Source organism: Pseudochaenichthys georgianus, unplaced genomic scaffold, assembly GCF_902827115.2.
Source record: "Pseudochaenichthys georgianus unplaced genomic scaffold, fPseGeo1.2 scaffold_565_arrow_ctg1, whole genome shotgun sequence".
In the NCBI taxonomy this organism is placed as follows: Eukaryota; Metazoa; Chordata; class Actinopteri; order Perciformes; family Channichthyidae; genus Pseudochaenichthys; species Pseudochaenichthys georgianus.
In genome coordinates, this window is record NW_027263126.1 from 1 (window position 1) to 102500 (window position 102500).

The 102500-nt window shown below is 41.9% G+C and overlaps 2 protein-coding genes across 3 annotated transcripts; both read left to right on the top strand.

Moving 5' to 3' along the window:
• The first annotated feature begins 5656 nt into the window (after positions 1 to 5656).
• On the top strand, positions 5657 to 26319 carry LOC117443246 (protein NLRC3-like). Of its 2 annotated transcripts, none has more exons than XM_034079205.2 (12): positions 5657 to 5832; positions 6291 to 6425; positions 8155 to 8289; positions 9012 to 9055; positions 9210 to 11268; positions 12017 to 12190; positions 12582 to 12752; positions 18764 to 18934; positions 21741 to 21911; positions 22307 to 22347; positions 22521 to 22548; positions 24684 to 26319. In XM_034079205.2, exons 2-11 carry the CDS (start codon positions 6301 to 6303, stop codon positions 22532 to 22534), a joined length of 3105 nt encoding a protein of 1034 aa, XP_033935096.1. In that variant the 5' UTR covers positions 5657 to 5832; positions 6291 to 6300; the 3' UTR covers positions 22535 to 22548; positions 24684 to 26319. The 2 variants fall into 2 exon arrangements, with proteins under 2 accessions (XP_033935096.1, XP_033935097.1); XM_034079206.2 differs by having other exon boundaries at positions 9213 to 11268.
• A 2647-nt stretch (positions 26320 to 28966) lies between these two features.
• Positions 28967 to 96742, top strand: tecta (tectorin alpha). The gene is made up of 33 exons (XM_071202559.1): positions 28967 to 33638; positions 33831 to 33910; positions 35097 to 35248; positions 36274 to 36413; positions 37715 to 37896; positions 39617 to 39873; positions 42080 to 42206; positions 42289 to 42405; positions 45794 to 45832; positions 67008 to 67033; positions 69691 to 69830; positions 69928 to 70215; positions 71330 to 71467; positions 72851 to 73016; positions 74476 to 74888; positions 75371 to 75941; positions 76255 to 76865; positions 77081 to 77651; positions 78325 to 78953; positions 83357 to 83617; positions 84752 to 85142; positions 85612 to 85811; positions 86524 to 86904; positions 87102 to 87397; positions 88216 to 88496; positions 89559 to 89669; positions 90580 to 90782; positions 91470 to 91633; positions 92083 to 92331; positions 92899 to 93061; positions 93151 to 93235; positions 94061 to 94180; positions 95267 to 96742. The coding sequence occupies exons 3-33, from the start codon at positions 35107 to 35109 to the stop codon at positions 95344 to 95346; spliced, it is 7542 nt and encodes a 2513-aa protein (XP_071058660.1). The 5' UTR covers positions 28967 to 33638; positions 33831 to 33910; positions 35097 to 35106; the 3' UTR covers positions 95347 to 96742.
• The last annotated feature ends 5758 nt before the right edge of the window (positions 96743 to 102500 follow it).

A 102500-nucleotide genomic window follows, 5' to 3' on the forward strand; every position in this document is an offset into this window, starting at 1 on the left:
AACTAACTATCACTATAACATGATGATGATGGTGATAAAGAATGCATCTAACGTTCCGCTGCTCATTATAATATAAAAAAAAGCATTAAACAAATTATCATGCTCTTACTTTGAAATCATGCGGAAATGTCGTCATCAGCGGGCCATCACGTGGTTTCCGAAAATAACCGAGTGACACGAGTAGATTTAGAGACCGGCGGAAAATATGTCTCAAAATTCCGTGTGTGTAAAAAGACGATCCACGAGCAGAGATTTGAGATCCGCAAGCGCATTTTTGGTCGACAAATACAAAATGGATTCACAAATGCCTGATTGAAAGTTGTAAATGTTAAAGAGATATTCACCAATCTTTTTTTTATTTGTGAACATATTTAGCGTATTTGCAGATCCGTTTTACATTTGCAAATTTATTTGTGAGTTTGCAAATCTTACATAGAAATAGTATGGATAATTTACAAAGGCTTTAAAAACACAGCAGGCGCCCAAGACAAAATTGTCTTGGGCTCCTGCTCGAGAGCCTTCAATCCAAACTTACAGTGTAAGGTTTACATCATATTTAAATGTAAAATAATATTAATTTATTAAAATGTTCATATCAACAATTTCATTAAGTCACACCAAAGGACAGCGTTATCGGTCCCATTTCTGACAGTGCAAAAAAATAGCAATATTATGATAAATATCTGAGCCAAAACTCACCCTCTGTTCATTGCATGTGGTCCAGGGATGTCTTCTGGAAGTTTCCTGGATAAATAAGGCCCTCTCTCAATGATGGGTCCCCAAATTAATGCCTGTTCTATATTCACAAAATGGTGTCACACTAGGTGGACATCTGTTTTGTGGACAAAATCTAATGCGTCATAAGCATTTGGATTTGGTACATGAATACTTAAAACCTATAGTTTCATAAAGTAAACATTGCTATTATGTGTATAAAAGGTATTTAAAGTATTTTTATTGTATTATTTAGTTTATTACAGTAGTTTGAAGATTAGCAATGTGACCCCCGGACAGTCACACCAGTGGACAATGTTCATGTTTCAAACCAAATATTTCAATATTAGAAGTATAGAGCTCATGAATTACAGATGGATTGGTTATTGAAGATCAAGATGTTAATAAAAATAGAGATTTTAATAAAACATCACCAGTTATTATATATATTTGTCACCATGAACAGAAAAACAAGGCGTCACGTCAACCACCCCACTTATAAACTTGTCATTATTTCAGTACTATTCAATTGGTTTTATTTTCATAAACGGTTATCAACCGTTAGTGCCAAAGCAGTAGGCTATGTAAGGGATAATGTGCTGCGACGCGGTCATTATGGGGAAAAGAACACCGACAGGCTGATCAGGAGCCCGACGCGAAGCGGAGGGATCGGCATGACATGACATTATCCCGCTTATTACATGGCCACATTCTCAACAAAGTAACGTTATGACTCCCAATATTAATTGAAATGCTTTTATGGATTTAGAAAATGATTTTATTGATTTAAAAAATAGTTGTATGTATTGATTTAAATTGACATGCATCCGCGAAGAAAAATAGTCCGATGTTACTGTTTGAACTAACGTAGCAACGGCAGGAACTGCTTCGATAGCGTTTTTGAGGAGCTTTCTGATTACAGATTTGAAAACATCGCTGCTTGCTTTAAAAGTAGCACAATTCATTATGTCAAACCTTGGAAAGTATCTCGATATCCCTGCCCTAATGCCAAAGTAACTGCACACTGTATGTTTTGCCATTTGATGTATATGTCTGGACCGCTGCGTAAAAAGGAGGGTTTCTGCCCGTTACTTCTCCGCTGTGTCCTTGTCCCTCTTGTCTTTTTCTTTTCTTCACTGGGGACTCATCAGCCACTAACTATTACTCCAAATTACTGTGCTCTCCAAATATATTAAAATGAATGTTAAAATCCTCCATGTTGCTATCACACGACAGCGGAAAACTAAAGACAATCAGACAGTTTGCTTGCTTTTCAAACTGTTACATTTGAAAAACAGTGAGAGCGTCTCTTGTCAGTTTGAAAAGCCAACGGTAGGACCTGCTTGCGTTTTTTGAGGAGCTTTTTGATTACAGATTTGAAAACATCGCTCCTTGCTTTAAAAGTAGCACAATTCATGATGTCAAACCTTGGAAAGTATCTAGATATCCCTGCCCTAATGACAAAGTAACTGGCAAGTGAATATGTGTCGCCGTTTGATGTCTATGTCTGGACCGCTGCGTAAAAAAGGAGGGTTTCTGCCCCGTTACTTCTCCGCTGTTTTTCTTGTCCCAGTTCGAAAAGCAAACTGCATGCAGTTTGCTTTTCGGCCCAACTGTATACAGTTAAATCGACCGGACTTCTTTCTGAAGATGTGAGCGTCCTTAACAACGGTCAATAAGTCCTTGACAGCGGTCTGTCTGTTCGGTATTAACAACGTGTCACGTGTTCTGAATTGACCAATCAGAATCGAGTATTCAACTAAGCCATGTAATAAAATATATTAATTACTGCTGTAGACGACAACCACTACTTGTTTAGCTAGCATAAACTCAACAAAGCTAGCGTTAGCTGACTGACGTTATTTTGCCGCTAAACTGCACGATATAAAACAGTGGTCTTCAAAACGGATTTAATCCTCAATCACAATAATAATATTCAAAGTAATGGGCAAAACTTACCGTTGATTGACGCGCCATGTCAGCGGACTGGTAGCGACACGAACCGTTAGCCCCGCAGTCATCCGGTTCGACGTGACTATGGCTGTGACTGTGTGACTGAACCGAGCCTCGTTGTTCTGGTAGCTCCGCCCCTTCGCTCCAACCCCCCTCCCTATATATTATGTATACAAGTGTACATTTGGTTCACAGTTATGTGGATATTTTATACAAGTGTAAATGTATGCACACACGCTCAGATTTTTTTTATGCAAGTGCTCACATCAGGTTTTACACGCTCTCGCATTTTGCACCATATCTAGCTTCATAAACGTAGCTGATTGTACTCTTTATTACTTCACTAAAGTATTATTGCAAGCGCAGGACCTTTTATATTTGGCAAAGTATTTAAAAATGTTGCAATTCCCAAAACAATTGATGGTATTCCCGTGTTTTTTTACCCTGTAAAGAAGAGTACACAACAACACTGCCATCTGCTGGCAGCACATGCATAGTATGTATGCACTATACATTTCAGGTAGATATTGTACTGTGTTTCTATAGTATTATGTCTTACAATTGCACTTACCTTCCTAATTGAGATCCTTTGACTTGTAGATAAAGATTTTGCATATTCTAAGAGCAGTTTAAACCAAATTCGGAAACAACATTTAAATAAAAATAACATTATAAAGTGAAAGCAAGCAAAAAAATACAACAATTTGTCTGATAAATATTTAATTTCATACTTTTATATAACCTAACTAACTGATGTACTTCTATTTCTGCACTAACTAACAACAATTGCAATAAAATACAAATATTTGATAAACGTTGTACATTCAATTTAGTCCAAGATTCACTCATGTCATTTTATAATGAAAAATCAAATGCATTTCTTTCTTTTTTGCAGCCTTCTTCTTATTCATGTTGTCTAGTTAGGTGCCATAGAGGGCCTTTCTTATTTCACAAATGTCCCCTCCTCTCTCCTCGATTCCTCCGCTCGCATCTCCTGTGGGCGGCACTAATGCTGCGTTCAAACCGGACGCGATGCGATGTTTGGGGGTGGCGCGATTACATGTAAAGATCAATGCAGAGGACGCGGACAGACGCGTATTCGCTCCGACGGCGAGCATGAAGCGGTTGAATGCGAATGTTGCGGCGCGATTGAGACGATTGGAGGGAAGCCGCGACCAAACGCTCGAGTTCAATTTTTTCAACTCGAGCGTCAAATTCCCGTGACGTGATCTCGCGGTAGCCAATCAGCGGTGAGGATCTCAGCCTGCCGCCACTGAAGTAGAACCACAAAACCAAAACCATCAGCCGTTAGCACTCAGAGCTCACAGCTCCTCATATCTGTTCAGAAACTGGACACAAGTTAAACAAGTACAAACCACAGACTGCCTGTGTCATGGCGAATACAGTCGCTGGTTTATTTATGTCTGTAGGCCGTTGAGTGTGGAGTGAGCATATACAACGTTTGCTTAGCCTGGTCGACCCGATCTTCATTCAGAAAACACGCATTTTAAAAGGTTTTTCGCCTGCCGTCTGTCTGCAGACCGTTATCAGTATGTTGTTACTTAGGCACCATTTTGAAACGTGTATTACAATTCAATCACAGTAAAATATGTTGATTTTGTTGAAGCCCTCGAGCCAGCGCGTCTTCTTTGAATGATGCGAGTAAACCATGGAGTAAACACAGCTAACAGCCGCGGTGAAACCCTATTGTTCCAGGGTACTCTAGAACAGGGGTTCCCAACCTTTTTTCCCAAGAGCCCCCCCAAATGACTCCTGTTGGCCCCCCCCGCCCCCACACACACACAAGGGGGGGGGGGGGGGGGGGGGGGGGCGCATAAGCGGTAATTAAAGATTAAAAGTCTCAAAATGCTACAACTTCTGTCACAAACTGGATGAATGTGAAGTATTTTGTTAAAGGAGGATGAAAGCGTAATTAAGGAGCACTATTGGAGCGACTTTGATGGTTATTGGACTCAGGATTCATTCATTTGGATTCTCGCTGTCTGCAGAAATTAAAAGACGGAGCAAGTGGAAACATTTCACAAGGTGATTAAACTGTTTAAAACACACGCTCAAAGTAAGCCGGATTTTGCCGATGTGTTTATGTGAATTCAAAAGTCGTAAATAATCTACAAAATGGAGGAGACCGATCTGATCGGAGCAACTGTGACAAATAATCCAACTGAAACCGGCGTGGACGATGACTATGTTTTAAAAATGCGCTTATCCAGACAAGCCTGGTTTGGACACTTTACGGGCAGAAGAAACATTTCTATTAAAGAAAGAATTATACATTTCTGTCTTTTTATGCCTTTAATACTAACTTGACTTTAGAAGATATCCGTTTAATCAATGACACTCTGACCAAAGATAACAAATCAGTATTACATGTGTTGTCCCTCACACTGACTCCTCTCACGTGGAACATTTACAAAAAGGCAAGAGGAAACGTGAGGGACACAATATGAAGGGGGAAGTCCCCACAAAAATAATCCTCTGAGTACAGGGACTACATTTCAGAGGTTCCGCCCACTGATCTCCGACCTTGTCAAGTTTTGAACATTCAATAAATGAAGAATACAGAATTATTAAATATAAAACACAGAATGTGTGTGATTATACTAAATGATTTACACACAAACACCACTGCATATTCACAACTGTTACACTTGTACTTGAGTACAAGTAGAAGTACAAGAGTGTAGCAGTGAAAGTAGAAGTACTCAGATCTTGTACTTGAGTAAAAGTAGAAGTTTTTTTAAAGGTCCATTCATATTCTGGGAGAATAGAGTAATAGATGCAATAAATGCAGCAGGGTTAATAATCCAGAAACACATGTATATAATAGGGAACAATTGAATGCACAGTTAACACTAGAGTACTTGAATACCTCAACACTTGAACTTCAGTGAGGTTTTGAATGCAGGATGTTTACTGGGTTATTTCCACACTGGTGTTCATGTTTTCAATAACTCTGTTGAGCTTGTTTTATCTCCATCTCTATCTCACTGAACAGAGTCCCTGGATGTGAACTGGGTCAGCTGGTAAGGCTGGTTATAACACAAAGGGAGGAGCTGCAGACAGGTGAAGGTGTTAAAGTGAAGGAATTAAGTCAGACTGCCAGACGCCATTTTACAGCTCACGGAGCAGAAGGAGAACAACGGGGTGAGTGGAAACACCAAGATCTGCTTTCTAACAGATTCATTGTTTACTCTGTCAGACTGATAACATAACTTCTCTGTTAGAAAGCAGCGTCCTAGAGTCCAATGAGACTTCTGCAAACTCTTTGTATTTCCTGTTTGCTGATCCGTCAGAGTTACAGAACATGTGACAGCGCAGTCAAAATGGAGGCCTGTCTGAAGTCTGACTGAGTTGATGTTTTTAACCAAGTTTATTACTACGATGGTTTGGATTGAAAAAAGCGTGTTATTATAATGTGTGTGTGTGTGTGTGTGTGTGTGTGTGTGTGTGTGTGTGTGTGTGTGTGTGTGTGTGTGTGTGTGTGTGTGTGTGTGTGTGTGTGTGTGTGTGTGTGTGTGTGTGTGTGTGTGTGTGTGTGTGTGTGTGTGTGTGTGTGTGTGTGTGTGTGTGTGTGTGTGTGTGTGTGTGTGTGTGTGTCTCAGACTGGAGAAGATGAGTGATTCAAAAGATGAGGAAGAGGACACACCTTCAGTCTCCAGCTGTCTGTCTCTGAAGAGTGACTGGTCTAAAGGGAGACCTCCAAACTTCAGAACTGACCCTGGACCCTCAGACACAGAGTAAGAGTTTCTGCTGTAAACTGACCTGAAGAGGATTCAGCTTTTATACAACCTGATATATTAAGGATATTTCAATATGCAATCATAGTATCATTGCATCTGTGGCATAACATGGTTTTAAATGGCACAAATATTGAGAAATACTAACTAAAAACTAATAGTTGAAAACATTATTCACTACTTGGGCATGTTTACGTATTATTAAGATGTTTATTAGTAATAGTGATAACCTGGTGAGCTGGTTGTGTTTGGCATTAGCAGATATTAGGGGTGGGGGAAATAATCCATACAGCATAGTATCGCCATACTTTGCGTGGCGATATTGTATCGATACACAGATGCCAAATTAAAAAAAATATATAAACTGTAGCATATCCAAAAGATGGTCGTATGTAAAACAGGAAGTTACGTTAAGACATGAATACAATTGCAATGAAAGTAACAAAAACAATGCCATCTCCTTTTCAGGTTCAAAGAACACACATTGAGTTATTTACATAAACTATTCATTTTGCAAATACATGTTTTAACCAGGAAGGGAAGACGGACACGGATACGACCCATGTGATTTGCAATATATCGTATCGCAATACTTAGCATATCGTAGAATCGCAATACTATCGTATCGTGGGCAGTGTTGGGAAAGTTCACTTTCTACATGAACTAGTTCTATTCACAGTTCACACATTTTAAAATGAACTAGTTCAGAATTCAAAATGTTGAACTAAAGTTCATGGTTTCAAAAACGAACTAATTTATAGTTTAGTTATGTTTTCAATACGTTGCTGCGAGCTATTATTTGTCTCCTGTACGATGTTAATGGGATTTGGGTGGTAGTGGATCTGTTGTGGCTCTTTTTTATTCGCCACTCGCACATACCGTGAAAGGCTAGTCGTGTGCTTATTCTCAATGTGCCGTTTAAGGTTAGTTGTCGACGTCGTCGATGTACGGACTTGCTTTTTCAAACTGGGCGGACACGGTTTACAGGCAAACGTTTGATTTTTTCCGTCTGAGTCAGTAGGCTACTGACTTTAACGTAAAACTCTTTTAAATGCTCATACGCCGACGCCGTAGAGTCTCACTCTGAGCGAGTGCAGCTGCTCTCGGCTTCGTCCATACTAATTCATTCATTCATTCAATGCTCGCCGGTTCCGCGGTTCCACATTGTTTGTTGTGAGGAGTCTGATATATTTAGTATATTTATATTTTAGTGCGACAGCCAGGGGTGACAGGCGCGTACGCGTCACAGGCAGCTTGCTGTTGCCAGATTGGGTGGTTTTCCGTATTATTTTGAAGCCTGTTTACGGTGTGTTTTAACTGGGTTTTCGACTGAAAGGCATGAAATCTGGCACACTTTTGAACGCCGTTATACAGCGCTGAGAATGAACGCGTTCTCAATTACGTTCATCTAGCGGAAATACAGTACGTTCAGTTCACGTTCGCCCAAAATATGAACGCGTTCATGAGATCGTTCATTGAACGCGTTCAGGTACATCACTGATCGTGGGGAGCCTAGTGATTCCCCCCCCTAGCAGATATAATAATAATAAATTAGATAACATGTGACAGCGCAGTCAAAATGGAGGCCTGTCTGAAGTCTGACTGAGTTGATGTATTTTAACCAAGTTTATTACTATGATGGTTTGGATTGAAAAAAGCGTGTTATTATAATGTGTGTGTGTGTGTGTGTGTGTGTGTGTGTGTGTGTGTGTGTGTGTGTATCTCTCAGACTGGAGAAGATGAGTGATTCAAAAGATGAGGAAGAGGACACACCTTCAGTCTCCAGCTGGCTGTCTCTGAAGAGTGACTGGTCTAAAGGGATACCTCTAAACTTCAGAACTGACCCTGGACCCTCAGACACAGAGTAAGAGTTTCTGCTGTAAACTGACCTGAAGAGGATTCAGCTTTTATACAACCTGATATATTAAGGATATTTCAATATGCAATCATAGTATCATTGCATCTGTGGCATAACATGGTTTTAAATGGCACAAATATTGAGAAATACTAACTAAAAACTAATAGTTGAAAACATTATTCACTACTTGGGCATGTTTACGTATTATTAAGATGTTTATTAGTAATAGCTGGTTGTGAATGATAACCTGGTGAGCTGGTTGTGTTTGGCATTAGCAGATATGATAATAAGATGGACACGGATACGACCCATGTGATTTGCAATACATCGTATCCCAATACTTAGCATATCGTAGAATCGCAATACTATCGTATCGTGGCTTAAGTATCGTGGTAGTATCGTATCGTGGGGAGCCTGGTGATTCCCCCCCCTAGCAGATATAATAATAATACATTATATTTATATCGCGCTTTTCTGGAATTCAAAGACGCTTATGAGGACAGGACACAAACAAGGACAGGCAAAACAAAACATATAAATAACATTTCTTGTGAGATTACATGTAGAGTCAATGCAACACACAGGAAGTGAAGATGTGAAATTCGTGTCACCTGCGTATTCGTGCAGCGTGACACATTTCATCTTGAGTGTAAAGTGACGCTCTGCCCATTGGTGAGGATCAGCCCCACTAATGTAGAGTGCTATAAAGGATGTGTTCATCTCCACAGAGGGAAGAGCAGGAGTCCTGCCAGGCAGACCGGAACTGCACGAGGTAAGAGGCCGAACTCATGCAGCGCTTCATTCCTCTTCCTGGTTCATTTGTATACTGTTGTAGAGCAGAGACAGTCAGCTGTTTATAAAACATTTAAACTCTGTTTTTTAATCAGAGCATGTTCCTCATTCTCTCCTGTCTCCTTCTCTTCCAGCAGAGAGTGGTCTGCAGGAGGTTCTAGATGAACACAGGCTCAGTCTGAGGAGGAGATGTGAACGTGTGACTGAAGGAACTGGTCAAAGGGAAACCCTCCTCCTCAACAGCATCTACACTGAGCTCTACATCACACGAGGCCTGAGTGAAGAGGTTAATACCCAGCACGAGGTGAGGCAGCTGGAGACGGCTTCCAAGAAGGAGCCCCTCCATGACACTCCAATCAAGTGCCAGGACATCTTTAAAGCCTCACCGGACCAGCAGACTCCCATCAGAGCGGTCCTGACCAACGGAGTCGCTGGCGTTGGAAAAACCTTCTCAGTGCAGAAGTTCACTCTGGACTGGGCCGAGGGTTTGGAGAACCAGGATGTGAGTCTGGTGGTCCCGCTCTCCTTCAGGGAGCTGAACCTGATCAAAGCTGAGCAGTACAGTCTTCTCAGGCTGCTCCATGTCTTCCATCCGACCTTACAGGAGGTCACAGCAGAGCAGCTGGCTGTCTGCAAAGTGCTGCTCATCTTTGACGGCCTGGATGAAAGCAGACTTTCTCTGGACTTCAGAAACAGTGAGGTTGTGTCTGAGGTCTCTCGGCCGTCCTCAGTCAACGTGCTGCTGACTAACCTCATCAGGGGGAAGCTGCTTCCCTCGGCTCTCGTGTGGATAACTTCCAGACCTGCAGCGGCCAATCAGATCCCTCCTGAGTGTGTGGACAGGGTGACAGAAGTACGAGGCTTCACTGACGCCCAGAAGGAGGAGTACTTCAGGAGGAGATCGAGTGATGAAGACCTGTCCAGCAGAATCATCTCTCACATCAAGAGCTCCAGGAGCCTCCACATCATGTGCATGATCCCAGTCTTCTGCTGGATCACTGCTGCAGTTCTGGACCACATGCTGACTACAGACCAGAGAGGAGAGCTGCCCCAGACCCTCACTGACATGTACTCACACTTCCTGCTGGTCCAGACCAAGAGGAAGAAGCAGAAGTATGAAGAGGGACATGAGACGAGTCCACAGCAGCTGACGGAGGCTGACGGGGAGCTTCTCCTGAAGCTGGGGAGGCTGGCGTTTGAACATCTGGAGAAAGGAGACATCATGTTCTACCAAGAAGACCTGCAGCGATGTGGCCTTGGTGTCACAGAGGCCTTGGTGCACTCAGGAGTTTGTACAGAGATCTTCAAAAGAGAGAGTGTGAGGTTCAAGAAAACAGTCTACTGCTTTGTTCATCTGAGCATTCAGGAGTTCCTGGCTGCAGTCTACGTGTTCCACTGTTACTCCAACAGGAAGACAGCGGTACTGCAGGACTTCCTGCAGAGTGATCAGGATTACCCATCCCTGGATGTCTTCCTGAAGGGAGCCATGGAGAACTCCCTCAGAAGTGAAAATGGCCACCTGGACCTGTTTGTCCGCTTTCTCCACGGCCTCTCTCTGGAGTCCAACCGGAGTCTGTTAGGAGGCCTGTTGGGTCGCTCAGACAACAGACCAGAGATCACCCAGAGACTCTTCAGAGGCCTGCTGGGTCGCTCAGACAACAGACCAGAGATCATCCAGAGACTCTTCAGAGGCCTGCTGGGTCGCTCAGACAACAGACCAGAGATCATCCAGAGACTCTTCAGAGGCCTGCTGGGTCGCTCAGACAACAGACCAGAGATCATCCAGAGACTCTTCAGAGGTCTGCTGGGTCGCTCAGACAACAGACCAGAGATCATCCAGAGACTCTTCAGAGGTCTGCTGGGTCGCTCAGACAACAGACCAGAGATCATCCGGAGAGCCATCAAGAACCTGAAGGAGATGAACAGTGGTGAAATCTCTCCGGACAGGAGCATCAACATCTTCCACTGCCTGACAGAGATGAAGGACCTCTCAGTTCATCAGGAGATCACAGAGTTCCTGAAGTCAGGGGACAGATCAGAGAAGAGACTCTCTGAGATCCACTGCTCTGCTCTGGCCTACATGCTGCAGATGTCAGAGGAGGTTCTGGAGGAGTTGGACCTGAGTCAGTACAAAGCATCAGAGGAGGGACGACGGAGACTGGTCCCAGCTGTGAGGAACTGCAGGAAGGCCACGTGAGTCCAGATGGGATTCACTTTATAGACCAATGAGGATCAGGAGTTTCATTATTCAAATGAACACGATAACATTTCTGCTGTTTAAATACTGAGAGCAAAATAAACCATCACTGTTCTTCCATTTATTTATAATACTAGTTACACTGAAGCGTTCCTCTCTTCACGTGGAGTGAAGGAGGCGACATGTCACCACATGAAGGACTCTGGAGGCTTCTCAGCCGGTGCTCACTCCACACACAGGACTCAGTTACCACAGAAAGCACTCATTACTTTCTAGTTTCTTTATCATTAAGACTTTTATCACAATGTGTTGGAGTTTAAAATAAGATCTACATCGTGTCCCACCGATACCAGAGTCACGTCTTCGTGCTGATGTTCTGGGAACATGTGATGGGATCCAGTGGAACATGTTGAAACGCTATTGCTTTGTTAACTGTGTTTGTGTGCGCAGTACATGTTCAGATGCTCAGAGAAGCCAAAGCACCCTCCATCGTCCACGTCCACATTTACACATGCACATCTCTGACTGTGATTTATTTAATGTTCCTGTTGCTTTGGTAACAGCCAGTGACAGCAGGAGCACAGCCATGTGATCAGATCACACTCATTACACTCTACTGTCACACATCTTATGAAATGGACTGACAGCAAACATCAGAACATGTCAAATATGTTTTCATCAAATGCTTGAGTTTAATGTAATGTTTCCTCTTTTTAACACGTTGTAATTTATGTGTTATTATAGACTCACTGGCTGTGGACTCTCAGAGACTGGCTGTGAAGTCGTGGCCTCAGCTCTGAAGTCTGACCCCTCCCACCTGAGAGATCTGAACCTGAGTGAGAACGCTCTGAAGGACTCAGGAGTGGAGCGTCTGAGTTCTGGACTGAAGAGTCCGGCCTGCAGACTGGAGGCCCTCAGGTCAGCTCACTGACTGCAGTTCATACAGATCTGTTTGTGTTTAGGATTTACTGAAAGAACAAATAGAATATTATTGTTCTTTTGTCCACTTTGCTAATGACTGCATATTGATCAGAGTAACAGAGAGAGGTGAACGTGTGAGGGAGAGTCAGCTTCCACAGACTCGCTCTGAGCTCCAGGAGTCAGTGGAGATGCTGTCAGTCCTGAGGAGCTGTGAGGGAGAGGAAGGAGCTGAGAGACATCTGATCAAAGTTAGAGTTCCAGATCCTCAGAGGATTGTTTCTGCATCATCTCTGACATTCAAACCCTGTTGACTCTGATCACATTATTAAACCTGGAGTTATTTCTAACACTTTGTTTTCTAAACTTACATCATGTTTTCTTTATTCAGTCTGGTGAGCTGCAGCTTGTCAGAGATCAGCTGTTCTGCTCTGGCCTCAGCTCTGAAGTCCAACATCCATCTGAGAGATCTGGACCTGGCTAACAACGCTCTGCAGGACTCAGGAGTGGAGCGTCTGAGAGATCTTCTGGAGAGTCCAGCCTGCAGACTGCAGACCCTCAGGTCAGTGAGGGGTCTCTGCTGGGTCAGCAGTATTGTATGAAACTCAGGGAGGAGTTTCTCTCACTGGGGAACAGATCAGTGATGTTACCCACTGCCTGCAGGCTCTTCCATTCTTCCATCAACTAGAGAAGGCCAGCTGGAAACGCAAAGCCTCACTTTAGTATCTACTCTCTGACAGACATGTGGGGTTTACTGAAGAGAGGGGAAGGCAGTCTGTTCTTTATTTTAATGTTTTGTATGTGATGTTTTTAGTTTGTAGACTAATGGCTGGTATGTCATCACATCTGGATGTCATCATGCTACCATGAGCAGCTGGTTAGCTTGACTCAGCAAACAGATGGGAAACAGCTGGCCTGGCTTCCTCTGGTTTTTGTTCTTTATCCTTTAATTTTAACGCAATTGTTAATTTGAGAAATGCTGACTTTAAAAATATGAACATCAGGATCACAAGAGAAACAGACGAGCTAACTCTCCTCCAACATGTCTTTCTATCCAGTATGAATAATCACGCAAACATAACATCTAGTCAAATGATGTTCTCCTCAAATGCATGGGTCCATCCCCAGAGAAGGACTTCCAGCAGCTCTGCAGTCACAGAGCAGAGGAAGGGAACCATGCCTCCCACAGAGCCTCCCACGGTGTGCTCTGGGATGTGATGGCGTGTTGAAGTCATCCACCTTTGGTTATGGACCCATCTTGGTGCTCCTCCCCTTTCTGCCAGTTGTACCTGACCCACCAGAAAGGCAACCTGAAGAGCTGAGAAGAGATATAACAGCATGCCCGGCGCCGTGGGAGGGCCAGGCCCTCCCATTTGACATTCCTGCCCTCCCCCAATAAACACGTTTTTTATTATTTATAAAAATTAAAAAATATATATATATATTTTTTTGAATTATAAATAAACGGTGAACTTTTATGCTACGATGTATGTGATGTCAGATAGTAACTACAACAAAAAATCGCAGGCTACGTCAAATAAATGCATGTGTCTGTTGTGATTTGTGATTCGTCCACATTTAGACCAATCACAGCGTCACACTCTGCCGCCTATTCTGGATTTGTTTATTGTGCATTCTGGAGACTCCCATTTCTGTTTGAATTACAAAATGGACATCAGAAATTAGCTTAAAAAGGTCTAAGGATTTATGAAAACGAAATAGCGATGAAAGAACTGCAGCCGATGCAGCTGCTGGCGACCTGCACCTGCCGCTGCAGCAGCACGCCTTAATGTCACGAGCTGGACCTCGGCAAACCCCGGGGCTGAGTTAGCGAGCCCAAGCCTTGACTCATCAAGGCGGCCGCCCCCAACGCCGTCCTCCGAGGCACAGCTCCTTGTGCCCTACCATCACCACCTGCGTTGCCACACCCTGCACCACACCCGCCAGCATCCTCCTCCTGCTCCGTGCCTCCACTACAGACGCTACCTCGCAGCACATCAACGGGTTCTATTGGGGCCAGCAACCGCTCAAACACCAACAGCCCCAGATGATCCTGGGGTTAATAAACCCAACCGTGAAACTGGATCGTTATCCAGGGAGATTGTTTTCAGGAAAGAAGCACACTTCTGCCGCTGCATGGTACACAACAGACCGGCTTGAAGATTCGTTAAAAGCAGACGCAGCCTTTTGTTTCCCCTGTAGACGGTTTAAAGTAAATACGTCTTCATCTGATGCCGCTTTTACCGTCAAAGGTTTTTGCCACTGGAAACACGCATTACAGACTGATAAGGACCGCTAAGGCATGCCGCATCAACAGAACACATTGCATGTGAGAGTTTGTGGGGAGAGAGATACGCGAGGAAAGGAATAAGGAAATGAGTACTTTGGTGCAGATCAGCTGCACGGAGCCGTTATTACGTCAGCTGTCGTTGATATTATAGCTTTTTTAGCTGTCCACCAACTCCCTCTCGGAGGTGACTCGATTCTCCACAGCCAACACACTCTCACTCCCTAAGCGTCCAATAGCGACGTTTGGTCAGTGTCCGTGGCGTCCAATTGTGACGCTCCTAGTCTCCTTCAGCGTCATAAAGGGACGCAAATAGCTTTCAACTGATTGCAATGTATTCCCATCTGCGGCGGGATTTGACGCTCATGGAAGCACGGCATTCGTTTGTGTCGGCTGCCCTTAAAGGCAATGTGAGCGTCCATTCTCATTGGATAACGGAGAATTGTACACCCGGAAGTAAGTATTCCTCTTACTGTCGATTGATGTCACAGTGATATCTGCACTACTCATCGACTAAAAAACACCAGATTATCCTCGTTAATTACACAACATTGATTGGTTTAAATTGTGTGCAATGCTTTTGTATTTTTCCCCTTCGATTCGGAGAAACAAATATGTTTTCTGAGTAAAGGATGGCAGAAGACACTACACTACCCAGAATCCCCAGCTATCGTTTGGCCTACACCATGTGCTCTGTTTGACAAACCCCGTTTTTTTCACCATTCATTCCGATGGCTGGCGTCTATGTCACGTGATCTTCAAATGTCTCCCTGCAGAAAAAGAAAACATGGCCGAAATTCGTTTTATTCTGGGTGTAAAATGCCTATTTTAAAGTTAGTTTGGCCATTAAAATGCGTTTTGATGTCATTTGATGCGAGAAATATGAGTTGTTATTTCAGATTATGTGTGCAGTGGATGTACATGATCTTTAGTTTGCTAGTTATTACGAAGATTACTTCAGGAAATTGCGACGTTTTCATTGTTACCAAGGTGGTTGCTAGGGACGCTGCTATCGATATTATTTCTGTTGTGTTGTGTAACTGTTTAATGGTGTTATCTTTATTGCTACCCCCTTCCCCGTCAATGTATAGTGTTGGTCCACAGCCTAAACATATTAGTTTAACAAAATCCGCATCTAAAGATAGCCTACGTTATTTCCCCCCTGTGCAATTCCAGTCTCACATCTCAGAGCACATCGTCATTAACAAATACCGGAAACAGACCAAAATAATAATAATACCTTATTCCGAGTGTGCTTGCTTTTCTCTTTGAAAGTCATCACATACCGGCATTGTAATACACGGTTCGGCTGCATTACATATTACATATCTGCCGTAGTTCTGTATTTATAGAGCCCTGATGAGAAGACAAACATGAGGAACTGAAAACGTGACGTGGATCATAAATATATCAGCCATTAAACAACATCTTACATTTCTTTTCACACAATGCGTCTCCTTGCAGTATCAACACTAATTCGGCTCACTTTTATATTTGATCCAATTGGTAGATAGGCTGTATTTACACCATAAAGGTGCACAGCTGATATCAAGGGACACCTGGTGGTTAAAGCATGTTATTGAATTTCAATATTTTTATTATTAGATATTAATACGATCCCTATAAAGTATATTCATTACTCGTTATTCTCTACTAATAGTTAATTAAAGACTGTATGTAATGACTATTTTGCACATCCCGTTCAAGATTTCAAGATGTTCTAAGGTTTATTGACATCATATAGGCCTACACAACTGTGGTGTAGTTCTGCACTGAATGAAAAACTTGGGTCGCAGGTTCCTCAACAGTGCATTACAAGACATCTATCAATATGTGTGCATACCTCCAGCAATGTTAACTATGTTGAAGCACTTATTTTAACTGATATTATACATAATGTATTATGCTCTTATAAGATGTATGCAGATATTTCATCTCCGGCCTTGTCAGGTATTGAACAATCAATAAATAAAGAACACAGAATTGTTGAATATAAAACACAGAATTTGTGTGATTATACTAAATGATTTTCAAATAAACACAACTGCATATTTAACTGTTACACATGCTGATGTAACGCAAATGTTCCAACTTGGGATCAATAAAGTATATCTTATCTTAAGCTGATCGATGGCTACTGCCATATTTGCACAATGTGCCTCTGAACCTTGACAAGTGCATGTTTCAGGCTTATCAATTAATGTAATGTAATGTTATCACAGGGGTCACAGACATAAGTCCAGCTGTTAAATAAAGCTCTTCTGACCTTAGCTGGCATGTGGGTATATATATTAATACTGCCCATTATGGGCACCAGCAATTTTCACCCATTTATTAATTATATGTTTTAAATGTGAGTGTTTCCTGTCCCCTAAACCTCCAGGGATGTACACAGTTTAATACTGGCAACTTCTTATTATGGGAAATACGAAAACGTCTTTTAAAACTACAACTCCCAGTAGAGACGTGCCATAGAGAGAACATGTTGCGAAACAGAATAGCCAGCATGTGTAGTTCTGGGGACGGGGTGGGGGAGGGGGGACGCGGTGGACCCGTTCAAATCCAGTTTTGGACAGTCTGCCGTGGTTCCATCCCATTTCAAGTGCTGTTCGAGAATCGGCTTAACCCTCGGAGCACACTCTCCAATCACAGAGCTTGAGGACTATCACGGGGTTTGTCAAACAGAGCACATGGTGTAGTCCAAACGATAGCTGGGGATTCTGGGTAGTGTAGTGTCTTCTGCCATCCTTTACTCCTGGGAATGGACGCTCACATTACCTTTAAGGGCAGCCGACACAAACGAATGCCGTGCTTCCATGAGCGTCAAATCCCGCCGCAGATGGGAATACATTGCAATCAGTTGAAAGCTATTTGCGTCCCTTTATGACGCTGAAGGAGCCTAGGAGCGTCGCAATTGGACGCCACGGACACTGACCAAACGTCGCTATTGGACGCTTAGGGAGTGAGAGTGTGTTGCCACAGCATGTCCGAGTGCAGTGCATAGGAACATAAACCATGCCCAAGGCGGGCAGAACAGCTCATCGTCTCTACTATTTCTCTCCGAGTGCAGCGATGAGGAAGCTGCCATCCGTAACCATGTGCCTTGCTCGTGATGTACCAGTGTCTGTGCTGCCACACACACAATGCTTCACAGTGGTTTCTATGTTGCCCTTTATTTGTGTATGTGCGATAAGTGTGCGTCTTTGCGCGATGCTGTTGGCCTTGCCGTTTGATATATGTTGTGCCTCAGGCCCGCAGCACGTGACGGTTTAGTGTGCCCTCCCATGAAAATCATATGCCCTCCCTTTAGATTTGTTCTGGCGCCGGGTCTGCATAACAGACTCCCTCTGAGCTGCAGGAGTCAGAGGAGATGCTGTAAAAAAATAATATATTTTTAATAATAAACACATCTTTGTTTGTGGTGCAGGACTCTCCGTTAGAGAGTATCGCTCAGGGGTTCAGTTGGTGTTTGATATGTGGGGGGCTCTCCGTGGAGGTGCGAGGGTTTGTATTAAATTATTAATATATAAACAAAAGGTTTCCAAATATCCAACCTTCAAATGACTATTTTAAATCAACGTTGCTCTGCACACTTGCTGAAGATCCTTTGTGTGGAGATCTCAGTTCATTTGTAGAGCTGCACGAGTAGAGCCAGAAGTATGAGACACACACACACACACACACACACACACACACACACACACACACACACACACACACACACACACACACACACACACACACACACACACACACACACACACACACACACACACACACACACACACACACACGTTCCTTAGCTGAAAAACTCTATCCAGTCACAGAGATCTAGTGTGAATGAAAGTCAACTCATATGGATCTTAAATAAAGTCTATTTTAAGAACGAGAAAAGTTTCAACATATAAATAGTTGTTTGTAAACATGTGGGAAACGTGCGAGGGTGATGCCGGCAGAGCATCGTCCTCTGGGCTGAGCCCTGGCAACGTTACACGTGTTTATTTGTTGTTGATATTTTTCCTAAGATATTTAAAATGGCACGGTCGTAAACATTTAATGAATCCATTTGATAATATGAAACCAACTGAGGCACCCCTCCCATAGAAACAATAATCATTACAATACAGATGTTCATAACTCATATTCCAATACCTGAATCCTTTAGAACATTCGATGGATCATTCCCTTCCCTAATTCAAACCCTGTTGACTCTGATCACATTATTAAACCTGGAGTTATTTCTAACACTTTGTTTTCTAAACTTACATCATGTTTTCTTTATTCAGTCTGGTGAGCTGCAGCTTGTCAGAGATCAGCTGTTCTGCTCTGGCCTCAGCTCTGAAGTCCAACATCCATCTGAGAGATCTGGACCTGAGAGACAACGCTCTGCAGGACTCAGGAGTGGAGCGTCTGAGAGATCTTCTGGAGAGTCCAGCCTGCAGACTGCAGACCCTCAGGTCAGTGAGGGGTCTCTGCTGGGTCAGCAGTATTGTATGAAACTCAGGGAGGAGTTTCTCTCACTGGGGAACAGATCAGTGATGTTACCCACTGCCTGCAGGCTCTTCCATTCTTCCATCAACTAGAGAAGGCCAGCTGGAAACGCAAAGCCTCACTTTAGTATCTCCTCTCTGACAGACATGTGGGGTTTACTGAAGAGAGGGGAAGGCAGTCTGTTCTTTATTTTAATGTTTTGTATGTGATGTTTTTAGTTTGTAGACTAATGGCTGGTATGTCATCACATCTGGATGTCATCATGCTACCATGAGCAGCTGGTTAGCTTGACTCAGCAAACAGATGGGAAACAGCTGGCCTGGCTTCCTCTGGTTTTTGTTCTTTATCCTTTAATTTTAACGCAATTGTTAATTTGAGAAATGCTGACTTTAAAAATATGAACATCAGGATCACAAGAGAAACAGACGAGCTAACTCTCCTCCAACATGTCTTTCTATCCAGTATGAATAATCACGCAAACATAACATCTAGTCAAATGATGTTCTCCTCAAATGCATGGGTCCATCCCCAGAGAAGGACTTCCAGCAGCTCTGCAGTCACAGAGCAGAGGAAGGGAACCATGCCTCCCACAGAGCCTCCCACGGTGTGCTCTGGGATGTGATGGCGTGTTGAAGTCATCCACCTTTGGTTATGGACCCATCTTGGTGCTCCTCCCCTTTCTGCCAGTTGTACCTGACCCACCAGAAAGGCAACCTGAAGAGCTGAGAAGAGATATAACAGACTCCTCTGAGCTCCAGGAGTCAGAGGAGATGCTGTCAGTACTGATGAGCTGTGAGAGAGATGAAGGAGTTGTTAAACATCTGATCAAAGTTAAAGTCCCAGATTATCAATGGATTGTTTCTACATCATCGCTGACATAGAGCGGTGCAGGGATGACGTATTTACCCGGAAGTTAGCAGCTGGTTCCCTCGACTAAAAAGCAATGGGATTTCTCCATTGGATTTTGAAAATAGCTCGAAATAATGTCTGTGGAAAACGAACCGGTTTGATAAATGCACGTTTTGTTCAGCCGGATAATCTCCACATGTCTACCCTACTTTTATAATGTTCGAATCATAAATCTAATCGCCAGAAGCTAAATGCTAACGTTATGCTAAAGGAACTACAGCGAGTCCAGCAGCACGACTTTAACGTCACGCTAACTTCAGATCGATGTTCAAACACACAGATTCTAAATGGTACAAGTTGAAGCTTTTGTTTGAACACTTTGCAGGAGGCAGGGACTTGCTTTCAAGCAGAACAGAAACTAACTTAGAGGAGTGTGCACGTGTTCGGCGTAATGACGTACAACGGCCTCGACCACTTCTGTAGTCCTATTCAGCCACTTGGTAACAACCATCGTTTCTCAGACACGTCCACTCTTCAGGAATCCCCAGTGGGGTCTCTGCTGATGGATTTAATGTCCTAGAACAAAACGTGATCCGTCTCTTCAACGTGTCTCAACCTCAGACCTTAGTTCAGATATTTTCCAAATTCCTATGGAGAGATCCCATTGGCTCTGAGACGAGGGAACAGGAAGTGGAGAAATGCTGACTCACTTCCGGGTTTTAGGACTCGTCCCTGCATCACTCTATTAACCAGGGATGGGAATTTGAGAGCAAATTTATATTCGAATAGTCGACCCCCAAAAAAACAGTTAACCGAATATTAGAAATGTACATATTGTAGTGCCGAGAGAAGGGAGTCGGAGGCGGTGCAAAGTTGGCTTTATTGAGCAGCAGAAAAGCACATGTTGTCCGGTTGCAGTCCGGGAAGAGAAGGGGAGAAGAGAAAGGAGGGCACACAGTAGGTACACAAGAGGTACAGTCAACATGTGTGTCCGTGCGGAACAATACTCCCAACCTGTAGTTCCATGGGTGAATTATGATAAACAGTGATCACTACAATATCCTATAATATATATATTTGTAATAATACATTTTCATTTGTGGTGTAGGACTCTCCGTTAGAGAGTATCGTTCAGGGGTTCAGTTGGTGTTTGATATGTGGGGGGCTCTCCGTGGAGGTGCGAGGGTTTGTATTAAATTATTAATATATAAACAAAAGGTTTCCAAATATCCAACCTTCAAATGACTATTTTAAATCAACGTTGCTCTGCACACTTGCTGAAGATCCTTTGTGTGGAGATCTCAGTTCATTTGTAGAGCTGCACGAGTAGAGCCAGAAGTATGAGACACACACACACACACACACACACACACACACACACACACACACACACACACACACACACACACACACACACACACACACACACACGTTCCTTAGCTGAAAAACTCTATCCAGTCACAGAGATCTATTGTGAATGAAAGTCAACTCATATGGATCTTAAATAAAGTCTATTTTAAGAACGAGAAAAGTTTCAACATATAAATAGTTGTTTGTAAACATGTGGGAAACGTGCGAGGGTGATGCCGTCAGAGCATCGTCCTCTGGGCTGAGCCCTGGCAACGTTACACGTGTTTATTTGTTGTTGATATTTTTCTTAAGATATTTAAAATGGCACGGTCGTAAACATTTAATGAATCCATTTGATAATATGAAACCAACTGAGGCACCCCTCCCATAGAAACAATAATCATTACAATACAGATGTTCATAACTCATATTCCAATACCTGAATCCTTTAGAACATTCGATGGATCATTCCCTTCCCTAATTCAAACCCTGTTGACTCTGATCACATTATTAAACCTGGAGTTATTTCTAACACTTTGTTTTCTAAACTTACATCATGTTTTCTTTATTCAGTCTGAGGTTCTGCAGCTTGTCAGAGATCAGCTGTTCTGCTCTGGCCTCAGCTCTGAAGTCCAACATCCATCTGAGAGTTCTGGACCTGAGAGACAACGCTCTGCAGGACTCAGGAGTGGAGCGTCTGAGAGATCTTCTGGAGAGTCCAGCCTGCAGACTGCAGACCCTCAGGTCAGTGAGGGGTCTCTGCTGGGTCAGCAGTATTGTATGAAACTCAGGGAGGAGTTTCTCTCACTGGGGAACAGATCAGTGATGTTACCCACTGCCTGCAGGCTCTTCCATTCTTCCATCAACTAGAGAAGGCCAGCTGGAAACGCAAAGCCTCACTTTAGTATCTCCTCTCTGACAGACATGTGGGGTTTACTGAAGAGAGGGGAAGGCAGTCTGTTCTTATGGGATGTTTTTAGTTTCTAATGACTGGTTACTTCCTGTCAGGCAGTCGTAGTGTTTGCAGAGAAGATATGATGGGATGTAAAGCATGAGGTCAGGACTCTGAAGCTGACTCAAAGAGCAAACACTTATTTTAAACTGGATCTAAAGCTGTTGGATTGTGTTCGTCTCTACAGGATCACAGGAGAGACGATCACAGCCACGATCCAGAAGACCTGTGAGTACTGAATGTCCTCATTCATCAAGATATGAGACTCTTTAATGGAGCATGAGCTCAGAAGAAAACAACACTCTGGTTTCTCTCTTCCTCATCTTGTCTGTTTCTCTTTGTTTTATCATCATCATCATCATCATCATCATCATTCTCTCTCTCCCTCCTTCTCCTCTCAGGTGACAGGAAGTGAAGACACACAGAAAGGTGAGAGGTCGTTCCAAGTGAAGTTTATTTATTGAGGTTTCACTACAGAATAAATTGTAGTTACTGGTCAGTGTTTTCTGGGATTCAAGAGAAATCTGCAGCTCAGGTTTTATTTGTTCACAGTTTATTTATCACGGGCGAGTTTGAGACGTACAGAGGAGCGTGGAGGCATTTAGGAAAGTATGAAAGAAGGCTGCAGCTGAGACTTCCTGTTGGCTGTCCTCAACATTAAATGAACAACAACAATAAATTATACTTAAAGCTTTTCTTAAGAACAAAGATGTGTCACCATAACCTGAACATACATTTTTTTAAATGAATAAATATATGTAATTATATATCAGTTCATCTGCTGTGATCAATGTCTCACGCTCTGCTGTGATTGGCTGGTCCTGCTGTCACATGTTAACTCGTTAATAATCCATTGGAAATCAACAACGGACTCAGAGGTTCCCAGTAATCTGAATACTTAGCTTTGGTCTCTGGATGTTCTGTTATTGTAGTTTGTGTTCGTTGAGCTGGAGTTGAGCTTCACTAACTCTGTTTCATAACTCCAGGCTCCAGTGTTCTTCTCACCTGAACACACACCTGGATCTTCATACAGCTGATCCTCTAACACGACCAAACACTACTTCAATAATATCTTTATATAACCATCCTTCTTTCATTTCATGCCATGTTTGCACACGTCTGCACAGCCCTCCACTTTAAAGCAGGGCCGTTTCTTCCTATGGGCGGACTATGCGGATGCCCACTAGGGCCCCCGTGCCCACTAGGGGGCCCCCAAGCTGAAAGTTCAGGTTCAGCCTCAATATGTTTGGGGAGAATTCAAATGAGCCGTCTTTATTTGTAGACAGCCGAGCCCCCTCCTGTGTTCAGTGAAGCATGATATGCTTAAGAATCAAATGTAGGATATAAACACAACTAAACTGCAACGATAGCAAAGCTGAGGCTTGTGTTTGTGGGGATCAATAACGTCCAAATCATCGCTGGGCTGTCAGCCAATGAGTGGCGTCTGAGGAAGATGAAACATGTAAATTATACATTGTTGAGAAAATGCTGCATCTCTTGCATTTATTGACGTAGAGGAGCCTTATTGTTTGGCTTTTTAATATACTTTTTGATAAGTTTCAATTGCTTGGTTTTCGTGAAATCAGCCTGTTTTCCTCTTAAAGTGTAACAGATTGATGCGTCTCCACAGATCCTCTTAAAGGCTTCGGGATCCCCCCATTGTAGTTACAAAGCTGTAAAAACTAAGGGCCCCCAAACAGCATCTTACATGGGCCCCCAAACAGCATCTTGCATGGGCCCCCAAACAGCATCTTGCATGGGCCCCCAAACAGCATCTTGCATGGGCCCCCAAACAGCATCTTGCATGCTGCCCCAAACAGCATCTTGCATGGGGCCCCAAACAGCATCTTGCATGGGCCCCCAAACAGCATCTTGCATGGGGCCCCCAAACAGATAGAAACGGCCCTGCTTTAAAATACAACTCTGTAGTTTTACATATATTGTCATATTTTCATTCTGCTAAGTGTTGTAGCTTTTAGGGTTCTTTGTATATTTACATTGACATTTGGTGTAAATACTTGTCTAATTATTATTATTTATTTTTTTTAAATTGGAAATAGTTTCTTAAAAATACTTATTTATGTTATCTTTATATTCTTGACCTTCTATTGCAACTTATTTTCTTATGTTGTTTATGTTTGCACCTCTAGACACTGAATCTACTTCCTTGTGTGTGTAAACGTACCTGTTAATAAGGTGGTTCTGATGAGGGACTGCATTCAGAAGAACCTCTGCTATACAGTAAACTAACCTAGGATGGGGTCAGCCCAACATAAACATTCAAACGTTCAGATAACAGGTTCAACCAGCAGGGATTCTGAACCAGAGGCCTTTAAATACTCAGGTAGAGCACAAGTCCATCAAAATGGTACTTTAGTACAGTACATGAGTATGTATACTTAGTTCCTTCACACCACTGTCTGTATATACAGTACAGAGAGGTGAGAGCAGATCAGATAGTATTGATCCAGTGAGAACAAATACTCCCCTCCATCAGTTGAAGAAGCCCGTCTACAATCGACTGCTGGTTTTATAACCTAAGTATTTCCCTGTTTCTCTTCCAGGTCCCAGAGGGCTACCTGTTGACCCGTGTCCATCTCAAAATGGTCCGCAGGCATCCCATAATCCTGCGTTTTGGGGGGGGAGACGTTCTCCCTGTAATCAAAGCACTGGTTCTCTTGGAGACGCTCTCAAAGTCTTTGAGGACAAAGTCAGAAAAAGCCAAGAAGAATAAATGACTTGAGCTCTTCTTTGTGTTCATCACCCCGGGTTCATTTAAAGGTCTCCTATCATGCAAAAGTCACTTTGTGATGTCTTTTTATACATATACATGTGTCCCGGTGCGTCAGGAGACTCACAAAGTGTCCGAAAATAAAACCCTTCTCTTTTCCTCCGTACCCACATCTCTAAGAACCGGGGAACAACGGAGCTGATCCAGATTTGTGTCCGATATGACGTCATATCAGAAATGTGGGCGGGCTTTACACCCACGGCCCAATCAGAAAGTTGCTGTCAGAAACAATGCGGAACGTAATATGGTCTGTGTTTACATTAGCATCGCGAACACTCAGAGCTAACCTGTACTGGATAGCATGTGTGTGAAGAAGCAGGAAATAAAAAGGAACTCACCTTGTGGTATAACCGGCAAGAGAGAAAGCCTTTGAGCTCCATACTATTTCAGAAATAGTCCTTGATGTGGTTTGGAACATGATGGCGTTTAATCACCGCAGCGTTTAGCTTTATCTCCGGAGAATTCTGAGAAGGCAAAAGCTTCCCCTCCTTTTTTTATAAAGCTAAGGACCCAGAATCAGTGTTTCTCTAACAGCTGGAACAGAGGGATATGAGGGATTCTAAAATGTATGATCTGTTTTTCAGCAAAACACTTTGGGCTGGGAATCTCCAGACTCCCCACGATACGATACTTAAGCCACGATTCGATAGTATTGCGATTCTACGATATGCTAAGTATTGCGATACGATATATTGCGATATTGCAAATCACATGGGTCGTATCCATGTCCGTCTTCCCTTCCTGGTTAAAACATGTATTTGCAATATGAATAGTTTATGTAAATAACCCAATGTGTGTTCTTTGAACCTGAAAAGGAGATGGCTTTGTTTGTGTTACTTTCATTGCGATTGTATACTAACGTAACTTCCTGTTTTATATACGAACATCTTTCGGAGGGATATGCTACAGTGTATATTATAAAAAGTGTATATAATAAAATATCGATACTTGGCATCCGTGTATTGCCAATATCGCCAATTAATGTATCGCGATACTATGCTGTATCGATTATTTCCCCAGCCCCTAATAGACATATTTTTTATATATCTGAGACCCATAATATATGCCTAAAAATAGCATTATAGGAGACCTTTAATATCCAATCAAATGTTCCCGTTGATTTGTAACTCTTCTAAAGGAGCTCTGCCTGGTGTCATTGAAACTGTGCTAAAGCTTTGTGTGCATGTAGTCTTTATGACATGTGATCAGATATTGTTGAAGCCTATAAGATGTGTTCTCTTCAGAACTGCTACAGGATGTGGATTTTGTAAATTGTGGCATTTAAAAAAAAAAGTATCTTTAATATTTGTTGTTATGCTTCTTAGTCAACGTTAAGCTGTCTTTGGCTCCTTCTGCTGGAACACATGTACATGTACCCTCTGGGACTAATAAAGGTTTTCTGACTCTGATTCTGTGATGTCTTTAAAATGAAATGCATGAGCAGCTGAGCAGAGTGGGTTCAGTTTATTGACGGGGGTCTGTGTCCATGTATAAAGAACCCATACAAATGTAATACAAATAATAATCTTTGTTATGGAGTTATGGATAAAACAATACAATTAAATTAATAATGTTAAACTAATAAAGTATGCGCAGTCATTGTTCTTCTCTCATCCATTTATTCAGGGACATGAACCAGCATGGCAGTGCTGCGTAATCAACAATGAGACATATAGAGCTCCGCGCTTGCTTATGACGTCACAATGGGACGTACCATTAAACATGGAGTAAGAGTGCTATTACAAAGTAATACTTAACACTCCCACTCAACCTTAACTCTATTGGTTACATGAAAACAAAAGAACAATATAATAAGGCTTCTCTTTTGCCTTAACAATGTGAATACACTCGTGCACAAACATGTCTTGAGCAAACCTCTTCAGTTGTAGCTATGTAGCTGGCTTGGTCATGACATCAGCAATCATTAACTCAGTAGGGCAGTACTCCAAAGTTAACTATCCGTTATTTACAGTTTCCCTAATGAAATGGTACTTAATATCAATGTGTTTGCTCCTTTGCCTGTTTACTGGGTTTTTGGTGAGGGCTATAGTACCTTGGTTGTCCTCGTACACCTTTGTTTGTGCATACTGCCATGTGTCTACCTTTGAGTAGCTGATCTAAATAGATACATTCTTGTATAGCTGATGCCAGAGCCCTAGAGATACTAATATCTCTCTATCTCTCTACTTATCTCTCTAGGGCTCTGGCTGATGCTAAAGACACGTATTCTGCCTCACAGGTGGATAATGCCACTGTTGGTTGTTTCTTTGTTTTCCATGAGATCAGAGAGCTTCCTTTACTTGGACTGACACAATATCCTGATGTGCTACGCCTGTCTGTTGCATCTGATGCCCAGTCAGCATCACAGTACACTTTTAGACCTAGTGCCTCTCTGTCATTTCTCTTAAAGCATAACTCCTGTTCTGTTGTGCCTTTTAGATATCTGAAACACATGTTTTACTGTGTTCCAATGTTCCTCTGTTGGTTCAGCCAAGTGCTGAGATAGTTTACTGACCACAACACCTATATCTGGTCTAGTACATGTGGACAAGTAAATTAAACTTCCCACTGCCTCTCTGTATTTAGTTGGGTCTGTCAATTTTTCAGAATCATCAGTTTGTTCAAGTGTTGGCTCACATGGGGTCCCTGGCCTTGCAATCCTGCATTTCAAACCTCTCTAGGATGTTGCCTATATATTTCTTTTGAGACATTTTAACTTCTCCTTCTGTTTGGTAAAAATCAAATTCCCAGGAAATGTTTCAACTTTCCCAGGTCCTTCATTTTAAACCTGTCAGAAAGCATAATCTTTACAGCTTCCAGTGCATTTGTGTGCTTGCTGCTATGATCAGATCGTCAGCCCATACAATCATGATGACCTTTTCATCATGTTTCTCTCTTGTATACACACAATGATCAGCTGGATTCTGTATGAAACCGTTCTCACTCAGACATGTGTGTAACATAGCATTCCAGTTTCTACCTGATTTCTTAAGGCCATAGAGAGACTTTTGCAACTTACAAACTAGGTGTTCCCCGGTTACTGACTTTTCTTCAAAGCCTTCTAGTTGCTCCATATAGATTTCACAATCAATGGGTGCATGCAAATAGGCTGTCTTAACGTCCATCTGGTGTAAAATGAGTCCCTCTTGTGCTGCTTTCTACTCTTACACTTGTCATATCAGCTGTGGGAGAAAATGTCTCTTTGTAGTCTGTTCCTGGTTTTTGACTGTAGCCTTGCTAACCCTAACCCGAAGCGAATATTCGCATCGCGTCCGGTGTGAACACAGCACAAGACACGAGGATAGGAATTACAGAAATGAGAAAGGCCCCATAGTGTTAGAATTGGATCACGAACAAAGCAGTTGAGTTTTGAGCATCAAATGAATTAATCTGTGCATTAAATACCCGGTTTATCATTTATAAAGTGTGGCATATCTGTACAAAATCCCCCAGAATAAAAAAAAAGAGGAAAAATGTCTTATTTTTCGATGCAATTTACTTGAAAAGGCTAGAAAATGCACATATTTATAAACATTTGGTTGATTAGTCCTGGATTTCATGTTTTTATATAATGTAAATAATGGATATCCTTCAATTTCTGCACAAAATTCAAATGTAAACAAGCCTTATTTGGGTATTTAGTATATATATTTATATAGACAATTTAAGTATTCATAGTATAACATTGTCAATTGATTGGATTCAAACATTAAACCTCAGAAATGTGTGATTTATTATATATTCCGTCAATTTCAGTTTTGTTTTTTAACATTGACGGTCAGGAGAGGACAGGAAAAAAACATGACATTTAAACTACGTCACATCCGGGAGAGGGGGCGGGTCTTAAACCTGTCAACTAACCGAAGAATACAAAAACAAACATCGAGGTTCCGGAGACGGTGAGTAAAATGGTCTCACAACAACAGCGTATTAGTGACAAAATACAGCATTAATAATAATATAAGATGTCTGCTTTAAACTCATCATAAAGCATCGACCTTTAGCAGAATATTACATCTAAAAAAACAATTTTTTCTGATACAAGCCGTAAAAACATGTACTTGAAACATACATTTCGCTGTGGACAGTCATGTTAAAAGCGTTCAAATGTGAAATTCATAATATTCCCTGGGTTTCTGTTAATAATGTTATTTAGGTACATTTGCATGAGGGAGATTCGCAGACAGGCCTGTTTCGTAACCAGCTGCCCCCCCCCAAATCTGCAATTCTTACCTTGCTCGCAGAATGCATTGCAAAACTCCGTTGAAAAACCTCTTAATGTAACATTGTATTCGCTCTTAGCAAGTGACTATAACACGTACAGTTCTCATTTCGACTTTTCTTAAATCGGGATGATTTGCAGTATAATTCGGCATTAAAACAACAAGTAAATTATAGTCGTTGCTTTGTGTAAAACTGTTATTCTTGCATTTGGTTGTGCATTGTCACCAGTTACAAAACGTCCTCTTAATCTAACATTGTATTAGCTACTAGCAAGTGGATAAAACACTTGCAGTTATACTTTTGACTTTATTCGAATCGTCATGGCTTGCAGTTTAATTCGGCATTAAAATAGTAATAAAACGCAAGTCCTTTCTTTATGAAAAACTGTTATTTGGTTCAGCATTGTTGCCATTAACAGCGTGAAAAAAAACTCAAAATGTAACATTGTATTTGCTCCTTGCAAGCAAATATAACACAGTTATTATTTTTGACGTTTCCTGAATCGTCATGGTTCGCCCTTCAATTCGGCATTAAAATAACAATGAGAAGCGATCGTTTCTTTATGTAAAACTGTAATTATCTTATTTAGTTCAGCATTATTGCCAGTTACCCAGCGTTAAAATATCATCTAAATGTAACGTTGCATTGGATGCTACTAAGCGTATATAAGTAATACAATAATAATGACTTTTCCCAAATCGTCATGACTCAACGTTTAATTCGGCATTAAAACAACATTAAAACGCGAGTTGTTACTTTATGTAAATCTATATTTCTTCGCATAATGCCTTGCCGAACTGCGATTAAAAACCTCTTAATTTAACGTTGTATTAGCCTCTAGCAACTGAATATAACACGTACAGTTATAATCCTGACTTCTCTTAAATCCTCCTGACTTTCCGTTTAACTCGGCATTTAAACATCAATATAAGACGAGTCTTAACTGTATGTATAACTGTAGTTCTTGTATTGGGTTCAGCATTGTTACCAGTCAGTCGCACCACGGGGGGCAGTAGCAAGCGTATTTTTAAAGTTGGACTTTTGTTATGAAACCAAACTGCTTGGTAAATATGACGATTTGAAGAAAACACTCAGACGTGTAGCTGGTGAGCAGAGAAATGTGTAGTTACCCAGGTTAGCCTACTATACTTAAGTATCATTTTGAGGTACTTGTACTTCACTTGAGTATTTTCATGTTATGCTACTTTATACCATAATTTACAAGCTACTTTCCAGGTATGGATTTATAACACAGAATTTAAATCATAATGTATTATTATATGCTAAGATACTCAGCAGTATATCAAGTCATTTGAAGAATCCCATTAATGGATTAATAATTATAACACAACATTTTATATGTTTAAATCTGATATGGGCCATACCGGAAAATGACTACTTTTTGTACTTAAAGTATATTTTGATGCCAGTACAGAGCACCAGAATCCTTCATCGGTCCCATAGAGGGGAAGTTTACATTGTTACAGCAAAGTATAGATAGAGACTAAAAATAAAAATCACACTGAGATAAAAAGGTGTGCACATAGTATTTAAAATAAAATAAAACATTTACAGAAGTACACATACTGGGAAATTAAGTAAGAAAGCAGTATTTATAAGATACAAATAAGTGTAACATTTCAGAATTAAGTGAAAATACAGATACTTTTTTAAATATATTGACATAATAACTTACAGATTCCTGTTGGAATTGAATACCTAAAAAGTAGAAGCCAGTAGTAATAATAATATTATCTAGGAAGCAAAGTAGTATTGCTGCTTTTCAGAAATTAGTGAAATATCTGAGTACTTCTTAAACCTCTGGCTTTCACATTACCTGTTGTGCAAGTTTCACTCGTCTGTCTTTCTGTGTCACTTTTCAACTTCAGTGTACATATGTAGTTAATAGTTTTACAGAGTGGTCCGTATTTTTTCTTTTTCTTAACAAAACAACAACAATAAACACACAAGAACATGGAGTGTTTTCTTTTCAATATTAAACATTGACAGTATAGATCATTAAATAAAAAGAAGGGCGTATCGGGGTAATATACACTTTCCATTTCTCCCAAATTTCCTGAAATGTAAAGGTCACCTATCGTGCTGCTTTTAGGCAATAGCATAACAAATTTCTCTGAAGTGTTTTGCTCCAAATACCAAACAGATCATTCTAGATCATTTCTAAAGTTCTGATTTGGGTATAAAGCTTTAAAAAGCAGGGGGCTGAGCTCATGCGGGACCCGGCAGCTACCGTCTAAACTAAATGCTGCCGTGATGAAACGCCATATCATGGATTATCAAGGATCCTCTCTGAAACAGTCTGGAGCTCAAAGGCTTTCTCTCTTGCCGGTTATACCACAAGCTGAGTTCCTTTTTACTTCCTGCTTCTTCACACACATGCTCGCCAGCACAGGTTAGCTCTGAGTGTTAGCGATGCTAATGTAAACACCGACCATATTACGTCCAAAGCAGTCGGGCATTGTTTCTAGGGATGCACGATAATTATCGGTCCGATATTAGGAATTATGACGTCATCCCGATAAACCCGATACCAGTATTAATAGCCCTGATAATATACAATATATTTTTTGGGTAAAAAAAAAGAAAAAAATCCTGCGGTGTGGGTGGATTGGGATGAGGGGCGCTTGTTTTTCACTCGGCTCCTCCCGTTTTGCCAGTACTGTGGTGTTAGTGGTTTAGGAAGAGGGGAGTTCTTCACAAATCCAGCGCTCCCTAATACTTCGAACCTGATCAGTCACCTGAAATATCGCCATTGTCCCGCTGTCTGGCTGCCTGCATCAAGTCAAGTGCTCGGCGCAGTTGTGGCGAAATGTCGCTCCTCTATTTTCATTTAAACAGCTCCTTATATCCGTTAGTAGAGATGTCCCGATCACGTGATCGGGGATCGGAGCCGATCACGTGATATTCAAAAAATCGGGGATCGGGAGAAAAAAAAACGGGGATCGGGATTCTTTTTTTTTTATAAAATATTTTTTATTTATTTAATGTTACAAAACAAAAATGACCTTGTTCACGTCTTAAAGTCATCCTGAGGACTTAGTTTTGGTTTAAGATTACACAACATCATGTATGTGTTGCTTCCTTTGGGCTTGTTTTCAGACCTGCTTATTTCTCTGAAATCTGGCAACAGAGTGGGCGCAGTGTCTAATAGCAGCAGCAAGCTAACGAGAGGCTACGTCCAGCTGGTGACTCGGGAGTCGGACAGAGAAAATGTCAGGAGTTTGGAAGTGTTATGAAATTGAAAGCGAAGGCAGTGTAACAGCCAGATGCAATGTTTGCAAGGCGGAGGTTCCGCGTGGTAGAAAGAACAGAGCTACGTTCAACACGACCAATCTAATACGCCACCTGAGAAACAAACACCAACAACAACACGGCGAGTACTCAGCGGCCACTCGGGTAACGGCACTGAAACAACCGACACTTTCAGAGACTTTCAAAAGGAAAGAGAAACGGCCCCAGAACAGAGAAAAGGCCAACACAATAACAGCCAAGATAGCTGAACTCATCGCGTTGGATGACCAGCCGTTATCTGTTACCTTTTTTTTCTCTTAATGCATTGCATAAAGATCGGATCGGGAAAAATCGGTATCGGCAGATTGTCAAAATCAAATGATCAAAGTAGGAGCAAAAAAAGGTCATCGGGACATCCCTATCCGTTAGCGCAGCTAGCTAGCACCAGATGCTAACAACAACAATGCACGTAAGGTCTCTCTCTCGCTTGCTCGGGCCACACACACACACACACACACCCTCCCGGTCCTCCCGATGGCCAGTCGGTGCCTGCCGGTGAGCGTGGAAGTGTGGTCTGCCACAAGCGGGCGGCAGGAGCGGGGCTGTCAGCAGCGGGGCTGTCAGCAGCATCAGCTTGTAGATGGTATTTTAAACTCGATGCGCTCTGAAACTACGGGGCGGCCGAGGAAAAAAAATACACATGCGTTAATCGCGTTAAAATAATTAGTGGCGTAATTTTTTTTTTTTTATCGGTCTTGAGAAGCAGGAAGTTATCGGTATCGGTTTCAAAAAACCAATATCGTGCATCCCTAATGGTTCCTAGTTATTCTTTCCATTACAAAGATTTCATAAATGACACCGTACCAATCCTCTGTTTGGTTTGAGCCATTTCTTTGTGATTGCTTTCCTCGCAGCTACACTCAACATCTCAAATTACGGCCCGTCCACACGGCGGCGTGCGCTGACGCTTGCCGGCGGGCGTGTCTGAAACTCGACCAACAACCAATCACATGAATCTCCCGCCCCTGACACACAAGCAGCGATTTGATTGGCTAGAGCTCGTACTGGCATACGATTCGATTGGCTGACGCTTCTGCCGAGGCGTCAAAAGTTAAACATTGCTCAACTTTTGCAGCGAGCCACGCCAGCTACGCTCCACGTCGCTTCCCACAATGCAGTTCGGCTAAAAGTGACGTCACCCCATTCAAAGTGAACAGGGAAGCTTCAACGCACGCCGCTGTGTGGACGGGCCGTAAGTATTTAGTTTTCATATTTGTGGATGTTGAGTGCAGAAAACCGAAGAAGAGTTCGCCCCAATTAAAAATAAATGTTGTTCCAAATATGATCCTTCTGTGTCTTTTCATTTACCTCAAAGACAGTTTCTGTACTTCCCTCTGGTTCCCAACCCCAGTTGAACTCGTGTTCTTCTCCTCTTGTTCCACAGTTCTCTCAGCGGCCGTGGAGACGATGTGATCGGAGGTGACGCTGAAGACAAGCTTCCCTTTGGTCTCTGCTACATCAGAGGTATGAGTCGTAGCAATCTGTGAAATCAGAAACGACCCCTGACAGAAACACCGCACACAGTTTAAGATGATCAGAAACTGATAGGGCTGATCGGGGTGAGACCGGGGCCGAGGTTATATCGTTAGGAATGATGTCGTTATAATTCACTAGACATCATCAGCAGTGAAGGCCTTGTCCAAAAGTGAATGATAACACAGGTATTTGCACCATAATTCAGATGTCCAAGGCGTCCTTGGCCAAAGCTACGCCCTGACACCAAGTTGTATTCAAATGGGGACGAATCACGCCGACACACTAAGCAAACCAAATACAATTGTCTTTTTGTATTTGTTTGTGCAACATGCATTAAGTCAGGAAAATGACTGCGTACTCTTACCTACTCTTAAGCTTCACGATAAAACAACTTAAAGCTGACATTACCAAATATGTATGCCACATTGAATACAGCAATATCTTAATCTGTTTAATACTGTTAGCCTTTCCTTATTTCTGTGTGTGTGTGTGTGTGTGTGTGTGTGTGTGTGTGTGTGTGTGTGTGTGTGTGTGTGTGTGTGTGTGTGTGTGTGTGTGTGTGTGTGTGTGTGTGTGTGTGTGTGTGTGTGTGTGTGTGTGTGTGTGTGTTGTGTGTGTGTGTGTGTGTGTGTGTGTGTGTGTGTGTGTGTGTGTGTGTGGGTGGGTGGGTGGGTGGGTGGGTGTGTGCAAAGTGACATCACCAGCGAGAATCTGAACTAAAATCGCTCAAAGCAACCGGGAAACAAATTGAAAACGGTTAATTGTTGGAAACTATTGAAAAAGGATTCTTGCGTTCAAGAAAAATACAATTTCTCCTCTCTGGCCATAATTTGCTAAACGTTACAATACTGTACATATATCTTTTTATGAGAATAAAAACAGTCCACAGTATTTAATAACGGGAGCTTTCCCAAGACCACTCTTTAACTGTAACTGTGACCACTCACAGTAGACGAATCAAAAGTTATAAAAATGCACAGTGAGCTTTCTCAAATTGACTGACACTTTGTCATCATCACATCATATCAGTGTTCATTAAATGAAGTCAAACAGAGGGCCTTACGAACAGAATCAGGTAGAAACGGGTAACATTTTTGGGCTTTTCTGTATAATTCCACATCAAGAACCACCAGAGAGAAGAAGGGAACTGACCCAGTTGTGTCTCTGTTCTCAGGGCCTGGACCATGGACACCATGGAGACGTCCTCTGATGAAGAGGAGAGCCGCACCTTCGTCCAAGTCCTCAGCGAGAAATACAGCCCGGAGAACTTCCCCTACGGCCAGGGAGTCATGGTGATGCCCAGCCTGCCGGGGTCCCCCGTCAAAGGTGTGAAAACAGGCAGAGAGTCATGTTACACGGCTTGGTTGAATACTCGATTCTGATTGGTCAATTGCGACAAGTCAGAGGTTTTTAACACTCGATAACACACTGTTGCTAAGCATAACACACTGTTGCTAAGGAGGATCAAGGGAGAGAAAGAAAATAGGTCTTCTTCTGCTGTTCCCTTTAGTGTTTACTTCCTGTATGTCTTCTTCTGCTGTTCCCTTTAGTGTTTACTTCCTGTCTGTCTTCTTCTGCTGTTCCATTTAGTGTTTACTTCCTGTCTGCCTTCTTCTGCTGTTCCATTTAGTGTTTACTTCCTGTCTGTCTTCTTCTGCTGTTCCCTTTAGTGTTTACTTCCTGTATGTCTTCTTCTGCTGTTCCCGTTAGTGTTTACTTCCTGTCTGTCTTCTTCTGTTCCCTTTAGTCTTTACTTCCTGTCTGTCTTCTTCTTCTTCTGTTCCCTTTAGTCTTTACTTCCTGTCTGTCTTCTTCTGCTGTTCCCTTTAGTGTTTACTTCCGGTCTGTCTGTCTTCTTCTGCTGTTCCCTTGAGTGTTTACTTCCTGTCTGTCTTCTTCTGCTGTTCCCTTTAGTGTTTACTTCCTGTCTGTCTGTCTTCTTCTGCTGTTCCCTTTAGTGTTTACTTCCTGTCTGTCTGTCTTCTTCTGCTGTTCCCTTTAGTGTTTACTTCCTGTCTGTCTGTCTTCTTCTTCTTCTTCTTCTTCTTCTTCTTCTTCTTCTTCTTCTTCTTCTTCTTCTTCTTCTTCTTCTTCTTCTTCTTCTTCTTCTTCTTCTTCTTCTTCTGTTGTTCCCTTTAGTGTTTACTTCCTGTCTGTCTTCTTCTGCTGTTCCCTTTAGTGTTTACTTCCTGTTTTTTCTTTCTTTTTTAAATAGCAGACCTCTAGAATGTCCATATTGACCAATCAGAATCGAGTATTCAACAAAGCTGTTTGATAAATAGCTATACATCGTAGAGGATGAAGTGTTTGAAGCCTCTGAATGTCATAAAACCTCACTTTTTGTTTTGCAGACCGCCTCTACCTGCCCTGCTCTCTCGTTCTGAGCGGCTCTGGGATCAATAAAGCTGGAGATCGGTCCGACATCGCAGCGTTCTGTGTTCACGTGGCCGAGCTGGACCTGTCCCAAAATCAGCTCAAAGACTGGGAAGAGGTAGGGGCGATGTATAACGAACAATCGTGCAATACGTTCTTTTAATTCAGTGTTTCTCAAAGTGTGGTCCGTGAGTATATTGCTAAATAAATGGACCAGTGTAAATAATGAACTTATTGAAATGATGTTAAACTGGGGCCTGCAACCATAGTTTTACTGTATTTAGTTTTGAAAATCCACAGCGGAGGTTTGTGTCGTACTACATGCGGTGCTTTTGAATATCTCTCAGTAGAAAACGATCTGTGAGTCTGTTGGCTCGGACATTAACTCCGTAATCAGGGGGTCCGCGGGGTCTTAAAAAGTATTACAAGTTGATAAATCAATTTAGCGAAAATTAAGACTATTAAAAAGTATTAAAGGGCGGTTTCCATGGTATTATATTTCGTAGCTTGTCTTCAGTAAGTCTATAAATGGTCCAGAGAGGATGTGTTCTACAGTCTGCCTGAATGTAGTCATGGCGTAGGTGTGCAGTGTGATTCTGGAGTTTATTGATGGCATCCCGTTGGATTTGACGTCATCTGAACAGGACGTCTCACGCTCACTGCTTGATCGCACGCGGAGGTCCGTTTACGCCGGTTGTTAAACAACATCGTTATGGGGAAATGCAAATCTGCGTCCAAATGGTTGGAAGATAAGAAGGACAATCAATACTGTATATCAGGGGTGCCCACACTTTCTCAGCTTGGGAGCTGCGGGAGGGGGGGGGGTGGGTAAACCGTGGCGAGCTTACACTAATTGCGCCGCATTTGCGCTTCAGATGAGCTTCAGATGAGGAGGTGAGGCCCCCTCATAACGGCATGAACCCGTATGGCACAATACAACTGGCTTACCTGTACGTCAATAAGTGGCAAATGCCATAGTAAGGATGGATGATGGGCTAACTTTAAAAACTTAAAATTAAAAAAATATTTTTTCAAGGTAACCGGTTAAAACTCGCTTAACTGGCGATGAGGTCTTAACATGTATGGAAAGGGTCTGAAAAAAGGTCTTGAAAGGTTTTACATTTGACTTCAGGATTCCTGCATATGCCTTGTAACAAATGTAGTCGACATTTCATAAGAGGTGTAAAACCTGTTAGCATTTAAAATCGCGTACGAACGAAAGCTTGTAGAATCCGTAGTTGTGTTTGTATTGTTGATTCACGTTAAGCTGTCATTATTAGGCTGTCATTTGTCATAAACTGTTGGAGTGGTGAGCAGGCCTTTTTGTTTCTGGATATTTGGGGAGTGAGGTGGTCCTTGGTGTGAAACCGTTGGAGAAACACTGCTCTAAGGTTTTGGTATTTACTCGTGGGTTGCCAGATCTGCGCCATCGTTTCCAACATCCCCCACCTGGACTTCCTGAACCTGAGCATGAACCCTCTGATGGGCGTTCAGCTGGAGCCCTGCATGGCCGAGGTGTTCTCCAGAGTCCGACAGCTCGTCCTCATCAACACACACATCAGCTGGGACACCGTACACACACTCACCAAACACACACCTGAGTAAGTGACGTTTTGTTTGTCTCTTTATGTATTTTCTTCGTTTTTGTGTTTTTCTCTGTCAAAGCGTCTTCGAGTTTTTTTTTGTTGATTAAATGGCTCTACAGTGAAGTACCAGTAAACCGTTGATGTTTATTTTTTTGTTAGTTTAATTAAAGGGGACCTATCAGGCAAAAGTCACTTTGTGATGTCTGTTCTCCATCACCATGTGTCCCCGGTGTGTCGGGGAACTCACGCAGCATCAGGAAATAAACCCTCTCTCTTTTCCTCCGTACCCAAATCTCTAAAAACGGGGAGCAACGGAGCTGATCCAGATTTGCGTCCGATATGACGTAACATCTGAAATGTGGACCCACGGCCCAATCAGAAACGCTGCTATCAGAAACAATGCCCGACTGCTTTGGACGTAATATGGTCGGTGTTTACATTAGCATCGCTAACACTCAGAGCTAACCTGTGCTGGAGAGCATGTATGTGAAGAAGCAGGAAGTAGAAAGGAACTCACCTTGTGGTATAACCGGCAAGAGAGAAAGCCTTTGAGCTCCAGACTGTTTCAGAGCCTTGATGATCCATGATATGGAGTTTCATCACGGCAGCATTTAGTTTAGACCAGGGGTGTCAAACTCAATTTCATTGTGGGCCACATTTGCATAAAGGTTGCACTCAAAGGCCGGTTGTAACTATATAAATATAATATATATATATAAAATAATGTATTAAATATTACATTATTGCCTCTGAATTGGATTATTATGGGATAGGATAATAACTTAGTAAATAACTGTCTGAAAGCAGAAGTCTAGGGCAAATAATTGCAAGTCTCTTCAGTGCGCATGTCACAAAACGAGATGCATTGTGGGACATGTAGTTTATGGGCAACCTGCTTCTATAAAGTGGCATGTAACCGTATAATAAACATATTATATTCTTTGCAAGCTCTTGCGGGGCCACATAAAATGAAGTCGCGGGCCGGATTTGGCCCCCGGGCCTTGAGTTTGAGACCCCTGACGGTAGCTGCCGGGTCCCGCATGAGCTCAGACCCCTCCTAAAGCTTTATCCCCAAATCAGCACTTTAGAAACAGGAAGTGAAATAGAGGGACATGAGGCATGGCTAGAATGATCTGTTTGGTGATTGGAGCAAAACACTTCATCGACATGTTTTTAATATATTTTTGTATATATCTGAGAGCTATGCTATTAGCTCAAAATAGCATGATAGGTGACCTTTAACTTCTTATGTTTTAATAAATATTTGTATTTTATTTAATCTTTTATTGGATATTTTGTTTAGCCTCTTGTGTACATATCTTTATTTTACATTTTAATTGCACATTCTTGCTTTAACCTGTTATATTTATTTACATATTTTTATTCTCTTATGAGTTATTTCGTCTTTTATTGGACATATATTCAACCTCTTACAGTATAGTTGTATAAATATCTCAATTTCATTTATATTTTTAATGAAAGGAGGAAATAGCTTAAATGCAGATATGGCTGGAAAATAAGGTTTCATTGTACCCATTTGTATATTAGTCAATATAATTGTTTTTTGCAAAAGCTTTAACTTGTGTTTATCTAAATAATCGTATTAAATGTTAACTAAATGTTAAACTAAACCCAATTCGCCGATATCTCGATTCTGAAAGGAGTAAATGAACTTAAATAAGGTTTTATTTTTACCTATTTGTATATTTCTCTAACATATCCCCTCCTCCTTCAGGCTGGAGGAGCTTTTCTTGTGTCTGAACGGCTTCAACACCGTGTCCGAGTCGCAGACTTCCTGTCCGTCTCTGCGCCTGCTGCAGATCACAGACAACCAGCTGCAGGAGTGGAAGGAAGTCAGGAAGTTTGGGCGGATTTACCCGAGTCTGAACACGCTGGTTCTGGCCAACAACAGCGTGGACTGTGTGGGCGACTCTCCAGAAACTCTGCAGCGCCTTTTCCCCAATCTGAGGAGCATCAACCTCAACAACTCAGGTCTAAGGAAGAGACGCCACACACTGATATACACCTGAACATCAGCAGGAGAGGACTCTTTAAAGTAGATACGCTACACACTGATATACACCTGAACATCAGCAGGAGAGGACTCTTTAAAGTAGATACTCTACATACTGATATACACCTGAACATCAGCAGGAGAGGACTCTTTAAAGTAGAGACACTACATACTGATATACACCTGAACATCAGCAGGAGAGGACTCTTTAAAGTAGATACGCTACACACTGATATACACCTGAACATCAGCAGGAGAGGACTCTTTAAAGTAGAGACACTACATACTGATATACACCTGAACATCAGCAGGAGAGGACTCTTTAAAGTAGAGACACTACACACTGATATACACCTGAACATCAGCAGGAGAGGACGCTTTAAAGTAGAGACACTACATACTGATATACACCTGAACATCAGCAGGAGAGGACGCTTTAAAGTAGAGACACTACATACTGATATACACCTGAACATCAGCAGGAGAGGACTCTTTAAAGTAGAGCCACTACATACTGATATACTCCTGAACATCAGCAGGAGAGGACGCTTTAAAGTAGAGACACTACATACTGATATACACCTGAACATCAGCAGGAGAGGACGCTTTAAAGTAGAGACACTACATACTGATATACACCTGAACATCAGCAGGAGAGGACTCTTTAAAGTAGAGACACTACATACTGATATACACCTGAACATCAGCAGGAGAGGACGCTTTAAAGTAGAGACACTACATACTGATATACACCTGAACATCAGCAGGAGAGGACTCTTTAAAGTAGAGCCACTACATACTGATATACTCCTGAACATCAGCAGGAGAGGACTCTTTAAAGTAGAGACACTACATACTGATATACACCTGAACATCAGCAGGAGAGGACTCTTTAAAGTAGAGACACTACATACTGATATACATCTGAACATCAGCAGGAGAGGACTCTTTAAAGTAGAGACACTACATACTGATATACACCTGAACATCAGCAGGAGAGGACTCTTTAAAGTAGAGACACTACATACTGATATACACCTGAACATCAGCAGGAGAGGACTCTTTAAAGTAGAGACACTACATACTGATATACACCTGAACATCAGCAGGAGAGGACTCTTTAAAGTAGAGACACTACATACTGATATACACCTGAACATCAGCAGGAGAGGACTCTTTAAAGTAGAGGCACTACATACTGATATCCACCTGAACATCAGCAGGAGAGGACTCTTTAAAGTAGAGACACTACATACTGATATACACCTGAACATCAGCAGGAGAGGACTCTTTAAAGTAGAGACACTACATACTGATATACACCTGAACATCAGCAGGAGAGGACTCTTTAAAGTAGAGACACTACATACTGATATACACCTGAACATCAGCAGGAGAGGACTCTTTAAAGAAGAGACACTACATACTGATATACACCTGAATATCAGCAGGAGAGGACTCTTTAAAGTAGAGCCACTACATACTGATATACACCTGAACATCAGCAGGAGAGGACTCTTTAAAGTAGAGACACTACATACTGATATACACCTGAACATCAGCAGGAGAGGACTCTTTAAAGTAGAGACACTACATACTGATATACACCTGAACATCAGCAGGAGAGGACTCTTTAAAGTAGAGACACTACATACTGATATACACCTGAACATCAGCAGGAGAGGACTCTTTAAAGTAGAGACACTACATACTGATATACACCTGAACATCATCAGGAGAGGACTCTTTAAAGTAGAGACACTACATACTGATATACACCTGAACATCAGCAGGAGAGGACTCTTTAAAGTAGAGACACTACATACTGATATACACCTGAACATCAGCAGGAGAGGACTCTTTGAAGTAGAGACACTACATACTGATATACACCTGAACATCAGCAGGAGAGGACTCTTTAAAATAGAGACACTACATACTGATATACACCTGAACATCAGCAGGAGAGGACTCTTTAAAGTAGAGACACTACATACTGATATACACCTGAACATCAGCAGGAGAGGACTCTTTAAAGTAGAGACACTACATACTGATATACACCTGAAAATAAGTCCCTTGAACGTCATTTTGTGAAAAATAAAGAGCTTTTTGAACATTAAAGCATGGAGACATGTCCCAGTAGAGACATGGTGTGTCCTAAATAAAAGCTTTGTTATTCAGGACTCAGCAAATGGACGGACATCGAGAGGCTGAATTTCTTCCCGAAGCTGAAGGAAGTGAAAGTGAAGGGGATTCCTCTCCTGAAGACTTACACCGACCAGGAGAGATGTAGCCTCCTTTTAGCACAGTGAGTCTGAACCTACACACACATACTAACTTCAAATTGTCATGAATCTAATCTCTATACTTTTGAATGTCCCTGTCTTCAGGCTGCCCTCTGTGGTGTTGCTGAACGGCAGCACGGTGTCTCACGGAGACAGAGAAGATGCCGAGCGGTTCTTCATCCGGCACTACCAGGACTGCCCAAAACAGGAACTTCCTGAAAGGTAAACACAGGGTTTGGAGGGTCACTTTAAACACGTAATCTGCTGTGGTGTAAAGTAACTAAGTACATTTACTCAAGTACTTAAGGACCATTTTGAGATACTTGTTGTTGATACTTTGTACTTCTACTGCACTACATGTATTTAATCCCTTTAGTTACTTCACAGATGTGGATGAATGATGTGAAATATAATCAGGTGTTGAATCAGACTTTAGTTCCACCTGGAGTAAATCCACCAGCTACCCTGCAGTCTACAAAGTACTTCAGACTAGCTGCACCTTCACCAGCTACCCTGCAGTCTACAAAGTACTTCAGACTAGCTGCACCTTCACCAGCTACCCTGCAGTCTACAAAGTACTTCAGACTAGCTGCACCTTCACCAGCTACCCTGCAGTCTACAAAGTACTTCAGACTAGCTGCACCTTCACCAGCTACCCTGCAGTCTACAAAGTACTTCAGACTAGCTGCACCTTCACCAGCTACCCTGCAGTCTACAAAGTACTTCAGACTAGCTGCACCTTCACCAGCTACCCTGCAGTCTACAAAGTACTTCAGACTAGCTGCTCCTTCACCAGCTCTGAGAACACTTTCATGATCAATCATTATAAAACATATCATATACATTATTCTGAAATGGACCAATCTGCACAACGACTACTTTCACTGTCTTTCACTATATTCTGATGAGAATACTTTTCTACTTTCACTTGAGGAACATTTTGAATGCAGGACTTTTACTGTAACAGAGTATTCCTACACTCTGGTACTTCTACTTTTACTCAAGAACAAGATCTGTGTACTTCTACTTTTACTCAAGTACAAGATCTGAGTACTTCTACTTTTACTCAAGTACAAGAGGCTGTGTACTTCTACGTTTACTCAAGTACAATATCTGTGTACGTCTACTTTTACTCAAGAACAAGATCTGTGTACTTCTACTTTTACTCAAGTACAAGATCTGAGTACTTCTACTTTTATTCAATTACAAGATCTGAGTATTTTTACTTTTACTCAATTACAAGATCTGAGTACTTCTACTTTTACTCAAGTACAAGATCTGAGTACTTCTACTTTTACTCAAGTACAAGATCTGAGTACTTCTACTTTTACTCAAGTACAAGATCTGAGTACTTCTACTTTTACTGAATTACAAATTCTGAGTATTTTTACTTTTACTCAATTACAAGATCTGAGTACTTCTACTTTTACTCAAATACAAGATCTGAGTACTTCTACTTTTACTCAAGTACAAGTTCTGAGTACTTCTACTTTTACTCAAGTACAAGATCTGAGTACTTCTACTTTCACTCAAGTACAAGATCTGTGTACTTCTACTTTTACTCAAGTACAAGATCTGTGTACTTCTACTTTTACTCAAGTACAAGATCTGAGTACTTCTACTTTCACTCAAGTACAAGATCTGAGTACTTCTACTTTTACTCAAGTACAAGATCTGAGTACTTCTACTTTTACTCAAGTACAATATCTGAGTACTTCTACTTTTACTCAAGAACAAGATCTGAGTACTTCTACTTTTACTCAAGTACAAGATGTGAGTACTTCTACTTTTACTCAAGTACAAGATCTGAGTACTTCTACTTTTACTCAAGTACAAGATCTGAGTACTTCTACTTTTACTGAATTACAAGATCTGAGTACTTCTACTTTTACTGAATTACAAGATCTGAGTATTTTTACTTTTACTCAAGTACAAAATCTGAGTACTTCTACTTTTACTCAAGTACAAGATCTGAGTACTTCTACATTTACTCAAGTACAAGTTCTGAGTACTTCTACTTTTACTCAAGTACAAGACCTGTGGACTTCTACTTTTACTCAAGTACAATATCTGAGTACTTCTACTTTTACTCAAGTACAAGATCTGAGTACTTCTACTTTTACTCAAGTACAAGATCTGAGTACTTCTACTTTTACTCAAGGACAAGATCTGAGTACTTCTACTGTTACTCAAGTACAATATCTGTGTACTTTTACTCAAGTACAAGATCTGTGTACTTCTACTTTTACTCAAGTACAAGATCTGAGTACTTCTACTTTTACTCAAGTACAAGATCTGAGTGCTTCTACTTTTACTCAAGTACAAGATCTGAGTACTTTTACTTTTACTCAAGTGCAAGATCTGAGTACTTCTACTTTTACTCAAGGACAAGATCTGAGTACTTCTACTGTTACTCAAGTACAATATCTGTGTACTTTTACTCAAGTACAAGATCTGTGTACTTCTACTTTTACTCAAGTACAAGATCTGAGTACTTCTACTTTTACTCAAGTACAAGATCTGAGTGCTTCTACTTTTACTCAAGTACAAGATCTGAGTGCTTCTACTTTTACTCAAGAACAAGATCTGAGTACTTCTACTTTTACTCAAGTACAAGATCTGAGTGCTTCTACTTTTACTCAAGTACAAGATCTGAGTGCTTCTACTTTTACTCAAGAACAAGATCTGAGTACTTCTACTTTTACTCAAGTACAAGATCTGAGTGCTTCTACTTTTACTCAAGAACAAGATCTGAGTACTTCTCAAACCTCTGGTATCTGTTACAAATACTAGTTACCTAAAAATACATGACCTAATCTGAGTATCAAAACATGAAAGAAATATAACATGATAACTTCCTTTAACACCGTGTCGTACCAACAGCAATGGTGCTTTTCTGTCCTCAATACCTTCAGATTTAATATTTAGAATTCCTCCTCTGCACTTTCATAATTCCTCGTCCTCTTTACGGACTGCATCCCCTTTAACCGTAACCTTACTTTTGAATGAATCACTCAAATGTGAAACAATACCCTTGTTCAGAAATAAGGACAAAAGTTACACAATTATTTAACTTGGATATTTAAATACAACTGAATCCGGTGGCTTTTATGTTTTGTAGCTTCAACCTTTTTTAAAGTGTGTTTTCTGTTCATGAAAGTTAATTTAAAAGTTGTACTAAATGCAACCACTTGTGCCCTTTGTCCTCAAAACATTGTGATATAATCAGAATGCCTTTATTTGGAAATGTACAACAGCATATAAAGTGAGAAGAGTAGACTTACAAAAACAACTAAGTATGCACACGTTATTTATAATAAAATAACTCGATAAGTAAGAAAAACAAATGGCAGATATGGCGATATTGGTATAAAAAAGTAGCGGTATATTTGTTTTTGTTATTTAAAAGTGCCCATCATTGCTGGTGCTCTTTATGGGCTGCATTCCACTTAACCTGGGCAGAATGTGGAGGGATTTGTGGAGGAAGGTGTAGTCTCTGACTGGGGGAAACTAACCTTTGGGAGACAAAGCCCCCAGTCTCTCGCTGCTCAATGAGGCCTTTGTGCGAGGAATTCTCTGATTGGAAAAGTGATACAGAAGGTAGCAGAAGGTTGATGTTTCCCTCTTTTTTATATATATATATTTATATGTATACGCCTACGTACTTTGTCAATTGAGAGATTGATTTGTGTCCTGACGTCGCTGGATCTCTCGATTAGGAATCGTCGTACTGATTTACGGTTAAGAGAAAGTGCTCTTTTACCAAATTTCCAAATACAAGGACAATTATAAGACATAATGGACATGTGTGAAATGGGACTCCCTGATCTGAAGCTTGAGAATAGGACCCAGAAAGTAAACTAAAAGTATTTACAATATATATTAATAACAGAACATGTATTATACATAACTAAACACCCTAAAACTAATCTAATCCCAACTACTAAATGGTCCCCTTGCATTGGTTTGAATCTAATTAATACAGATACGTAACAAAGGGTAAATAATATTATGAATTAAATGGACTTCAGAGTGACTTTTTTAAAAGTCCAAAGCCATCCCTGTTCCTGTTAGTGTTTACTTCCTGTCTGTCTTCTTCCGTTGATTTTTCTGACGTTTTGAATTCATATTTAAGAAAGTATTCCCCGTTTATTTTCTGATGTAGAAAAATAAAGTTTGTTGTAGTCCCTTCATCCTCCTTGGCAACGGTCTGTTAGCGAGAATTAACCACTTCTGGAATCGACCAATCACAATCGAGTATTCAACTAAGCTGCGTCATAATTTTTTTCTTTTTCTGATGTTTTGAAGGAATATTTAAAAAGCATTCCCAGTGTTTTTTCTGACGGAGAAAACTCATGTTTGTTGTAGTCCCTTCATCCTCCTTAGCAACGGTCTGTTAGCGAGAATTAACCACTTCTGGAATCGACCAATCACAATCGAGTATTCAACTAAGCTGTATAATAAATTAGGTTAACAACTGCGGCCGTAATCCCTTTTTAAAGACGGCTAAAGACATTTTATTGTGTTGTCATACAAGGAATTTGAAATAAATAAGTTGTAAAGTAGGTCAATAAAAATAAATATATAAGGATAATAAAAAATAAGGATTTTTAAGAAACAACTTCTCATCCTTTTTTTATTATCCTTATATTTTTTACCAAAGCAAATTCCTTGTATTTGTAAACGCACCTGGAAATAAACTTGATTCTGATTCTTCTGATCAATCTTATTCATTTTGCACGTGAAGTTTCAGGATGTATTTTGGTATTTAGACCATACTGTACTAGCCATCATACTTGGCCAAAACTACCTCAAGACCTTTTGGACCGAATCCCATTGTTCAGTTCCACTTTTCCCATAAACGGTGGTTCGGATCCAGGATCTCTGTGTAGGTCTAAAGTTAGGGATCACCCAGAATGCAGCTGGGTGTCGGACACGCTCTGTAAGCAGGGAACTCACCGCTATCCCCTTTCCTATCGGAGGGTAAACACATCTGACTTTGAGTAACTATAAACGCAACTCAAAGCAGTTTGATACCGACTGATATACCTCAATAAACTGGATGATATGAAGATTGAGGGTAAAGAGATAAGATAAGATAAGATAAGATAAGAGGTACTTTAGTGATGCCAAATTTGGAAATGTGTGCGTTGCAGCAGCATAAAAAACAACAAAACAAGGCATAGATGGATAGATAGATAGATAGATGGATAGATAGATAGATAGATGGATGGATAGATAGATAGATAGATAGAAAGAAAGATGGATAGATAGATGGATGGATAGATAGATAGATAGATGGATGGATAGATGGATGGATAGATAGATGGATAGATAGATAGATAGATAGATGGATGGATAGATAGATGGATAGATAGATGGATAGATAGATGGATAGATGGATGGATAGATAGATAGATAGATAGATAGATAGAAAGATGGATAGATAGATGGATAGATAGATGGATAGATAGATGGATGGATAGATAGATGGATAGATAGATAGATAGATGGATAGATAGATAGATAGATAGATAGATAGATGGATGGATAGATGGATGGATAGATAGATGGATAGATAGATAGATAGATAGATAGATAGATGGATGATGGATAGATAGATAGATGGATGGATAGATAGATGGATAGATAGATAGATAGATAGATGGATGGATAGATGATAGATAGATGGATAGATCGATAGATAGATGGATGGATAGATAGATGGATAGATGATAGATAGATAGATAGATAGATGGATGGATAGATGGATAGATGGATAGATAGATAGATGGATAGATAGATGGATAGATGGATAGATAGATGGATGGATAGATAGATAGATGGATAGATGGATGGATAGATGGATGGATAGATGGATGGATAGATAGATGGATAGATGGATGGATAGATAGATAGATAGATGGATGGATGGACTGACTGGTAGGTACTAGGTAGGTAGATAGAACAAGGCAATCTACACAAGATAAATTAAGACACTAGAAATAAACAGTCCAAAATATTTCTGAAATAGCATTAAAAGTTGAAAGAAATGTGTGGAAAAATATACATGTGGAAATACAACTATGTAGAACTATATGTAGAAATGAAAGAGTAGAAATAAACAATGCTAGAATTTAAACATCTCAAAATAGAATTAAAACAGCTATTAAAAAGTAGAAAATATACAGTAGACCGTGAAAATAAAACAATATGATACTACTCTGATAATAAAGCACTATTGAAGGAATTTAGACAAAAGCAGGATATTATTTACTTAAGGGGTTCAGTAAGACAGGAATATGAAGGAAGGAACATGATGGCTAGACAGGAAGGATTAGTGGCGAGCAAAGACTGAAAAGAGAGGTCTAGATGGAGAAAGGAGAAATGTGAGAGCATCCAGTAGAATAAGTAGAGGGGAACAGTGGAAATCCAGCGCCGCTGTGGGAGGGAAGAGAGTAAATCGACATTTTCACTTTTTAAGCAGGTCATCTTTCAACGGGAGAAATTAGAGAAACACCTAAAGAAAAGCCAGCTAAGATCTTGGCTAGATAACCAATCTGAACCCTGTTGCCCTCGCTGCTAATTTGCCGTCCATTACAGAAGAATGCTGGATGTGATATTTGGAAAGCTGACTTGAGATCACCTTGCAGCTTTATTTGCTTCCATTATAGCATGCTTACCGCCTTTTTTAAATGAAGCCCTTTAGCTAAATGGCCGCTCTCAGAATGGCACTTTTTGTACCGAGGAGAATTCCCAGGGTGGATGGCGAGGGTTTTGCCAGGGGGATCGGCTTTGTCGGGGACTTTTTGGGGAGGGAAGGGAAATGGCTTTGATTAGCCCAGCTGTTACAGTAGCTTTGAAAGCACAGGCCTTTTCTCCGGGATTTTATTTAATCGTTCCTGGGTCCTTATCTCGAACACACATTCCCCCGAGGTGACTGAGAGCTTTCTCACGGCTAGCAGGAGGCAGAGAACTCACTGAGGTTTAAGAGGTGTTTCTCTGCCTGTTGAACACACAGGGTTCCTTTTCCTTTACCGGTTATTATGATCGTTTTTCAATTTTCTTACGAGGCAAACACCAGGAGGACATAGAATAGTTTTTGTTGGCAAATTGGAAAGGGAAGACGCAACAATGGTTGATAGAAAGATACCTTCATGTTGCCTCTGCTTCCTGTTTGCTCGACAAAAGATGTTCTTCCACTCAAAGGCCTCCATCTCACCAGGAAGAATGCACAGTAACTTTCCCTGGGTTAGGGTTATTGTTAGGGTTAGTCCAGACAGGGGCCTTGTTGCTTATCACCCTCCTCTACATTATCATAGTGGCTGATAAAGCCTTACAGTGAACCAATATCAACCTCTAAAGCTCATGAACTCGTGTTTCTTATGGACAAGACTCCACCGCATCCCCATCCCTAAACTAAAAGCGGTCTTATGTTGGCGTGATGACGTTTAGTAGTTCACACAGTCAGTTTGCAAACCCTGTTTTTATGACACATGGAAGCTTCGGACAAGTAAAAAGCTAATGTTGGGCTATAAAGGAACTACAGCACGGTCACATGACTTCACGTCACCACCGCTAAGCTAAAGGTGGCTAATGTTGGGCTATAAAGGAACTACAGCACGGTCACATGACTTCACGTCACCACCGCTAAGCTAAAGGAGGCTAATGTTGGACTATAAAGGAACTACAGCACGGTCACATGACTTCACATGACCACCGCTAAGCTAAAGGCGGCTAATGTTAGGCTATAAAGGAACTACAGCACGGTCACATGACTTCACGTCACCACCGCTAAGCTAAAGGTGGCTAATGTTGGGCTATAAAGGAACTACAGCACGGTCACATGACTTCACGTCACCACCGCTAAGCTAAAGGAGGCTAATGTTAGGCTATAAAGGAACTACAGCACGGTCACATGACTTCACGTGACCACCGCTAAGCTAAAGGCGGCTAATGTTAGGCTATAAAGGAACTACAGCACGGTCACATGACTTCACGTCACCACCGCTAAGCTAAAGGTGGCTAATGTTGGGCTATAAAGGAACTACAGCACGGTCACATGACTTCACGTCACCACCGCTAAGCTAAAGGTGGCTAATGTTGGGCTATAAAGGAACTACAGCACGGTCACATGACTTCACGTCACCACCGCTAAGCTAAAGGTGGCTAATGTTGGGCTATAAAGGAACTACAGCACGGTCACATGACTTCACGTCACCACCGCTAAGCTAAAGGCAGCTAATGTTGTGCTATAAAGGAACTACAGCACGGTCACATGACTTCACGTCACCACCGCTAAGCTAAAGGAGGCTAATGTTGGGCTATAAAGGAACTACAGCACGGTCACATGACTTCACGTCACCACCGCTAAGCTAAAGGCAGCTAATGTTGTGCTATAAAGGAACTACAGCACGGTCACATGACTTCACGTCACCACCGCTAAGATAAAGGCGGCTAATGTTGGGCTATAAAGGAACTACAGCACGGTCACATGACTTCACGTCACCACCGCTAAGATAAAGGCGGCTAATGTTGTGCTATAAAGGAACTACAGCACGGTCACATGACTTCACGTCACCACCGCTAAGATAAAGGCGGCTAATGTTGGGCTATAAAGGGACTACAGCACGGTCACATGACTTTACGTCACCACCGCTAAGATAAAGATGGCTAATGTTGGGCTATAAAGGAACTACAGCACGGTCACATGACTTCACGTCACCACCGCTAAGCTAAAGGTGGCTAATGTTGGGCTATAAAGGAACTACAGCACGGTCACATGACTTCACGTCACCACCGCTAAGATAAAGGCGGCTAATGTTGGGCTATAAAGGAACTACAGCACGGTCACATGACTTCACGTCACCACCGCTAAGATAAAGGCGGCTAATGTTGGACTATAAAGGAACTACAGCACGGTCACATGACTTCACGTCACCACCGCTAAGATAAAGGCGGCTAATGTTGGGCTATAAAGGGACTACAGCACGGTCACATGACTTCACGTCACCACCGCTAAGCTAAAGCTGGCTAATGTTGGGCGTGATGACATTTAGTCGTCTCATTTAGACACTTTAATGCACCAGTGGGGTATTGACTGACGTATGTTGTAGAACAATATGTTAAAATCTCTTCAGCTTGTGTTAACTACAGACCTTATTTCAGGCTAACAACCAGAAACAGTAAAAAAAACATTGACTTCCGAAAAGATAACCGGAAGTGGTAAAACAGTGAGCAATTCCCAAGGTTTAGGACTCAAAACAAGATAGTGTATATACCGCCAACTTCTAAGGAAACCACATTTTGCATTGCCTCATGTATTCGCTCAGATCTAGTGGTGTAAACGCGCCCTAATTTACTTATTGGTTTTAAATGACTACAGCAGCCACGCATGGCCTGTTAGCTGACAGTGTATTTGCATAATAACCATATGTACCTAACCCTTACCATGTATCTCACCTACTTTTAAATCCAGCTTTCTTCGTATCAACCCAAATACAGAACCCTTAAGTGATCTTTCTCACATGCTTCCTCCCAGGTACCACGTCCTCGTATCAAAGTACGGTCGGTTGGCGCCGCTGGCGGAGGTGGACCTGAGCCCCCGCAGCACCATGGTGGACGTTCGCTGGGGGGAAAGAGTGGAGGCCATGAGTCTCCATTTGGAGCAGACGGTGGCCGAACTTAGGAAGCACATCCGGGCTCTCTTACAGCTTCCCCACCACGGCATCCGGCTCTTCTACATCAACCGGGAGATGTGTTCGGTGTTGGGACCCGAGGAGTTAAAGTGCAGCACTCGGGCTCTTCATTCCTACCGGATTCAAGACGGGGACGAAATTCTAGTCGTGCCGAAAGTCAAAAGTCGCAGCAGCAGCTCCTCGGGTCTTTGAGTCGAGAAGTCCTACGGTACTTTAGGAACCTCCAATGAACACTCACTGGATACTAAGCTTTGACTTGACCCTTTTTTTAGATTAACAAAAAGAGGAGATTAATGTCAGTCTTGAATGTAACGATGTTTGCTGTCCAGAACAAATCTATACGATAGAAGTATTTGCACATAGGTGCTCCGCATTCACAAAGCATTAAGACGCTGTGCTTTAGTGGCTTGAGGTAACGATGCAGCTAACATCTAATTTTAAAAATGTTATGCAAATTCGGACCTGTTTCATAGTTGTACCAGTTAAACGCACATTAATCTGAAACTATTTTACAATAGGTTTTTTTTTGTTATTAAACGTACGATGTTAGGTCTTTATATAATTGTTAAACTGTTTTAAAATTGGTTGAGGAAGAATACATTAGGCACACAATACAAGCTGCATTATGTAGTTACACTGTTCATTGCGTTTTCAAAATGCCTACGCTGACTTTCCTGCACCGTACTCGGCAGCCGCCAGTTTGCTTTAATCTGTGAGCAGTGCATCTTTGGACAGTACAGTTCTAGCAATATACTCCTTAGAAGACAACGCAATAACCTACATTGAACTTATATCATGCAACCAAGCCGACACAAACGCACACCAGAATACAGGTAAGTTATGTAGGCAAACAAAAGGAAAAGTTTTATTTACCGTAGACTCAAAGAGGCTTTTTTGTTTGAGCAGATTTACTCCTGAGGACGGAAAGATTTCTCTGCTTCTTCCCGTTGGATCACTTTCTCGTTCCGCATCCAATCCACACATTTAAAAACAGTGTTGACATAAAGTGCTCCACATCAATACATAAAAAGCGACATAAATACATTTATTTTACAGGCCTGCGTTTCCACTGCAGGCCTCGCTCGGTTTGGTTCGGCCTTATTAGGCCCGGCTCACTTTAATGCTGCGCTTCCATTACAGTTTAGGAGCTGGGGCAGTTACTATAGTAACGCAGTGTGGGCGGAGCCGTGACGTCATCTTCAATGAGCGCCCCAAAAAACAACACAGCCATGAGCTGTTAGCCCTCAGAGCTCACAGCTCCTCATGTCTGATCAGAAACTAGACAGAAGTTAAACAAGTACAAACCACAGACTGCCTGTGTCATGGAGAACACAGTCGCTGGTTTATTTATGTCTGTAGGCCGTTGTTGTGAGTGTGGACGGTCGGAGCATATATAACGTTAGCTTAGCCGATCTCCATTCAGAAAACACGCATTTTAAAAGGTGTTTCTCTGCCGTCTGTCTGCAGACTTGTCAAAGCATTAATTCATGGTTTTCACTAACCGGTATCAGTATGTTGTTACTTCGGCATCATTTTGAAACGTGTATAATTAAATCACGGTCACATATGTTCATCTTGTTGTAGTTGTAGCCCCCTTGCCAGCGATTCTCTCTCTAGTTTAGCATGCTCAGCCCGACTCAGCCTGGTTGTTCCTGGCCCTAGAACCACGATTTAGTCGGGCCAGAAAAAAGGTGAAAAAGTCGCCCCGGGCCAAAACTAGGCCAAGTGGAAACGCAACCAAAAACGGGCCCCGCACGGCTCGGCACGCTTAAGGCGAGCTACCGCTGCAGTGGAAACGCGCCATTAGACAAAAAAACTAATGTAAAAGCACGAGACAATAAAACCATACTTGTAGCCACAGACTGAAAAACTCTCGATGTAACAACATTTAAAAACACAACAAAATAGAAAACCCCAATTTAGAAAACACCGACTGATACGTCTGCAAAAACACATGACTCTTGATCGTGGTGGCTACATACCCTGTGATATGTACCCACAATGCAGTGTGTTGGGGATAACGTGCAACACAGTCAGTACGCCCTACGAGATCAGTTTAAAGTGAGTAAGGGGGCGAGGACGGAGGAAAGGAAGGAGCGTTGATGCTCGAGTTACTGCAGGCCTTGAATGGAGGAACTCTCTCGCCTGTAGAGTGAAGCGCTGAGGCCCGGGCTGCAGGGAAACCTCACACCAGCCGCTGTGCCACCTGCACTTCTGCTGCCTTTGGGTTCGAAAGGGTTCAGCTAACAGACCCCCGCCCCTCACCCATTCACCCCGATCTCTCCTTTACATCCGTCTGGGAAAAACCCGACACCTCCGAGTGTCTGCAGTTTCACAGGAGGTCGGGAACTTCTGCATCGGCTCACTTCACTGTGGATTGTTTCCAATCAAAGAATAGACAGAAAAAGGGATTCCCACCTGCTGATAACCAGAACTTAAGAATCATGTGAAGTGGGGGAAGGAGGATTTTTCTTTGATTACCTTTCAACAATAATAAAAAATCTTCTGATATACCTTTTTTAAATTGATATAATCACATGGAAATACTTCTGGACGGAAGTGAGTACAGATTTGAGAGACATTAATGGACTCGTTGTATTGATCCAGGAGTTGAGCTATCTGCGTTCTCATTAACATAATCAGTGTTTTGTTGCCAAGACATTTTAAATTACTGACTAGCTCAGGGGCATCAAACTCAATTTCATCGTGGGCCACATCAGCATTATGGCTGCACTCAAAGGGCCGGTTGTAACTTTATGACTATATAAAAATACATATAAAAATATATCATATATATAAAATAATGTGTTATATTACATTATTTCCTCTGCATTGGATTATTATCAGGTTAATATCTTCCTAAATAACTACGTCTGAAAGCAGAAGTCTAGGGCAAATAATTGCAAGTCTCTTCAGTGAGAATGTCACAAAATGATTTAAAAAGAGAAGCGAAATTCTGGAGAAAAAATATTTTTGAAATAAAAAGTAGCATTTTGAAAAAAAAATCTAATTCTGAGAAAAAAGTCTAATTTGAGATGCATTGTGGGACATGTAGTTTATGGGCAACGTGCTTCTGTAAAGTAGCATGTAACCGTATAATAAACATATTATATTCTTTGCACGCTCTTGTGGGGCCACAGAAAATGAAGTCGCGGGCCGGATGTGGCCCCCGGGCCTTGAGTTTGACACCCCTGGACTAGCTAATTGTATATTTTTTATAAACAAATGGCAATGGGCTGAATGAACACTTTAACCTGCAATACGCATGGTAACGTGTGTATCCAGAGTAGCTTCCTGTAAAACCCAGCATTCATTGAACAAAAAGGCGGGAAAACCTCAACAAAACATATTTCGTTTTAATTTAAGAGTCTCCAATAACTTTTAGTTTCCTCTGCCCGAAGACAGGCATGGCATTTGCATCGGTGAGTCTAAAACTAAACGAAAATACGTTTCGTTGATGTTTTCCCGCCATTTCTTCAATGGATGCTGGGTTTTACAGGAGGCTACATGACTCTGGATACACACCATGCGTATTGCAGGTTTGCATCTTTACGGCCCGTCCACACAGCGGCGTGCGCTTCACCATTCACTTTGGATGGGGTGACGTCCCTTTTCGCCGAACCGTGGCTCGCTGCAAAAGCTGAGCAATGTTCAACTTTTGACGCCTCGGCGGAAGCGTCAGCCAATCGAATCGTATGCCAGTACAAGCTCGAGCCAATCAAACCGCTGCTTGTGTGTCAGGGGCGGGAGATTCATGCGGTTGGTTGTTGGTCGAGTTTCAGACACGCCCGCCGGCAAGCGCCAACGCACGCCGCCGTGTGGACGGGCGGTTACATCAACCCATGTGTTGACTACAACAATTAGAAAAATGTATGTATAGTAATTCGTATTTTTCTTTTTCAAATATTGGAGTGTGGATTTGCATCGGGATAAAATATCTTTCACACAAATAATGTTTGAGTAGTTGATAACTGGAGATCTCCGTCACATTTGTAAATATACTATATTATAATTGAGTGCTTACATCGAGAGCAATGGGGGGATTTGTTCTTCGTGATATTGTGGCCCGGTGGTGGGTTGCATGTTTTTGGTATGTTTGATTTAACATGTTTATAGGATGTGGCATTTCAGGGAAACAGTGTTGATTATGGGAATGTGTTATATTTGAAACGTTGTGCCTCTTCCCCTCTCTTTTATACCAAATAACAAATATTATATACAGACTAAAGAATCTAAAAGATAGTCGCTAATCTATAAAACTGTTTATATTAACGTTTGCTTTTGTCCTTTCTTTAATGTTTATATATATTCAATGGTCTTGTTTCTTTCTTTCTTGAGATCATGTTTCCATTTCTACACCTGTATCGCTGCTTTCACCTCTCTTTAAGAAATAAATGATTATAAATCAGAGGCTTTCACTGGTCTCACTGGTAGGTAAGCTCCCTCGGGACAAAGGGAGTCAGCTGTACTCGCGTGATTTGCTTTAAATTAACGAATATCAAATCAATCAATCAATCAATCAATGTTTATTTTTATAGCCCAATATCACAAATGTTACATTCGTCTCAGTGGTCTTCACAGTGTGTACAGAATATCAGTATGACAATACGACACCCTCTGTCCTCAGACCCTCTGTCCTTAGACCCTCTGTCCTTAGAGCCTCTGTCCTTAGACCCTCTGTCCTTAGACCCTCTGTCCTCAGACCCTCTGTCCTTAGACCCTCTGTCCTTAGACCCTCTGTCCTCAGACCCTCTGTCCTTACACCCTCTGTCCTTAGACCCTCTGTCCTCAGACCCTCTGTCCTCAGACCCTCTGTCCTTAGACCCTCTGTCCTTAGACCCTCTGTCCTCAGACCCTCTGTCCTCAGACCCTCTGTCCTCAGACCCTCTGTCCTTACACCCTCACATCGTACAAGGAAACACTTCCAGAGAAAACCCACAGTTTAAAGGGAACATGGGAGAAACCTCAGGGAGAGCAGCAGAGGAGGGATCCCTCTCCCAGGATGGACAGACTTGCAATAGATGCCGTGTGTAAATTGAAAAGATAATACATTTGCAACATAGGTAGTCCAAATGTTTGGAAATGCATGTGTGTATAATAGGAAGATGAATCCACGAGGATATCCATCAGGACCGATGATCCAGGACCACAGCCACGACTCAAGATCCAGGGCTCGCGATGCAGGACTCAGGACCGCAGGATCATCCATGACTCCGGATCCCGGCGTATATAGACGCCAAAAAGAAAGAGATGTGGGGAAGCTGGGTTAATGGGAACATGAGAGGACACAGGTACAGACACAGAGAAGGAAGAAGTGAGATGTCCCCCGACACACTAAGCCTATATGCATCTTTTGGGGTCTTTTTTTTAGCATTTCGTTACTGCTTTTCCAGTCAGAATTAGTTCTGTGCTTTTCGTGCCAGTTTGTTTCGGCATTAGTTTTAAAACTAAATAGGATTCAAGGCTTTTATTGTCTTTTGAAATTTGAAATACAAATCCGGTTTGCTTTTCCACCAACAAGAGCCCTGTTGGATCCACATCAAGACGTCAGAGTACACAACAACAACAACAACAAAGGCTGACTGCGTCGGAGCTGTGTTCATGTTGCTCTTAATCTCAAAGGCAAGGCAAGGCAGGTTTATTTATATCGCACTTTTCAACGCAAGGCAATTCAAAATGAAAGACATTAAGCATTAAAAAAGAAAAGCTAATAAAAAAACATTAAGGAAAAGTACATGGATAAAAGTTACAGTGCAGTCTAAAATATGAATAGTTCAATTAAACATTACAAGAAAAAGTACATGTATAAAAGTTACAGTGCAAAGTCAGATTGAATTGATTTCTCCAACGTTGACCTGTTCTCCAGAGTGACGTGGGTACGTGTTTGCTTCTATAATTCAGTGGCATTTAGCCTAGCGTTTGCTAACAGCATGCACCACTGGAAAGTACTAACTCACCGTCTGACTGTAACGTACCCTGATGCATTTGACTATTTCCCCATAAATGAATACTTTGTTCAGTTCTAAAGTGCAATTGGAAACCTAGCGCCATAAATAAAGTTGATCTACAGGTAGTATGACTTGGATGAGCATAGCCACCGAAGCTAGTCTTACTCGTTGCTTTCATTGAGGCATTAGTATACTTTGTTTCAACTCGTTTAGATTATTGTAATGCACTTTATGCCGGCCTAAATAAGACCTCGCTGGCCCGCCTGCAGCTGGTACAAAACGCTGCGGCGCGGCTGCTCACAGGAACCCGCAAGTTTGACCACATCACACCAGTTCTGGCTTCGCTCCACTGGCTTCCCGTCCATTTCAGAGTCCATTTAAGATGTTATTGTTTGTTTTTAAATCTCTTAATGGGCTGGCCCCAGAGTACATCTCCGACCTCTTGCAGGTGTACACCCCCTCAAGGGCTTTGAGGTCGGCTGATCAGCTGCTGCTTGTAGTCCCAAAAACAAAGAGAAAGACCAGGGGAGACCGAGCGTTCTCATCGGTAGCCCCCAGGCTCTGGAACGACCTGCCCCCTCGTGTTAAATTGTCGCCCACTCTTGAAGCTTTTAAGTCCCGCCTAAAAACCCACCTCTTTCCCCTCGCTTACCAGTCAGGCTGAGCTGAGCTATGTCATACCTGTTTGTATACTTTCACTGTCTGTCCATAGCCTTTATGTGCCTTGTTTTTATTCTTATGTGTGCTTTTTTTATCTATTCGTGTAATATAATATTTTATTATAATGTTATGTTCATTGTGAAGCACTTTGGCAAACCCTCTGTTTTTAAACTGTGCTATACAAATAAAGTGGATTGAATTGGATTAGCCGTTTTCTACTAGCATATTTTACTGTGTATTTTGTTCTTTCTTGTGATCGTCGTTCGATCTATCTATAGACTTTCTCCAGGTTCGCGATCAGACACCAGTTCTGGATGGTATGAACATTGAGGTTCACCTGCTGAATTAAAAACAGAACAAATGAACCAAAGAAAGTGGAAACCGTAAAGCAGACTCAGGCAGGAGGCGCTATATGCTATATTCACACTTTAAGTATTATCCTACAGATCAGTACAGCTGACAGAGAAGAGATAACATCTGATCCTTCACAACAACCACTGGATGCCCTTTAGTGTTTAACGAACAGTGTAATCCTGATTGTCATCCAGGTGTCTGTTTTCTTTATGTAACTGTAAGGTTAGGGAATACACCTTTTCTTTGGATCCTAATGATGCCGTTAGATGTAATCTGTTACTCACAAAACCTTTAAAAGCACCTTATGTGAAAGCTGTGTTGTACACGCTGCACCAGCATGTTCCGAAGCACTTCCTGAGTCCTGATGGAGAGATAGAGGTCCGGGGGGGGGGGCGTCACTCGTGTTACGGGCAGAACGTGCACGTGTCCAGCATGCAGCGCTCGGTTTCACAGCCTCAATGCTTGGCCGTGGAGAAGATGGGGATCCTGCAGATCTTCTCTCTTTCTGGCAGCCGCGTTTTATATTCGAGCGTCAAAGAGTCCATTCCATACGTGTCGTGTTTCCGGGGCATTCCCTCTATTTCCCCCCTCCTCCTCTTCCTCTTCCTCTTCCAGCAGCATGACTCTATAATCCTGTGTGGGATATCTTTGCCACCCACCCACCACCTCAACTCCATCACTAGCAGGACCCTCCTCTCAGGGTTTAGGAGCTAAGGAAGGTTTAGGAGCTAATGAAGGTTTAGGAGCTAATGAAGGTTTAGGAGCTAAGGAAGGTTTAGGAGCTAAGGAAGGTGTTTTTTCCACATGTTTTTGAGATTGCATCAAGGACCTGATTAAGATGTTGTTCAGAAAAAAAACATTTTAAGATGTTATCTGGTTTTGGATAATGAAAGTGTAATCTTTGAACGACCACGATAGCATAACCAATAGTGTGTGAATGTTAGCTATAAGGTGTATTGCATCTGTTCGAATGTGTGTGACTGCTGAAAGCTGAATGCTGAACTCGAGGGGTCGCAAAGACTGGAAGAGTTCTGATGGCGATAACATCAAGAATAAATGAAAGAGAAAATACAACTGCTGCTCAATCACCAGATTGCAAATCTTACGCGGGGAACTATCCAATGTCCAGGCAAGAATATCCTTGTTGGAGTTTATTGCATTGCATGCCAATAATCCAAAAGTACACCGAACAATGTGTTCACCTATTCTGGCCTTGCTGCCCATTTGCTGGCCCTCTGATACGCCAAGTTCACCTCCACCCGTCTCCAATGAATACCTCATCACCTGGTGCCCAAAGCTGCCTTCAAAATAAAAGCATGAACAGCTACTTTAAAGAACTTAAATAATAACACTACATAATGATACATGTCCTGAAAAGGATGTGTCCGAAACTTTGGTGTGTGACCAAATCTCATCGCATAAACGTCCTCCAAGTCTCCGTTATAATTTTTGCAAAACCATCAAGTGTACACAGGCGCACACGCTAAATTACGATAGATGTTGTTGCATTGTAAATACTTGCTAGCAGACATTAGCATTTACCAAATGTATGTCTTGTAATTGCACTGTTGAGGAACCTGTGATCTAAGTGTTTTCATTCATCAATCGTAGTTGTGTATATGACAGTAAATCTTTGAATGTTGTTGCGTCTAAGTAAAGTCTCTCAGAGCCGCTAGCACTAGCACGTCTTGTTTTTGGCATGTGGCAAAGAAATCACCCACAATGGATATTGAATTTCTAGAAAAGTGTACAGATTTAAGTGAAGTTTTAACAAATACAATCCATTAGTCTCAACGTGTGGATTTCTTAGTGACCATTAAGGCCTAAGAGAGAGCCTTCCTCAAAAGTCACAGCTGTGTCCTTAGCCGATCATCGAGGTCAGACTACGGGATGGATGCATTGTATAGATCGCACCTTGCTGCATAAACAGGACCCGTCTGTATTCTGATCTGCCCTTGATCTGCCCCATTGCATTATGAAGTGGGATTGGGGGCACTGGGGGCTGAACGGAGCCTTTTGTGTGCCGAGGTGAAGGAGTCACCGGGGTAAGAAGGGTTGGGTTACGTGAAGGAGGGTCTGCCTTGTGAATGGAAAGCTAGGAGAGGAGGGCAGGGCAGAGCCAACCGCTGGGCACCAGGGTTGAATTAGAGTGGCCCACCTTCGGATTGGGTGACCGCCGAACAGATTTCAGAGCGGGTATCCAGTCCAAGACCTTCTTTGTGAAGGTCAGGCTTCATGGACTCTCCAGATGCTGGATACTTTGACCCTGTTCCCACACGTTAACCTCCTGCTGCTCACAAATCTTTGATGTCATTTCTGTTGGGGAAATGTTTTCCTAGGCCCATAACGTTGACCCAGTTTATCAGTTTGTACTGACCTCACTGAGCACAGGCCTGTCACCTTGAAAGGCTGCTCTCAGTGTTTTGTCTCTCTATTCCTGCCTGCTGGGGTCAGCTGATGGAGGTGTTATATTATAGTGCGTTATCTTCTTATACAAAATGTTGATTATTCTCTCAGAACTAGCTAAATACATGTCAAAATCCAGCAAGGGGGGCCAGAGATATGGAGAATCCAAAATCCAAACCTGTCTAAAAAGGTCAAATATCACTTGATTTGCATCAATCTTGATACAGGGTACTTGGTATATGTTGTACTTTGGATTCCTAAAGCTTTTAGTCTACTAACCCATCATCCAAGGGTGGTTTTCACTATAAGTACAAAATATTCTTTTGGACGGACATTATAATTTACAGTTTTTTACCATGTTCAATCTGAATTGTCTTTAAAATAAAAAACATCTATATTTATTCTGACTTTTCTACATCCAACTCACAGGTTTATCATTACTTTGAGAACAAAGATTATTAATGTAACCCTTTTAGAAGGGAAGATATGGTCATTTGTTCTGGGAATGTCATTTTCGAGCCTGAAACCTGAAGAACAGGCTCGGGTTTATTAAGTCTAGGGTTGCAACATTTCGGGAATTTTCAAAGATGGAAACTTTCCACGGGAATTAACGGGATTTATGGGAATAAACTGGGAATTTTCTAAATTGAAGGTTGGCTCTTCATAGGGAAATTAAATATAGTTGGGGAAAGTATATTTTAGCATAATCTTCCATCCATCCATCTTCTCCCGCTTATCCGTGGTCGGGTCTCGGGGGTAGCAGTTCCAGCAGAGAGCCCCAAACTTCCTTTCCCCTCATCAACCAGCTCTGACTGGGGGATCCCAAGGCGCTCCCAGGCCAGCGAAGAGATATAGTCCCTCCACCTGGTCCTAGGTCTACCCCTTGGTCTCTTCCCAGCTGGACGTGCCTGGAACACCTCCCTAGGGAGGCGCCCAGGTGGCATCCTAACTAGGTGCCCGAACCACCTCAACTGGCTTCTTTCGAAGCGAAGGAGGAGCGGCATAATCTTGACTAAAACAAACAGATGCCATTCAAGTACACTTGAATATCCATGCCATAGCACGGCTTACTGCATGGCTATTGAGACCACACGAAGGTTCGCAACAGGCTCACAAGTGAGAGTGGAAAAACTCTTTGAGCCGGACACAGAGCCTCCTCAACAGGCTGGACAGTGACACTGCAGAGGAAGAGTGTGATGTTGATGAGGCCCAGGAAGAGCCCGTTGACTGAAAGGGTTTAGCCAAAATGCAGAGGATCGCTTGAAGGAAGATTTGTTTAATGGGACTTTGTGGAGGGAGAGGGGCTCTTTCCATTTAACGTTTTTAATGGGACTTTGTGGGGATCTTTGGATGGGGGGGTGCATTTTTGTTCGTTTTTTATTAATGAATGGGGTTGGGGGGGATGAGTAACATTTAACTCAACATTCCTGTTTTCGTTCTTCAATGAAACAAATAATTGTTCAATAAAATAATTAAAACTTGTTCTGTTCTACTTAAAAAAAAACGTTTTAAAAAATAAATCTGTCGAAATGTCATGTTGTTTAATTTTGCATCGAATATTTCCAAACTTCCCCAGCTTAACTTCCCATGGAAACTTTCCGGAAATTCACCGGAAACTTTCCGCCCCTTTGGAACCCTATTTAAGTCTCACTTATTTGCTGTGAAATGTGCGCTGTCAGGTATGACGTGCATGTCTCTATGTCTATGGGATTGCAATGGGACACAGCTGATGTGATTCAACGATCTCCGCAACATTTGTTTGGAAGAGAGGCGCGTCACAACCCCGATAGAGAAAAGTAGCCATTAAATATAGAAACAGGTTAAAACACCACATCAGTGCCATCAAAGTTCCCGCTCTCTCCGTGTGTCTCTGAGTTTTGTCTCCATTGCTTCAGAAGTTTCCATCACAATTTCTGTTTCTGCGTCTTGACATGAAATGTAAAGCTGAACGGCCCACTGGCATCGGTGATTGTATATAACACCACCATGAGGACACACTTGCTGTTGGTGTTTTGATGTAGCCTCTTCTCATAGCATGATGCATCGTCCCATTCAACAACCGAGAAGAGAATCAGAGTCTCTGTGACATCGAGGCGGAGAGGCTTGAAACAGTCGTACTAGGAGTTGAATGACCACGTCCAGAAGCAAAGGAGTTTTTCAGAATGGCCAAACTGATATATCCTCCTCATTGAGAGATGATGGCTGATGAACCAGAGCAATTGGCCGAAAGATTATTTTCAAACAAAAAAAGGTTTAAAGTTAGGATTTATCTTAACGTTTACTTAGAAAAAAGGACAGTAAAAGATCTGTGGCCGTCTGCAGAGAGGACGAAAAGGTGGGACCCGATCGTTCCTTACTTCTGTGGGAAACATTGCATCACAGCTTCATTACGATGGTAGTGAAAGTAGTAGCAATGCTCCATTGAAATAAGCCAATCCCAGTTTCAGTGCTTGCCATTCATCCTCAGGCAGACTGAAAGGACATCGATCCCCGTTTGTTTTTAGCTTCAACATGTGTCAAGGCCAATTATCGATCTCCAATGACATTGAGTAGTTGTCGCCTGACTGACCATCGCATTTGGGCTCCTTGGAGATAAACGAAATGCACTGTTTTCTTCATGTTTTGATGTTATTGCCCAAAACCTCAGAATTTGGTATTTAGCGGCAGTCAAATTACAGCAGATATTTCGCCCAAAAAGGGGCGTGGCCTTTACATCAAGGGAAAAGTCCCCGGATCGGTTGCTATCAAGTAATCGAGAAGGGGAAAAAAGCAAGTCATTTCCCATCGTGTTTTCTGTTCCTAATGAGTTGTTGTGAGTGTCAGTGAATGGAAAACAAATCAGATGTATCAGTACATCTCGATCCTGCTCACTTCTCCATCCCTAAAAACACACATCGGGAAGCCTCGCCCGGCCCAGTAGGTCACCTGTACCTGTTCTTTGTGAGACGTTCTCTTTCACAGCTCGGTTTAAAGTATGTGTCCATTGACTCAACAAGACGTGGGAGGTATAAAAGAAGCCTCCACAGAGAGCCTGGGTTCTGCTTAATGGGGGCCTGGGTCCTGCCCTACCTGGAGCCTTTCAGACATCTTGCTCCCTGCCTCTCCAGTTACTTTCACTGTCCTCCTCAACAAAGACCTGACTGACTGCCTTCTCCTTCCCAGACCCTATCAGTGTGGATCCACGTGAGATTTTCCCCTCGCTATCTCCCCAACCATCTATGGAAATAAGGCGTCTTGTATAACCCTGTAAATGAGGCTGGTCCTAATTAAAAAAAAAAAGGGGGTACACAGTCTCCAAAGTGACTGATGTTAATTCTGTAACTCTACCTACCACTGAGCTTTGAAAAGCAAGGTGTGTGTGTTTCTGGGTTTTGTCCATAAATGCCCCAGAGTCAGACTGTACTACTTTGGTACGTTGTGAGTGCTCAGTAGTCTGCCCTAAATGCACTTATTGAACTCTTGCTCACACAAGGCCTGATCCAAAGGCCGAACGTCCACCGTGAACCTGCTAGAGACTTATCAAGACGCTCCACTTATATACATATGATTGTTTTAAAATGCTGCTTGATTGAAATATTATTAAGAATGTGGAATTCAAGCGCCATTCCTCAAAGATAAAAGCCACTGTGTTTCCTCCAAATTGTCCACCAAAGACATGTGTTATCATCGTGTGGCACCTCGCAGGTGTTAATGACAGATTTTGCTCAGACGGCTTGACATCCATCCCGTGTGAGAGCCTCTCTTTGTACGACACATTCCTTTCCCCCGTTTAAAACGTGTCTGCGGGCAGCATTGCTCTGTGGCTTTTTGCCTCCATCATCTCTCTCCGCTCTCTCTCTAGTCCTCAGATTCCTATGCCGTCCCTCCCCTCAGCTTCCCTCTCCTCCCCGCCTACCCCCCTTTCCCCAAACGCTGATCTCAGATTAAGTTCAACAGTATCCCAGGTAAAGTTTGCACCCGCTTCTTCAGGCTCCTTCCACCGCTTCAACGGGTGTTTCCCAAACTGTTTCTCCTGTAAGGACATTTAAACGCCCAGCGCACAAACCTTTTGGATTGCTTTTCTGCTGCTGGGGTTTCTGTGCAGCTGGAGTTGGACGTGCTTCATCAGAATCACCTGTTTTACTCCGTCCATCACCACTGCTCAGTGGATGGTCCTCTGCTGGATGGGACGCTGCTCTAAAGGAGGCTGCCAGGTTACACTCTTGAGGTGCTAGATGTCCATCTTCTGAAGGCAGGTGAGGGCATCACTTCCTCCTCTACTCATCAGTTTCTTTATGAACCGTAACGTTTGTCCTTAGCCTCATTGTTTGATGCTGCTTAAAAGGACTTTTGGGTCAAATATTTATGGTCATTGATGAACGGTTTACTATTTGGTTCAGGATTGAAAGGCTTTACTGTCAATGCAACATACAATACATAATAGACAATTATGAAAAATAGTTCAATTGACATAATTGTGCAAGAAAAAAAGTTCGAATACGCAGGAATATGTTAATGATGTAGGTGTACAAGTCCAGTTGGGGGAACCGTTATATACTCTATAGCAGGGGTTCTCAAAGTGTTGATGAGTGAGGGCCAATGTAGGTACCCAATATTGGATTGAGGGCCGCCCAAGAAAAAACGGAACACAAAATAATTCCAAAACAAATCCTTTCTTTATTGTACTAACCAATTACCGCAACTCGCGAGATGCCTAGTTGCCATGCAACCAGGAGTCTAGCAAACTGTCATTCATAATTTAGGAATGACAACCCAGGGGGCGCAGTTTTACCATTCTTAAATTCCATTCTTACTAGATACAACCATGGAGGATTAAAACATAACGCATGCATTTCAGCGTGCCACATTAACTATCGCGGGCCGCCAGAAACATTTCCGAGGGCCGCCATTGGCCCGCGGGCCGCACTTTGAGAACCCCTGCTCTATAGACAGTCACTATTGCTTCATGGTCTTATATAATTTCTGATATTCTTCACGTTACTTTTTATTGCTAATTTAATGTTTTTTCCCCACGCTTATTTTAATATTTAAGGGGTCGCAAACCCTGTATATTCGCTTTTGGGGTTAATTCCCACCATTTTCTTAATTTTGGGGATTTTTATGACCATGTAATCTAGGACTTCACGTAATAAATGGACCATAATACAAAATATTACCAACTTTCCATCATCCTGTGACCTCGATAAGGTCCCAGACCCCAGATTAGAAACCACTGGTCTACTTTTGCAGGTACATTTCCACTAATGTTAGTATACAATCTATACAAAAGAACATGTTTTACTTGTATTGTACTGCATAACAAAGCACACTTTTAGTTCACAACTCTGACTTAAATTCACCTTGAAGCCCCAGATACAGACAGAAGTATACTTTGAGTAAATGAGCTTCAGAGAGTGATAAAGACCTGAGTTGTCTTTCTCTGAGGCCACAGATAAACATGTTTAGTTTATTTATTTATTTAAAGGACAGTGCCCATTAATCCACATTGCTGTGAATGAGCCAGTATTATCCAGCAAGCTAATTTTCAACTGTTGTCCTTGGCAAGATGTTAACTGACCACAACAAGACTAGAGAAATAAAAACATAATTAAATAGAATACAGCAGACAACAATACATAACTAGCAGTACAACAATAGAGAGGAACAAACATGCAAACAGTTAAAAGTGTTCACATGTTTGATTGCTTAAAAGCCAGTTCTTATGATTGCGGTTAAAAGTATGATATGTAAAAGTATGTATTGGTATTGTGTTCCAGAGTGTAGGTGCCCTCACAGAGAAACAGTGTTTACCAAAGGAGCTGGACCCGAGAGGGGCTGCACAGTCCCCTCTTAGGGCAGACCTTGTGGTTCTGCTGTATAAAAGTGCAGAGCGGTTGGGGGGGGGGGGGTGCCTTGCCGTTTAGAATCTTAAAAATGAGACATGCGTCGGTGTGTTTTAAAATATTTCCCCAGCTGAGCAGGTTCTGTTTGTCCAGGATTCTGCAATGGTGGTATAGCTTAGGTTTTCTGTCCAACACTTTGAGAGCTTGGTTGTGAAGTGATAGGATAGGCCTTAATGTTGTGCTATTCGCCTGGGTCCAGCTGGTCCACCTGGGTCCAGCTGGTCCACCTGGGTCCAGCTGGTTCACCTGGGTTTAGCTGGTCCACCTGGTTCCAGCTGGTTCACCTGGTTCCAGCTGGTCCACCTGGGTCCAGCTGGTTCCCCTGGGTTCAGCTGGTTCACCTGGGTCCAGCTGGTCCACCTGGGTCCAGCTGGTTCCAGCTGGTCCACCTGGTTCCAGCTGGTTCACCTGGTTCCAGCTGGTTCACCTGGGTCCAGCTGCTCAGCCAGTCTGTCAGGTGGGGAAGGATCACGGCAGTCATGTGGAGTTTTGCGACAGGTGTTGTCAAACAGTTCCTTGGATCTAAAGTGTGCTAGATTGTATTTAGTTACTTGCCTGACCTGCCTCACTTGTTTCTTGAAGGATAAGGATGTTAAAGTGGCTTGTTCATCTTTTAAGTCTTTATCTAAATGGCCTCGCTAAAAGACACCGAGTTAACGACGGTCAGATAAGATGGAGAGCCACGGGGTCAACAGAGCACTTGTGTTCATCTTTCCGTTGATGATGTTCGATGAGAGGCCGATGACAGGAGAGCAGTCAGACTCAGCCGGGCTCGCCTGGACACGATGTACCTTCAAGCTGAGTGCAATTCACACATTGAGAGATCGAGAGTCCAATATCCAAGTGTATAAGACCCTCTTCTTTCGGCAGGCCTTCCAATAAACTTTGAGCACGGTACACCTGGAGTACTGCCATTTTTATCGCTATCTCAGACTTTTATTTTTGTACTCCATTTCTTTTTTTTTACATTTTTTTTTTTTTTTAAATGTCTTATTATTACAATTATCTGTTTAATCTCTCAAAGTGTATCAGTATCCCTTGTTGTGAAGCACTTCGAGATTTGTCTTGGCAGATGAGAAGCGCTATATAAATTAAATATATTATTATTATTATAGCCGAGTCTAGATTCCAAATTAAATATCTGAGGTCCACTATTTTAGCCTTCAATGGCATCAGCGAAAGTCAACATATATAACATGTAATCCCGATAGTGTGTGTTGGTCAGCATCGTGCATCAACCTGTCAACTAATAAAAACCTTACTACCTCAAAGTTAAGTGAGACACATGTTGGATTTTGACCCAGGTACTCATGGGTTATTCGGTACATTTAAAACACTACAACATTTTGATGAATCAACCACGTTTAAGAAATATTAACGGTTAATTTCTCAACACTTTTCTTCATATCTTCCTCTATTAACAAAATGCATGATAGTGTACATGGGATGCAGCCGTGTTAACTAATGGCTAAAGGTAGGAGTGATGCGCCGGCCCACTGATTCACTCATATGGACGCCACCTTTTAAAGTCTCAATCAGTTTCATTGAACACATGTTTTAAATTCTATTTTAAAGAGCCAACATGTTTGTATCCATACAATGTGGTTTTGTCTTTTGACTGGATTGCTTTTGTATACATGTCTATTTTTTAAATACATTGCAGTACAGAGTAGTTTGATAACGCTCAGCATAATTGATGTAGGACCAAAAGGCACTAGTTTTTCTCTCAGTGTCAATCTGAACAATGCAGCTTTGAATAGGTTACTGCTGTTATATTGATCGTCAGAAAGCTAAGAATGACCTATGTGGTTGATCTGTCAACTTCTGATGCCTTGTCAGCAGTTGTATCTTTAATATACAACAATAGTGTTTTAGGGAAATGGCTTGGCTGTACCGAACGGGAAGCTTTCCAAACCGCTGAACAGCCCCTAAGGACCACTGCACGGCAACTCAAACCTGCCCACTTAAAGCCATTAGAGTATTTTCGCTCCTCTCCCTCCAGCCAAACAAGGCATGGATGGCTCCCAAACAGAAGTGGTAATGAGGTCCTAAGCATTCTCGCGGCTTCACACACTGAGACACCGGAGCACCGAGGGCCAGGTCGGTCAGCTGCGGGGAACCGAAGCACAGAGAGTCCCGTAGTCCACCGGCTCACCTGGGACCGTGAGGCAAACGTGATCCTGACACATTGTTCTGGCATGCATAAAAGGGCCTTTTCAAGGGTCCTCTGGGGAGACCTGGGAGCCTGATCTTAAAGAAGGAACAGTGACGTTGGTTTCATGCTTCTCCCTCCTATCGACCTTTTTAACGGCCCCGTTTATGAGAAGTTGTCCTATGACTCATGCGACTGTTACTCTTGTTCAGGAAGTGGTAACATAATAAGCAAATTAACCCACTCTTCTGCTTTTTTTAAAGAATGGTCAGGCCAGGCTGTCCAGTCATTCTGCTCCACCTCTTCAGCATCTTTGTGCAGTCAGGAGGTATGAGTCAATGTCTTTGTCTTCCAGGGTGGAGAAACGTCATGTCAATGAGCCCTTATGCCTTGTCTTTCTTTTGTAGCTCATACTCGGGAAATCCTGTATCCATATGGACCCAACCACAGGGATCTAGAAACCCCAAAGATGGATGATGGGAGTTCTCCTGAAATTACTTTAAGCACTAATTTCGTTTTCTTCAATGCACCATACCGTATCATCTATGTAAGTCTTGACCCTGGCTCTTGTTTTTGCATATAAAGTTAGACTCGAACAACGTATTTGCAATGTAGCTGAAACACTGGATTTTTTCTGTCCACAGATCAACAACAATGGTGTGATCTCCTTCAACGTGCAGGTTAGCCAGTTCACACCGGAGGCTTTCCCTCTGAGCGACAGCAGATCCTTCATTGCTCCACTTTGGGCCGATGTGCACAACGGCATCCGAGGAGATGTGTACTACCGAGAGACCACTGAGCCGGAAATACTGGAAAGGGCTACACAAGATATTCGGAGATACTTTAAAAATATGCCCGCGTTTACAGCCACCTGGGCCTTTATTACAACATGGCACCAAGTCACCTTCTATGGAGGAAGCCAGACAACCCCGGTAAAGTCTAAATCACCTAATAAAACATGTTTGTTGCACGTATACACAGTTCCAGAGTTTAACCTAGCTTAGCAACTGCTAGCCTAGGTCAGTGCTTCTCAAAGTGTGGTCCGCGGACCACTGGTGCTCCGTGAGCGCCCCCTAGTGGTCCGTGAGTATATTGGTAACATTTCACATTTGAAATAAATAAATACATTTAAGTTTTCCGCACCCTCGCGGGAATATCTCCGCAATGGAGCGGGGTTACATTTCACTTTCAATTGCATGATATAGCCCAGCGCAACACCTTCATCACACATGTTGCCACTTGTTTGTACCATTTTCAGGCGATTTGTAATCTATTCTAGAAAAACGATGTGTTTTTTGATATTTGTGGAGTTAGGTGGTCCGCGAGTGTTTTTTTATTTGTTAAGTGGTCCTTGGTATGAAAAAGTTTGAGAAACACTGGCCTAGGTGGATAAAAACCAAAAATGCCTTTTAACATTTGCTCATCTGACAAAAAAAACACATCCCGTCTTTAGCTCAGTCTCTACTTTTTATTGGAATGCACAAGAAACAAAGATAGGTATCAACGGTGGCTTAAGTCAAGTTAATAATTTGTACATCAACATTGTAAGTTGCTAATGCTATTTTTGGTGGTGATTGTTTGGCTTTAGCTCGATGCTAGCAGTTACCCTGCTTCCAGTCTTTTTGCTTAGCTAGAATAAAACAATGCAAGGAAAATTGTAGCATTTTGCTAGTGATTTGCTTATATTGACATTTGTACGTAGTGTTTAAATTGGAATACACTTGTACATCTTTACATTTAACCTATTGTTTTCATATCATTGTAACGAGTCCGACTATATATTGTTTATCTGCAAAACACCAAAACCTTGAAGGATTGAAAATATATTCAAGTGCTTTGATTTTAAAGCAATTGGCCACATGGTGAACATTTGATCTCATTGCCATGGCCATTTTGAAATCCCATGTCTTGATTTTACGCAATTGAGTCAATCTGCAGTTTTGTCTGCTGGTAAAACGTGTTCAATTTTGAAAGCATTTGTTTCGTTGTTGGAGTTTATGTTTTTCTGTTTGTAAAACTATTCTCATCCTCTTGTTTGATTAAAAGGTGAACACATTCCAAACTGTACTAATCGCAGATGGCGAGGCGTTCTTCACTATGTTCAACTATGGAGAAATCTCATGGAGCACAGGAACCGCCAGTGGTGGAGATCCTTTAACGGGACTGGGTGGGACAACAGCTCAGGTATTCTCACAATGTCCCTAAAACCATATGTGGTAGAAAAATCTCACCGATCACCGGCTTGAGCTTCATCTCAGGATCCATGTATCTGTGATCCTCTCCAGAATGGAAGGAGTCATCACATACAGAGCATCAGCTAGTTCCTGAGCAGTGTCCTTCACATGCTGATATCCAAGAGAGGGAGTCACACAGTCACAAGATGGAGGGATAGAAAGCAGTACATCCTGTCATGTACACAATTCTCAACATTCTTACTTTTTCTCAAAATCCTGACTTTTTACTCGAAATCTCAAAATCTGACTTTTTCTCAAAAAATCTGACTCTTTCTCAAAAAAGTGACTTTTTCTCAAAAATCAAAATGTTTTCCCCCCTCGAAATTCGGACTTTTTCTGAATACTTAATGTTAATAATCCCTCGTCACCTTCATTCTCAGGATCCATGTATCTGTGATCCTCTCCAGAATGGAAGTAGTCATCACATACAGAGCATCAACTAGTTCCTGAGCAGTGTCCTTCACATGCTGATATCCAAGAGAGGGAGTCACACAGTCACAAGATGGAGGAATACCGGTTCTTATAGATAATCATACATCCTGTCATGGACAAAATAATATTTGTTCTCAAAATGTTGGCTTTTTTCTGAATATCCCAAAATTCGGACTTTCTCAAAATCTAAAAAAATCAAATTCGGACTTTTACTCAAAATCCTGACTTTTTCTCAAAAGTTTTACTTTTTCTCAAAAATCTCAAAAATCTGACTTTCTAAATACATAACATTGTTAATAATCACTCGTCTCCGGCTTGAGCTTCAACCTCAGGATCCATGTGTCTGGGATCCTCTCCAGAATGGAAGCAGTCATCACATACAGAGCATCAACTAGTTCCTGAGCAGTGTCCTTCACATGCTGATATCCAAGAGAGGGAGTCACACAGTCACAAGATGGAGGGATAGAAAGCAGTATGCAATGTTTACTTCAGATCAGCTCCACGTCAGAAATGAGCATGCTTGATGTCTCTCTCCATAGAGGCTGAATCATCATGTTCATCACTCTCATGTTGGAAGAGGACATTCAGTATTTTCCCACAATTTATCATCAATTCATTTCCTTATATAGAATTGACAGGATAGACAATGATAGATCAAGCTCCCCATTGATATCAGGACAGCAGAACGTCTACATTTCTTCCGCAGAGTAAAACCCCATCTGTTTCAACTGCAACTCGAAGGGTCTGTTATTGTTATTGATAATTAAAATACTCTCAGGCTTCTTGCTTTTTTTTAAATTTGTATCTTCATGATTGATTGCAAGTTGCTTTGGATGATAGCTTTGGATTTAGCATCAGCAAACATTTGACCTCACGTCCCTCACACCTTTCCCCTTTCCAGTCAGGTTTTAACGGCGGAGACATCGGTCACTTCTTCAACCTGCCGGGATCTCGGTCAAACGGCGTGGTGAACATCGAACAGACGACCAATGTGAACACGCCCGGGCGCTGGTTATTCCGCGTCGACACTGAACTGATCAATCCTGCCAATGGTTGCAGCTTTAATGGCAAGTTCAAACATCTAACACTTAATAATTCTGACCACACATATATACTATTTTGTATGTTCTTTCCCACTATGGCTATGTATGTCGCAAACCGTGTCTATCACAACTGGACCTTCTGTAGACACACACAACCGTTATAATGTCCGTCTTTTCACTGAATTGTCGTCTTGAAAAGGGTACTCACAACAATTCTGCAACAACTTCATCTCCACCTGTTGCACTTGTTATTTCAACGTTAAAAACAATAAAACGGCATGAATTGCTTCGTCGCATTCATCTAGATCAATGTTTCTCAAACATTTTCATACCAAGGACCACTTAACCAATAAAAAAACACTCGCGGACCACCTAACTCCACAAATATCCAAAAACACATTCTAGAACACACACTCTAGAACAGATTACAAATCGCCTGAAAATGGTACAAACCGGCGGCATCATGTGTGACGAAGGTGTTGCGCTGGGCTATATCATGCAATCGAAAGTGAAACTTAAGCTTGCTCCATTGTGGAGATATTCCCGCGAGAGTGCGGAAAACTTAAATTAACTTATTTATTTAAAATGTGAAATGTTACCAATATACTCACAGACCACTAGAGGGCGCTCACGGACCACCAGTGGTCCGCGGACCACACTTTGAGAAGCACTGATCTAGATCCTCTGTCTCGAGCCAGTTAACTAGCGGGCCTTCTAGAACACCCTGGAACCGAGGGGAACTCTGAAAGAACACACCCATTGGCTACAAATCAAAATATGATTGGTTGATCAAACTGTCAGTCCAAACGTACGCTCTCATTCAGTGCAACGGCCAGGGCATTCGATCAAGGATGCAGAATACCTTGGTTGAAGGATATTCTACCCAGAGACCCAGAACAATACGGTTCGCCACTGTCATTAAGTATGGTATTCCTGTCATGCTATGTTTTTTCTTTATTATTTCTTGTTGGCTTTTATGTTTGTCTTCTATGTTGAAAAAGGGAAGCATGATTTCCACCCCAAAGAAGTCGGTGGCGGCTATATTTCCATTGAATACGGCCGTCCTGAGGCTAAACTTCGCTCATTGATGTGACGCGTATACATAATAAAGTCTGTCCTGAACTCGACGTTTTAAGAATATTTGATATTGTAACTCAAAACAAACAGAATCATACGGTCAACAAAAGATATCAGAGCTAAGCTCACCCCCATTGTCATGCTACCCAAACCTCCATATACACCAGGTGCCCTAGATACCATTAACCACACCCATGTGACAATCACCGGAAACAACCAATTACAAGTGTGTGTGGTGTTAACAAATAATGAAGATAATATAACTATAAACACGGGCTACCACAGCATTTTGGCTCCTACAAAGTCTGTACTATTACTTAAACTTGTATGCTTCTTCTCAATACAAATATTTGACCACACATTTCTCGTATGCAGAACTGTACTTTCATGCTTTCATATTTTCCAGGGCGTTTCTACAGACGAGGGGAAGTCTTCTGGCTGTCGGACCAGTGTTCCCAGCGATGCCGATGCCTTGACATTGACAACGAGGTGCAGTGCCAAGAGGCTCCATGTGGGCAGCTGGAGACCTGCGAGCTGCAAGAAGGCGCCTTCTACTGCCAGCCGACCCGCACGAGCACCTGTGTGGTCTTCGGAGACCCTCATTACCACACCTTCGACGGCTTCCTCTATCACTTCCAGGGAACCTGCTCCTACCTGCTGGCTCGGCCCTGCTGGGAGGTGACAGGGCTGCCTTTCTTCAGCGTGGAGGCCAAAAATGAGAACCGTGGCATGGCCTCGGTTTCTTGGCTTAGAGATGTGACAGTGGAGGTGTACGGACACAGAGTCATGTTACCCAAAGGCAGTGTTGGGGCAGTCCAGGTAAGACACTTTAGACCCTTTTATACCCTTTTGTTATTGTTCATTTGTAAATTCAACATGTATATTTTCTACTTTTTTGTTTATTTCCAGTCTTTTACATTTATATTGTACAATGCCAAATTGGGATCAATAAAGTACTTCTTATCTTATCTTATATTATACCAGGGTCTATCGCAGTGTTTGCCTTGTGGTTCCTTCTTGTTGGGCCTGATGATCTGTTTATTCAGATTATGTGACTGCATTCATACTGTGCTAGTCAAGTCCTTCTTTGACCACCTTGGAAGAGTAGTTTGGGCAGTTGCTCTTGGATGTATCTGGCAAAATGTCCAAGTACACTCTGACGATCTAGGATACAAGTTTTGAAGGTTCTGTCATGATAAAAGGAGAGCAAGAAAGTAATGGTATTCTCGATTGGCATATGTTGACAATGGACCAAGTTTTCGACCATCATGCTTTATTGTTCATCCTTCTCTTCTCTCCAGGTGGACGGCTTGATGAAGACTTTGCCGGTCCAACTCGAGCTTGGTGCTATCAAGGTATACCAGTCCGGGGTTGCCATTGCTTTAGAAACAGACTTTGGACTCTTGGTGACCTACGACGGCCAACACTATGCATCCATCTCTCTACCGAGCTCCTACTTCAACAACACTTGTGGCCTTTGTGGTAACTATAACGACGATCCGTCCGATGATCCCGTGCTTCCCGATGGCTCGCTAGCAGAAAGCGTGGTGGAGTTAGGAGGTAGCTGGCGAGCAGAAGACACGGACTGGACTTGTACAGATGGTTGTGCTCAGAACTGCAGTGTGTGTGATCCCGTTACAGAAGCCTTCTACTTTCGCCCAGACTACTGTGGACTCATTAACAAAACCGATGGACCTTTCAGGGACTGCCGAGCCGTAGTGGACCCTACCGCCTTTGTGTATAGCTGTGTGTATGACATGTGCAGCAACCGGGATAACATCACCACACTTTGCCAGGCAATCCAAGCCTATGCTCTGGCTTGTCAGGCTCTTGGAGTCACCATACGATCCTGGAGATCTCGTACCTTCTGTGGTGAGTTTCAGCTTTGACTAGAGAATGCAATACCTGAGGAAATTGCGGTGTGCACGCTGTATGCTGAAAAGCTATCGCTAAACTGCAATGTTGGCTTAGATGTGTAATACAAGGGCGAAGACTTATATGTAAAATGTCGATGAACTATGGTTAATATTTCTGGAATTATGAATGTCCGGAGTCATAGCACGCATGTCCTTATTGAGCTGCACATTTTGATGTTTGAACTGCGCTTCGAGGATAGAATAGTTCCTGCAGATTTGTGATCTTTGTGTCATCTAACTTGATTTATTTTTCTCTCTCTGGGTCTTAGCTTTGACTTGTCGAGAAAACAGCAACTACCAAGTGTGCACAAGTGCCTGCCCGGCCTCCTGCTCGGACCTCACCTCCCCCCTGCATTGTGTCCACCCTTGCACCGAGGGCTGCCAGTGTGACACAGGCCACATTCTCAGCGGGAGTCGTTGTGTACAGCTCGAAGACTGTGGCTGTGAGCATAACGGCCTCTATTACCCCCTCAATAACACTTTCTGGGTAGGTGCCAGCGGGGAGGAAGGTGAATGTACCCTTCGTTGCACCTGCAGGCCAAATGGGGAAGTTTCCTGCTTCAACTCGTCCTGCAAGGAGGGTGAGGTGTGTGTGGCCGAGGTGGGCTTGCTGGGTTGTTACCCGCGGAGGGAGGGAGTGTGCTCAATCACCCAGAACTCAGTGACCACCTCCTTTGATGGCACCTTCCTGCTGTTCCCAGATGACAGCTCCTACTACCTGCTGAAGCTGTGCAGTCCGGTGCCAGCTAACGGCTCCATGGTGGAGGTGAAGATGGGCCGGCGGTTTGTGAACAAAGGCCCAACGTGGAAAAGACCTGTGGTAGTTACAGTGGCTAACCTGGAAGCTCAGATGGGAGGGTCCGATTTTGACATAGTAAAGGTAAGTATTTTATACACTGTGTGTTGGGGAAATCTAATATCTTCCTAGGCCCCTAATTTAGAGATCTTCAGAACTGGTTTGGCTTTGTCACCTTGTGGCGGCAGCAGCCGTTTTGTCAGTTCTCCGGCCGTTAACTTCAGATGTTTCCATCACACTGTGAATCAGCTGTTCCTTACCTATGCCAACAAATACATTATGACATTATTGTGTTGCAGGTGAATGGCGAACCAGTGACGCTCCCATATGTCCATCCGATGGAGACGATGATGATCTACAAAGCGCCGGGCAACGCCACAGTGGTGGAGTCCCGTGGTCTGCTTCGTGTCCAGTACAATCGCCAGGGATTCCTCAACATCTCCCTGTCCACCATCTTCTACAACGCCACATGTGGACTATGTGGCGTCTTCAACAGCAACACCACCGACGACCTCCGCCTTCCCAACGGACGCCTGGCGGACTCTACTGAGCAGTTCACGGAGGGATGGCGCTCCATTGCCGACGATCTCACGTGTAACGGCGACTGCGACGATCTTTATCGAATGTGCACGGACTTGCGTCTCTACCAGAATCCGTGGATGTGTGGCAACATCAACGACCCGGGGAATAGTTCATTTCTGGCGTGTCACGCAGTGGTGAACCCCTCGCCATTCTTCAGGAACTGCCTGTATAACATGTGTGTGAAGGAAGGGAACCGTTCAGTGCTGTGTTCGTCCCTGCAGGCGTACGCCAGCGCCTGTCAGGACGCTCAAGTAGGCCTCGCGTCCTGGAGGAGTGTCACCAACTGCCGTGAGTTCACTTATCTTTATATATTTGGATTATCATCAATCAGTCCGAAACGGAGATAAAAAAACATTAAAAGAATCCCTTTCATAATTTTTTGTCTAGACATAAAACTAGCAAGAAAGCCTTTCTTCAACAATATCTGTGCAGGTTTTATATTCATGAACAGATTAACAACTCAAATATACAAACATACAACATACGGACTTGGAATTGGGTTGTAGGCCCATCCTTCTTGGCTAGCTAGTTTGCTTTCAGCTTCTTGTTTCTGTAGTAGATCCACAAAAATACCAGTATTCAGTACCAGTACAGTACCAGTACTCCTTTGGAAGCCATAAAATATAAATGTCACCCCTTTAATTTTTTCTTTAAAGGTTTACTCCAATAGAATTTAAGATACGTATACTTTATTAATCCCAAATCAGGATTTTTTTTAAGCCATCACTAGCCAATAGAGAACTATGTTCCGGAAGTACACAAAGGACCACATGGATTTTAGCCTTTGCAGACCATTTACATCCACACAAACCTATATACCACACTACAGGAGAGGGAAAAACCCAGAGAGCATAACAGGTTACCTTTAAAAAAACTCTTCAAAGCCACCTTTTAATCGTACAATGATCTCTTAAAGAAGTGTTCTTGTAATATGGGTTTTTCCTTCTCTCTTGTGTTTCAGCTCTTCCCTGTCCACCGAACAGCCATTTTGACGAGTGCACCAGCGCCTGCCCTTTGACCTGTGACAACCTCGACGACCCCGAGGAGCCGTGCCCTCTGCCCTGTCAGGAGGGCTGTCAGTGTGAGGAAGGATTTGCTCTTCGAGACGGCCTTTGCGTGGCGCGCAGTGATTGCGGCTGCATGAGCCACGGCCGAACGCTCGCCACGAATCTGACCTTCTGGACGGACTGGGAATGTCAGGAACGCTGCTACTGCAATGGCTCCGACAACAGCGTTTACTGTCAGCTCGCTCCCTGCAACCCCGAGGAATACTGCCAGGAAGACGACGGCCTGTACTTCTGCTTTCCCCGCACCGAAGCCCTGTGCGTGGCGGCGGGTTACGGACACTTCCTGCCGTTTGGTAGCGTCCCGTTTGACCTGCAGAGCTCTTGTACTCTCAAGATGGCCACCACGGTGTGCGGGGGAGAAAACACGGGTCAGGAAACCATCGGTGGGGCTTTTCCTCAGTTCAAACTGGCAGCTCGTAACGAGGAAAGAGACACAGGCCAGGCAATCTGGGTGAGGGGCTTTGTACTGGAGGTCTACGAGTATGAGATTGAAGTGTCTCGGAGCTACAAAAACACTGTCACGGTGAGTAACTGTTGTGGAAAATGTATCATGATATGAATACTTATCTTAAAGCCATATTTCAAAACGTGCATGGCTAGTTTCCGATGGAGATAAGTGAGAGGACATTCTATTATTATTTTCCCAATTGGGTGAAACACTAATCTATTTGTCCTTGTGGCCAAATAGATTAGTGTTTTTCAGTCTGCGACATAATTTGGTCCAAAGATACTTTCCCTATTGACTTACATTGTGAAAGTATGAAAGACGATTACTGCCACATGTGAACAAATAAATGATTTTTTTTCTCAGAATTGAAAAAGCTTAAATTCTAACACATTTCAGAATCTCAAAATAATTTTTTTTTTTAAAACTGGAGGTCTACGAGAATAAGATTGAAGTGTCTCAAAGCTCACGGTGAGTTAATGAATATTTTGGTTACTGTATCATGATATAGGTATTTACGTTAAAGCCATTTTCAAACCTGGCCCCCTGAAGGTCATTGTGGTTTTATTTGAGGACATTTGAGGACATTTTATTTCTAATCAAGCCGATTGAATAACCGGGCAGAGGGTGAATTCCTCTTTGATTGGCTTAAGGTGGATCTAATTTCAATAGGCATCTTTTATCAGGCTGGATTTGGCTCAGAACCCCCGACCCTGAGCGACATTTGGACCGGGTTCACAAACCTCAAAGATCTGAGGAGGAATAGAAATGACACAATGCTCACACACATACACACACACACACTATTTTTTCATTCTCTCATAGAATTAGATTATATGAGAAACACTCTTTCAGTGAGTCTTAATCACATCCGTTCAACACCGGGATTTCCCCTCATACTTGTTGCTCAGATGTGCGAAACAGGCTTTCCGTAGGAGGGTGTGCTAATCCTCCAACAATAAGTCGTTTTATTGAATCTCTCTTGGCCCCGGTTTAACGTTGCAATATTGTGCAATAAACCTGCAATGTGCAATATAAACACTTTGCACAATTGTAGTGTGCAATAGAAACATACATTTTTATAAAGGTCTCAATACTTAAATATGTTATTTATGTCACTTGGTAGTTTTAAATTGCTGCTGCTCATCAGTAAGCCATGTGTACTTTTCTTTGGATTATTGCTTGCCTTTTTTTTACCTGCAATGCCACTATTACTGTGACACTATTTTATTTTTAGTTACTTGCACATCTCAAAACATTCTCTTGCACTATTTTATCAGTTCTATTTCTTCTGTGTCCTATATATATTCATGCTGCACTGTTGGAGGAGCCTGTGAATTAAGTGTTTCATTGACATATCTACACTTTAGCTTCTGTCCACATGACAATAAAGCCTTGAATCTTGAACTGTAAGTTTCCCCGCTGTGGGTCTAATGAAGCATTTCTGATTCTCCTCACTCAGGTGAATAATACGTAAAAACATACATTTTTATAAGGTCTCATTATTGTTATTTATGTCAGTTGTTTTAAATTGCTGCTGCTCACCATTAAGCCATGTTTTTTCACTAATGTGTACTTTTCTTTTGGATTATTGCTTGCTTTTTTTACCTGCAATGCCACTATTGCCGTGACACTGTAAGTTCCCCCGCTGTGGGACTCATAAAGGAATTCTGATTCTCCTTGTGGAGGAAATGCTTAAAGGGGACCTATCATGCAAAATACACCTTTATACGTCTTTTATACATGAATGTGTGTCCCCGGTGTTCCAGGGAACTCACCAAGTGTCAGAAAACACAACCCTCTCTATTTTCCTCCGTACCCAAATCTCTTAAAACGGGCTGCAACGGATTTGATACAGACTGATCCAGATTTGAACACTTCTATGACGTCACAGAAGTGGCGCTACGGCTATTGGGCCAACTCCACCTATCAGGAGGAGACAGCCACGGACATTGCTGTTCGAACGCGCTGGAGACGCTGTAGTACATATGCCAGGCCTGTAGGTGGTGCTGTTCTCACAGAATCAGCCCATCGTGCAAAGACTGTGTTAAATTGAACGAAATGAGGAATGGCTAAAATGCATGATCTGAAAAATAAAAAGTATAAATATGCCTTATATAGGTAAGGTCCTACACTATATTATTAAAATATAGTATGATAGGTCCACTTTAAGAGAAACTGATAAATGATTCATGGACAAAGTTTGTCTTTTTGTATATTTAATAAAGTAATAAAGAAAGTAAATATACAATTGAAAACGATCTGAAATGCAGGAACAGAGAAGCTTCATCCTCAGAGGATAAAGAAGTTCTGCTTACAGTCTCTCTATATATTCATTAAGGAAACAACTGGTCCTCCATCCCATCATTAAACCATAAAACCCCCCAGTCCTTAAAGCCCCTGTCAAACTGTTCCGAAATTGACACCCGATGGACACACGATAAAGGAAATGTTCAAATTCGGCTGTGATCGTAGCATCGGGCCGTTCGTGAGGGCATCTAAGCCATCGTATGACCGCCGGTGGAGTTTCCCAGGCTCCGGCAGCAACTTCGTGAGCGGCAACTTCGTAAAGCACTCGTGAGGGCATCTTGTCAAGTCGTGTCATCATCGTGTTATCATCGGTGCATTCGCCCTCACTCTGATCGGGGCGAATGCCCGATGGCACCGAGGATAACAAGATGCCCTCACGATGGCCTCACGAAGGGCAACATGGACACACGAATTCAACACGAAAATGAACCTTCGCAAGGTCCTTCGGCAATTTTTTGGCATGCCAAAGATTTTGCCATCGCTCACGAAGTTGCTGCCGGAGCCCGAGAAACTCCACCGGCGGTCATACGAAGGCTTAGATGCCTCACGAACGGCCCGATGTTGCTACGATCACAGCCGAATTTGAACATTTCCTTTATCGTGTGTGCATCGGGTTGTTTTATTGCACAACAAAATCATGTAAACATATTATGTAAATAACCCAATTTGTGTTCTGTGAAACTAAAAAGGATATAATATATTATATTGAAGGCGAGTTGACAGGAAGTTGTTGTTGCTATGGAAACAACAACATGGAAACAACAACATGGAAACACAAAACGTAATATTTTCTCCATATGAAGACGGAGAAAGTAAAGAACAAAGTCTGAAGATATCAGTGCAGTATCATAGTACTGTAACATAATTGTTTTTGGTACTTTCGTTGCAGTTGTATTTCTTAAATGTAATGTAACTGTTGCCTTCGTGTGTGGTTCGGGGCCATCTTCGTGCGAAATTCACAATTCCATATTCGTGTGTCCATCGGGTGTCAACTTCGGGACAGTGTGAGAGGGGCTTAACCATTTGCAAGACCACCTTTTATACTTTTCAAGATTCAAGGCTTTTATTGTCATGTGTACATAGCTACAGTGTAGACATGTCACAGGCTCCTCCAACAGTGCAACACAATAAAGCAGATAAAATAGTTAAGATAGACAAATAGAATATAAATAGTGCAAGGAGAGTCTATATACAAGTAGTCGGAATATGATATATTAGATAAATAATTTGCAAGTTGCAAACAGATGTTATGGATGTTCTTTCAAAAGTGCAGGTGTTTAACTTCCTTTACCTTCCTGAAATGTAACTCCTCAACATGTGCCTCTGTTAAACACATACCAGACAAGAAATACAATTTCACAGAGTAAAAGGCAATCAGAGTATAAGACTATATGTTTTAAATGATTATATATCATCTCTATCTGTTTTATTTGTTCTATGTCTAACATGTAGTTCTATTTCTTCTATGTCAGGGGTGTCAAACTCAAGGCCCGGGGGCTAAATCCGGCCCGCGACTTCATTTTATGTGGCCCCACAAGAGCTTGAAAAAAATATGATTTTATTATACGGTTACATGCTACTTTACAGAGGCACGTTGCCCATAAACTACATGTCCCACAATGCATCTCAAATTTGACTTTTTTTCTCAGAATTTGGCTTTTCTTTTTTCAAAATGTCACTTTCTTTAATTTTGACATTTTTTCCAGAATGTGGCTTTTCTTTTTAAATCATTTTGTGACATTCTCACTGAAGAGACTTGCAATTATTTGCCCTAGACTTCTGCTTTCAGACGTAGTTAATTATGAAGGTATTACCCTATCCGATAATAATCCAATGCAGAGCCAATAATGTAATATAATACATTATTTTATATATGTTAAATATTTATATATGTATTTTTATATAGTCTTAAAGTTACAACCGGCCCTTTGAGTGCAACCATAATGTGAATGTGGCCCGCAATGAAATTGAAACACCCCTGTTCTATGTCCTATATATATGTTGCACTGTTGGAGGAAATTGAAACACCCCTGTTCTATGTCCTATATATATGTTGCACTGTTGGAGGAGCCTGTGACTTCAGTTTCTCATTGTTGTTCATTGCGTAGCTAATGACAATAAAGCCTTGAATCTCGAACTGTAAGTAAGGAGTTCTGATTCTCCTCTCTCAGGTGAATAAGGAGCGTTTGTACCTGCCTCTGAAGCTCGGCCCGGGGAAGATCCACATCTTCTCGTGGGGCATGCAGCTCATTCTGGAGACAGATTTCGGCCTGAAGGTGGCGTTTGACTGGAACACGTTGCTGCTGCTGACGTTACCCCGCAACCTCTTCAACTCCTCCTGTGGCCTCTGCCAGGGAATGCCCTTATCCCCGCCCACCCTCACCACCACCGACTGGGGCATGGCGTGGGCCGAGAGAGACACCTTCTGCCAGGTGAGCAGGACCTGTCAACTCATACTTGTTATTTCTCGTCATTGTAAAAGTTATTAGGGCCTGAGAGTCGAAGGCGAAGACCTATTGTAATCCTTGGAATTCTTTTTATTATAATTTTTTTCTACCAAATGAATTGCCTTTTTGAGGGCCTTAGAATGCTTAAAAGACAGACATTTTTTTTTAACACTTGTCGGGTCAGGTGTAAATATATCTGTTCCAGTCCCGCCTCAAAACCCACCTCTTCAACTCTCTATCCATAAGCCCCGCCCCCTCTCAATCAACTTCCTCCCGACTGCTTTTCTGTTGTGCTTTGTTTCTTTTTGGCTTTGTTTTTGTTTTGTTTGTCTACCCTCCCTCCCAAATGTAAAGCGTCTTTGGGTTCAGAAAAGCGCTATAGAAAATTAATATATTATTATTATTATTATATTGGGGTTTCATAAGTGGCGCACATAAAATGGCTCTATAGCGCCCCCTAACAAGCAGCGTTGGGTTGTGCTTTCACCTACAAATCTGAAACTCGGTAGATATATGTAGCATGATGGCAAGCACAAATAAGTCAGCGCGAGGCATATCGTAAACCCAACAGGAAGTCTGCCATCATTTTTTGAATCTTCAACTTTTGCCCTTTTCAGTGTTCGCGCCAAAACCATTAACTCATACAGTTTTAATCCGATTGGCTCGTAGTTTAGTGAAACAAACCGTATCAATTAGTTTTTTCCGATATCGATATGTTCTTGCCGTAGAGTGGCGCTGAATAAACATCTCGCGCCAAGAAAACAATGATAGGAAAATAAGAGAAATTAAGACACAAGAAATAAACAGTCCAAAATATTTCTGAAATATAAATAAAATAGCATTAAAAGTAAAAGAAAAATACATATATACGTGGATGTGGAAAATACAACTTTCCAGTAACAAATATAATGCAGTGAATGAATCCATGAATCCAATATCACGGATGAAGATGACCTAATCTTTTATTTTCAAGAAGAATGTACGCTAGGTGGACAAGGAATGTTTTGAAGCTTCTTCTTGCCCCCGTTGTACATGACAGAGACTATTTGAGAATGTATTGTTGTCTGTTTTGTTTCTGATATGTTTAATGAATTGACTAACACAAACAATTAAAAAAAGGTGGGCTGCGGAGACTCGTGCCCTCGATGTGGCCTCGGAGAAACCAGCTCGCTGAACGACGCTCCTCTCATGGTGGCGGACGCAAACTTGGATGCTGAAAACGCGGCGAATGAAGTGGAAACTGGCATTCGTTTCCACATGGGAGACGGACTGTATGTGTACGTGGAGCCCGAGGCTGTGAGGTTATGCGGGCTGATTGTGGATCGAGGAGGTGTGTTTGCACGATGCCACAGCAAGGTGGCGCCGGCGTTCTTCTATCAGAGCTGCCTGCAGGACACCTGTCTGGACCAGGGCTCACAGGAGACGGTGTGCAACTGGCTCGGGATGTACGCCACCACGTGTCTGACACAAGGGGTTCCTGTGAGCGGCTGGAGGAGCGACACCCCTTGTGGTGAGTCTGGGAACTGCAGCTATGTCTCATCTTTGCAGTGTGCAAAAAAAATTATAATATTAAGCTTTATTTTTATATTTTTTTCTGAGAATATTTGTAACGATTTCTGTTTTCTTTCCCCTGAAAATCTGAATTCTGACAACAAATAATTCTAAAAGGTTTTTCTTCTCAATGTACTTTCTTTTGGAATATGTTTTAGTCTCCAAGAATTGTTTTCAGATTTTTTGGGGGAAATAAGAGTTCTGAAAGAGAAGTGTTTATCTGACTTCTCTAAGAACTCCCCAAAAAGTTCACCTTTGATAAGACGTTATGTAGTTGAGTGTGAGAAGAGTCCAGCATCTCTCACTCAACTCTTACACCGTTATGAGAGCTCCATCCATCGGGCGTTGAGACATTTGACTTATCGGACCACACTTATTGTATTCAGTGTAATCGATTGCTAACGTCGTTCCTCCCTGTGTGGTCCCAGTTCAGGGCTGTCCCCCGAACAGCCATTACTCCAGCTGTGTGTCGGTGTGCCCGCCGCAGTGCGCCCCCGCCCGCGGGCAGAGGGACTGCAGTCATGAGTGTGTGGAGGGATGTCAGTGCGACCCGGGATACGTTCTAAACGGAAAGAGCTGCATCCTGCCGCAGAACTGTGGCTGCTACACTGATGGCAAGTACTATGAGGTCAGTCTCACATCCAGCACCACATGGAAGAAACTCAGTGACACAACTGGCTTTTTAGTGCTAATCACCAAATCAGACTGGTGTTACAACGTTGCAATCAAATTATCTTACTTAACTGGGAGATCAAGTTTAAACTGAACCCTCTATTAGTGCCATTTACTAGAGGTGAAGTTTTATTTATTTTCTATCTATGAATAACATTGTATTTAGCATAAAGTAACATTTACAATCATTTCAGGTTACGTTTCAGTCCGACTGACAAATTTAAGTCAAACTTTTACAGCCAATTTTGCTCAGTTTTGGTCTCCACCCTCCCCCATACTGACTTTTAGCTGCAAAGATGCAGAGTTAACTCAAAACAATGTCAACGGAAAACAGTTTTCAATAATTTCAGGTTATGTTTCTATCCGGCTGACACATTTAAGAACACTTTAACCTAAAATGTATTCTTGGAAGTTAGGGATTTTTATGTTTTGTATAAAGTTTTCATGACTCAAAACGGTTTTGAATCCGTTTTTAAATACACCAGGAATACCAGGAAAGTACAGGAATAGTGTGGATGACCCATTTTCTAACTATGAAGAAAAATGACTATACCCTTAGTTAACTTTTACACTCATTTTAGCTCTGTTTTGGTCACAGAATATATCTCGGAGACAAAACAGACTTAATGTTACATCTCGGGTTTAACAGAAATCTTTCTTTATTTCAGCCCAAACAGCTGTTTTGGAACACTGACTGTACCAAACGCTGCCAGTGCATCGGACGAAACCTGATCCAGTGCGACCCGCGGCGTTGTAAAGCTGAAGAAGAGTGTGCGCTACGTTACGGGGTTCGTGGATGTTTCGCTCGACGTTCCCAACACTGCGTTGCCTCGGGCGGGGGGGTTTTCAGGACCTTCGACGGTGCTTCGCTCCGCCTCCCGGCCTCCTGCTCCTTCGTCCTTTCCACAAACTGTCACAAGCTGCCCGACCTCTCCTTCCAACTCATCGCCAACTTTGATAAGTGGAGCACGCCCAACCTCACCACCATCTCCCACGTCTACCTCTACCTCAACGAGGAGAATATCCTCATCTCTGGGAGCACGGTCAAGGTGAGAGGGGATCGAGTACATATTAGTCTCGAGTTTTTCACCCATGTAACACCAATATTACCCCCTATTACACCGTAACTACACTGCTATTACACCCTTTTTACACATGGACACGGCCTGCCAAATAAATGTAACCCAGGATACAGACAAAATGTAAGGGTAAAATATTTCTAACAAATGTTGCTGTTTCTCCGCAGGTGAACGGTACCCCAATTTCAGTCCCGTTTCTCACCGGGCTGATGACGCGTCTGTCCACGTCCGAAGGTTTCCTCGTCATCGACACGCCACAGGACATCCAGATCCGATACAACCGCTTCAACACGCTGAGCATCACGATGGGCCAGCGGCTGCAGAACAAGGTGTGCGGGCTCTGTGGAAACTTCAACGGAGACCCCGGTGACGACTACATCACGTCCAGGGGGAAACCGGCCGTCAGCGCGCTGGAGCTCGCCCAGAGCTGGAAGACCAACGGTATGCAGAACAGGTGGGTGAGGCTCTCAGGAAATACTGGGAAATACTGTCCTAGGAATGAGAGCAAACAGGGAAGAAACCCTTGCAATGAGTCGCTTGTGGTGATTATATATTATTGGGATAATCGAGAATATATCAATGTAAGAAAAGATAAACTAGTTTTAATGCCGGAGCAGCAAAAAAAAAACACAGGATAGGACAGGTAAGAGACACATGATAATGAGAATACATATAAGAGTAAGAATGTAAGCCCTAGTATATTATATAAACCAAAAAACATATCCAGAAAAAGAGCTATGAAAAACCTGTCCAGCATCTATCATGGTAGAGAAGTAAAATATTAAAATAAATATATAAAATTAGAGCCCCTTTTTTAATGTAGGAATTATCTTTTCCGACAAAGAAAAAAACCTACAATACTCAATGTTGACATTTTTTAAAAGAAAAAGAAAATACAGTATACATACTGTATACAAAACATATTACGGGGGACATAATGGGCTTTTGTTATTTTACTTAAAAAGGATGTACATTTAGGAAGTGGATGTATACACGTATTTGTTAAACATAAGATGATTCAGTATGTTTAAGTGCCAATAAAAGAGTTTAGAGCGAGAAGGAATCAGAAAACCCTTTTTGTTTACTATTGACCCCTTTTAAAAATGGTTATAGGTTATAGATTTGTCTTTTGATAAACTGTTATTATTGTTGTTTCTGGTATTGCTCATCTCATTGGCAGGCTACATTTCATGTTTCTGTTTTTGAACCAGTGGTAGTACGAACCGAAGCTGATTTAGAAACATTTAAACCATAACGTTGATGTTTCTCCTCCTCCTGCAGTTGTGATGAGACCCAGTTCGTGGCTCTGGCTCAGTCCTGCGACAACACGGCGGTTCTGGCTCTGCAGAGCGAGGACGCCTGCCAGAAGCTGACCCAGCCGAAGGGATTCTTCCAGCCGTGCCACGGGCTTCTGGACCCGAGACCCTTCTACCAGTCCTGCTACCTGGACGGCTGCTACAACCACCAGAAGGCCCAGGTGTGCGGCTCGCTGGCTGCCTACGCTGAGGCCTGCCGCTCCATGGGGACCCTCACCACCAAGTGGATCACCCAGGAGAACTGCTGTAAGGGCACCAGCCTCCTGGAGCACGCGCACACACACACACACACACACACACACACACACACACACACACACACACACACACACACACACACACACACACACACACACACACACACACACACACACACACACACACACACACACACACACACACACACACACACACACACACACACACACACACACACACACACATGACACACATACATGTTTTCAGGATATATCAGGACTTGTAAAAAGGTGTGACGAATGGGGACACCTTTTTCCCAACGTCCTAGAGACTTGGGAATCAAAGTAAATAATGTCCATGACTCTAGGAAGACTTACATCTGTGGAGATGTTCTCTAAGGCTGTAGACTTTTCTTAAATGCTACTTGTGAGGACACACACACATACACGTTTACATGATATATCAGGACTAGCAAAAACAAAGTGACGAACGGGGACTTATCTTTCCCAAAGTCCTACAGACCTGGGAATCAAAGTGATACATTTCCATGCTTCTAGGAAGACTTACATATCTGGGGGGGTTCTCTAAGGCTGTAGACCTGCTTTAAATGCAACTTGTGAGGACACACACACAAATACAACGACACACACAACTATGTCTATCTTGGACCTTAAGAGGACACTGACTTCCATAATAATGGTGGGTAGTATTGTGTTCGTCTCTTTGAGTCCCCTTAGTGAATGCAAGCTAATTGGAACTATCAGTATGTGTGTGACAGCTAACATTGTGTGTGACAGCTAACAGTGTGTGTGACAGCTAACATTGTGTGTGACAGCTAACAGTGTGTGTGACAGCTAACAGTGTGTGTGACAGCTAACAGTGTGTGTGACAGCTAACAGTGTGTGTGACAGCCAACAGTGTGTGTGACAGCTAACAGTGTGTGTGACAGCTAACATTGTGTGTGACAGCTAACAGTGTGTGTGACAGCTAACAGTGTGTGTGACAGCCAACAGTGTGTGTGACAGCTAACAGTGTGTGTGACAGCTAACAGTGTGTGTGACAGCTAACATTGTGTGTGACAGCTAACATTGTGTGTGGACCTGTCTTTAGCAGAATGGATCTACGACCCCTGTGCAGGAGAGATCTGCACAAACTTCACCTGCGAGCTGGAGAACGGAGGAGACCTGTGCGGCTGTCCGGAGTTACCCACAAGCACCGGCGGTGAGCAACGAAACCAGCAAATCATCCATCGCTTGCTCTAACCGTGTCCTGTTAGCCACACGTAATGGGTTAATGTGCAGCGAGCCCGTCATTACAGAAACAATTAAATCTCTACTGGGATCATCTTTGCATTTTATCCCGATATTTTACGTGTTTTACTTTAATTTTAAAGGTCACATATTATGCAAAATGCCCTTTCTGATGTCTTTTATACTTAAATATGTGTCCCCGGTGTGTCAGGAGACTCACAAAGTGTCAGAAAATACAACCCTCTCTCTTGTCCTCCGTACCCACATCTCTAAAAACGATTTGCTGCGTCATGACGACATTACCAATATGTGGGCGGGCTTTACACCCACGGGCCTATCAGAAACGTTGCTATCAGAAACAATGCGCAACGTGTTTTGGAAGTAATATGGTCTTTGTTTACATTAGCATTGCTAACACTCAGTGCTAACCTGGACTGGAGAGAGTAGCCTATCTGTAAAGAAGCAGGATAAAAAAAGGAACTCACCTTGTGGTAAACCAGCGAGAGAAAGCCTTTGAGCTCCATACTGTTTAAGAAATAATGCTTGATGTGGTTTGGAACATAATATGGCGTTCAATCACTCTTCTCTTCACAGAGCTCACTGCTTGCATGCGGACGCTCCAAAGGGGCGTGGCCAGCAGCAGACCTATAATATATAGGCCTACAAATAGTATAATAGTAGAACTTTAAATATCCTGTATTACACGGCTTAGTTGAATACTCGATTCTGATTGATTACCTTGAACCGTCTAGATGTTTGTTAACTTTCGGCAGAAGTGGGACGGACTACTTTCTCTTAGCGGAAGCAATGCCATTAATTTTAAATCAACTAAATTGTGTGTGTGTGTGTGTGTGTGTGTGTGTGTGTGTGTGTCTCTGCAGGTGATGATGACATCATTCAGGCGGAGGTGACCTGTAAACACGCTAAGATGGAGGTCTCCATCTCAAAGTGTAAGCTCTTCCAGCTGGGCTTCGAGCGGGAAGACGTCCGGATCAACGACGAGCACTGCGGAAGCATCGAGGGCGAAGACTTCATCTCCTTCCACATCAACAACACCAAGGGCCACTGCGGATCCATCGTACAGGTGATGATATATTCATCTGTTTATTAATAATGTAATCAGACAATTAATCAAACATGAATTGGTAACAATTTTGATAAAAAACGTACTGCTTTTTTCTTGCACTATTCAATTACTTTATTTCTTTTTTGTCTTATGTGTATTGTATGTTTCACTATTAGATGACTTAACATTTTGATTTCCAACAACCTTTATGCAAATGTGAATAAAGCCTTTAAAACTTGGATGTAACATCATTTTCTGTAATGTTATATTATATTAAAATATATCATTAAACATGGACATTGCAGGACGAAGTATCCTGCAGGGTTTGCCAAGTTGTTTTTTTCAACGCAAAAATATGATACAATACAAATACCTAGACTTCAGATGAAACAGACAAACTAAAATAGAACCAAACCAAACATGCAATAAATTAAAAAATAAATAAAGTGAAGTTCGAACACCAAATTAAATATAGGATAGGATAATAATAATTTGTGTGTTTATTGATTTTATTTATGAAATGCATACATTTTAGAGGTGTATGCTAGGCCATGCTAAGCTAAGCTAACAGCTCTGTATTCAACACACAGACATGAGATTAATAATAACCTCTAATTTCACTCTGAAGCAATGTTTCCCAAAATGTAAGATGTTCTCCAGTGAAATATATACTTATAATTTGAGTTTAAATGTGTTTTTCGACAGTCTAACGGGACCCACATCATGTATAAGAACACGGTGTGGATTGAGAGCGTGAACAACACGGGGAACGTGATCACGAGAGACCGAACCATCAACGTTGAGTTCTCCTGCGCCTACGAGCTGGACCTGAAGATCTCCCTGGAGACCGTCCTCAAGCCCATGCTCAGGTCCGACACTTTATTAATGTTTAATATCGTTTTTCAGCATTTTGAATTCATTTCAAAATCTTAATTTTTCTATAGAAATTTGAGGGTTTTTTCTCAGACTTTTTTCAGAATTTGAAATATTTTCTAAATCTCAACTTCTTTTTATAGAATGTGTTTTTTTCACAATTCTGACTTTTTTTCAGAATTTGGCTTTTTCAGAATTTTTAAATATTTGCTAAATTACGACTTTTTTCAAAACTTTGACTTATTTTCAGAATTTTGACTTTTAAAACAATATTTTGGATCTATATTTATTTAAATGTATACTAATTTAAATGTTATCGTCATAATTGTTTTCATTCTTAAATGTAGCATCTGTTTTTTTAACAGATTTGAATCCGTTTAATTTAAACAAAACAAAATATTATTTGTGATTTCAAACCCCGGCTTCATTCCCCCCCCCCCTGCAGTGTGATAAACCTGACGTTACCGACTCAGGAGGGGAACTTTGTCACGAAGATGGCTCTGTATAAGAACTCTTCGTACAGAAACCCCTACAGAGAGGGTGAAGTGGTGCTCAGCACGCGGGACGTCCTCTTCGTCGGAGTCTTCGTCGAGGGAGCCGACGAGAACCAGCTTATCCTCATCGTCAACATGTGCTGGGCGACGCCCTCACGATACAGCAGCGACCGCCTGCGCTACATCATCATCGAGAGAGGGTACACGCACGCACGCACGCACGCACGCACGCACGCACGCACGCACGCACGCACACACACACACACACACACACACACACACACACACACACACACACACACACACACACACAATGTAGAGCTTAGCATCACAAACATTGATTCATCTTGTGGTGTGATGATAAATAGCTATAAATAATTGTATTCTATAAAGTTAAATGCAATCATTTAGTGGAAATTTTACTTGAATGAATATCATAATTTATTATTATTTAAAAACCTTAAATTATTCTTCCTTACCAATTCTTACTTGAACTTCTTATGTCCATACACATATTTGTTGCACTTGTATTACATATTTTACTTCTTATGCTTTTAAAAATATCTTTTATTTTAGGTTTTCATTCCACAATCCGTCTTTAGGTTTATTTAAAATATCTTTTGTATTTAATCTTTTTTTGAAAATAAATCTATTCATATATTTTTATTATTTAAAAAAAGGTTCAATATGATTTTAACAATCGTTTTTTTTACATGATATTTTTTGAAAAACACAATAGTAAAGTAAATCTTCTTCACTCTCTCCAGGTGTCCGAACATCAAGGACAACACCATCGGGATGGCAGAAAACGGCGTGTCGTTGACTTGCCGTTTCCACGTCACCGTCTTCAAATTCATCGGAGATTACGACGAGGTTCATCTCCACTGCGACGTCACGCTGTGCGACTCGGAATCTAGCGCCTGCAAAGTGGTGCGGACTTGTTCAAATGTTGTTGTGTTTTAATAAAGGCTATGAAACTTTGTCTGCTGCATTGATGTGATATTATGTTGTGTACACAGAACTGTCCTCACAAAAGAAGGATGTACTCAGAGGAAGGTAACCATCAAGAGCACATTCTGAGTGTGGGGCCCATCAGAAGGAGAGGTGAGTCAAATCAGTTCAGGTTTTGAAAGTGTGTTTACTATTCTTCTGCAGGGGACTCAAAGCAAATTATAAAAATTAAATTATAATTATAATGTATTATTTTCCACAACAATCATTTTATGTATGTTTTGGACGTTTGGTTCTTGGGAGAGCATTAGGGCAACTTTGGAACCTTTTATATACATTTTTTGTGACCATTTTTCAGAACTTTGATTTTTTTCCCTCAGATTTTTGACTTATTTTCTGAATGTTAACTTTTTTTCAGAATTTTAACTTTTTTTCAGAATTTTTCACTTTTTCAGAATTTTTACTAATTTAATTTTTTTTTAAACTTTTACACAGAATGTTGATTTTTTGACTATTTCTAGAATTTTGACTATTTTGTCAGAATTTTGACTTTTTCAATAGTTAAATTTTTTTTCAGAATGTTCACTTTTTTTCTAAATGTTGACTTTTTTACAGAATTTAAACTTTTTTTACAGAATTTAATTTTTTTTACAGAATTTTAACTTTTTTTCAGTAGTTTTTAGATTTTTTTGCGTTTTTCAGAACTTTGACTTTAACAGAATCCAGATTTTGTTCCTGTATTTTAAAGATTCACATGTGTCATCCCCTCAGAGTTGGACTGGTGTGAGAATGCGAATGGAATAATTTGTTAGGACTTTTATTGAGACTTTTGACTTTATTTGATGAATTTTTAGAATCTTTATATTTTTCAGTTTTTTGTAATTTGTTTCAAATTTGTACAATTTCAGTATTCTGACTTTTTTTTGGGAGAATTCTGACTTTCCCTGTATTCTAAAGTCTCAAATGTATCGCCCTCAGAGTCAGATTGGTGTGCGTTTGGAAACGGCGGCTGTGAGCAGATCTGCAGCAGCAAGTCGAGCGGACCGGTCTGCAGCTGCGTGACCGGCATGCTGCAGAGAGACGGGAAGAGCTGCCGGAGTGAGAACACACACACACACACACACACACACACACACACACACACACACACACACACACACACACACACACACACACACACACACACACACACACACACACACACACACACACACACACACACACACACACACACACACACACAGACGCACATACAGACGTTATCTTAGTTTACTTTCTGCACTTGAATGTAAGATGACGTAAGATGACGTGGTTGAAAAGCAGATATCTGAGTCAGGACGTCTTCCTTATTGTTTTTAAGGGAAGATATTTGTATTTATTTACTTAATTATTATTTTATTATTATTACTGTTATATGATCATTTCTTGGGGATTATATTTATAAATTAAATATTTAAAAAAATATTAGTATTGTTATCATCCCTGATTTTCTTCCCTAAATTTGACATATCTGACATGCTGACTTTCATTAGACTTTATGCATTAAATGAATGTGCACAATGTATACAAGCTTTTGAATGGTGCTACTTCTCCAGTTGGTCTACCTGCTCTTCACGTAGCTCTGCATGTCGTCGTTTAGGTGCTTTTTTTTCTGGAGATAGGCACTCCTCAATCCACTCCTCCATTGTAAGGCCACCCGGAGGTCGAAGTCAATCTTAAATGTTTCCATCTTAAGCTTTGTTAGTTAGACGTAATGTAACAGTTGTAACGGTTGTAGCTTTTCTCAGACGAGTAGGGATACATGACTTGTGAAAAGTAACTACAATTCTACCCATGGTATACGCTGATTATATCACGGCGAAGAACCAATCAGATTGCTTGATTTGACTTATCCGTTTTATAACTTGTTTTTTATTACTGCCCATATTTTATTCCAATTCTATTTCTACGATTTCAACCATATTCAACGTCAATTAAATGTTTTTTATGTTTTTATATTTGTCTTCAAATATTTGTGTGTGTTTTTAATTTTTATTTAATTTTGAATGCGTCACAACACCAAGTCAAATTGCTTGTATGTGTTAACCTAACTGGTAATAAACCTGATTCTGACGAATACAGTACATCTGCCCTGTTTCTCCACTATAACAACAATAATAAGTGTTTTTCTTTCTGTTTTCCCAGCGGTGAGCTCCAGCTGTCACCTCACACCTGTGTTTCCACTGCTGAGCGTCAGCGCTGTGATTCTCTCTCTGCTCTCATAACACCTGCCAGCAAAGGAAAAGAAGCAAAACACAGAAAAAGACTTGAAGATGCACAAAGTTTATCAGCGAGGATTAATGTTGGATTGCGTTACAGTCAGAAAAATAGACTGAAATGCACATTTCTATGAGGAAAAGTGAGTTTCCCCTTATTTTACTTGGCATAATTGTATAATATTCCCCACATATATCAGGACATCCCACTCTGTTACCCTCGATGTAAAGCCACTGGTCATTATTAATGTGATCATCTTTCAAATTACTTGAAAAATGAATGCATTCAAGTCTGTTTCTTCCTTACACCGCCACAAGATGGAGCCAACGTTTGACTGTTAGAGGTATATTTAATGTCTATATGAAAAAATATGGGCCAATATCCAATTTCCAGGGCTCCACAGCCACTGCTATGAACACACCCTGATTTACATTAGATCTTAATATTGATTACTACGAGTTATAGGTGTTGTTGTAATAGCTGATATATTGATATTTGGTATCTACACCTTTCTCGCCAATTTCTGTCTCTGTCTTAACACTCAATAATTAATTAAGTCCACATCAAACCTCGGTATAGTGTAATACTATATCTTGAAACTTACCGTTTATCAATTAGCTGTTTAATTTATTCACAGAATATTCATTTTTGGACATCAATCAATACTTTTGTTTAATTTTACTCGCCGTACAAAAGAAGAAATATGAACATTTAGCATGATACGCCCACGATTTGTTGGCATCCAGTTAGCATAACATTAGCTATGTTGCTTCTGTCTGTTCGGTGTCCTGTATCCCCATTTGTTAACTTGACATTGGCCTCCAAATATTTAATATGTTAACGTTCCCGTCACGTATAGGAACCCAGAATGCATTGTGGTTAACATTCCCTGCAGGCAAACAGGAATCGAGCGAGTAAACAAAACTTTTCCCAAACTTTATCCGAGTTTCAGATTTTAAAAATCGAATAAAAAAGGCTGAAGATACTGTAATACTTTTATCTGGGAAGTCAATGAATGAAATATTTATGTGTGAGGAGAAATAAATACTCTAAATAAGTTTTTAACTCTTTATTTGTTCTCGTAGTGCCCAGGCTGTAAGATATGCAATCAGTTGTATTTTAATCGATATAATAGCTATACTGTCAATAGCGTGATGTTCTCCTGGTTCATGTTGTCTATTTGGCATCTTATGCGTTTTAAATGTGGATAAATGTAATGAAATGTTGGGTTAGTTACACAGTCAGTAAGTTTTGTTATAGGTAGGCCTGTTTTATTACCTTCTATGTACAAATGTACAGTCTGTCAGTGTGGTGGTTTATGTCATGACTTTTATTTTTTATTTCAGAGTCTTTTTGGGTTTTAAAACGTGACCGAAAGCCTTTTTTTCCCTTTGAGAGCAGCACCACCCGACTTTTAATAAATGAAGAAGTTCTCAAAGTCAGTGTGAGTCCAGTTTATTTAACGCACCACATTCAGAAGATCCTTGACTTTACTAAACGGATAAAAATACATCGGAGAAAACACTTAAAAACTGCATCAAAATATAATTTGTCACATCCTCGACACAACCTGGAGAACCCAAATGCACAACCCAGAGACACAGTATTGAATGTAACGATCTTTAATATCGATGAACAAAAATCCCTCTTAACCGAGTAGGTAACTGGTTTAACAAAAAACGCTCAAAAGGAGGAAAAACAAAACGAGAACTTAAAGGTCCCGTGTCATGGCCATTTCTACTGATCATAGTTCCATTTACTTTGTTCAATTTTCCAACCTCACATTGGTTTCTCACAGCATCTCTGTATAGTCTGTGTATTCACTCTCTGTCCTACACGGCTTGTTGGAGCTCCTGCCCCCCTCCCTGTGAGCCCACTGTGCTCTGATTGGTCAGCTCGCCCACTCTGCTCTGATGAGTCCACCTACAGCGGAACATCAGTGTCTGACTGCGGGACGTTGCACGGCTCGCTGCTGTGAGGAGCGGACAGTGTGAGCTGGGATCATTTCCTGGTTGCTGCGTGGGGTCAGCGAGACAGCGAGACGTCACGAATGGTAGCGGGAAGGGGGGGGGGTGCTGAGGGGGCTGCAGCACCCCCATCTGAGAGGTTCCACTAGCACCCCCCCCCCAGCGCGTCACAGTTTCCAGTTTCGGACACATTTTGGACTAATGGGTCCATTTGGGTATGGTCACGTCACCATACCCAGGAAGAATAAAATGGGGAAATAAAAATCTGTGTCTTTTCTTTCCACAAACCCACATTCCCACATAATGTTAACCGTACAGATTCCCCACTTGCTGCCCTGGTTGTAACTCCAGTAAAGGAGGCAGCTAGTGCGCATGCGCGGGTGGGAGTGATAAACCGCGCTATGCGGGTACAGGGACATTATGGCCGGCATAGCAGGGTTAGGAGACACATAACGGCGAGTGTAAAAACTCCGCTTGATGCATTTCACAGTTTGGGTGAATGTATCATGGCGGAGCGCGCGTTCAAGGACCTCAGTAGAGAGTCGGCCCTTTCTGTGTCGACCACCGGCAGAGCTTCCCTTCGCGGGGAGTTTTGCGGCAGGACGGGTCACCAGAGAGGACCTCAGCTTCATCGCTGGGGCCCCACAGCTGATTGCACCCCTAACGCAGTGTTATGGGGAATGGAAGTGCAGCTGTGTGTTAACGGAGTGGATGGACAGGACGCCATTCACAGGCATAAGAGAGGCAAAGCTATCAAAGAGATAGGTTTCCTCTCGGCAGAGGTTCAGGCCCTGGTGCAAAAACAGGCGGTGTCTGTTGTGCACCCTCAGCACAGAGAGGAGGGGCACTATTCCCTGTACTTCCTGGTTCCCAAGAAGACAGGCGAATTCTGGATCTTCGCAGCCTGAATCTCCACATTGCACGCAGAAAGTTCCAGATGTTAACTATAAAACAGTTACTGGGACTGGTGCAGCCAGGCGATTGGTTCACAACCATCGACCTGAAGGACGCTTACTTTCATGTCGAGATTGATCAGAAACACAGAAGGTATTTGCGTTTTGCCTTCCAGGGGGGAGCCTACGAGTACAACAGACTACCGTTCGGCTACTCCCTGTCCCCACGCACGTTCAGCAAATGTGTGGCCACTGTGCTCCAGCCGCTGCGCGCCCGTGGCATGAGAGTTTTCTTTTATCCGGACGACCTCATAGTCATGGCCGGGTCCAGGGAACGGGCAATGTGGTGGGCTTTGCGATCAATTGGAAGAAGAGCACCCCCATACCTCACCAACAGGCGCTGTATTTGGGAGTGGTGCTCGATGCAGGCAGGCTACGCGCCACCCTGTCAGAGAGCAGACAGGCATCCTTGCTTCGGGCAGTTTGCAGACTGCGACAGGGGGCAACAATGACAGCTTTGACTATCATGCAAACTCTGGGTCTCATGGAGGCGGCTCACATTGTGGTCCCTTCTAATTGTGTATTCTTTTCTAAACCACACACTGTTATTTACTCAACAATAACACATCATTATCCTTGTGTTTATTTATTTGTTTGATAAATAAACACAAGTTGGAGTCCGTCAGGACCGAGGGTCGGAGCAGCTAATTTGCTTTAGAGAATCTTACACCCAGAAGTAAGTATTCTCTCCTCTTCGCTTGACAAACCCCGTGATAGTCCTCAAGCTCTGTGATTGGATGTTTGAGTGTGCGCCGAGGGTTACGCCGAGCGTCGAACAGCACTTGAAATGGGATGGAACCACGGCAGACTGTCCAAAACTGGATTTGAACGGGTCCACCGCGTCCCCCCTCCCCCACCCCGTCCCCAGAACTACACATGCTGGCTATTCTGTTTCGCAACATGTTCTCTATGGCAGTCTCTACTGGGAGTTGTAGTTTTAAAAGACGTTTTCGTATTTCCCATAATAAGAAGTTGCCAGTATTAAACTGTGTACATCCCTGGAGGTTTAGGGGACAGGAAACACTCACATTTAAAACATATAATTAATAAATGGGTGAAAATTGCTTGTGCCCATAATGGGCAGCATTAATATACCCACATGCCAGCTAAGGTCAGAAGAGCTTTATTTAACAGCTGGTCTTATGTCTGTGACCCCTCCTGTTGTTCATTGATGAGCCTGAAACATGCACTTGTCAAGGTTCAGAGGAACATATGGCAGTAGCCATCGATCAGCTTACATTACATTACATTACATTACATTTAGCTGACGCTTTTATCCAAAGCGACTTACAATAAGTGCGTTCGACCAAGAAGATACAAACTTGAAGAAAACAGAATCATAAAGTACATCAGGTTTCATAGAACAAAAACATTTTAAGTGCTACTCAACTGGCTTTAGATAAGCCAGTCCTTTATTAGTATATAAGTGCTTTGTTAGTAATGATATCACTCGAAGTGGAGTCGAAAGAGATAAGATATACTTTATTGATCCCAAGTTGGAAACATTTGCGTTACATCAGCATGTGTAACAGTTGTAAATATGCAGTGGTGTTTATTTGTAAATCATTTAGTATAATCACAAATTCTTTGTTTTATATTTAATAATTCTGTGTTCTTTATTTATTGATTGTTCAATACCTGACAAGGCCGGAGATGAACAACTTGGGTTGCAGATTCCTCAACAGTGCATTACAAGACATCTATCAATATGTGCGTATACCTCCACCATTAAACTGTCCTATTCTGCACATTTCTTATACTATCTACATGCATCTTATAAGAGTATAATACATATGTATAATATCAGTTAAAATAAGTGCTTAAACATACAGTAGTTAACATTGCAGGAAAGCAATATATTAGTACTTTGTCAGGCTTAATATTTATACCCCCAAAGCTTTTTTCTTATTCAAAATAAGACCTTAACCTAAAGTATTCTTTAATGTTTAAATAAAGCCTTATTAGTTTGTCTGTCTGTGTTTCCTTTTAATATATAATAATACAAATAATACATTTCAATAACGTGCTTTAACCACCAGGTGTCCCTTTCTATCAGCTTTGCACCGTTATGGTGTACATATACCAATATACCGATTGGATCAAATATAAAAGTCAGCCGAATTAGTATTGATACTGCAAGGAGACTTATATTGTGTGAAGAGAAATTGAAGATTTTGATTTTGATTGCTGATATATTTATGATCCATGTCACATATTCAGTTTCGGCGGTTATTCCCATGGGAGCCTGCCTGCTGACCTCCACTCTCAGGACAGTTCCGGTGCAGACCTCCACTCTCAGGACACCTCCACTGTCAGTCCAGGAAGTGACGATTCTGACGTGGTTTTTTTCCCGCCCACCGAAGGACTCGTTTGATGGAAGTTTTCAAATCACAATGGAGACTCATCACGGGAAATTGTGTTGTTGTGAAATTTCTAACTTTTTTTTCCGGCACCCCTGATGGGTTGATGCGCATTTGCCTATACTGCCTGTGCCAAGGGCCGGCCCTGCATCCGTCTCATGCAGCACACGCCTAGTGATTGTGTTACTCTTTAAGTAGTCATCACTCAGCTATCAGTGACTGAATGACGAGTGAAAGGCTGGGCTGCACCGTGCAAACAAGCATGAAACAATATATATAAATACTTGCTTTGTAATTTCTTATCTTTGTTGTTTTGTAGATGTCAGCATTTCTTTATGGGTCATTATTAAAAAAAAACAGGGTGAGTAGGATCTCAAAGTGAAATGGCTACACGCGTAATAAACCAACGACTTCATTCACAATATAGATTTTAAATGATTTTAATGCTTTAAAATTGATCATATTGCTTCCACTAAGAAAAAGCAGTCCATTCCACTTTGTGGCTGTAATTGCGGAAACAGCAACGTAACTTACTAACTTGCTGTTAATGTTTACTTCCTGTCTGTCTTCTTCTGCCGTTCCCTTTAGTGTTTACTTCCTGTCTGTCTTCTTCTGCTGTTCCCTTTAGTGTTTACTTCCTGTCTGTCTTCTTCTTCTGTTCCCTTTAGTGTTTACTTCCTGTCTGTCTTCTTCTGCCGTTCCCTTTAGTGTTTACTTCCTGTCTGTCTTCTTCTGCCGTTCCCTTTAGTGTTTACTTCCTGTCTGTCTTCTTCTGCTGTTCCCTTTAGTGTTTACTTCCTGTCTGTCTTCTTCTGCTGTTCCCTTTAGTGTTTACTTCCTGCCTTTCTTCTTCTGCTGTTCCCTTTAGTGTTTACTTCCTGTCTGTCTTCTTCTGCTGTTCCCTTTAGTGTTGACTTCCTGTCTGTCTTCTTCTGCTGTTCCCTTTAGTGTTGACTTCCTGTCTGTCTTCTTCTGCTGTTCCCTTTAGTGTTTACTTCCTGCCTTTCTTCTTCTTCTGTTCCCTTTAGTGTTTACTTCCTGTCTGTCTTCTTCTGCTGTTCCCTTTAGTGTTTACTTCCTGTCTGTCTTCTTCTTTCATTTCTCTGACGTCCAGCTCTCTCTTTTAACCTCTTTCCTTCTCTTGCTCTCTTTTTAATTTTCTTTACTGGGGAAAGTTTAGTCATCATTAATAAAAAATGTTTTACTGAACTTCTTTCTCCCGATTGATATGACAGCACATAGTCCCTTGATCCTCCTTAGCAACTGACTGCTCTCCTTAGCAACGGTGTGCTCTCCTTAGCAACGGTCTGTTAGTGAAAAACGACAGACCTTTAAATGTCCAAATTGACCAATCAGAATCAAGTAACAAAATCATCAATGTTGCAACTAATTGATTTCAGTAATCCATATCAATTATGACTAGTTTAGATGATGCTCAAAGTATTTTTGCATGCATCTGTTACGTATTTGTCACGTTGCAGGTATTTCACTCTCGCATGATTCACTTCTCTTTGTAAAGGCGGTTAGTGAGTCACTTTAAAGTTTAGTTAAGGTGAAGTTTATAGAAAAGGTTTCACTGAGTTTGCTCAAGGTATTCCTTCAATTACGTGTGTGGGATGATCAAATACAAATTTGCATTATTTAATAAAGGGATCGGCTTTGTTAGAACGGCAAAGGTGAGTTCTAAGGTTTCTGAGAAACTTGTATATCTGTGACATAATACTTTGATTGCATGCATGTGCTTTTGCTTGTTTACATCACATGGCTTTCAGAGGTAATTATTAACAAATGTTTCTTATCATAGTGTGAGGCACATGGCTGTTTAATGATCTCTCTCTTATCAGGATTGATCCACCCCATAAATGTCATTTTAAACCACATT

Bases quoted from the DNA above. Each gene is read 5' to 3' on its own strand.
- tecta (XM_071202559.1), top strand. From the start codon at position 35,107: ATGGACACCATGGAGACGTCCTCTGATGAAGAGGAGAGCCGCACCTTC. The intron at 36,414-37,714 runs GTAGGGGCGATG...GTGGGTTGCCAG, and splicing joins AGCTCAAAGACTGGGAAGAG to ATCTGCGCCATCGTTTCCAA. The intron at 70,216-71,329 runs GTAAAGTCTAAA...TTTGATTAAAAG, and splicing joins GAGGAAGCCAGACAACCCCG to GTGAACACATTCCAAACTGT.
- LOC117443246 (XM_034079205.2), top strand. From the start codon at position 6,301: ATGAGTGATTCAAAAGATGAGGAAGAGGACACACCTTCAGTCTCCAGC. The intron at 11,269-12,016 runs GTGAGTCCAGAT...GTGTTATTATAG, and splicing joins AGGAACTGCAGGAAGGCCAC to ACTCACTGGCTGTGGACTCT. The intron at 21,912-22,306 runs GTCAGTGAGGGG...TCGTCTCTACAG, and splicing joins TGCAGACTGCAGACCCTCAG to GATCACAGGAGAGACGATCA.